Source organism: Argopecten irradians, chromosome 3 (genome assembly GCF_041381155.1).
Source record: "Argopecten irradians isolate NY chromosome 3, Ai_NY, whole genome shotgun sequence".
Classification (NCBI taxonomy): Eukaryota; Metazoa; Mollusca; class Bivalvia; order Pectinida; family Pectinidae; genus Argopecten; species Argopecten irradians.
In genome coordinates, this window is record NC_091136.1 from 6,180,635 (window position 1) to 6,312,290 (window position 131,656).

A 131,656-nucleotide genomic window follows, 5' to 3' on the forward strand; every position below is an offset into this window, starting at 1 on the left:
AAGTGTTTCCCGATTCAAAATCCACAATTGCTTGAGGGATTTTGGTGAAGAAGTCTTCTTCTTCAGTTTAAGTCTAATATTGTCTTCGACAAAATTCAAACATATTTAACAACTTGGTAACCGGAAATATATAGACTATTCTAATAAATTTCCAGAATGGCCAATCTTCAAGTCTTTCAAATGTGCACAAAGTTATGTTAGGCATACAGTTGGGCATATCATATGTATTTATACATAATTTATATTCTGCAGCGTCACGTGTATTCAAATGTTGTGTTTTTTCTGACTGTTCAAAAATGTAAGTCAGATTAATTTTTGCATGCTTGAGCATGCAAGCATGCACGGGCGCTACGCCACTGATCGTTGGTGGAAAAAACATGATGAATGACCTGTACCAAGTATTTATTGCAAATCATACACTATCTAATATTTATAGCTTTAGATGTTTTAAAAAGAAATAAGGATGATGCAAATAGCTATAGAACGTGTTTTGACTGAAGACCTTTATTTCACACTGAAAACTTTCTTTCAAATCGAAGGCAAAGCACTGTCTTCCGCAAGGATCCATCTTTGGACCTTTTTATTTTAACATGGCATATTTTACTTCAGTATGATCTTATAATTACGCGGCCGCCAAATAAAACATGTTCGTACTCATGAAAAAATACTTTCCTATATTTTTCCTTCGTTGGTGGGTGAATCACAGGTACTTGGCTTGCTGACAAAAATACACTCATATATATAAGTAAAAAAGAACCGTGTCCATGTGATGGTTTCCATATATATATATATAAACATTTCCTGAAGAACAGCGGCAGCTGGGAAAACGATCGCAGATTTGTTTTAGTTTTGTTATATATATATATATATATATTATATATACATTTTTTTGTCAGCGAGTTAAAATACCTGTGGGTGAATCGGAGGTCTATGGCTATGGCTATAAATGGCTTTCTCATAGGATATTACCTACCAGCGATTGTTTCCTTGGGAGTCCCATTTTTTGTTGTGGTATATGTGACTAGTCGAAGATGTTCTGACGTGTGACCTTGAAATATGATAGGTGATGCTGAAGTCAGTGAGTGAGCTGGAGAGCATCCTCGATACTCCAGGGGTTCCGATCACCTACGATTTAGTGTAGAGATCGTAAGTGATCGGAACCCCTGCAGTATTGAGGATGACGAGAGGGTAGTAATGGTGTGGAATGAGCCAGAGATAGGGTGTCTGATGTATGATGTACATGTGTAAGGTATAGACTATTTTGAAAATATCATTGAAGTTGAATATACATCCTCGATACTCCAGTGGTTCCAGTCACTAACGATCTCTACAACCCTGGACTATCCCATAGTGAAATTGAAGGCAGCTCAGCGGAAAACATTTGACCAATCACAGGCCAGCAAAATTTCCTTTGAAGACTACAGATCTAGAGAGAGCGACGCCTAACATCAAAGCCACACAGTCAACCACAGTGTACCGTTATACGGCTCTTTTGATGTACATCAAATGACTAAATCACCTGCTCTATTCTGTTGCCTCCAGTTTTACTATGAGATAGTCCAAGGGTGTAGAGATCATAAGTGATCGGAACCCCTGGAGTATCAAGGATGTTGAACATCTATTTCTATACAAATGGCCATGCTAAGGCACGAATAAAATTATATTATAATTACACCTACAATATTTATTTGGATTTTATACTGCCGCATATATATCAAAAGTCGTGTCGTAGAAATTTCCTGGATTGTTTGAGCTGTTCCGGGACATTAGTTGCTTTGAGGGGATTCGGCAGGGAGTAGCATTGCATCCACATTGTTTCAACCCTGACTACTGGTATACATGTACTTGTAAATGTGTTTAGATTTGAGATTTCGTCTCCAGGAAAGACCAGACACCATAACATATATTTCACAAAAGGGTAATAAAGTGATACTTTTTTTTCCTGTTTAGCGCTCAGCATAAATTGAGTCATCCTCGATACTCCAGGGGTTACTATCACTGACGTTATATCCACTAATGGACTATCTCATAGTAAAACTGGAGGCAACAAAAGATAGTTTGATCTTCAAAAGAATTGAATAACGTACATTGTGGTTGACCGTGTGCTTTTGAAGTTGGGTTTCACTCTCTCTGTAATCTCCAAAGGAAATATAAATATTTCTGCAGGCCTGTGATTGGTCAGTTTATTTTTTCTCCTGAACTGAGTTTTATTATGTGAGATAGTCAACGGTGGATTATAATGTCAGTATCGAAGATGACAAGAGAGTGTTGTGTATACTGATTTTGCGTTCGGCGTGTCAGTATAATGTGGACCCGTGGTGTGAGGTGTTTTGTTCTGTATCTTTGATGGAATGCTTCAGTGAGATAGCACTTTAAACAATTGGCAGGAGTTCCACTGTTATAAAGAGATACAATAGAATGATACTGTAACAGAATGCATGTTTTGATATAAAACTAATCACTGCATCTGCCAGGGATCAAACTTGGGACCTCTGGATTACTAGTCTGACACTCAACCGAATGAGCTCAAGAGAAGTTCTCTCTAGCCGAGTGGTATATTGCGGTGAGTATTTACATTACCGCAGCCTTCCACATCATATAGACATTCACATCCCCAACAGTCATTGTACACAGGGATTCCGTCCTTAAATAACCTTAGCTGTATTGTTTGAGAGTAAATTATATAGGCACTTAACTGTAGAGTTATCAAATTACATGAGTTTGGTGAAATGTAGAATATATGGTTGATGACCACAATACTGAAGCTAGGAGTGTATATACATTTCTTTATCCACAGATAAATCAAACACATCAACTTCTCAATAGCTTTCTTTATTTACAAAAGTTGTGATTAAATTCGGATGGTATACAATGATTTGAAATTTACTGAATGAGATACTGTACATGCACAGTTTACAAATTTGATGATGTTCGTTTAATTACAATGACTAAATTAACGAGTTGCCAATGAAAAAACAATGATGAACTACAATGTATGACCTCCATCAGTTGGACAAAGTAATGACAAAGGGAAGTAACTCTGATAGGTCAGCATGACGGACGATATGAGATTATACAACATGCAGATGATTTATGCCAAACTAGATCATACATATTACAACACTATTGATACATTGATATTTAGACTAGTCACATTCCCATTAATTAAATCTACATTTTCCTGTCTTTGCCAATTACAGAGTTATCTCCCTTGCAGGAAGGCATTGACTGAGAAAATTTTGATATATAAAGTACCTGTACTATAAATCTCTGAATGTGATGGTATAACTGTATGAGCAAAACTCAAATCAGTTTCTCGGAAAAAATATGATTTTACACTCACAAACACAAGATTTTACACTCACAAACACAAGATATACGTCACAATCAATATAGCTACCTGCAAGGGCAGATAACTCTTCAATATTCAAAACAAAATATATATCTCTAGTACTTACTGTAAATATATTTAAAACATGTACACTTACAGTATATAAGCAATAGGCCAAAGTTTCACAATAAAATGGGTCCTTGGTAGGTGTAAACATACATATTTTAATAATTTAATAATGTTTTTGAGCTTTTCTGGCTAGAAACACTGTAATAAATTATGATTGTGCAAATGATATTTTCTGTTTATCATTAATTTTAAGCATGGTCATTATGGTGATTGTGCGTAACCTTGCACTTACTATCATGTTCGAGGTTGTGTTTGTTCTATAAATTGACAGCTCCAAAAAAAGAATGTGTACAGTACTCTATAGATGGTAGATCTTCCTTGTAACCATGGTTACACTGGAGAATTACGGACACCTGAGGGAAATGTCTTGACGACATACTTTAGACTTCAGTTACACATAAATTTAACATACAAGAATGAAATGTGTGCCCCAAAGCACAGTCTAGGGACTTCACAACTCATGATAAAATGCTAGGATATTTAATGGACATGTTTGTACATATATATATATATATATATGATGGAGTTAGAATTTGTGCCAAACCCCTGTGTACTATTCAATACAAATTTATGTACAATGCATTTAAGACTTGCTTAAATGTGTTTTTAAAACACACAAGTATAAAAATGTGGACATTATACATATATATCCAACGAAGTATAGAAATATGTCTATGTATAATAATAAAGTATGAAGAACTAGATGTTAAAATTGTGATCAATGGCTAAGATAGCATGATGATGTTATTAACAATGACATTATAAAACTAATCATTTATCTTCTAAGTATACACAATGTCGACAATGTGGAGTTAAAAGTCTACAAATTAAATACCCAGTTCAAGGATCATGGAAAATCGTCTTTAGTTTTGACTTAGCCAACCACAGACAAACTCAGAATATGGTACCCATTATGCCATTTACCATTAGCTTATAGTTTTGACTTAGCCAATCACAGACAAAGTTATGATTTACATTAATTTTGATTGGCCATTAGTTTTGAATTAGCCAATCATACACAAAGTTTGAATGAGTTACACCATTTTTGATTGGCTAATAGTTTCAACTTTAAACCCAATCAAAGTCAAAGTTACAATGACTTGTATAATTTTTGATTGGCTAAGTTAAAATTTCAGTCTAAGATATTTCCATAATTCTGGAGCCAGGAGTTATCAAAAATACAAATACATCAGTCAAAACTAAGTTTGATTGGTTAGTGAAACAGTGACACTTAATTGTTATATCACTGCTTATGATTTTTTTACCCAGAAAACTCAAGTACCAGTAGATTGCTCTCAATCCTTCAGTGTAATCTTTGCATCTTTTGACAGAAAATTGTATAACTGACACATACATCACAAGGATTCTATAAATATGATATTCTTTCTACATCTAATTAATGATACATCTACACTGTATAAAGATATTATTTCATTTCATATTTTGTTAATTCCATGAAAATAATGATTTTTTATTAACCTTATTCGAGTTGATGGAATGTGTAAAGAAATAATGTAGACCAAAATGAATAATTGACGGTTACAAAATATACAAGCTTAAATAAAACAAGAAAGTGGAGATTGTGATATATATCAAGGCTTCAATATGAAACAACCCTGATTGAATTGTAGATAAAAGCTAGACTAAGTATACATGATAATTAGTCATTTCAATGATCATAAGTCTTAAAACTTTTCGGAAAGCAATGCATGGAACTATTTTGAAGTAATTAGTATTAATATTTACAAAAGCAATGATAGAGATGTTTGTGTTAAATCATATTCTTTGAGTTTTTTCTTTTCGATATTACACTTCATGGATTGTCTGCTATGATCCGAATAAAACATGCCATCTGAAATGTCTCCCCTGATATACGAAGAATTTACCTTAAATGCATGATATTGTCAATACCTGCTATACAAAATATCCATGATAAAAGTAAATCTAGATGGTGTTATTTTGTTTTGCATATTTCTTCCTTGATTAAGCACTTAAATGTGTTTGAAATCTTCCAAGTTAACAAAATTCATTTGAATTGAATTATCTCCCCTGAATCACTTAAAATGATACAGAATGGCAAGTCAGTAAAACCTGTGTATAATGGCCACTTAAGGGAAATAGCTTAATGTCCTTTATAGACAGGTTTCCTTTATACAGAGGTGAATTATGTCAGTCAAACCTGTCTATAAAGGACACTAAAGCTATAGTAAACTGACCTTTATAGACAGGTATCTTTTATACACAGGTCTATTATTATTGTTATAGTAAATTGTACTAAATAGCGTTGATGATGTTTAGTCCTTATAGACAAGTGTCTGTTATGTAGAGGTGTCCTTTATATAGAGGTGTTCTTTATAGAAGGTTTCACTGTACATCTGAAACAGTAGCCAAGACTTCATGTGAAACAGAAAACCTGTGATGTGTGTTTCAGGGGGGGGGGGGATGATAAAAAATATGACATCTGATTGAGATCTTGCTGTGCATAATATACATACCAGTATATTAATATTTGTATGCAGAATGATAATGCATACATGTTAAGTATACTTATACAGTGTATGACTGTATGTATTGCAGTTTCAATATGAAAATCACATAAACATTGCATTCGTGCTCAAATCATGAGGAAAATATTTTACAATGTAATTCATCTTATTATAGTGTTCATATTATGAAACAATTGATTTCTTTTGTGAATCTCATTTAGCAAAATGCAGTCATGCTCAAATCCTGAGAAAAACGTTTTACAAAGTATGTCATCTCGTTGAGGTGTTCGTATCATGAAACAGTTTCACTTTGAACATTGCAGAATCATCATGATAATCCAAGCAACATAGAATTTCATAACAAATAAAAAAAATTCTTACATAAATAAGTTTTATACCAATTAACTAATTAATCAAGAGTCAAATAATCTTAACAAATTTTTTTTTTATCTCAATTAATATTAAAAATTGACTGAAAAAATAATTTTATCAAAATAAGAATAATATACATTGTCTCTGAAAATACACATTATTCTCTACCTGTAACTACACATAAAAGGAATAATGGTACGATCCCTTTTCAATAAGAAAGGGAAATTATCTCAACATATTGGATATTTAAGAAAAAAAAGTAACTTTAAAGCTTTTATCTTAATTAACAGTGATAGTTATATTTTTTATCACTCAAATTCTTTCTTTAAATATACATTGCATTGATAACTAAAGCAATACCTCAACTATCTATGGCACAAATGTACATATAAGTTTTCCAATATCAGAAGATGACGATTTTCATCATCTTTCTTTTCGCAAATAAATATTCAATAAGTAGATTGTTTTGTTTTGTTCAACAACTTGATACAATATTCTATTCATGCAGCATGCACAAAAACTAAGACAATACACTTTAGGTTAAAAATGACTTCCTTTGACAAAACTAAATTAACCTAAACAATAAACTAGAAATAAATCAGATTCAAATACGAATGTATTCGCAAATATTTGAAATTGTTTCAACTTTCAAGATGATCTGATAAGCACTCCAGATCTGCACTTAATGGGCTATTAGTAGATTTCTTCAATCTCATAAACATTAACCATAACGGGAAATAATTAACGACCTTCCTGCACGATAAACTTTAAATTTTAATGTGCTGCCACCTGAAATAAATATTAGAGATAATATTGGTCACTTACCTCCTTTAACAAAACTATAGTTAGTGATTTGGAAGCCATCTATATAATCAGGCTATCGTCAAATATAGGTGGATTGTGTCTAGAGGTATACATACTGTAGAAATGGAAGGAAACCATGAACAGGTATGAACAAAGTTATAAGCCCATGAACATCGAAATGGTCTATTGCAGAAAGTCAGGGTAATTATTCTGTATTTGCATATTGCAGAGTTATCTGCTCTTGCGGGTAGGTATTGATTATAACATCAAGTGTTTTGCGAATGTAACGTCATACTTTTCGGAGAAAACGATGTGAATTGTACTCACAAAATAATGAAGTAACAATCAATACCTAACCACAAGGGAGATAACTCTGTAATATGCAAAGACGGAATATATGATGGTGGAGAAGTCAAGCACTTAATTTACAGGTACAGGTATTTAACCCTAAAATTTGTTCATACTTCACTTGGGTTAACCTATGGTAGCTGTATCTTACACAGGCGACCGAGTGTAAGGGTCAGCTCATACATGTACTGGATATAACATCAATATATATATATATATGTGTGGCGCAAGTTTGAGTAAGGCTGCCTTAACCTTCACACTTATAACTTATTCTCTATACAGGGTAGGATACACTACAAAACTATACAAGGATGGACATTAAAGAATAGGAATCATACAACACTTTCATTGTTTTGACTGTCTGTGATTTCCTTCAACACTTCCCAGGAGGATTTTTTAGGTAGAAGGTTGGTTGTGTCTTTGTGTACCACAGGAAGTCCAGTATCACTGCCTGACTGGGAGAAAGATTGATCATGGGAATGCGGTCCGGACGATGGAGGACCAGACATCGAGTCCATGTTTATAGCATCCATGTACGACGGTGGCACACGCGGCATTGTATCAGCCTGTGGCACTGCTTGGTTAGGAAAGGCCACGTTTGAGTAGGCCTGGTTCACCAGCCCTGGGGGCTGTGGCTGGACTACAGGTATGCCAGGATGACCTACATTGTGAGGGGAAGATTGTATAGGTGACATAATGACAAATAGACAAGGTGTTCCCTGTTTTCTGTCATGGCAGCCTTTGTTTGTATTCTGCTGCGGATTGTCAGCATCCGGGGTCATTCTCCAGTTTAAAATTGTCCAAGTTTGATCCTGCGCAGGTTTTGCAACAGGAAAATGGAAGGAACTGGCGGACATTTCGGCCTTCTGGCTGTGGTGGGCCTGGCTTGTCTGAATGATGTTTTGTACTGGTGTTCCTGGTCTATTCTTATTCGGAACCACAATTTGTCCCTGAATACCCTCTCCTGATCCTGTGGCTTCAGGCTCGTGGTATTCTCCTGCGCCGTTGGTGAAAAGCTTGTCATTGTATGATTTGTGTCATGAGAGGATGTTGGCACCTAATTGTCACCCTGGCCCTCACGGTTTGTTGAATCCTGGTTTGGGTGCCACATTTGTCATGCCCTGTTTGTGGCTTGGCATCTCCTTGCTTGTTGATTGGATTTGTCCTGGTTTGGAGGTTGTACATTAATATAGCCAGTCTTGTGGCATTGACAACTGTATTGACCATACGAAGGACACACTGGGGTGTAACAAGCAAGTGGTTTTTGCCCATCTGCCACGGGAATAATCACCAATGAAATGCGTATCTCACAGGGGGCCTTCGGGGTTTGTTTACAAGGGGGGGGGTCAAACGACGGATTTTGAGCTATCTGCTACCATGTGGCATGTTATATTGGGAGGTTAGGGTTGCGCAAGAACCTGCTTGCTAGAAGCATGTTGCTCTTTGTGGATTGTGGAAGGTACGACCTTCAGCTTGGGACAATAATCCATCCCTTGTTTTTGCTCGCTTCTTCTTCTTTTTCTTCTTCTTACCTATCCTCTCTGACTTCCCTCTTTGGCACGACAGCCATACGGACCGCACTAAAATGAGTTTGTGGAAACTTACTGGGGTTTGGGCTTTGGTTTAGGTTTCGGATATTCTCCAGGTTGATATTCAGTATCTCCGTTCGTTTCGCATTTCTTCTGAACTTCTTCCTGAGCCTTTTATGGTCGCAGTGCCAACATCGCGATGACATTGATCTTGGATCTTTTCCATTTTTCTTTAACCACTTCTCGTTTAGGCTGCTTGCACGTCACGACTGTTCATGGGGCCGGTCTGTTTGTGGCAGAGTCTCTCGCAGTGTCTGCGTTGATCGTTCCTTCGTTTTTCTCGTCCAAGTTCACCCATAGACCGTAACAACACTCTTTCCTCTTTCATGGACGACTGATTGGGATTCTCTCATAAACCGCCATCAGTCTCATCATCATAATCTGAGAATATGATACGAGAGGAGTGTCGTCCAATTTCCATGTCGTCGCGGCACATTTGTTATTAATTTGTCGAGGCTATACAGATTCTGCGTAAGATCCTTTCCTGCCACCGCCTCCGGTAGGGTAGAGAGGAACGAACGGGATGCATAGAGAGACTGACGACGAGAGGCTGACCTCGCTCCGCGTGAGAGCTGCAGAAAACAAAATAAAGAAATTGACACATCAACAGCCAGAAGAGTACATGGGGACTTAATATCAGGTCTGTAGATGCAACGGTTATTATAACGAACCTCTGGGGGACCAATAGATATACGCATCTTAGGTTATTAAGCATGGCTCATTTTACATACTAAAGACTAGCTTACTGGAAATTTGATGTATGCATGTTTGCTATATATGTGTTTTTAACTGTATTAATTGACAATGAAATATTTACGGGCATGAATTCCAGGACAAATGTACGAGTGGCTCTGATTTCTCGAAACAAAAAGGTTTACGAACTTTAACCAAAACTTAAGTAGTTACTTTCTTATTTAAAGATTGTTTTCAACTTATGGGGTAACCCTTTTTTACAGTTATAATTTAGAAATCACCACGGTTAGGATCAATCTTGAAACTTGCCTTATGGCTGAATTGTCCACTTTTAGTAAGTTTTTTGGTCTTACAATATGGTATATACATACTCGATATTCTCTGTGTTTTGACATAATTACAGACTTATCTAATGCCCTTGTAGGTATAGATATTTTATTGAGTGTACGTCATATGTTTACAACGTGAACGTCCCAACCCGTCAGAGAAAACAACGTGAATTACGCTCATAAAAATAATAGACACTCACAATGGATACCTACCCGCAAGTGGATGGGCTAACTCTGTAATAGGGGCAAAAATGGAACTTATTACGAGGCAGTGACCTTCCAAAGTCACACATGGGTCGGTCGGTGTTCATCGGTCTCGAGTCCTCATATTCTCCGTCACTTCTACCTTCACCTTTTTCTCCTACGATGACATTAACCCATCGACTGCGGGGTACCAAGGCAGTGGCGATTTCTGGGCCCGTTTACTCGCCCATGTGCTGTGTGTTTTTCTGAAAGTTCCCAGATGTGGGTTTCATTGTGCACTCCCAGCTTCATGTCCTTTTTGTCTCCCCTTTTTCTTGTTTTTATCTGGTTTTAGGGAATTGTTTAGTTTTTAGCTTTAGTATCTGGCCCTACTGGCACGTCTGTCCTCTGTAGCAGGAGGGACCACTCTCCCTCTATCATCGCACTAGGCGTCTAGCCATCTGATTAAACTCCTCTTCTGAAGAGGAAGCTGTCCCGATACTGCCCTAAGTATACTGGCACTGATTTCGCCTCTTATTTGTGGGAGTTTTGTCTAACAGAACAATAGGAAGTGGCAGGGGCAGAGTTCACGAGAGTCCCCGGATGGAACTTGATCGGTATGATGTTGACGAAATCCTTTTTTCTCTTTCGTCGCGTCACTGTTGTTAGATGATTTTGATGCAATTTAAATTTCGGTATTAGTTTTTACATGCTTGATAAAAAATGGAGATTTTCAGGAGGGTCTTTTCAAATCTTCTGTTTTATCATAAGTGTTCATCTTCTATCTCTTGAAACTCGGTTTCTCGGAATTCCTTTCGTCCTCCGGCTTTGTACTGCGAGTGGAAGTTTTAGAGCTCTTAGCACTCGGGACTGCTCGAGCCAGTTGTTCTCAGATGTCCAGTAACTTTGTTTTTGCCCTCGGTGAAGGGAACTCATGTGTGTAGCATTTTGTTACGGCTTCATTTGTAAACAATACGGATGTTGAGGTCATCCCCTTGCTGATCCAATGGCCTTTTTTGTATCTGGTTATGCCATATACTGGATTTTAGCCTTATGGAGCACGTCTGGACAGCACACGGCACAAGATGGCACACCAAACAAGCAGCATGACGAAGAACCAGCACACATATCCCCCGATTAAGGCTCACCTCTGTTGGATTGGAGTTGTACCCAGCTTGTATTATCGGGTTCAAGGCGGAAAGTTATCAAAAGTTATAACGGTTCTGTTAAAATATGATCTGTTAAAGTGTCTGGTTCTGTTCTAATTGTCATGATTTTGTTAAAAATGTCAGGGTTTTCTTAAGTGCCATGGTGGTTCTGTAAAATATCAATTGTGCCGTTAACTCTGTTACCTGGAGGATTTAATATATCTGTATTTGCAATATTAAAGAGTTACCTCCATTGTTAGAAAAGTATGTTTAATCAGATCGTTTAAGCTTGCATAAAACTTGACACATCACCAATCTTAATGCATTCCTTGCGAAGGGCAGATATAAACTGCTGTTTTATTTATGCATAATAACCTGAACCTGGGATATTAATATCCCCACATCTGGTTAATGATCCTGATAGATCATTTCCAATGGCTTTCTCATTACATTACTTCTTATAGTAATATCAATGATACCGTTTGATTATAGAAAACATTAAATCGACAAAAATTTTTCATTAATTCTTATTTGGCTGTGTTTTCTGAACACTTTGGCACCATGCATACTCTACGTCCTATTGGGATCCATGGATTTAATATTTTTGTTACAATTCCTGTCCTTTCTGAGGAAAATGGCAGACAAACAAAACTTATTTTAATTATTATTAAAATCCAAAATGGCTTCTTATAATACGGTTAGTCACAATATTGGCTTGAATTGTTAGGCATAAAATACCACAGTGATTTAGTTCTGTGACTTTCTGAGAAACCTTTAAAAAATATTTGAAGCATAACAAAATTTTAATCTGTTAAAATCCAAGAGGGTCTTATTAGCGGTCATACATTTTGTTTCAAGGTTGGTCCAAAAAATGAATTAGGCACCTCTCAAACAGGTAAGCCGAAAGATGCACAAAAAGCTAAATTGGTACCTGTATGTATTAGTGCATAATAAAATTAAAATCTGTGGAGTTTCCTTACGTTTGGTAATGGTTGTGGCAGAAAACTGGAAATTGTTGGTAGGAGACAACCTGGGGGTCCTCGTTTTAAAAAACGTTATTCAGTATTCTGCCAGCATATTGGTTGATAGATTCTTTCATGGGTTTCTGGGTTGCTACATCAGAAAATGTCTCAATACTCAACTCATATGAGTGTCCACTTTAGTATCCCAAGGAAAACCAGATATAAAATAATTTTACCAAGGATCAAAATTGGATTTTAAGAAAACTATTTTTTTTTTAAATGGGAAAACGTTTTGAACGACTAATTTGGGGAATTGGCTACCTATTCTTATTTAGGGGGAAACAAATAACAAAACGGACAATGGGGAATATTCTAGCCAAAATCTTCCATTGGAGGATGGGGTTTTGGCTTTGAGTTTCTGACTTACTGAGAGACCCTAGATTTAGACTATGCTTAATATCAGGTGTGCGTTCGAGTTTATATTTTTTTTTTATTTTCGAGGATCACAAAACGAAGTTGGGTAAAAGCTTACTATTTTACAGTCGATTTAGTCAAATTCTAGCCGCGTGATTATGTCGTAGTCATTTTGATGTGATTTTTCGTGTCAGTCATAACCATAAGGATGGTGGGGCATTTAAACCGGATGATAATTAGTACTTAACACCACGTTCTTTTTAGGGAGTCACACGAAACCCATGTATTAAATCATGTCCACTAATTTGACATGTACTTTGTTATTCAGTGTTGTTTGTATAAGGATATTTTTATGTGTAAAAAATTGTGATCACTTATTCAAATCACAAATCGTCATTTTAAATCTTGTTTTAAATACTTCTTAGAATAACAGAGATTTAACTTAAAGACCAATGGTCAAGCATAAGTTTTCATATTCTAAGTTCTGCAGAGTTAGATAAAATTCAACAGTAATGGAACAGTCGAATGAGATTCTGGTATGGTCAATGTCGATGTGTGTGGTTGTGTTCGGGGTTGGTCGCCAACGGAAAACAATGCTGCTAACATGGGTTCGGTACCGCTGTGCTGGTAAAGAAACGCCTCCCTTTACACACCTACGGGGTCCTCTGGGCCAATCAAGGAAACCAGCATAATCTCACTTCTCCAAATCATCTACAATTAAAGATTGGAAATATGATTTACTCTTTCACACCTATGTAACTTTCGTAGACTCTCCACCGCATTGTATCTGGATGCTGGCCATTACAGTCTTACAGTAATAATGGTAAAAAGTTGTATTGAAATTCATGTATACCAATTATCCTCTTAATGGTGTGCCGGGTGAAGAGTATTTGTGTTGGTTGTGATTAAATTCAAAATTTTTCTTCGCCATTAATTTTGATAATCTAGTTTTTATATTACATTCATCGATCGAGAACAGTATTTATACTCATATTTGATAATGTTTGTACAATCCTATATATGGACAACCAGATGGTATTCAGCAAAACAAGACAATCATAAATATACTATTTTGGACAATTCTGATGTATACGTACGTCCCGTATAGCCTGGTGGACAAAACGTTTTGATTGGCTGTGAACTTACATATGACTTGTCCAATCCTGATCCAATCTCAAAACCTCTCTACAGGATGTTCTGTTCCCTTGCTGATCCCTCTCTATTCTGGCACAATTGTATGGCATTTTCCTTCTAAACATACTTAATTAAATACTGTTTAATTAAGAAACCTAGCTAAACCAAATATGCTTACATATCCGATTTGGACACTCAGTTACACTGTATTTGCCCAAGTGTACTTACATGTGGCAGCGTATGTGCCCTCCATTAGCAGGAGGGCACAAACACACACCAGGATTCTATCCCACCCCATCAGGTGATATCAGGTAGAGTCATTCTGCTTCTTACTCTATAACTGTAAATAGAAACAGAAATGCATGTATATTTTAAAATTACCTGTGTGAATTTAATATCCTAACTGATAACAATTCAAATGATTTCGTTACTAAATTTTGGGGTACCTAGCCTGTTTATACCTTTTAATTGATGGATAATCTATTGGAAAAAAAATATATTTTTTTCTATCTAAGAAATACACATGTGTACAATTACAATACTTGCCTTAGGACCATCTCTGTTATAAAGATATGCTTTAATAAGATAACTGCCTTACCACCGACCACTGCCCCACCCCTGTTTAATTAGACCAATGCCCCACCTGTTTAATAAGACCACTGCCCCACCTGTTTAAATAAGGACCTACTGTTCCCGTCTGTTTAATAAAGACTACTACCCGTTCCTGTTCTAACTAATAAGACCACTGCCCCACCTTGTTGTTATAAGACCAGATGCTCCAACTGTATTAATAAGACCACTTCCCACATCCTGTTTTAATTACAGAACCACTGCCCCAACAGTCCTAATAAGACCACTGCCCCGTCTGTTTTAATATGACACTACCCAACCGGTTTATGTAAGACTCCAGATTAAATACCTGTGTTATATAAGGACCTTCCGACAAAACCTGTTTAAAAAGCAACACTGCACCTAGTGGACCAGATAAGACCACTGCCACGTCTGTTTAATAAGACACCTACCCCACATGTTTAATAAGACCACCTGCCCCAACTGTTATAATAAGACCACACTGACCCCGACATAGTTAATAAGACCACTTGATGGAACTTTATACTAAGACCCTCTACCCCAACTGCTTTAATAAGACACTGCCCGTTTCTTTTTAATAAGAACTACTACCCCACCTGTTTAATAAGAAACACTGCCCCACATGTTTTAATAAGGACCACTACCCCACCATGTCTTAAATAAGAACAACTTACCCCAACCTGTTATAATTAGGATACCACTACCCCACCCTGTGTATTAAGACCACAATCCCAAATCTGATTAATAAGACCACCTGCCCCATTCTGATTTATAAGTCGCACTGCCCCAACTGATTTAATAAGACCGACTGCCCCGTCAGTTTAATAAGACCACTACCCCCATCTGTTTAATAAGACCCACTGTTACCCTAACCTGTTTAATAAGATCACTGCCCCAACCTGTTTAATAAGACCACAGCCACGTCTGTTTAATAAGACCACTGCCACACCTGTTTTAAAAGATCACCTACCTCTCAACTGTTTAATAAGGACACTTGCCCAAACTGTTTAATTAAGACAACTGCCCCAACTGTTTAATAAGACCACTCAGCCCCATCTGTTTAATACATGTCCAACTGCCCCACCTGTTTCATTAGACCAATACCCCGTCTGTTTTCTAAGGAACTCTACTGGCCCCACATGTTTTATTAAGACCACTCCCACAACTGTTTAATAAGACCACTAAACCAACCTGTTTAATAAGACCACTGCACGTCTGTTTATAAGACACTGCCAAGGCTCTGTTTAATACAGGAATCAATCGCCCCCCAGTCTGTTTTAATAAGACCCACTACCTACAACATAGTTGTCTTTATAAGTTGACCAACGAGCCCAAACCTGTTTAATAAGACCAAAGTCCTCCAATCGGTTATTAAATAAGGACCACTGCCCCACATTGTTTATTAAGACCACTTGCCACGGTCTGTTAAAATTCATACTCAAACTGCCCAACTACCCCATTAATAAGCCACAAAACCTACCTGTTTATAAGACACTACCACGCTTGTTTAAAACTCCCCTATGCCAATTCGTCTGTTTAATAAAGGGAACACTGCCCTACACCTTGTTTTATAAGACCACTTTGCCACCGTCTGTTAAATATGACCACTGCCCCCGTCTGTTTAATAAGGGACCACTGCCCATCGTCTGTTTAATAAGCGACCACTGCCCCGTCTGTTTTATTAAGACCTCTTCCCCAACTGATTATTAACGACCACTACCCGTCTGTTTAATAAGCACTGCCCTGTCTGTTTAATACAGACCACGGACCCACCCTGTTTAATTAAGACCACTACCCCCACCTGTTAATAAGAACCGACAACCCCCAAAACTGTTTAATACAGACCACTGCACACTCTGTTTAATAAGACCCATATACCCCAACTGTTTAATTAAGAACCACCCCACCCAACCATTTTAATAAGACCTACTGCCCCCGTCAGTTTAATAAGACCACTGCCCCAACTGTTTAATAAGGACACTGGCCTGTCTGGTTAATAAAGACCACTGCCCCGTTTCTGTTTAATATGTCCCACTGCACAAACTGTTTAATAAGACTCACCTGCCACGTCATGTGTTAATAAGACCCACTACCCCGTATGTTTAATAGAACCAACTACCCCACCTGTGTAATAAGTCCACTACACCACACTGTTAATAGAACACTACCCCACAATGTTAATAGAACTCTTACCACAGTCTGTTTAAAAAGCACCACACTGCCACACTGTGTAATAGAAACCACTCACCCTCCGTTTAATAAGACACACTTTCCCCGTATGTTTAATAAGTCCAACTTACCCCCTTCAGTGTACAAAGTCATCCACTTACCGCCATAACTGTTTAATAAGAAAACACTACCCCTCCTGTCTTAAGTAAGAACTCTTCCCGTCTGTTTAATATGGACCACTACCACCACCATTTTTAATTATAACACTACCCACCTGTTTATAAAGAACATTCCCCGTCTGGTTAATAAGAACACTACAACCAACTGTTTAATAAGAACTACTAACCCAATGTTTAATAGAACTCAATACCCCACTGTTTTTTAAGAACCACTACCCCGTACTGTGTAATTAGGTAACAACTGCCTCACCATGTTTAATGAAGACCACTACCCCTCCAACCTGTTTAATAAAGAACACAACCCCACCTGTATTTATAAGGGACAACTGCACCCCGTCACTTGTTTTAGATAAGAACACTACCCCCACCTGTTTAATAAGACCACTGCCCCGCTGTTTAAAAATACCAGCGTGAACCGTCTGTTAAATAAGAAACGCACAGCCCGCAACTGTATAAAAAAGACCAAATGCCCCAACCAGTTTAATAATACCACATACCCCCACTTGTTTTAATAAGATACTACTTGTGCCTTGCCACTGTTTAATAAGACCACAGATGGGAACCTTTTTAAAAAAGGGAACACTACTGCCCCGACCTGTAAAAAAATAACCACTACTGCCCCATCTGGTTTCATAAGACGAACATACTCCAATCTGTGTTTAATAATACCCACTGCACCACGTCTGTTTTAATAAGACCCACTTGCCCGTCCTCCTTTTAAATAATACCACTACCACCAAATGTTTAATAAGACCACTGCACCGCAACTGTTTAATAAGATCACTAAACCCCCGACCTGTTTATAAAGGACCACATCGCCCCAGTCTGTTTTCTAAGGACCCACTGCACCACCTTCTTTTAATAAGTCACTCTAACCCCAACTGTTTAATAGAGACCACAGCACATCCGGTTTAATAAGTCCATCTCTGCCCAAACTTTTTAAAAAGACCACTGCCCCAACTGTTTAATAAGACCCAGCATGCCCCACCTGTTTAATAAGACCACTACCCCAACTGGTTTAATAGAGACCACTGTCCCCAACCAAGTTTAATAGATAAGACACCACTACTCCCGTGCTGTTTAATAAGACCACTACCCCACCTGTTTTATTTAAGACCACTGCCCCAACTGTTTAATAAGACCACTGCCCCCACCTGTTTAATAAGACACTACCAATGCCCCGTTCTGTTATAATAAAGGTACACTGGCCCGTCTGTTTAATAAGACCACTGCCAAAACCTGTTTAAAAAGACACACTGCCCCCTACTGTTTATTAAGACCACTACCCCACTGATTAAAAATACCACTACCCGTCCTGTTTAATAAGACCCACTACCCCACCTGTTTATATATATCGACCATCTGCCCCACCTGTAAAAGATAACGACACTGCACCGATCAGTTTATTATGACCACTACCCCACGTCTGTTTAATAAGACCACTACCCCAACTGTTTAATAAGACCACTGGCCCCCCCTGTTTAATAAAACCACTAGCCCCACCGTTGTTTAATAAGATACACATGCCCCGTCTGTTTAATAGGACCACTTGAGCACCGTCTGTTTAATAAGACCACCTGCCCCACATTAATAATCCCTAACCCACCCTGTTTTAATAAGACCACTGCCCCGTCTGTTTAAATAAGTACCACTGCCCACGTCTGTTTAATAAGACCACTGCACAAGCACCTGTTTAAAATAATACCACAGCCCAACAGTGTTTAATAAGACCCACTGCCCCACCTGTTTTATAAGACCACTACTACCCCAAACCTGTTATTAAGACCCACGTGCCCCACCTTGTTTAATAAGACCAACTGCCCCACCTGTTTGATTAAGACACTTCCCCACCTTGTTTAAATAAGACCACTTGCCCAGCCGTCTGTTTAATAAGACCACTGCCCCCAACTGTTTACTAAGACCCACCTGCCCCAACTATGTTTACTAAGACCATCTGCCACACTCCCGTCTGATTTATATAGATCCACTACCCCACCTGCTTTAATACTGACCACTGCCCAACCTGTTTAATAAGACCCACTGCACCAACTGTCTGTTTAATAGGGACCAACTGCCCCACCTGTTTAATAAGACCACTTCCCCACCGTCTGTTTAATAAGACCATCTGCCCCCACCTGGTTTAATAAGACAACTGCCCCATACTGTTTAATAAGACCACTGCCCCATCTGCTTTAATATGACCACTGCCCCGACCTTGTGTAATAAGACCACTACCCCGGTCTGTTTATTCTATACGACAACTGCCGCCCACCTGTCTTAATAAGACCACTACCCCACCTGTTTAATAAGACCACTACCCCCACCTGTTTATATAAGAAACCTCTTACCCCAACTGTTTAATAAGACCTACTACCCGTTTCTGTTTAATAAGACCACTACCCCACCGCTGTGTTTAATAATAAGACTGCACCAAACTGTTTAATATGAACCCCGTTCTGTTTAATAAGAACCACTACCCCTACCTGGTAATAAGAAATGCAATGCACTACCTACTGACATTACCCCACCTGTTTAATAAGACCCACTGGCCCCAACTGTTTAATTAGACCACTGAACCCACACGCCTGCTTTAATAAGACCAAGCTGCCCCATACTGTTTAATAAGACCACTGCACCCACCTGTTTAATAAGACCACTGGCCCCACCAGTTTAATAAGTACTTTGTTTTTTTAAGACCACAGACCCAACCTGTTTAATTAGACAACTGCCCCACTGTTTAATAAGACATGCCCTACACTGTTTAATAAGTCCCCGTCTGTTTAATAAAGACCCACTTGCCCCGTCTGGTTTAATAAGACCACTACCCCACCCCACCTGTTTTAATAAGACACTACCCCACTAATAAGACCACGGCCCAACATGTTTTAGAAATAAGACACCAATGCCCTCATGCCCTACCATGTTTAATAAGACCACTACCCAGCTTGTTTAAATTAAGTACCCCGTCACCTGTTTAATAAGGACCACTACCTGTTTATTAAGAACACTACCCACACACTGTTTAATAAGACTGCCCACTGTTTACATAAGAACCACCCCTGTCTGTTTATTAAGACCATAACTGTTTAAATAAGACCACATGTTTTATATGACCACTACCCGTCCTGTTTAATTTAATAAGCTCCAATGCCCCGACTGTTTAATAAGACCACTGCACCAACTTGTCTTAATTAAAGACCACTACCCCAAACTGTTAAGACCACTAATAATAAGACCACTGTCCCCCGTCTGTTTAAAAGACACTTCACCACGCTTGTTTAATAAGACACTACCCCACCTGTTTAATAAGACCACTCACCCCACCCTGTTTAATTAAGACCACTGCCCCTACCCCTGTTTAATAAGGACCACTGCCCACATGTTTATTCATTAAGACCACTTCCCATCCCTTTTAATACAGAACACTACCCCACCTGTTTATATAAGACCCCTACACCACCTGTTCAATATGACAACTACCCCGCTGTTTTTTTAAGACCACTAATGTTTAATAAGTCCCCCACAACCTGTTTTAATTAAGACCTTCACCACTATTGACCCAACCCCACCACCTGTTTAATAAGACCACTGTTATTTAAGCACACTGCCCCACCTGTTTAATAAGACACCACATGTACCCGTCTGTTTAATAAGGAACCACTACCCCAACTGTTTAAATTAACACCAAAGCCCCCAAATGTTTAATAAGACCACTAACCACCGCTTGTTTAATAAGACCACTACCCCACCTGTTTAATAAGAACACTAACAGCCAACACCTGTTTTAATAAGACCACTCTACCCCACCTGTTTAATAAGACCACTGCCCACCAACTGTTTAATCAAGACCACTACCACACTGTTTAATAAGACCACTCTGCCCCACCTGTTTAAATAAGACACACTACACCCTCCTGTTTAATAAGACCACTGCACACGCCTGTTTAAAAAGACACTGCCCCTCTGTTTAATAAAGACCACTAACCCAGTTCTCCTGTTTAATAAGACACCATATGCTCCATATGTTTAATAAGTAAAACTGCCCGAATTTTAATAAGACCACTGCACCACCTGAGGAAAAATATGACCAATACCCCACCTGTTTAATATGACCAATTGCCCTACACGTTAATATGAACCTATATGACCACTTGTTATCATTAAGATCACTACCCCCACCTGTTTAATAAGACCACTGCCCACCTTGTTAATACGACCACTCACCCACACCTGTGTAATTAGGGACCACAACCCCTTAATTCTGTTAAATAAGACACTTTACTACACACCTGCTCGTTAATAAGACACCTATGCCCGTTCGTTTTATAAGACACACTGCACGTCTGTTTAATAAGACCACTGACCCCGCATGATTTAATAAAGACCACTGCCAGTTCTGTTTAATATGACACTTACCCGTCTGTTTTAATAAGACCACTACCCCAGTCGCTGTTTAATATGAACCTCTGCCCGATCTGTTTTTTTTTGACAACTGGCCACGTCTGTTTTATAAAGATCACAACTTCCCCACCTGTTTAATAAGCTATAACTGCCCCGTATGTTTAATAAGACCACTGCCCAGTTCTGTTTAATTAAGTCTAATACCACTACTGTTTAATTAAGATCTCTGCAACCACCTGTTTAATAATGAACACTGCCCACCTGTTTTAATAAGACCACTTTAACTTTGTCCTTTTAACTTGGTTTTTTTTAGAAAGGTTTGTCGGTACGATATATATTTATAGTCTTTTAGACTAACATCTTCTCTTGCATTTACATGATAATGAGAAAATACAGCAAACAATTTCTAGGGGAATAGAACCTTTAATTCTACCCTAAATTGTATGTTATATATCATAACATGCCATAAATGGACACCTTGGTCAGACCCTGACCCATAACTTTGTTTTACCCTTAGTAAAGAATAATTATCTTTTATACATACAATAAACTTAAGAATATTACAATGTTAAAATTGAACATAGGTACAGTCCCTGAATAATTTATCTGTGTAAGAATAATCACTCTGCAGATAAACTTCATACTAGCTGTACTACATTGAAGGCGGCTGGCATGAGTTCATTTAAACATCTAATGTGGTGTACACTGTAGATAATTAAATATATGGTTAATATTCCCCAACCCCCAAATCTTAATTTAATCACAGATTTCAATATTATGAGCCATTACTTGCATCATTGCATGAGCCACATAAATCATTGTTGGAAAGTATTTTATTGAATACTCCTATAGATTTTTAAACACACCATTTATATCATCAGCAGTGATTATTTTATGGCAACAGATTCTAGATATAGTCTATTCATATAGAAATTAATTTTCTTAGAAGTAGCTAGAACAGATTGGAAAGTAAGGTTATATTTAAACGACCCAGAAACCGAAATATAATCAATGGTTTTTAAAATCTCTTACACAAAAAACCCTCTTCATTCTTGTTCATGAACGCGAAGGGGATTCGACAGATTTGCATTTTAGTCAGTGAAGATCATTGTACGTACACCGAATAACAGGTTAGAATGTAGGACGGTGGGCCCTAGAATCTTAATCTCAATGGATTATGCTCACATCGTACATTTTGTGTTGTACTTTTATTTATATGATATACAGATTTATCTATCATTTTCATCTAAACATTTACGGATATAATTTGTATGCTACAAGAATATTCTTGACTAGGACTTACGGTTGTTTGAAAACATAAATCCATCAAAGGATTTATATTGGGAAATAAATCACTTTGTGTTAATACCAAGGTGGTTTTAATGCACACCAGGTATTTATATATCGGTAATTTAATTGTATAAATTAGACTTTCTTACTCTAATTCAGAAAGTATTATTGGTTCGGGAAAGATCTAATCAAAGATCTTCCAGTACCTGTTTATATTTTTGTTCTCGATCAACAGACGTCCATTGTCGGATTTCTCGCTATTGGTGTCATCATTACCTGAGGCCAGAAGGTATACTAGTCGTTAAGACAGGTGAGTTTGGGAAGTCATAAGGAAAGTGCTATTGTATACATAGTAGCAGTGTAATATGGTCTAGTGGAAAAGAAGTTAAAAAAAGTCTTATATACAATATTCAACATGATCGTCTTTTCGAATTATAATCTTTAATGAATATTGCTTTGTAATGTTTAACTTACTATATTTTTTCATATTGCGATTATCCGGGTTAGTCATGTCTTTCGGACGCTTTCTCTGTGGACCAGTCACACCTACGGCGTCCGTCATATGGGATGATTAAGGTAATATGGAAAACGATGCTTATTTAATGGCACAAATTATAAAAACGATCTAACAAACCCAATGTGTGTACGCAGTATTGTGAAGGGTCTACCTTTTTAAAAAAAATATCAATAAATTACAATCCTGAAGGTATGTGTTTCGTGTTTTTACATGCAAGAAATGGAGGTTTTAGTGGGCTCGAATTTTACATTTTTCTGTATGCTATAATCCAATGTACATTTGTTCTCCCTCTGCTTTCCTATTTTTTTTATTATTTAGAGTATCTTGTAATTGCTGTTGTAATTAGGATTTGATTCCAATGTTATAAAAGCCCCACCTCCCGCCGTGTTGTTATTAATTTACTAGGGTCTAATCATCGAGAAATTCGACTCAATGAATCCGATATGTTTGACTAGTTATTCAAGATAGTTTAGAATTTGATGCACTCTTTGTTTTTACTATATTTTGTTCACTTCGCAATGACCTACTACATTTTTTATTCTATTGTATAAAATAAAATCTTATGTCTGCTGATAATTCAAGGCCTTTCTGCCTTCACAGGTGTCTTCAGGCGAGTTTTTTTTCCTTTCTTTTCCTATATATTGTATGCACATACATAACATTGTAGAATTCTTAATAATATACATTTAGCGTATTTACATGTAAATAATGATATGTATATTCATATTATTAGTACCCTATTAGGTAAATGATGGGTGCTAGGTGACAGTTAGAATTACTGATAAAGCTTGCTGAACTCGAAGTGCTCCCTCCTGGTCAAATACAAATGAAGATAAATATAGAGATTGATGACATTTAGGTACACTCTAGATTTCTTGATCAGGGTTTGTACGTAAGTTGCTTAGATCTAAACGGTAGAATCTATACGGATTCTGTACCGTTGCTTGCAGTGATTAATGCCATTTAGGTTTATAAGGCGAGCAAGAGGTTGCTATAGTTGTGTTGATATTTGGAGTTATGTTGTTGAGATCGAAATGCTGCCATTTCCGGTACAATATAGTTATCAAGTACCATCATATAGATCTAAGCAACTCAACATTATGTCGACATCACATCGGAAGATGTCGACATAAACAGAAGAATATGTCGACTTACCACATGACATGCACACATAATGATTCCAATAAAAATATGTAGAAAGACGGTAACTCTGCGATTAATCGTGTTTATACGGAAACATATATGGACCTCTACTTGTACATGTGGTAAGTCGACATATTCTTCTGTTTATGTCGACATCTTCCTATATGATGTCGACCGAATGCCTTAATTATATAGACATTATGAAGTCGTAAGTCGGCAAATAGATGGCAAAAATATGCCACCATAGTTTTCAAATAAAATAAACTTAACTTTAGATTTACTTCCGAAATCTTTCACTAAATAAGTCCTACAACTTGGTTCCTAAATTTTTTTCCCCAATAGAGTCAAGAACCCTTTTAATCTCTCTGCTGTGTACACTTTTAATGAGGACTATTGTGATATCTGCCCTATATATGGCTTCTTTGGGAAAGCTGAAGAAATTTCATAGTTTACATGATTTATCAAATTTTCTGTAATGATGGCGCTCCGGTGAAAAATTTGCTTCAACATTGATCCTCTTTTACCTGACATCGATGTCAAACTTCTTGTGGTTTCTATTATTAAAAATATTTGTCTTTTGGAACTTTTCTTTTATCCAAAGATTGCTGGAATACAGACTCTGATCACAGGGATCTGGGAATAAGTTACAGTTTGTATAATTATGGACCCACCAGAGTGCCTTAATACCATTTTAAGACGTTTTAGAGGTCTAGATCAAAATTGGTAAAAATGATACTCTACATAGTACTGTACTTAAATAATATTATGTAGAGAATTGTTTGGGTTTCTAGACAATTCAGTCAATGAAACGGAGGAATCACCATTGGTTAAGGTTTTAGTTATGAATTCCTGTTATCCTAATTACCAGTACTAATTTTTACCTTTAATTATTATATAATAATTAACTGTTATAACGGTACTGGACAATCACTGGACACAACATCTGCCTCCATATAAAACAAGCTTTGCTATTCTCATCCAGCTAGCTCTTTTATGTAAAGGACCAACAAACATGTCTACTGTGGAGAAGTGGAAGGAATGAGGAGGGCACCAAAAAATAGGCGAAAATTATGACAATTAATTTGCATAATAATGATGTCCAATAAAAACTGAACATACATGTACCTAAACACATGACCACTGACCAATGGGCAAAACAAACTTGCTTCCGTATACCACTTCCAGACTAAACTGAACAATAACAAACATATATATACATAATTATACATTTTGAGCAGCCCAAAATACCACTATCATTTGGGCCATTTTTGGCCGCCAAATCGACCAATTTTTTAAACGAAGTATTAAGAAATAAAATTATTGTATTTGAAATATTTAGCAAATCCCTGATTTAATTATAATAAGTGTTTTCTAATTTACGCAGCTCTACGTTTCCATGATAACCATCCGAAATATGCATAAAAATTAAATGAATTTGAAAATTTTGTCATATTTGCCATTTTTTTTGTCCAAAAAACAATAGAGCAATCTTAAACACACTGAACATTTATTCCGAATATGAATGCGCTCTATGGTTTCTAGATGATAAACTTAGCAAAAAATGGCCAAAATTGACCTAATTTCCACATTGTCATAATTTTTGCATATTAAGGATGGTCACCATAGCAACTACGGCTGCAATGATATATAACAATCATAGCTTTTCTATTAAAGATGTATTCGACATTTGAAATTCAAAAATTTATTTACTAAGTAACAGGTTTGAAAATTTGATGGATTTGGGGCCAAAAACTGCCCAAACCATACATAGTCCTTTGTTTTTTATAAAACTTTTATTAGAATTTCAGGGTTGCAAGGTCAAGGTCACTGTTGCTATTAATAGAAATTCAGAATGCTTGTGGAATTTGCTGTTATGAAAGTATTCTTACCAAGTTAGGTGGACCATCCTCTCCCCATGGGTGATTCTAGTGGGTTTTGGTGCAAATCCATTCAATATTTGATGAAAATTAGTAATTTAACTGAAATATAGACGGTACAGCATGGGATGAGCTTATCGTATCAAATATTGCCAGGTGAGCTAAAAATAAGTTTTGATCTGAATCTCCAGAAAAATTATTTCGATACAATTTGTAGATCAAGCTGATTTAATTAAATGTGTAAATTAATGAAGAACCATCATAGTTATTGTAGAGAAAATAGCGACACAGTTTGGTTTTGAAGCAATTAGTTTTAATATTTAACAATACTGAAAAATTAATAGGATACAATTAGTTCTAATATAAAGATGAACAAACATGCGAATGAAAATATATAATCTGTGTACATATAAAGTTACATAACTATACAATTATTGTGACACAACAGAACATCATACAGCATTAACACAATCCACCGTAGCCCAAATCATTGATCATCAGGGCAACAGTAGTCCTGATCAAAGGTCGCCATGGCAACAATAGCCTGATTAATGCAGGTTGCCATGATCAAACAGTAGACCTGATCAAAGCAGGTCACCATGGCAACAATAGCCTTGATCATAGCAGATCACCATGGCAACAGTAGTCTGGATTATAGCAGGTCGCCATGGCAACCATAGTCCTGATCATAGCAGGTCACCATGGCAACAAAAACCTGATTAATGTAGGTTACCATGACAACATTAGCCCTGATTAATACAGGTTACCATAACAACAATAGCCTTGATCAAAGCAGGTTGCCATGACAACAAAAGCCTTGACCAAAGCAGGGTACCATGGCAACAGTAAACTAATTTTTTGTAAAGGGACACTAAGAGTAGTTACAAAACAGGTAGAGATGTACAGGTAGGTATGGCAAGTATTGTAATCAGGATTTAGTTTTACAGGTAAATGAGGATATCATGGCCGCGACTTCAGAAAAGAGGCAAAAGAGGCCTGTATCACTCCCTACATTAGGATCTCTGAAGATTCTGAAGCACACCTGAATCTTTTGAGGTAGAGACCAAATTAAACAGAATTGAAACAGAATATAAAGCTTGCTGCTAAAAATACAGGCAGAATTGGTTCAGGTCCCAGCATCATGAAACAGGCTAAGTAAAAGCAGTCTTATGTTCAAGCTTAGCCAATCACAGATGGAGTTACAAAAGTTATTTTTGATTGGATAAGCAAAAACTTGAGTCTAAGATTGATTCATGATTCTGAAGCCTGGTTATAATACCGGAGCATTAGAGCATTGAAGTTGAAAGGAATTATTGGATCTCTATGGACCTGAGTTTGAATTCATGAGTAAGAAATCAGGGACAAAAAAGGTTGAAAACTTGAAAACTATAGTCAGCAACAGCGTTGTTTATAAGGAGCATGTTCCTTATAACAAATAAAAAGTTTTATCTTTTAACAAATACATGTATTAAAATCTTTATTCACATAACTATGATCCATATTAAAATATAATTATACTAATATCAAGCACATAATTCAACATAATTATGAACAAAACAAGAAGGGCACATGATAATTTGTATAGCCCTGCAGTGTGTGTACTCTGGTGTTGATGATATTCTTCAATTATAGTCCAAAGTTCACAGCAAAAGAATACACGTTTCTCCAACTAAATCCTAAGGTTCAAAAGAATAATGTAATTTCACATGTTCCCTTAGTAGCATTTAGAAAAAAAAGTTTAATAGATATTTTTTTTTAAAGATGCTCCACCGCTTACAAATGGTATTTTTTCAATATCAAAAACAACAGCAGACGATTTAGTATTTTTCTTCGGTTACAAAAGTTACTAATTTACACCATTACCACCATTGAAAAGTTTGATCTTCTAATTTTACTTCAAGTTAAAAATATAAAAAAAAAATATTTAATTGCATCTCGAAAAAAATCCGTGGCACTATATATCCTATATGGAATAGAGTAATGATTGCGCATGCACCAAAGGCAAAATAAATTATCTTATATTATTTTTTGTGTTAATTAGACATATATAAACACAATTAAACACCAGTTATTGTTCAAATGATGCATATCATTTATACTCTGTCGGCGGAGGAGCATCTTTAAGTGTTTTAAAGCCAATGTAAAAAAAAGAGACCTTATTTTTTTTACTTTGATTCTTTGCTGCAATGCATGTCGATTTCTATTCACGTAATATTTTGAAGTGTTTTAAAGTCATATTTTTATAATTTTTTAATTTAGCTGGACCATGCTGATTTTAATGCCTAACGCACGCTCCTCCGGCACTTCTGGTTCTACATAGCTTCTGTAAACATGTAAGTTCTTTGTAATATGTCATCTAGAGTATTATTTTAAATTGTCTCGGTTGTAAAATACTGACATGTCTGACTGAATGCTGACTGTGCTGCTGCAGCGCCTTGTCACACCCCAAAGTTTTGTTTAAATGATACTGACGTTCAATGCAGGTCATACCGCAAAGGAATCGATGAAGAAACTGGAAAATAAAATGAAAAAAACTATTGGGTTAATAATATGATCATCCTCGATACTCTAGGGGTTACTATTATTGTCATTATAAAGTTAGAGGCAACAGAGCAGACAGGTAAGTTAGTCATTAGATGTACATAAAAAGAATCGTATAACGTGAAATTGTGGATGACTGTACATGTGTGGCTTTGAAGTTGGGCGATGTTCTCTCTGTGGTTTTCACATGAAGTCTTTGCAGGCCTGTGGACTTTTTGTATTGGACTGCCTTCGGTTTTACTATGGGATAGTACAACAGAAATAGTAACCCCTGAGTATCGAGGATGTGAAAAAAATTTCTTAAATTTTTCAATGGGAGTTATGTCCCTTTACCCATGATTCGTCCGGATACATCGCTGTATTCAATATTTAGGACGAATTTTAAAAGAGAGAGTAAAAAGAAACTAGATACGCATGTATAATTAACAGTAAGAAAGAAGGACAGAGAACACAACCCAGAAGAACGTATATAGAAAACCGCGGATCAAATTAGACTAACTTTTAGGAATCGTGAATCGAGCTACTACAATGACATTCATAACTGACTAGACCTATTACAATTTCAACGAATCAAAACTCTTTAAGGTGAAATAGGCCTAATTCAAATGTGTGTGAATTGTTATATCTGTGCTTCTCCAGACTAATGAAATAGAGGTAAAACCGTGCTTTTATAGCTAACCGGCCAGTTGACAGTATAATTTAGAAAGAACCAATAGAAACACAGGATAGAGATGAAAGTGAAAGTAGAATCTATATATAGATACGGTAACCACGTACACATGCACGACAATACATTATATAATAACTAACATTCTATAATATCACATTCTCATGTGCACTCACACTTCACCATGGCCATGGTCAACATACAAATATATCGAAACCTCCACACATGTAAATCAAATGTATTTCTATAGTTCGTGTATACTCCCCACCAAATTCTCGATCCCCTCACATCACATATGGATTATTGTCGTCAAATTATATATAATTAAGTGCTTAAAATATTTTTCACCACACGGGTACACCCTCGGGTACAGTTTTCGCGTATGTTTTATATACAGTAAACTATTAGATTTTACGTATAACACGCTACCTGTATATTTACTGTATCAAAGACAACCGACACACTCAGAGATCACCAACAGATACCGGTAGGCCCCTAATAGCCTTGACGTAGTGAGGATTTAAACTACGGAACCCGGACGATGCAAAAGACGGAATCGTACCTAAATTTAGTTCCACATGTATTATCTGTTAGCTATTCTGCCAACGACTTTAAGCAGACATACATGACAGTTATATCGAGTATGCTTACACATGAAAACCATTTACATATTTTCATAACATTACATGACACATTTAAAGCAATTGCCGACAGACGTTTCTTTTCAAGGGATACACTGTACGTACATTAAAGCTTTACATTACACCAATTACCCTGACCTCTGACCTGTCGACTCTTATCTTTACACGAAAACATTTGATATTTGATATCTTAATTACCCTTTGACGGAACTTCTTTATAATATTAACGATATTTCTTGATATATATATTGATACAGGTATATAAAAACTAGTACATGTATATACATTTGAAAGTTGTTGTAACCGAAGATTTAACATGTGATAAAATGTATTTTCAATAATTAGTAAATTACCTCACCTATTATATCACCTTTTTTATTTGTTGTTATTTAAAAAAAAAAAAAAAAAAAAAAAACAGAAAAAAGATGCAATTTGCAATAACTTCAATATACCCGGTATGGTAATTCCAATGAGTAAATCTCATGAAGTTTCAATTTTACTTATTACATTTTTGCTTTACATCAGTCGCTGTATACATTCTCACATCGTGCGTCCTGTAACAAGTTTGAATTATATATTTATGATGCGACAGTACTTATAATTAATCTCATTGTCCGTAGTGTTAATGTTATCACGAAAGATACATGTAGATAGAAAAAGATTTGATGGTACATTGTATGCTATACGATAGACACACAATTCGGTTACCGTTGGGTTATACGCACCTGAATTAATTTAAAATGGACTTCATCCTTAGTTTATACATTGTGTATTTGTTTCTACGAAGTTGTAAGTAATAATCTTATATAATATGCATTTTTTTAAACCTGCTAAAAGTTATACCTCCATCTGTTCACTTTTCGTCAGAGACATCAGGGTTACTTTCATTTAAATCGTAGCATCGTTCGGGGACATGGAAATAAAACAATACAACATCTTGGATAAATTTCCGAAGAAATATTTTCGAAAATTGCCCTAAAAATTTCTCCGAGATGTTGCGGTTTGGTTATAAACGTATGCAACTTGCTGATAAGGCACTAGAGTGACTCTTGATAAAGTGGAGAAAACGATCTCCTGTACTTTGGCTCTCTTAGATCAATCTGCCAATATGCCTCTCTTTAGACTGGCATTTTAGTATATATTTTCATCTTATGTTAAGTAACTGTATATCATGTGTAATATGTGTGAAGTAAATCAGTAAAATCCCTATTTACATTGTTAACATGTGTCCTGATGTATCCTCTGATGTGTCTGTCCCGATACACGGCGGCCGTATACGTGAGGCGAAACTCTTAATTGAATACCAATATTTACAAGTTTTCACCATTGAGCGTTAATGGCTCTTCACGGAAACTAATGGAAAACAAACACAATCTGAACATTTAATACAGTATAAGGCTGTCGATAAACAAAATAAACTTCTCTTTAATAATATCGGTATGGTTAGCTTAATCAAATAATACACATGCAGTCCAATTAATGGCAACGGTACAAAATGTATTCATAAATGTTTGACATTTGATGTGGACTGTGTTTGTCTATCTCTTCATAACACATTTGATTTACATATGCATTCATAGGCAATAAAGACGGAAGCTTATCCTCTCTCGTGTTAAAATTATGTTCGACCGTTCGACATTTATGTCAAATACCTATACAGTTCTGAGTTGTTTTTGCCTTATAATATCATCTAAAACCAACGATTCATGTTCAATTTTCAAAACGAAATGCTTTTCCAAAGCTCTCTCCTGAACTGGCTGTACATTAAGATTGTTATGATTTACGTCAAACAACCTGCCTGAAATCTGAGCCTATGTTAGGTTGTTTGTCTTTGTTTGGTAAACAAACACATTACATATATAAACATTTTCTGTATACATTCGATGTAGAATCATATTCCCATTAAAGGGGGTAGCCATATTTCCAAATACATTGTATGGTGAACCCTTTACGATGAATTTATGTTAAGTGTACGGAACTTACCTGACGTGGTTATCTCCCCTATATTTACTGTACGGAAGATGAAACTTACCTGACGTGATTACCTCCCCTATATATTTACTGTACGAATACAAATTCTTACTGACGTGGTTATCTCCCCTATGTTAACTGTACAGAATATAAACCTACATGACGTAGTTGTCTCCCCTATATGTATTGAACAGAATACAAAACCTACCTGACGTGGTTATCTCCCCTATGTTAACTGTACAGAATACCAAACCTACCTGACGTGGTTATCTCCCCTATGTTAACTGTACAGAATACCAAACATACCTGACGTGGTTATCTCCCCTATGTTAACTGTACAGAACACCAAACATACCTGACGTGATTACATCCCCTATATTTACTGTACGGAATACGAATCCTTACTGACGTGGTTATCTCCCCTATGTTAACTGTACAGAATACCAAACCTACATGACGTGGTTGTCTCCCCTATATGTACTGAACAGAATACAAAACCTATCTGACGTGGTTATCTCCCCTATGTTAACTGTACAGAATACCAAACATACCTGACGTGGTTATCTCCCCTATGTTAACTGTACAGAATACCAAACATACCTGACGTGGTTATCTCCCCTATGTTAACTGTACAGAACACCAAACATACCTGACGTGATTACCTCCCCTATATTCACTGTACGGAATACGAATCCTTACTGACGTGGTTATCTCCCCTATGTTAACTGTACAGAATACCAAACCTACATGACGTGGTTGTCTCCCATATATGTACTGAACAGAATACAAAACCTACCTGACGTGGTTATCTCCCCTATGTTAACTGTACAGAATACCAAACCTACCTGACGTGGTTATCTCCCCTATGTTAACTGTACAGAATACCAAACATACCTGACGTGGTTATCTCCCCTATGTTAACTGTACAGAATACCAAACATACCTGACGTGATTACCTCCCCTATATTTACTGTACGGAATACGAATCCTTACTGACGTGGTTATCTCCCCTATGTTAACTGTACAGAATACCAAACCTACATGACGTGGTTGTCTCCCCTATATGTACTGAACAGAATACAGAACCTATCTGACGTGGTTATCTCCCCTATGTTAACTGTACAGAATACCAAACATACCTGACGTGGTTATCTTCCTTATATGTACTGAACAGAATACCAAACATACCTGAAGTGGTTATCTCCCCTATGTTAACTGTTCAGAATACCAAACATACCTGACGTGGTTGTCTCCCCTATGTCAACTTTACAGAATACCAAACATACCTGACGTGGTTATCTCCCTTATGTTAACAGTACGGAATACCAAACATACCTGACGTGGTTGTCTCCCCTATGTTAACTGTACAGAATACCAAACATACCTGATATACCTGATGTGATTAACACCCCCCCCCTCTGTATTTACTCTACGGAATGCCAAACCTTATTAACGTGATCTTCTCCCCTGTATTTTCTGAACAGAATACCAAACCTACCTAATGTGTTTATCCCTTCTATATTCACCACACGGAATACCAAACCCCTAATCTCCGCCCCTATATTTACTGTTTGAAACATTTTTTCGGTAATATTAATGACAGATTCTTATTAGAAATAAGTTTCGTTAAACCGGAATTCAAATAAGCTGAATTTTACGGGCGAGTCCTTAATGTGGAAATCTTGTAAAGGCAGTGAGGCAGAAATATATCTTTTATCTGACATTCGAATAAACACTCCTCTTAATCTGTAATCGATAAAAAAAGTTCAGTTTTGCCAGCGGATTTATCATAACTTGTATAAAGAAGTCGACAGATTAAGTACAAATAATCTATAGTAGTCATATTTATAAATCAACATATATTGTTACTGTTTATTTCAACTGTAACATGCTACAAACAAGATACATCTCAATATATCTATTCAACAGTTCACTCGAAATCTAATCCAAGTACGAATTCGTGTGTACATACAAGTATATACGTGTAATGACTCCCTATTTCACTATAAACATTAAATGGATTTAATATAGCATTGACGATACACAGAAATGTATTTTAAACAGTATACACATCAATAGAATATCATTCCGCTTGGACTTTTGTACATGGACTGTTTATTGATAAATCAGTTATTTGTTGCTAACGTCAATATCAGGGGTGGCGGTCATTCTAAGTTCATAGTTTACGGGGAAAAGACGTCACTCTACATCGATATTTAATTATAAGTTTAGTTATGTTTGTTGTGTGTGTATCTTTTTTTACATGAAGTTGTCTACTTTGCACGCGTAAAACGTGTATACAATGTAACAAATGATACATTTAAAATGATAGCTTAATATCTATTTAATCTAACGTCTCATGAAGCGTTACATTTAGGTGAGATTTGTATCGATTTGTTGAAGACGTCATACTGCGATTTAACCTCATATATTGCAGATCTGGTATCGAACTTAATATAAAAACGCGACATCATATACAGCCTACATCAAACGCGGACTTGCATTGGCCATATTGTCGGTACGTCACTAACGACCATACAATTTTAGGTGGTGGGGAATAAAGTCAGAATATTCAGGGGAAAAATCATCGACCATTGCAATTCATGTTGTGAACTTCGACACAGAGATGGGTGGGGGACGGCATGAGGTGATGTTTGAAGGTATTCCCAACCCTGGTAACATATGTATCTTGTTTGACTTTTGTGTTTGTAAAAACTGTCAATAGGTACATTGCAAACATAGATTTTACAAGACGCTACACTCACACATCTTTCTTTCGAAATCACATGAATTTCTCAGTAACGCGATCAGAATGCGGTATTCAATTGCAATAGAACGCGTTTTTTTTTTAAATCATGCTATGCATACAGTACATCAAGAAACTAAAATGTATTGAAGACAATTGATATTTCTGACAATGGATTTATAAATGTAATATAATAATATTATAATTTCCAAGTTTTAAGCTAGCATATACGTTGATATAAGACAACGATAATGTTCATAATAATCTATATGGGATGCATTGTGTTGTACAATGTATACGTAATTTGTGTTTAGAAAATAATCACTTTATTTAGCCGCGTAAAGTTATTACAAGCGTGTTTAGTATTGTAATAGCTCCATGCCTAAAGAGCCCCAATATTCTATTTACATTTTTGAAGAATTATATATTCGACGCGATGTCATATCGTAATTAATTTGGAGGGAGGAAGTCATTACCGTAATTTCATATACATGAAGAACTCACAACATCCGTTATAAAGTTTGGCTCAAACTAATATTAAACTTACCTTCACAGTTCATCGAAGTCAGTGTCCTAAATCATAAAATCCCTTTTCTCCTATGGTTGTTGATGCTAGTAACAACTAAAAGAATTAGACAACACGGTGTCCATACGATAACAGATATATTAAGTTGTCTGAGAAATCTGAACTACTGCACTATTGTCAAGAAAATCCCAATTCCGTCCCGAGTCCTTTTAATTAAAGGTCTTTGTAATAATTGATAACATGTGTGTAGTTTATGTTCCACATGTGTTGGAAATATGTGAGACACGCCTCGTTGGAGCTCCACTACAGTTCTATAGCATAACATTGACACTTCATTAGATCTACTATCGACATTGAAGCGGGTAGATAAGTTACGAATCCGCGTACGCGCCATAGCATATATAAAGAGGATCTTACATAGTGGCTTTGTGATATAATTTTTTTCAAACGAGTTCAATGATTTTATATGCCACGGGCCTTTGGGCGAGTGGCATATCAAATTATTTAACAAGATAAATTTAATTCATTTAATTTAATTCATTTAATTTCATCTCTATATAAAACAGTAGAAATCCGGCTCGGATGTGATGTTTCTGTCTACTGAGACAATCTTTCGATGTCATATAGATTGTGATGTTGAAATTACATGTGACATCATAATAGTGCCTTACGATATTTATGACGTGGCCGTATGACATGGCTGGGCGGGTCAGATGTGATAAATACTGTACATATACAAATGTCTCATATACCATACCCTGTGCATAACACTGCATATATATACACATATAACTTTCTTTTTAGTACCTACGATCCGTTTTAAGATAAAAAAAAATAAATGAGGGTCTGTTGAGGATGCATGTAGTATGAATTTGAGCTAAAAACCTCTACTTCGAATTTGTTATTTTATTGCGGGGTCCTAATTTATAGAGTTTCATGTATGTATTTTCTTATATATTCGAATCGAATATCATACTTTCACCGGATTCACGTGAAACCCTTTATGATATCCCTATCCCTATTCCTTATGATCTATTGAGAATCAGCGGTGTAGGTCATTTGCGGATTTTCTCCCCTATGCATGTTTTTGTTCTGTAGAACACTACCGCGTGTAGTGTGTCTCTTTGCGCTCGCGGTATTCTTCGCCATAGTGCTATTATACTAAACTAAATCATACTATTGAGTATACATTAGTTGATACATGAAGACTCAATAGCCTATCATGATAACTCCTATTTTAGCTGCGATAACGTAGCTCTTCGGCGGACAGAAGATTTCTGTCAGATGGCTGTCCAGGAAATGACCTGAAGTCAAGGTTTAATTATTCAATTCTACGAAATCAAAGTTCGATCTTATAAGTTTGAACTATAATTTGTTAGTATTGTATGCAAAGATAACTTTTACTTACGGGTGGAAGAACAAAAGGGAGAAAATGCATGATAACGGAACACAAGGAGAGAAGGGGGTGGAGGCGCTGTGTACCGCCCTGAATATATGTTCTACGTTCTGGGACCCCCAGTATCAACCCCACCACCCCCAACAAAACCAACAACACACATATACATGTACTTCACACCTAGGCTTTGGTTTTTGTTGTCCTTCTAACACACGTGATTGGATTATCTTTTGCACTGTTGTGGGACTGCCAAGTAACACATAATACAATAACCTCAATATAGATAATTACTTATTAATCTTCTGACCTCTACTGCGTCTATTCTCACATATTGTCATTATTGTGTCAGCAATTTATACCGATATATATCTGTCAGACTTCAAAACCGATGCATTTGGGATACCTAACTTTCAGAGTATGTAGTCTATCAGCATTTGTCTTGTTGGTGGGGGTGGGGTGGGATGGGTGCTGTGATACAAACTATATTGTGGCTTGCGGCACAATCACTACCATGATAACCCCCCCCCCCCCCCCCCCCCCCCCAGGAATGTGACCAGGGCCCGGCACCATTAAACTATTCTCAGACAGATTTTTTACTCAAGTACATGATTTAACATAGACTTGAGTAAAAAATCTGTCTGCTCTTAGTTCCAGCTCTATCAGCGTATTATGTTTTTGTATATTCAACCGGCGTTCCCGGAATTAGGGCTGAAACGATTAGTAATTTTTGTATTCGATTATTCGGTCACATGTAATCGATTACTAATCGATTAATCGTTTGAATTGAAGGCAACTATATTGTTTCACTACTGACTACTGAAAACGTCCGCCATGTTTTGTTATCAACTAATAATAACACCTACCGTATAATATGACAGAGGACATGCCTTATATAATATAAGCCTACCAACAAATAAGAATAGATTTATTGACAAAACAAACGTATTTTATCCCAAATAAGCTCTGAATTCCGTTCCTGTATTGTCTTCCGTAACATCGTTTAAATCAAGTCTGCTAACCCGCTGTTTTGACATGACCTTCACACGTACGACTAATCAACCAAATCTGGTCGCTACGGAGCGACATGACCAAATTTTCGTCAATGAACTTTTTTATTTCCGTGATCAAAAAAATGAAATAAATCAACAACTCTTATATTCAATTAGAATATGAACAAAAACATTCTTTTTATATGATAAACACATGCAATAGTAAATTTTAAATGTTCAAGATTACTGCTCCTTCCGCTCCCGAGCGTCCCGGCGGTGATTAGGCCTCCGTGACGTAACAACATGGAGTCGATTGCTAGTGAAAATTGGCGAACAGCGTGTTGCAAGCTTTCTCATGACATCCACTTTTTCATTGATTAATGACTTTAACTTCCACAGAGACGTAATTTAACAAGTATTTCTCACATCATATATGCTTTGTTGAGTTCAAAACATGTACATAAAGAGATGAAACTCCAGTCGGAATGGCTTACAATGCACTGGCTATGCATGTTACGATTAACGATTAATAAAATCTTTAATCGATTATCAGCAATTAGCTTCATTAATCTAATCGCCTCCGATTATTCGACTAATCGTTTCAGCCCTACCCGGAATAAAGCAATAGTTCAATATTTGGCGAAAGAATTTTTAGATAAGATTATTTCTCATAAAGAGGTTAAAAGATAATCGCAAAATTGTCACAAGAACAAATGAATATATATCCGAAATTAGGTAAGCACTCTTAGTCTACCATTTAGCCAAAAAAATCAGTCAACTCCCACGCACAATTCTTAAGCTATATACAATAAAATATGTACATTTACATAAAATATGTATATAGTTCAATTGTATATCAAACAATTAAGCTATACTATATATATGCGACCAGCTCGGTCCGTATTTTTCTTTTGTGCCCCTACATATATACACACATGCGAATTAAGTTGTGATTTGAGAACACTGTGGTATTTAAATGTTGACCTGGAGAAAGACAATATTGACGTACTTCTTGTCTTTGTTCGGTGTAGCAAGTGTGTACAGAGTCGGCAATATTTACAATATCACATTTCAACGGTTGTTGTGATCCCTTTAAAAGTTACGGAGTAAGGTATATTGACAGGACTAATTATTATAAATTACGCCAGGCCTTACAGAACGAGCTCCAATTGAAATATACTGACATTTTAACACAAAGAGATCGGCCACTGTCGTCATATTAGGCGTTCGACAGTTCAGCCATAGCGGTTTGGACAGATATTTTATAATAGAATTTGTACGTATACAGTTTGTAGATATGCTTTATATTTTTTGTTGTAATACATAAACGTCTTGCTGTATATACATGGAGCATTAGCAAAATCTTACGATGTTATGTATAATGTTAATTTCTTTTTATTTTCATCTAAAAAAAAAAAAATAAAAATGATTGTAAAAAATGGTAAATTATAAGAAAAACTATCGATTTGAACATACGTATAACAATATCTTATTATACACATAATTTTATCCGTATTATTATCGTTTCGTACTAAGGTAGATTATATATTGATCTGGTTATTCTGGCTTTCCCACTGCACCAAACCTTCAGTGTTTTAAGAAGCATTATTAATTTGGACGAGGCGAAAGATATCTCTAATGCCAATGAAATAAATGTTACCTGGACAAAATCAATCTTCTAAAGTAAACAAACAAACGAGCGTCGATTTTTTTATCTGTCAAGAGGATACCGTGGCGCTATTTAGATAAACTTGTCGACAATATTACCTATATAAATATAAATAGATAGGGGTCAAAGAAGTAATATCAACAGGATTTTCCAGATGACACGGGATCCAATTAAACGTCTCTTGGATACGAATTACTTCAAATGATAAATTTGGGACAAGGAAGTAATTCCAACCGTGTGGTCAAAACGAAATTGTCAAATTTTCGAGGCGATCTGCCCCTTTATCAAGACATACAAAACTGTTCGTATCCTATTATGTAATCGTGTTCGTTTTGTATGTCTTGATAAAGGGGTAGATCGCCTCGAAAATTTGTCAATTTTGTTATGTCCAAACGGTTGGAATTACTTCGTTGTCCAATATAAATAGATCTATACTTCTCGTTTTGGATTGGGCCCAGTCTATATGGTCGACAAAATGAGTAAATTAGAATTTGATATTAAAAAGTTATCCTTGTGCTTTTACATTCTCGTCATTTGTACAATGGTATAATCATCGCTATTTTTCTGACATTTTTACGACTGTTAGAGAAATAAAATTACTCGAAAACTACACAAATCTTGCCGTCACTATTGACAGTTCCCTGGTTATGGAGGCTCGTGTATGAAGATCTGAGATATTTTGACTCAACTTCCGAACACTAGATACGTTGGCAATTTATAACGCCATAAATTCCTAAATGCAACCGGTCTTCGTGAAAAAAGGATTATTTATCATTTGAAATACCACCATGTTTGTTTGAAAAGTAAACAAACTGACATTTATTTTTTTCCATGAGGATTAACACTGACGCCAGTAACAGTGAATACGTGCCATCAGTACTTGAGTACACCAAGTGTCCTCCGACCCAAACACCAACTTTAGACATTCTGATGTATATATAGAATCTAATGTCTGACATACAGTATAAGTAACGTGTGGTTTGTTCGAATCAAAATATCATAGTCTGGTATTTGGTTCAGAGGAAATTCGGAGTATATCATAAGGTTTACTTTCAGAATTCTCTTTGTAAGAATGTCTTATTATGGTATCAGGGGGAGATGAATCTCAAACCAGTCTTCACCAGGCTTTTATTTGCAAGAATGTCTTCGCCTATTGTCAGGTAGCCCCACATAGTTTTACCGACGGTTATTCCACGAAGTACACATGGATTATCTCCCTTCGTATATGTTTTTACTATAACTACCTATATACAGATTAATTACCGTTTGTTTTTCTGGCATCTTTGAACTTGATAATTTATTTAATGTTTAGTTTGAGATTGATAGATTTTTGCCCTGTACAATTTCAATAAATTATGCTGTGTGGTGCTAAATTACGCATTACTTTTACACACTATCATTAGGTGCACAGAAAAAAGTTCAAGTTCACTTGTAAATAGATAATTTTATTCGTCCTGATCATAATGTATTGTCGTGAGGAGAAATACCAAGCAGTTTGGCATACTCCCGTTCTCGTATATGCTGAGCGTTAAGCAGGAGCAGAAACAAGCACGTTTATAGACTTAGGTGTGTCTCGACCAGGGGACAGAACCCAGAGCCTTATCTCACAGCGGCGAGCGCCCAACAGAAGGCCAGAAGGAAGTAGAAAGTTTGTTAAGAAAACGAGAAAAGATAAGATACTAAATTTAGTCGCCTTTTACTATTATGCAGTAAGGGTAACAGATACAATTCTAACGCCCTACCTACAGGACCAACGTCCTATTGACAGTCAAGGTCACGTAAGGACGGCTTACCACGTGTAGCGTGTTTGAAGTACGTGGTGCGTACTAGTACTGTGTCAGATCTGTACGTCTAGTTGGTATATAGTGGTCTAGATATTGGGAAAATATAGGTTCTAAGAAATGTGGTAATGAATTAGATAGAAGTTGGGTGTTAGATTGATAGTAATGTTGTACAAAAAGTTGTAACTTTCTGCAGCGACGATAAACAAGTGGTTTTTATCCGCTTTCAGAGTATTATAATGATAATCCACTAGCCAAATATGGTAAATCTGTACTACTTAGATAGCTTTTCTAAGTTATCTGCGTCACAGAGGGTACATCGATCCCAAACTTCACGATGGTATTCAGATAATGGCAGCATCTATTTTTTTTATTTAATTTTGTCTAAATATATTTCAGCTTGCGAAGTACACTTATTTTTCCTGACACATTTATATATGATTGTTCTATATACAGTTAGGATTAGGGTAAATCCTATATGCTTATGGCTATCAACAACTTAGACACTAACATCATTAAACTGTGATCCGCAAATAGTTGTGGAAGACTTTTAAGATTATCATATAGTAAAAGGCCTAAAAGCGGACCCCTGGAGAACGCCAGCATTTGTACTGTTAACGGAAGTGTACGGACATACTCTTTTCAATTAATTTTGGCAGCAACATGTTTATCATAATTTTCTATTTCAACATTCAATCCCTTGTGCCAAACACGATTGACCGCTTTTTTTGGACATAAATATGTACCATGTCTACTGCATTTTATTTTCTAGATCACCACATCATGACATCCATGTAGGTTACGATAAATCTACGGACCGTAGAATGACCATGTAAATTTGGTGTACACAAGATTTATATTGCAATTATTCCTTGTGTTTGTTATGCGTTATAGTTAGGAGAACCATGCATACATGTTCCTATTTTATATTTGTTGTAGAGAAAAAGCGTGCCAGTCCCCTGTGATAATATTTTATCTTTTAGTGATTTCTATGTGTTTTAGTTATGGAGAAAAAAAACTGTGCACAATTCATATGATATACAATAAAGGGAGATAAATTTCAAATTGTTTGTTCATTTTGAAGTATGCATCCTCTCACATTTATATGATTTTACACGAGTAGTTATGCAATGTGAAATTTATCAACCGAGTTCAATTAGTTTTACATGAATAGTATTTATGGAAATAAAGTTAAAACTTTTAATTTTTGTTGATATGTTAGAGTGGCGAACACAATCATGCAACGTCATATTTTGACATTATTATTACCTGTGACGTCATAATAGTGTTATTACACATGTGTCTTACGATATTTATGACACGGCTGAACGGGTCAGTTATGGGATCAAAATAGTTTTCAACTTAAAACCTTCAAGATATTTGGCCTTTAAATCAAAACGCAAAATCTAAAGCATATATTTGCAAGTGTACCTCTCCGTGCCGTGCGCGACCGGAATAACCCGTAAGCCGTCGATATTGAGGTCCAAAATTCTGACCGCCCGATTATGCATATTTTCTAGCTCTAAACCGTGTGACGTCATAATAGTCCGTGGCTTATAGCTGTACTATAACTGATGTGCTATTACTTACATCGACTGTCACAGAAACAGCCGATCAACGATATTTTATTATTACTTTTGAGTGAAGTTAATCGTACAGTAACTTTGGCTCGAATGTAAATAACTAAAAGAAAAAAAAAGAAATTCGATGTTTCAAATTCTCTAATTTATGCTTTAATAGCAGGTATCTTCGTGTAATTATTCAACACGGAAAGAAAAGTTTCGGATTTTTTGTCGAGGAGTTCAGCAACAAATAAGCTTTAATTAGATGATATTTTCCTGTAGTCTGTATCTTTGATACATGTGTGGATTACAAAGCTTGTGAATGTAAAATGAAATTTTACGTAACAATTTAAGAAATCCTTGATTAAAGTATTGACGTACGTACACACCGATGATTGATCATTACAAACATTGTGTTGTGTGTTGCTAACCGAATGAATTGTGATACATTTATTACAATATCGTAAAACGTTTCAACATGTGGAAGAAAGAATTTATTTTTGATATTATAAAAGATCAAAATATTGAGTTATTAAGCAAAACAAACTATTTTTTCAGACCGTGCGGTAGCTTTTAATTTTTAATCGATATACATATGTACGAGTAGATACTCCGATATAGATATATAATTAGCCATGCCTTTGGTTTGATGGTTATGTAATACCTGGAACAGGATGTTGTTTACCTGTACACAACGTCATTCATCGAACTCACCTGTAATTACCTGACCGTGGGCAATTTGCTATTCGGTGGACTATATCGGGTATTTGCTATATTGTCTTACTGTCAATCAGGTTAGGACATCCGTTAATTGGATTATTTAATTATGGAAATCCCGTACATCTATGCTCTAGGTTTTTTATTGTCACCTCCATTTTTAAATTGAAAATGTAAAAGCAAATGAAAATAAAATATCCCTGATCATACCTAGGAATATATATTACATACACATTATGTATATATATGTCGTACACAGGTAAAACAATAATGGAAGTTGACTTATTCAGAAACAAAAATGGTTCTAAAAACTATTTCAACTAAAGATTTAACCTTAAAAATTATTCCAGTCTAGAACTGTATACAATTACGGAATTGTTGCATTTAGAAATCTCCCGTAATTTCTAAGGTATTAGTAAAAATTCTAAGCATGTATTTTCACCGTTTCGAATCTACATGTTTAATCATACAAGAAGGGTTACAGTATTATCACACTAAATACACTTATCTAAATATCACTAAGTGTATTTTTGAAAAGGTACAAGATATTATATATATTTATAATGCCTGTATACAAGTAATTTCATTTTTCATTTGAACACTATATGTGGTTACTTTTTGGATTTTACGATAAATGTTCAAATATCATACTATTGAATCTCGGTATGATATACAAAAGGATCGACAATGAATATACTGTTTTAAGGATTTAATATAATTTTGAAATAATGAATTTAAATCTACACTTATATATATGTACTGTAATTTAGAAACATATATCATTGATGTATTTCTGCTTTTTAGTAAACGTTATGGATAAAGTTTCAAAGGCAATAATAGAGATATACATATTATTTTCGGTTTAATTTCGATACTGTTACTTCCAATATAACATAACTGAAAACCGTCCACATTTATTTTGATTATAATTGTGCCGTGTTTGCATCGTTATGGCAAAAGTTTGAAATAAAAACCCGCATTCTAGATATATTCATGCTTATTTTTGTGATTTTGCTCGTAAAAACATAGTGTTACATTATACTGATTTTATTACACAGAAATTTACATAATATGCTATCTAAATCTCAGTTCAGTTCCTAAAGCATATATTTGGTGGTTTGGCTATCCCATCATTTGAATTTTGACACATTAGATTAATTCTTGCTGTCTTTTAGATTGTAGGTGTTAAAAACTTTGTTACCCCTGTACTGGACATATTCCCAAGGCGACTGGGTAAGGGAAGGAAGAAGGATGACCTTTTGTAGAGTATTTTGTACTGCGGCCTTCTGATTAGGCTGTGGTTTCCTCACACAGATGGGCTTATGCTACACCACAAATGCTCCATAGATTTGCTGCATACCCCGCGGTTTCACCGACTGGGGAATAATTATATGATTGATCTACAAGTCACGATGTTTCTATATTTCCATCATACCATTACATCTACGATACTATCTATGTTTATTGTGTAAGTATTCTACAGCTTCAGAGCCTTAGTCATAAACTACATGACCCTTTCTTTAAATGTCATACCAGAAGATGTTGGGATTACCGTAGAAAAATAAAATTGGTACTTTTTAAACTACAATTTTAAGTTTCTGGGGAACTATATATTCGAAATTATAATCAAAACGAAAGTTATTAATATTTCAATCATATCATTCTTTGTTCACAAAGCAATTGTTCCGTAATTCTGGGACAAGGAATTATACCAAAACATTCAAATTCGGATACATTTAATCACAATGGGAAGCAAAGTAAAGCGCTCCAAACTATCTATAAAATTCTGGTGGTCTAGATTTCTCATTTTCGAGACCACATCATTCCTTTATTTTGAGATTATTCATAATTTTATTAGATCTTACAGGTAAACAAAAAACACCTAAAGTGTTTGTAAACATTTATTTTTGAAACATCAAGTAACAATAAAAAAAAAAAAACAATGTAAAGTTATATAACTTCAGGACAAGTAACAAATGAGATTTAAGATATCAATATAATTAGGTCTGATACCAAAGGACACGCATGTGATGAATAATAATTACGTATGTATTAATATTTACTAAAATAAATAATAATATTAACCGATTTTGTTTTGCGTTCATATGTCTGACAACTTTTAAAATATCACAATGTTCTTTTTTTCTCACCTTTTTCAACAAGGTAAAATTTCGTGAGATCAAATCGTTCGTAGTATTTCCCTTGCGAAGCTAAATAGGTTAGTAGCTATATTTACTTAACGAGATAATATGGTAAAAGACAATTAAACTGATGATTTTTTTTACTGTTCATATATACTGTGTTGACCTGTATCGATAAAAAAGTCATACATTGAGGCTTTGAAATTCACAGACAACAGTAACGTCAATAAATAATATACAACATCTACGCTAATATACTAACAACAGTTTGGCAACAAAAAGTGTTACTTCATACATATAAACACGCAAAAGATTTCGAATGGAACAACATAAATTACCAGCATTACAATGCTAAATCAATCTAAATAGGTAATAATTATACTTTACCATTCCAAACTTCCTCACAATGCCATACTATTGAATGCAATATCGCTCAAAATCCCTGCTCCAAATATTTTGCAAAATTAAAGGATACCTAAAATCCGACCAATCATAAAACTTTATATGCTACCACAGCAACTCGTGTCTCTGAACAAATGTTTTCAGCATGCCTCTCCTATTCATGTATATCAATTTTTACTGGAAAAAAAACAATTGACCAATCAGAAGCCATCTTGTTCACTGTTTCATAAAAAGATGCCCTTGCATATATATGTTCACTTAATAATCAGATAAAGTTTAATCAGAATTGCAAAAACACCTTTTTTTAATTTTGTGACCAAATTCACAGCCGTTACATGTCATACCAAACAACAGCGATAGGTTCTCCTAAAGATGATCCCGGATATGCTACTTAAAAGTTTAAAAACATAGGCCATGACGTATTTGAGAGTCTTATTCTAGTACTACATTCGAACATATTAGTACGTGTTAATTTACTGTATAACAAGCAGCATAGACACGAGAGCAAGCAGTGGGGATACTACAACAACGGGGAGGGACACAAGAGGAAGCGGTGAGGACACTAGAGCAAGCGATGAGGACACTAGAGAAAGTAGTAGGGACACATGTGCAAGGAGTACATAGAAGGGACACAAGAGCAAGTGTTAGGGACACTTGAGAAAAGAATAGGAACACTAGAACACGGAGTAGGGACTCAAGAGCAAGCGGTGAGGACACTAGAGCAAGTGTTAGGGACACTAGAGCAAGGAGTAGGGACACTAGAACACGGAGTAGGGACACTAGAGCAAGGGGTATGGACACATGAGCAAGTTGTAGGGACACTTGAGGGATAGGGACAAAGGAGCAAACGGAAGGGACACTAGAGAAAGAGGAAGTGACACTAGAGCTAGGGGTAGGGACACTAGAGTAAGGAGTAAGGACACTACAACAACGGGATGGGACTCAAGAGCAAGCGGTGAGGACACTAGAGCAAGTGTTAGGGACACTAGAGCTAGGGAGTAGGGACACTAGAACACGGAGTAGGGACACTAGAGCAAGGGGTATGGACACATGAGCAAGTTGTAGGGACACTTGAGGGATAGGGACAAGGAGCAAACGGAAGGGACACTAGAGAAAGAGGAAGTGACACTAGAGCTAGGGGTAGGGACACTAGAGCAAGGGGTAGGGACACTAGAACAAGGGGTAGGGACACTAGAGCAAGGGGTAGGGACACTAGAGCAAGGGTTAGGGACACTAGAGCTAGGGGTAGGGACACTAGAGCAAGGGGTAGGGACACTAGAGCAAGGGGTAGGGACACTAGAACAAGGGGTAGGGACACTAGAGCAAGGGGTAGGGACACTAGAGCAAGAGGTAGGGACACTAGAGCAAGGGGTAGGGACACTAGAGCAAGGGGTAGGGACACTAGAGAACAAGGGGTAGGGACACTAGAGCAAGGGGTAGGGACACTAGAGCAAGGGTAGGGACACTAGAGCAAGGAGTAGGGACACTAGAGCAAGGGGTAGGGACACTAGAGCAAGGGGTAGGGACACTAGAGCAAGGGGTAGGGACACTAGAGCAAGGGTTAGGGACACTAGAGCAAGGGGTAGGGGCACTAGAGCACGAGGAAGGGACACAAGAGCAAGGGATATGGACACTAGAGCAAAGGGAAGGGACACTAGAGAAAGGGGTATGGACACTAGAGCAAGAGGTAGGAACACTAGAGTTAGGGGTAGGGACACTAGAGCAAGGGGTAGGGACACTAGAGCAAGGGGAAGGGACACAAGAGCAAGGGGTAGGGGCACAAGAGCACGAGGTAGGGACACAAGAGCAAGGGGTAGGGACACTAGAGCAAGAAGTAGGGACACTAAAGCACGGAGTAGGGACACTAGAGCATGGGGTAGGGACACTAGAGCACGACGTAGGGACATTAGAGTAAGGGGTAGGGACACAAGAGCAAGGGGTAGGGACACTAGAGCACGGAGTAGGGACACTAGAGCATGGGGTAGGGACACTAGAGCACGAAGTAGGGACATTAGAGATAGGGGTAGGAACACTAGAGCAAGAAGTAGGGATACCAGAGCAAGGAGAAGGAACACTAAAGCAAGGGATAAGGACACTAGAGCAAGGGTTAGGGACACTAGAGCTAGGATAGGGACACTAGAGCAAGGGTAGGGACACTAGAAGACAAAGCTAGGAGTAGGGACACTAGAGCTAGGAGTAGGGACACTAGAGCTAGGATAGGGACACTAGCTAGGAAAGGGACACTGAGCTAGGAGTAGGGACACTAGAGCTAGGAATAGGGACACTAGAGCTAGGAGTAGGGACACTAGAGCTAGGGGTAGGGACACTAGAGCTAGGAGTAGGGACACTAGAGCTAGGAGTAGGGACACTAGAGCTAGGAGTAGGGACACTAGAGCTAGGAGTAGGGACACTAGAGCTAGGAATAGGGACACTGTAGCTAGGAATAGGGACACTGTAGCTAGGAGTAGGGAAACTAGAGCTAGGAATAGGGACACTAGAGCTAGGAGTAGGGACACTAGAGCAAAGAGTAGGGACACTAGAGCTAGGAGTAGGAAAACTAGAGACACTAGAGCTAGGAGTAGGGACACTGTAGCTAGGAGTAGGGAAACTAGATCTAGGGGTAGGGTCACTAGAGAAAGGAGTAGGGACACTAGAGCAAGGAGTAGGGGCACTAGAGCAAGGAGTAGGGACACTAGATCTAGGGGTAGGGTCACTAGATCTAGGGGTAGGGTCACTAGAGAAAGGAGTAGGGACACTAGAGCAAGGAGTAGGGGCACTAGAGCAAGGAGTAGGGACACAGGAGCAAACGCTAGGGACACTAGAGCAAGGAGTAGGGACACTAGAGCCAGGAGTAGGGACACTAGATCTTGGGGTAGGGACACTAGAGAAAGGAGTAGGGACACTAGAGCAAGGAGTAGGGACACTAGAGCAAGGAGTAGGGACACTAGAGCTAGGAGTAGGGACATTAGAGCAAGGAGTAGGGACTTTAGAGCAAGGAGTAGGGACACTCGAGCAAAAGTTAGAGACACTAGAGCAAGGAGTAGGGACACTAGAGCCAGGAGTAGAGACACTAGAGCCAGGAGTAGGGACACTAGAGCAAGGAGTAGGGACACAGGAGCAAACGCTAGGGACACTAGAACTAGCAGTATTGACACTCAATATGCTATCACACGCGTCTAATTTCGATCTTATAGTGCCAGGTTGACTTCCAGTCATGTTTTCTTGCCTGTAATTCTTTGCTGTCTTTCTAGATGCGACAGAATTGTGCGACTCCCTACAGCATAAAAGCTCCGAGAGTCCTCCTCGAAACTGCTGTGACGTTATAACATAGAGAACAAAGTTGATAGCGTAGTTGACCTGCTCCAGTATTTGTGTTACGTCCCTGAAAATGAGAAAGCCGTTTGGATTCTGTCCAAATGCGCGGACGCCAATTAAAAAGGAAAACAAATGCAAGAAGGTAACCGGAATGATCAGGATCACATACGCGGTGACGATACCCAACAACATGACAGTGACTTTTGCTTCGTCTTGTTTGTTCGTCTTCCTGGTAAGTGTCTTTCTTTTCCTCCTATGATCCAACAACTTCTTAATGATGAGGGGCGTCAGCACCAGCATTATAGCAGTGGGGATAAAAGAATACAAGTTACAACCACCAATGAGAAACCGCCCAAACATCGCCTTGTCCTCAGGATCGCTAGCGTTATAACCATCAGGATGGCATCTCCCATTCACGATAGATGACCATCGAGCCCATACGGAGTTGTAGGTACCTATAACAACATACACTAAACCGATTGACAGAAGAGTGTTCCTCTGGGTACAAATGATCTTGGCGCGAAATGGAAACCAGACAGCGATGAATCGCTCAACACACAGCAGAACTACAAACCAGGAGGATGTCATTTTACTCGATCTGAACAGAAAAAAGTATATCTTGCAACCTATATCAGAGAGCGCTCTTAGATCCAGCCCGGTCATCCAAATGAAGAAAATTTTATTAAACGGTTGGGTCAAAAGTAAAAGCATATCAGAGCAGGCGAGAGCAATGAGGAGTAAGCGTGAGGTGAGATGGGCATACCGCCTACTGGTCATAATGATGATCGTGAGTGTGTTTCCGAACAGACCAAACACCAGCATCGTCGGTAACAGGATATAGTTAGCATGCTGAAGGACCTCAAGGGTTTTCATCAGGATGTCATCTTCTATAGTATACGGCCCGATAGTTGACAAATTCTGCCTCGCACTGACTCCGTCACTGGCCTGGGTGGTACATGTATTAGTTGGCCGTCCACATTGATTCTCCGTTCCGTTGATATGCGTGAATATGGAACTGTCGCCAAAAGCTTCCATAACTCCTAAAATCACACAATAAAAGTATTCATAACCCGCAGTTCTGCTGGCACATTATTCAATAACATGAAGTTATGTAGTCTATACTGTTATTCTGGGTTGACTGTGTGATACTAGTATCTCTTTAAAGAGACAATTCAGTCTATGAGAACATAAAAAATTGCACATATATCGGAAACAAACTAGCTCTAATAGAAATTTGATTAGTTGGTTTTACTGTGGTATGGCAGAAAAACCCACTGTAGTGAAATGTATGTGAAATGGTCAAACTCGTTTTCTGTCCCTCATTACACATAGTAGTCGGATGTCTTGTATGCCGAACCCTGACACTTGCCTGTGTAGTAAAGAAATTTATGTTTAGAACTACTCAAATCGTTCTTACAGTAGTGTGTTTACCTTCTTAGATGCATGTTCTTGTCTAAATCTAAATTCAACAACTCCTCAGTGGTTATGTATTGCACTTGTTAAACGTGTGTGACTTTGGCTCGGCTATTGAACATGCTAAATGGTATTGATCAACGATTTGGAATTTCAACGGTATCAATCAAAATACTAAATAATGTCGTGAAATTTGTCAATATTTCTTATCATATTTTTCATATGGAATGTAGAACAATACATTTATTTCATATTTTGCTTCGTAGTTATGTAACATAATAAGCCTCACTGAATTGTCCCTTTAAAGAAAGCACTGAACTTGTCAATCATGAGAATATTTATACTATTTAGACAACAAGTAATGCTTTAGTTAGTTGTGTATATGGTAAAAACTCTGAAATTTCGATAGAATCACAATTTGCGTCAAATAGCTATCTTTGATTCACAAAAAAAAACAACAATGAAGCACCATATTATTATTTTTATTCCATATTTTAACTTCGGCATCAACTGGAGCCTCCCAAAATCTAGATAATTAACAATATCGGTCATAAGAAACAAGAATTCAGCAGAGAAGATCAGTCTTTCATCGAGAATTCCTATATATTTTAACTGATTTAATTAAGCATTAAACCGCCTTCTTGGGTGATATACACGTATGGTCTTATACTTCTCCCTGGATGAAGACCAATTGAACGGGCGTTATAGTAATCTGTCTGCTATGGAATATTTGGGATTTGTAATCAAGCTCAAAGGTGCATAAATGCAATTCCCCGATACATCAAAGCAAAGTATTTCTTGGCACTTGTGAATTCTTTGATTTAGATGATTGCGTTAACATTAAGGTAACCCTCATGTTCTGAAGTATTAAAATACTAATAATGCTATGATGTATATTTTCATATACATGTATATATGTTTGATTTGAACGAAATATTTAATTATCCTTCAATAAGGTTTACTTTATTATAACTTATATTATACCTACTAGTACCTGATGCGTTAAAGTGAATAGTCGAGCAAAGAAAACTAGTCTTAATGCCTTCATTGGCCTTCCAAAAGTCCTTACATATCAACACGAAGTTCTTATTACATTGTCAAGTTTTGATCTTTGAAATTAAGGGAAATCCCCATGTAAATTTAGCATAGTGCTAAAACTAGCTCTTTAAAAGCGAGGCTGCGTGGAACTGTCAACACAGACATTGCCAGCCCGGAGGATATTTTAGGATTCCTATAATATAACTTCTTCGCATGCAAAGCGATTTTGACAGGAAACATTATTTTTCTATTTCATAACAAATTATACTGAATATATTAATAATGAAAGGCATTCCTTTGCCCGAGTATTCACTTTAAGCAAAAGTAAATAAAACTTATTATTTTACAATGATTCCCTTTGTCAATTATGTGTCCTTTCATATTAAAGCTAGATCATTTTTCTTGCATAAAATGCCCTATGATAGATAAGCATTATAATTGTAATATACCAGAATATCTTAAAAGATGTAGCGCCATGCTTACAATTTAGAGAGAATATATATAATAGTAATATCTAATTCGGTACCATATGTTGCCAACATGTTAAGAATTGTATGTTGTAATTCATATGTTTTTACTTTACAACAAAGATTTATTTAAAACGAGATCGCAAAATGAGCATTTGCACTTTTGTCAAAAATCAAGATATGTACTACATTGTGCTGTAAAGAAAGAATATAACCAGGCAGTAGTTTACAATAGATCTTACAGCGTTCACTATGCACAAACTGGTGACCGTTATTAAAAATGGCTGCCAAAGATTATCGCTTCGCTTCGGCTTTGGCTGATTTTGCTATTTCATGATAAGTACGAAGGGGTTCCTTTGGTACCCAGAGAATCATCTGTACCTGCTGGATATCATTCGGATATTTGTGAAAGAAAGTAATTTTAAAAAACCTTTTCAAAGAAAAACATTTCAGCGAGTTATGGCACTAGGTATATTACAATATCTTCATAATATCGAACGTATTGATAACATGTTAATATTTAGCTTACTGTATATTTAAAACATCAAATAACTGTGTATTTTCATATTACATATTATATTTAGTAATGATGTAACAAAAAGTAATATCTTACCTGACATGGTGTTGAAAGAAGGTGAGCAGGATCATCTAAGATAGAATACAAACTACACTGCCTTTATATAGTACAATTATACTGAATGACAAGCCTTATTTTTTCTCTTCTTCAAGAAAATACTCCCTTGACGATAACGTCCGCACCTCTTAATTAAAGGGAACGTATGGCTATTGGATTATATCGTGGAATTAATGATACAAATAATTATCTTGTACAAAACATGGGCCACGTGTGTTTAGTTGTGACTGAAGCGGGAATATATTACTTCACGATAAAACACGACTCCATTCTATACATTGAAATCTTGGCACGAAATTCTGATCATCAATTATCGATTATTCATAGATACACAATGATGTGTTGTGAAAAGACGGATATGCCTTAGTAGTAAAAGTATTTTCAGCACGGTTATAACGCTAAAATTTCTATTTATTGTCATTTTTTAGAAGACTTTTTTTAACGATAAGTCATATTGAGAGTTTATGTAGTTTAATTTGTTTGTTTTGCTCTTTTTTTGTTTAATTTGTTCCCTATTTTCTGTATTTGTCTTTCCTTTTTGTGTGTCTTTTAATGGATGATTTAGTGAGGCTATTTTTTTGTTAAATAACTTCAAAGCAAGATATGACATAAATGTACTGTTCTACATTCCTTATCAAACATATAACAAAATTTATCCACAAAACCCATGTAATTTTAAATCACAATACGATTAAGCAAGTACAATGTGTATTTTGTGTCAATACCCGAGTGGATACCAAGTGCATTAAACAAATGCAATACATAACAACCGAAGAGTTGATGAAATTGGTTTTTAGACAGGAGCATGCGCCTAACAAGGAAAACAAACAACTGTAAAAGTGATTTGAGAAGTTCTTGACAAAAGTCAAGGGCAAGGGCCAAGGTTCGGGATGCAAGACGTCCCACCGCAATGTGTAATGGCGGACAACGAGCGACTTTGAACACTTCATACACATTTCACCACTGTGGGGTTTTCATAGCATATCATAATTAAACTTCCATTAGAACTGGTTTGTTTTCGATACATGTGCAAAATTTATTTAACTCTTAGACTGAAGTGTCCCTTTAATAATTTTTTGTTATATTCGATTCTTTTATATAATTTTTAAAATCGAAATGTAGTGTTTGAAATTATAATAGTTATTTTGAAATTCGTGCGCCTTTGGATTCCGCTTTTAAATAATTATCAATTTCCAATTTTATTATAATTACACATCATTCATAATACATTAATGTAAAAGTACAAAACGGTCTTAAAATATATTTGTGTCCGTTGCTATATATATTACATTATACGTAATATTTTACGGTATAGTATCACGTTTCGGGCACCGCTGACAATGATTTATCACTGATAATTTAAGTGTATAACGTAGACGAAATATTTCGCGTAGACGCAAACGTTTGAGCACTATAAAAAGGGCAAGAGTTCCACTATACAAGCAGGCACAACACGAAATGTACCGCAGTCTCCCAAAACACACACCACGCACTTCATACGCGCAACACACCACGTACATGGGTGGCCGTCCTTACATGATCCTGACTGTTATTATAGGACGTTAATTTAATTAATAAAAAAACTTTTAGGAAAATGCCCATTTTCAATTTTTAATTTGTATTAATTGCAAATAGATCAGTGGGAATTGCTAGTGCATTTGTATTGTGACATGCAAGAGTAGACAATGTTTACATATTTAAGGATAATGTTGTAAAAGAAAACTGTGATAATTAAAAAAAAACCACGTCTAAAGTGAAGAAGCCAAATTTAAAATTAATAATTTTCGGACTTGGTTGTTTCTTAAAAATTGGAAATTGAAAAGTAGATGACAATTGGCAAATTGAGATTGAAGTCAATTTTTTAAACTAATTTTAAAATGGGGCTATCAAAGAGGTATCCGGTTTTATTGTCACCATGCCCTCATCTGCGATTCAACGGGATTGGTACTTGAAATAAAAATTATCTATTGCCTTTAAACTCTGAAAGTAAAAAGCAAATTTGTAACACTGTTGACTGATATCTAACACAAATATTCTTGATTATAGAGAATAGAGAATGAATAATAATTTATCTGTGTCTAGAAATACATTGTATATGAACCATATTTCATACTGTATATATATTAAAGACACATTTAATCTTATAGACAATAGGTGGAAATATGGGAAGCAATTTATTTCGGATGTGGTGTAAAATAAAATATTTACAGTTTGCATTGACATGGACTCAATAACCATGCTTTCTAGTATTATCATTATCAGTGTATAATGACAGCACAACGCGCGCAGCGATTCTATTGTTACGTGAAAAGTCGAAGGCGTAGCAACATGGGGTCATGACTCCATTTTTGGTGGGAACATATAAATGACTCGATTCCAATCAGCTGTTCAATGGAATTCGTTGACGATGACGGTAGAGAATAAGATATGGGTATTTATATATATATATATAATATAATGTTAATGGAGCCCATGTAAATTCTATGTAACCCGGCTTCGCTTCGCCGGGGTTACATAATTTACACGTGCTCCATTATCATGATACCCTCATAACCTCAACAAAATAAACATCTATTCCTTAAATCAACATAAAGGTGTTTTTTAGTTTGTTATAAAGTTTCCATTGTCATTGTATTAATTTCTTTATACATATTTTCGCTTTACCATTGCCATCCGGACATATACGCGGGCATCACTTAACTTCTTTTAATTTCATATCACGAAGCATAAACGATCAAATGATGATGGTTCTAATTTTATATATTACATCGAACCTTCAAACGGTCGGTGCTTATGATGGATTACCTCAGTACGTTTAAGCTGGCAGAAAGGTAAGCAGTGGTTGGTTTTAGGCAAAGAGTTAAAATGTACATGTATTGACCGTGTTCTACGTCGAACTGTTTGGAAAAAGGCTTAATATAGCTTTTTAATTATATGCCCAATACCTATGATAAGATACAATAAGATATATTGAAATCAAATAAGAAATAAAGTCTTAGAAACAATGTGGAAGATTCGTTAGGTTTCCTAGATTTATATTACATTAACGCAGAAGGAAAACACTTTTTTATCAGAATGAACCGGATGAAAACCAAACCGGTAACTTCATTAAAACGTAAAGTTCTAGCATATAATTTAAATACTCTGAATGATCTTCAAAAGCTTTGTCATTTATATAATGAAATGTAATTAGAAGAACCTTGGTTTTCATTTTGTTTTTAAATTACGTATCACTAAAACATACATTCTTTTGGGACATCAGTCTCGTGGAGGTATGCAAGCTATCTTAGTTCAGAGTGTTGACATATTTAGCATATAAATAATACTACTCTACTGACTTTCTACTTTTTATTTTATATCAGAATTACAGATTAAGTCCTTTGTCATGTTCTATGTCAGCAGTAGATCTCCCTAGCGGAAACTACACAAAGCTGCCATGATAAATTTTGCCATAGCATCGCCGTCTACTTCTAGAAGGTAAGAACACATTTCTTTCCTTTGGTGCGTTTCAGCATAGGTTGTGGTTGTTATCTGATAGCGTTTCCATATCTATTCCGAGGCGCATTTAGTTTCGATATTAATTTCTTATGCGAGTTACATGTACTTTCGGTACTTCCTAAAAACGTTTTAAAATTCAGGTGACTTTTACGCAATATTCTTAAGTTCGTTTCCAAATCATTTTCTGGATACGATTTCATGTAAATTCCTGAAAGTGTGTCCTTGTCTCCCTTCCTCATATACTTTTAATGACAATTTATGTTAGAATAGTCTATTGTGCATTTATGAGGCTACATTTTTTGTAAAAGCACTGTGTTTGGTATCCCAATGTACCAAGTGTATCTAATTATTCGTCATCTAAATTAAGAACATCGATTCATCTGATAGAGCTTTCAACTAGACCCTTTATTATATACATTTACGAAGTAAATGATGACCCAACAAAGCGTTTCTAAGACTAGATCAGTACTTCATATTTTAATGTCACAATTTCTGACCTGCCTGTGGCAGCTGTCGCATAATTATGTATTCACAATGAGTTTGTTCGTCATCATGTTTGTTCTGCTTGTCTTGAACTTCCTTCAATATTAAAATAGTAGTTCAATGTATTTGTTATTTGTCAATACTGGTGTTTTGTTTCCATCATGTTGTAGTCGGGTGTTGAACCCGTTGAGTATGGAAAAGGTGGCATGGTGATAATGGCACATATACAATCCCCTACTAATTAGGCTGATAGTACCTTCCCAGATGTGTTATTTGTATAATGAAGACCCGGTAAAAATTTCTATTTGATTTGATTATTATAACAAGATTCCAGCACAATGCCTACATGCCATTGTGCACATGGACGCATGCAGCCTGGTGGAGTCGTATTGACGAAACTTCAGTAATGAACTAGTGGAAAACTCAAAATGGTTACAGATATCTTAATGAACATTAAGGATATATGACTGTCATGGAGGCCAACGAATTCAAAAGCGTACTTACGTACATTTGGTAATGGCTGTGGATACTGCCAAGCACTCTTATACTCCACGTGGAAGTGACATTCGTGTTGCGTCACAGTAAACCTCAGTTATGATATTTAAAATCATATAAAAAATGATTAACAGATATTCAAATTGGTGTGGATGTGCCTAATCTCTACGGTCACATTTCATTTATCTTTAGAGGTGTTTTTTAATAACTTACATATTTGGTATTTTTACAGAAAAAACTTGTTTTTGACATGATAAATTTCGATGTCCATGCACATATCGAATTAATAACAGGACATAAATCAGAGTTCTCAATTCTAACATGCGATTAATCCGACTTGGGAAAACAATCACGCCGCGAAGTTTGAAAGCGGAATAGGCGAATGTATGTATCCATATCAAATGATTAGAACAGACTAACATATATATCAATATTAAAAATGTACATCAAAATGATATTACGGTCTGTATATTTCATCTGGCCACTTTAAAGTTGTATGGTCTATCACTTTCGCTCTTTTTGTCATAGTAAAAACTGTTTATGTGTTATACATATTTTTCTCCGTTTTTCTGAGCTTTAAACTTTCTAATTTTACCACTTTTTATAAAGTTGCAGCACTGGAAGTATTTTTAATTATAATAGTGAAAAATCTTTTTAACGTGTACACGTGAAAAATAGGCTCGAAAGAGGCCGAATCATTCCGAACTCTTCCGAACATCGTCGCGACAATCTCGAAGTAACTCGAGAGTTGTGAAACCAAGAGAAATGTCAACTATTTTTCGTAAACAAAACATGTGGTCGATCTCAGCAGACTGGATCGACAAAAAAAAATAATGCGCGCACACTACAACATTTGATACACACAATATTATATTACGGCATTTGTGCATTAGATGTTTCAAATACTCGCTCTGTGGACATATACCAGCACGATCTGCTCATATTAGTCAGAAGGAAAACGTAAACAAACACATGTACATGTGCGCTTACGCTAGTTACCTTGATCACCACGTGCAAGACGTGTGGACGTCAGTCACGAGATACGATTCGGAATTCCGACAAAACCCGAAGGTAATGAACATGGCGGTGATTGAAGGCGTTTTTTTCACAACCAGGAATATATGATCCCTAGATTTCGCTCTCTTATAGGCAGACATATGGTTTTGGGGAGCTAAATCATCAATATACATGTCCATGTTCAAATATCAAATGTTAAAACGACATATCGTTTCAGTGAAAATTACAAGAAATACAACTTTAACAAACATGGTACAAACTCGTATAGGTGCATCCTCGATACTCCAGGGGTTCCGATCACTCATCGTAAGTGAACGGAACCCCTGGAATATCGAGGATAGTAGAGGTGTTGCAAATCAAATGCGTTTTTTGTATGGATGTCAGACTTACTGCTGATCAATTACTCTCATGACATCATTTGTATTATTAAGTCGGACTTTCCCTAATAATTTTATCAACCCTTATCATTGTCATCAGGTTCACTCTAACTATTCGAACCTTAACCAAAGCTACGACATATCCAGTTGTTGTCGAAACAGTGGTAACCAAGCCATTTCTGGATGTACCTTGTCGACCTCGAATCTCTCTCTCTCTCTCTCTCTCTCTCTCTCTCTCTCTCTCTCTCTCTCTCTGACGCTTTACTTTCGGATGTTTCATGAAGTTTTCTACATGCTGATGTCCATCACTCGGAGGTGTTGCAAAAGTCTGTTCGGTGACTGAGCTTGGAATCCTCTCCGGGCGACATCGATTGCGAAAAGCCACTCCTTCCAGAACCTCTCGTTTTGACATGAAGGCCAGCATACTCCACGGACATCTCGCCATGGTACCATGAACTCCGCCACAATCAATGAAACAATGACGACGAGAATCTTAGACTAAGTCACTTTCAGGACCATGTCTGAATGTAGAGTTGTCTAATGTCCAGGTTTAATTGTATCCCATGTTCCTCTTTCAAATGAGATGTGATGTCGTAGCTGGATTCTTCGTTGTACTGTTTCAACGTCTCTCACAAAAAATTTCATGACTATTTACTTGTGGTGTTTATCTTTCTTTCACTTTTAACCACTCAATTCATTATGACCTTGGAATGACACTAACTAAACAATCCCTTTGAAACCTGAACAAAATACGATATGCAGTCTCTTTATTTCAACATAGCTGGCAAATAGGCTCTTTGGTCAGCCTCTTTCGACAAAAAATTAGTGTTCACAAACAGCTCTTTCAACCGTCACAGTTTTCAGTTAGAGCTCCCGTAAGTCCTATTACATCTACAAGTTTTGTTGTGCAGCTTTATGATTCTTTTGCTTCTCGCCTCATTTCCTTCTGTACCATCACTCGTCTCTCTGATGCCTTCGTCCAGTATTAAAAACGATACATTAATAGCTCTTGCCTTCCACAACACATCATCCAGCCACATCCACCTAGTTGTGGAATGCCTTCAGTTTGAATGTATTTCTGGACTTCCCACCAGATTATAGTTGTGGGATGCTTTCAAATTGAAGACACTACGGACGAAATTGGTATTGCAGTTATCATTAATAAGTTGAGATACCTCTTCTATCTCTCCCAGCGTTCATTGCGGTCCCCAAATTCAAATTCATTGAAATGTGGAGGCCGCAATGCACCCTGGGAGATATTGATATCTGCTTAACAAAAGCAAACCCTTGTGGTATCACAGGCAATCACCTACAAACTGATTTTGCGCGACTTGAGAAGACGACCCTCGTCAATCAGCAGATGATGTCTGCTATATCGCTATATTTTTCCATGACTACCTTGTATAATACTGACTGTTTAGTTACAGATTAACTGATACTATTTATCCAGTCCACAAGGCGCCTGTAGTTCTGTCCTGCCATTTGTAGTTTCGAACCCACTCATACAGGGTGCTACTAAAATATTGGTGACCTTCATTCCTTAAAGATGTACGGAAGCGTATTAGGCTCACATAGGAAAATATTTTTCAGGATAACGAAAATGTTTTATTTTTAATGTTTGTATTTAATGTTCCCTCGCTGACGAATGGTTAATGTTTCCTCTATCAAAAAAACATGAGTAGACGAATTAGTATTTTTCTTCAGTTACAAAAGTTACTTACTTTACACCATTACCATCATTAAAAAGTTTGAGCTTAATATCTTACTTCAAGATAAGATTATTAGAAATAATTAACCGTGTCCCGAAAATTAAAATCCTTGGCACTATACGCATGTACCAAAAGCAAAATAATTTTTATATGTATTTTTGTGTTAATTAGATACATATATACACTATTAAGCATCAGTTATTGTTCAAACGATAGGTATTGTTTATGCTCTGTCGGTGGTGGAACATCTATAAGGTTGTGCTTATACATTTGAAAGAAGCCAAATTAATATCTGCTCTTAGAACCCTCGAAGGATCTATCCAATCACTTGCACAAACTTTAACCACTGTCAAGTAGATTTGCTGTCTATATACAATACACACGCAGTATCCCTCTTTAGAAAAGTTGTTTATCAAACGAATTACCAACTTGTCTGATATTGCTCATTTATACAGCAGACAAGTCATTTGTGCTAATTAGCAATCCACGCAAATTACTTCAGCAATAATTTGGAATGTTGGAATGTATCAATATATATATATATAGTCATATACAGTAGTTCAGGTAATATTGTCATTAAGTTAAAATTTTATATTAGCCACTTACATGGATTGTTAAATAACACAACTGACTTATTATTTTAATGCACCCCACATGTTCCATTTGATTTTTGTCAATATGTTAAACATGTTCGTTTCACAAACAGTTCAAGATAATTGTATTTTTATATGATTAATATGAAATTAATTTACTGCATCAAGAAAGGATACCTGTGTATATCGTAACAACTAAAGAAATATACTTGTTTTGTCCCTAAATTGTTCCTACCAATGATAATTGCAGCTCTCCATTAATATATAGTCAAATCAAGTCCACTTGGCTCTGCCTTCCCTGTAAGGTCCCATGGGGTCAGACCTGTTCTACAACAGAAACTATTTGTCTGTTGCTGACTTGTTGATAAACCTGTGAAGTTAGCTATCCGACCCCAAATTCATAGTATTGTTGCTTCATAACCCAATGCATATCTATTAGTGACCAGTGAATGCTAAGAATCAGCGCTTCACCAGTGCATAGGTACATGTAGTGCTGGTGAAAGCAAAGGGATCCAAAATTATTATGGTGTATTGTCTGTCCAGAAGGTAACTTGAGAAAGGACCAATATGTTTTGTTTAAACTTCATACAATATTAGATTATGAGGCAACAAAATAATCAAATGCTACAACAAAAAAGAAAACCAACAAAGGTATATCGTTGTTAACACCAGAATATCATGTAACATCAGCTACAATCATCCAGCATCTTTATGTACAAATCAAAATTGAAATAGGCTTACATTCACACAATTCTGTCTATCACATATTTTCACTTTTTATGCAGTAAGAAATAAATCTCTACAATTGCTGATAGTCCTTGAAGATGTCCTATTTTGATCCACATTTCACAAAAGTTCTGTAAGTATGTAGTGTTTCTCTATTCTGTTGTCACTTCTACTCCATCAGATGTGGTGGTCAAACCTAGATCAATGTTTTCTACAGCAATATCTGAAAAATAAAAAATAGAAAATGTAGGATTCTAAGAAAAGTCTAAAAAAAATAGCAACAACTCAAAGTAAATCTGAAGGACGCTCAGGGGAAACAATCTAAACCAATTAAAGGCCAGCAAAAATTTTCTTTGAAGACTACAGAGAGAGTGTCGCCCAATTTCAAAGCCACACAGTCACCCACACTGTACCATAATACAGCTCTTTTGATGTGCTTCAGATGACTAAACGAACTGTTCTGTTGCCTCTTGTTTTACAATGAGATAGTCAAGAGATGCAGAGATCGTAAGTGATACTGATAAGAACCCCTTGGGTATCAAGGATGAGAACCGAGAGAAAAAGAAGGTTCTCAAAAGCTTAAAATGTGACATCCCAGTATCAGGGATGATTCATGTTAAAAGTTTCCATTTTGATAAATTTTGAATCATAACCCTATATAAATATCAGTTTCACATTACAAATAATAAATAAATATCAATAAATTTGGACAGAATAATTTAGGTATCCAAAGTACTTACTTTGGAGTTATCTCCCTTTACATAGCTAGACAACTGAAGTTGCTTTATACTTTACCAAATGCAATATAATGGCATCTTTGATTAGAAAATTAGAAGGAAACAAAGAAGAATCAGATATGATTTGCTTCTCATAGAAATTCTAATGAGTAGAATCCACATTTGTAATCCATATATTAGTGGAAACTACTGTACAATTATCAATGAAATTGATATTAAGTTAAGCAAGCCAGTAATGAAATCCTTTTCTTGTTTCTGTACATCAATGGAATTGGTATTAAATAAAGCAAGCCACTAATGAATGTCTCAGCACTTTTTTACTTGCTGAGAAACAACCCTTACAATAAGTGTTAAGTTGAGTATCAAATCTCGGAAGTTTATCTGAAATGTATAATATATACTATGAAAGCCCCACTGTCTATCTGTGTAACCCAAGAGTCAATACTAGCTACAATATAATATACCTCTCAGCTACAGAGAACTTCTCTTTAGCTTGATCGTTTGAGTGTCATACCCAGAGGTCTCGAGTTCGACCCCTGGCAGACTGTGATTATGTTTACATCAAATCATGCACACTGTTACACTGGTGCCCATGTAGGGACCCAAGGACAGATACTCAACATTGGCCCATAAGTGTTGCTGTTAGGTCCTGGGAACTCCATAACGACTACAGGCAGTGATTATGTTTATATTAAATCATGCGCTCTGTTACGAGCTACAGTAACCTAGTCAGCTGAGTGAACTTACCTTGGTATGATGGAACTGTAAGTGTTGTCATATCTTCACCGGCCTTCACTTTATACATGCCCTTAAGTCTCTCCAGCTCATTCAACATATCTGGATCTGTAGCTGCCTCCTTTTGGATATCCCTATGGTAAAAAAAAATCATAGAAACAGGCTGTGAGCATGGATCAAACTTGTCCATGGACATCTTAATAAAAAGCCACAGTCATTTAAGGAGGTGCCAGGTTTGTTAGTGGAGGAAAGCCGGAGTACTCGAGAATAAAATCCAGCAGTCAGTACCTGACAACTGCTCCACATAGGATTTGAACTCGTGACCCAGAGGTGGAAGGCTTGAGGTAATGCATTGGGACATCTTAATCCCTCGGCTAACGTGGCCCCAATCAAGAGAACAAACAATACTGATATAAATACATTATTTATCACTAAAGCAATTAATGAATTCTGTATTCTCTAATTGAGATATATATATATGCAGGTAATTAGTTCATTGAATAAAAATGACAGTTTGTCTTTCAGTAACAAAGGCGAGTAATTATGGGAATCTGATAGAAATTGTAATTAATAACAATCTGACAGACTCAACCGATTGATTTACTTTTTTTCTTTGACAATGCTACATGTTAATTTTATAAGAACCTGCAGATAGTTTTGTTTTGTCAAAAATTTACTAAAGCATTACTCTCAATATCCTTTGTGTTTATGAAGTCAGACAAAAAATGGAAGGACATTCTTCGTAGACGCTGCTTCGCGTCTATGAAAAAGAATGTCTGTTCACGTTTTTTGTCTGTGACTTCATAAACACAAAATATATTGAAAATAATGCTTATGAATTAAATTAGATAACTCAATCAGGTACTAATTAGCCATCAATTTCCATGATGTTACATACTTTTAATCAAATTGAATTGTCGTGCATTGATATCTTATCCAATAATTCAGTTTGGTCAATGACTGTACCGCTTTTAAAATATCACACGAAAATGTTCTGTTTACATATATGATGTCATAATATTTGCGTAATTCCTTTGGTCTATGGAAAAATCACCTTAAAGATCTAACCAATGGATTAGAAATGAGTGTAACATATGAAATTAAATTATTTTAAAACTATATCTACCATTCCTTCTTAAAAGTTTTATAAACCTATGAAGGGACAAACCTTTTGGATTTAGACGGAATGTAATTTCTATTAATGCTTCCATTCTGAACAATTTATCGTAAAAGCATTTCTGACAGTAAACCTTGAATTTTTTTTTCCTTTTTTCAAAATTATTCACCACTAACTGACTAAATACATATTAAATCATAAGCATCCCTTCCATGATACTGTTTTATACATTATATACTTACTTCTGTCTGTATTCCTTGATTTTATCCAGAAACAACTGCTGTATGGGGTCAACCTTCTGCAGTACTACAGCAGAGGCACCAAAGTTTCTGCGGACCTGGAGCTGGACAGTTCGTCCCACCGCTGCTAATCTGGAGGCCAGCATGGTCACTGTCAAATTAATTAAGTTTTAATGAAGTTTTTTTTTACAGTATTAAAATTAAAATTTGCATGATTTAAATAAATTTATCATACAGAAAATGACAATTGAGGTGGCAAGGATGTTGTGATAGATTCATATTTTCACTCCATCATATTCCAAATTTGCTTATTACAGAGTTATCTGCACTTGCAGATTGGTATTGATTGTGATTGCGAGCGTAACGTCATACCTTTTGGAGAAAAAAACTTGAATTGCACTCACAAAATAATGACGTAACAATCAATACCTACCTGCAAGGGAGCTAACTCTGTAACATGCAAAGACGGAATAGAGGATATGACAACATCCCATTAGGATTAGGAATAAGAATCATGCTATGGAGAACTTTGAACAGAATTGGCCCCCCAACTAAATAACCCACACTGGTGGTGTTTGGAAGGGTCTTGTATGAAGTGCGAAGACTTTGAGAAAAGAGGGAGGAGTACTAGTTAAGAAGAAAAAAAATTGTAGACCATTATGATCATCCATGTCAATAGAGCACAACATAGCTATATGCATATGTGTGCTGTGACGAAATGATTTTTACAGCTGATGAATCAATAGGTCACCAGACCATGTCCCCTTATGGGATGTTGTCGGATCATCTGTGTTACTAATTACCACGCTACTTATGTTGTGGCAAGTTGTGCCGAAATGACTTAGCACTCTTTCCATCAGTTCGTGGGATATATATTTTAGAACACGACTCTGTGGCTTGAGCTTAAGTCTGATTTCAAAGTACTTCTGTAAAGTCAGAACGGTTCTAACTACATGATCCGCTAAACAGTGTGTCTTTCATAATGTAATAAGCTGACATTTATTGGCGGATCAGAACTAACATGCACACTCGACCATCCGGCCGGCACAACGCAATGACCGTTTCGTCCTTGTAGAAGTTAACAAGTGGTTTACATTATCTATTCTTGAAAAGTAAGCAGTAAAAAATTGCATATCAAAATGAAATAACACCAAATTCAATATAAATCAAACGCATATCATTCAGATATTGAAATATTATCGTAACGAGCCTGTTTTCCTACTGACCTCTGTGCAAATCCTACCGCAGAATAACGAAAACGACGAGATTTCACAATATTTTTACCCGAAGAGAAATATATTTTTCGAAGCATGTAAATATTATTTTAAGCCATCAAATGCTAATTTTAATAATTTTCAACAACTTTACGAAGTGATTATTACAGACAAGTCCTGTCAACTTGTATTTTGCTTTTTAAATATACCCGTAATTTTTAGTGCGTTTCGTTAAAAATTTTAGTTTGCAAAATCGATACATCCTGCATTAATTATCGAAATACAAGTCACGTGACCTAAAGGAAGATCCTGCTTTGTCTGGCATTTCCGTTTCAAAGAAATTTCCGGTCAAAAAATTATTAATTAACTAAGTTTTCAAAGAACTAAACACACGACGAGCCATTGTGACAGCCAGGACAGTTTATATTAGGTAAGAAATGTGTAGATTTAACACTTAAACGACATAAAACTTGACTTTTATTCTGGGCGCGCACTGGTCAACAACACTCAAACCAAACAGGATGTAGAACGTGGTTTTGAAAAGCCGGAAGTTTTGATATATGTTTGCGCTGTAGCAGACACTCATTTCCTCTCTGGTGACAACCTTTCTTCAAGCCCACAGAAACATTTTATTGGAACATACGACCATCTTTTGTCCATTTGGTATCGGTGGTTTCAAAAATTTCAAGATGTCGGCCATATTTAAACAAAACAGTGTGTTCAGTTGGGCGTGTCGAATGAGGTACGAAATGTTTAGGCGGCGAGAACTAGGCAAACTTTTCAAATAATTTTTGATGGGAATAATTTGAATATTATTTGTCAATTAATATAAACTAGGTTTTTGATAAATGATTATTTCCTTTTTTGTGTTTACACAGTAGTCATAACTATGGAAATGAATATCGTGACGATGCTTCTGGTTTTACATTGTCTCGTAAAGCATGGAATTAGTTTTCGTTCATTTTACCGTGTAACGAAGATCATGTTGCCATGTTCATCTATATATCTAGTACTCCTTCCTTATGTGAAATATCGAAAAAGTACTATCGCTGATTTGTTCATTGTTTATTATATCATGTTTACTTAGCTGCGATGACGTAGCTCTGAACGACGGACGAGATTTCTGACAGATGGTCGTCGTCAGAGCTACGATTCCGTCCATTGCCCGTGTGTTGCAAAACATCCAGCGGTTAAAATGTTGCATTTCATGTGTGTCATGTATTTTTTATTAAATCAACAATATCAAAGATTTTTAATAAAATGGTTATTTATTTACCACTCCATGTCTAAATTATGTTTTGAAGCACTTTGAATGGCTCACATCTCCGACACGCTCACTTGGCGCCATGATGCTTCTCGTTAGAAAGTCTCGCGCTCCAAATATGGCACCTAGTACCATATATGGAATGACCTACAAATTTTCACTACGAAAGAAATAAATGTTACAAAGTTTTTAACATGAACTTTAAAAATTCTTTTTTGCTTAATTCTTATTAATACTTACATTTGTTCAGTTTCACCATATTTATTCTTAGTTTGTTGGCTTTTTAATACTTTTAAACATATTTTACCTGTTGAGTGTTTCATTTCGTCACGGTTTCCGGTAAATCAAACATGGCGGCGTATTTGAACAGATTATACATGTGTTGTGTTTGCTTGGATTTTACCACTAATAGTTGATGAAAGATTATAATCGAAAGGTTGTGAATTGAATATTGATCATAGTTGTCAGAACAATACAGTTACATTAGGTGTATCAGTCTCAAACGATTGGACGGGGCTTGCAACACTTATTATTTGCCGGGAACCGGAGTGGAGGCAGGGATATTACGACAATGTTTCTTAGTGTATCCACTAGATGACGATAATTCTCCACTGTAAACACTAAGTAGGCCTACTAATAGTAATCAAATGATATTAGATGTACAATGTAGACAAGCTCCTAATGAATAGCTTGTTTGTTCTGTGTTTTAGTTTAGTTTTAATATAATATTTTAATCATATCTTTTAGCGTTATACATTGATTAGGCAACAAAAATTAACACAAAATCTTCACCCTCACGTACACTTCTACATGTTCAAACCTAAACATCTGATGAATTTGACTGGGCATGCATACATATAAAAATTGTTTTAATAATATGAACTTGGTATCAAAAAGTGTGCACATGTATTGTAGCTAAGAAACATTAGAAATGCATGCATTACCAGGAAATACAAACTGCCAATGTAATTTATGGAAGTTATAACAATGAAATCATATAGAAAACTTCCCTATCGACTTATGTACAATGTATATAGGAACTAAAAAAAATTTAACTTATGTATACATAATGATGCATTATTGAAAATGAATTAGGTAGATAATTGTAGTAAAACAAAACTGCATTGTCTTTATAATTACATATGTCCAGAACTGGGTTATAATTGTAGCGGGATTGGACTGGGTCGATCATCGGTGACCAGCTGGTAACTCAGTCGGTAGAGTGTTCAGAGGGTCCCGGTTCGAATCCCGGTCTGACCACTACATTTTCTCCTCTCCTGTTACAAAATTGACTCCCTATAACTTTAACTAAATAACCCACAGTGGTGGTGTTTGGAAGGGTCTCGTATGTCTTTGAGGGTGAAGACTTCGAGAAAGGAGGGAGGAGTGTAGCAGAATTGGACTGGATCGATCATCGGTGACCAGGTAGCTCAGTCAGTAGAGCACTCGGCTAGTGTTCAGAGGGTCACAGGTTCGAATCCCAGTCTGGCCGCTACATTTTCTCCTCTCCTGTTACATAATAGTCATAATGCAAGTTTAGGTTCAAAATTCTACTATTTATGTATGGTAGTTGATTTCAGACGAATGTAAGTTTTCCTACAATTTTGTGTATGTATGATGTATTTCGGCAAGCATTTCATTTTGATACTGATTTATACACAATTAAGGCTTCTGTAATGAAAAAAAAAAAAACATCTGTAGCTACAATATAGTATGTTTTAACTTTATATTATGAATTCTGGACTAATTTGAATTTCAAACTGACTCCACAAAATTTCATCAATGTTCCTTTACTTCAAGAAATGAAATCCTTGAACTTTATTCTGCATATATATTAAAGTGAACAGTCGGGCAAGGAAAGTTAAAGTTGGTAAAAATGGTGTGAATGTATCCAGTATACTTTCTTGTGGAATAGAAAAATAAAATCTCCAGGTCAAAACCTCTCTGCATTCGAAGAAATTAATTTATAGATTACCGGGGTAGGAATCCTAAAACGTCCTCCCGACTGACTAAGTCGGTGGACTGGTTACATTTCCATGCAGCCTCGCTTTCAAAGAGTTATTTCAATGGTCAGAACTTGGCAATGTAAGCAGAACTTGACTGTCGTTCTAATATGTGAGAACATTTGGAAGGACAATGAACGCATTTAGACTGGTTTTCTTTGCCCGACTATTCACTTTAAAATTAAAGCATGAAAAAAATTGAGGAAAAATATTAAGTTAAGGATATATTTCCATATGTTTGTAATGCTTTACTCTATCAAAGTTCTACGTTATAGGGAATTCCTTAGCTTCGAAGTTATAAGTAACATGATATATACCAATAATTCAGCCCTGCAGATTGAAGTCTGGTCCTAACTCTTGTTACATCACGTAATGACAGATCTAATTTGGGTGCTGTTTGCATTTATTGTGATAAGATCTAGATGACCTTTTGGATTAAGAATCTATATTCATTGATAATTTATTGCATAAAGCTATGGAGTTGATACCTTTAAGATCAGTCTAATTAAAAAATATAATCTATTTGGCGTAAGTCTGTTTAAATCACAAAGAAGGCAATTGCAACGCCAAGTCACCATGTGAATTAATAATAATCTAAATGTTGTGTCGACATTGCACGTCATCAAGTTCAATAAACACATATACTAGAGTATTTATAGTACATTTTGTATTTACCATCTAAAATTAATGTACAAAGAATGTTCGGCCATACAAAAAAATATTTGTGTTTTTGGTAACCCGACCGACCCTATAAAATCAGTGCCTACTCAAAAACTTTTTATCAGTTTTAATTAATTTGTCCTCAAGCAAACAAATAACAACCTAAATTTTGTTTGTTTTTTTAACAAATTCAGTCAATTTTGGTACCAATAGTCTCATGGAAATAAATCCATGGTTTATATATAAATGGTTGAATAAAGTCTACTTCAGTTTTTCACTGCAAGACTTTCCGAGTGGTTAACATGTCCCGACATATTAAATGTTGAATAAGCCTCCACTTCAGGATGTGGGTTGCAAGACTCCCATGTGGGGCAGTGCCAGGTACTGACCGCTGGTCGGTGGTTTTTCTCCGGGTACTCCGGCTTTCCTCCACCAACAAAACTGGCACGTCCTTACATGACCCTGGCTGTTAATAGGACGTAAAAATAAACAAACCAAAGCAAGACTGGGACGAAGAGAAAAAATATTTATAAACAAAATAATAATTCCAATCTACCAACCCTTCATTTTTAAAGGGTATTACCGGAAACAAGAAGATTTTTTAATTTGGCCTTACCAAATTGAATACAGTATATCTTTATGGGATGAAAAAATTATGAGATCGGTGAGTGAATGATGCCAGGAGGAGGAGTATGGTTCTTGAGACTTGCACTATCCTTGCTGAGACCTGCAAACTAGTGTAGTCATGCATATGAATTAAAATAAAATGTGTTAATTTTCACTTTTTGGTTTTTCAAGGTCGGCTATCCATAGTCTCTATGGAGGGGGACAACAATACAATCACTGTCACTATGACAGAAGATGGATACATCTCTATGTGTAAGTTTGAAGTCCATCATATACCGTATTCGACCCAATAAGTGCCCAGGGCGCTTAAAAAAATTGATAAAAATGAAAAGGTGCTAATAAGTCAAAATTATTGCAAATTTATACCTTATATGTAGTTTTGGTCCTTATTTATGCCTGGGCAATGGAAATTGAGGCCTCAAAAAGGGGGAGGGGCGCTTATAGGGACATGGGCGCTTATTGGGTTGAATACGGTATTAGATTATGATAGTGATTTACAATGTGCCAAAAGCGATGAAGAACATATAAGAGAGCTAATGGGTAATGCTGGCAATAGATTTCTTTTCCCAATAGATTTCTTTTCCCATATGATCTCTTAGCAATTTCCCTGTAAGCAAAGAGTTTAAAATAAATAAATGAATAAAAATCCTTGAAATTGTCCACTAGACAACAATCGAATCTAAAAAGTACATTTCAAACTGTTGACTTTTGCAGCCATGAAACATCCGGAGGAAGAGGTGGGAGAGGAAATCAGTGAAGTTGAAGAGCCACCCATTAAACGAGTCAAATTGGAACTTGAGGAGACTGAGGCCATTGAAGAGGGAGCTCCTCAGGAAGTTCAGATAGAGGAAGTACAGATCTCACAGGAAGTGGAACCTGACATCACGGAGGCACAGGAAGTCTCCCTGGCAGATGGGTAAGGACTCGCGAGTTGAATAAGTAAATTAGGGCTGTCATTGATGGAAAACTAATACCGGTTTGTTTATTGATATATTGACAATTGTGTTGATTTTTACTGAATTCAGTTGCTCAAATGAAATGCCATTCTTCTAAACACTTTCTTATGTTTATAACATGAATATATAACATTAAAATGATTTAAACATATTGTTTATTTCTGTGTGTTAAAAAGTGACAAATTATCATTTGTTGTGGTTGTTTGTTACATTTTTGGAAATATGTATACCCGGTATTAATAATTACTCTTGGTCTCTAATGCATATTAAAAACTATGAAAGACTGATCATAGGAGATACCATCTTGAGAATAAGAAGTCTTTGACTTATAATTTACTAGCTAGTTAAATGCTGTTTATGTTGTGTTAATGTAGTTACCACAAAGATCCTTGTTGACCCTGTGACCTTTCTATTTATATATAGGGTGGTATATGAAGAAGAGGTAGTCCAACAGACCAATCAGCAGCCAGCCCCACACTATCAGAACCTTATAATACAGCACATGGACATAGCAGAACCTTTATCTACACTCAAATCCTTACTGGAAATGAGGCTGCAGTGCTCTCTGGCTGAACACCAGTTCTTTTTACAGGACACTATACTGGTAGGTATTTACACCTGACTCACAGATTTACATGTAAATTCATGCTTTTTAGCAATTTTCTAATTCTGTTTAGTGTCAATGATATTTGTTGATGCTATTTTAGAAGTCAATTTGCTTTTCTGAAAAATTAAGTCATGTAACATATATAACATGTATCTCCATAGACATTTTAATCTCTTGATATTGACTCTGTGTAGTTCATTTTAGGGTGTCCAGAATTTTCCAAAAGAGTCTATTAGGTGTCATATTCTCAGAACTTAAAGATGCTCCACCGCCGACAGAGTATAAACGCTATTCAACAATTTTAACAATAATTGGTGAACAATCTTGTATATGTCTATATATATATATATATATATATATATATATATGTCTAATTAACACAAAAAAAATGATTATAAGATTATTTATTTTGCTTTTAGTGCATACGCAATTAATACTTCATTCCATATAGGACATAGTGCCACAGATTTTTTTCGGGATGCAAATAATTATTTTCAATATTTTTGTCTTGAAATAAAATAAGAAACTCAAACTTTTCAACGGTGGTAATGATGTAAAGTAAGTCACTTTTTTAACTGAAGAAAAATACTAAATCGTCTGCTCCTGTGTTTGACAGCGAAAAAATCCATTTGTCAGCGGTGGAGCATCTTTAAAGCTTAATGATGTTTAAAAACTTTTTTTTAAACATTGGCTTAGACTTTAAAATGTGTTATTAGACTTTAAAATGTGTTATGTATAACTTATGTTAATATGAACATGTGGTGATATTGATTTGTTTAGTTGGACACCTACAAGAGTTTGGTGGATCAGTGTGTACAGGGAGAAGGTATGGTGCAGATTAATCTGGAGGTGAAATCACAGCCAGGTAAGGATTAAACCTAGACCTGAAGTTATCAACAGGGCTAAAACGTAATCCTAGACTTGTCACATGTTCTTTAGCCTGTGAAAGCATACATGCAGTAGATTCTGCTAGGCCATATGATGGATATAATTCAGTCTGGTGTGATTTGTACAGTTCTTTGAGGAATCTGTAGATAAGTACTGCTGTGCTATTAACACTGGTCTTCATAGCTGTTGCAATATATTTTGTTGGTATAAATTAATGCACATATTTCATCTGGGTCAATACAATGATATATTATTGTTGGTATAAATTAATGCACATATTTCATCTGGGTCAATACAATGATATATTATAACCAAAATTAGAGTTTAGTGAACAGAGCTAAAGGACGTATGAAAAGCTACATAATAGTAACTATTTGTCTGTTTGTCAAGGCAATGTGTGTATCTAATTATGGATAATTAATTATCTAGCTATGCTATTGATAATCTTAATATGACAAAAGCATCTGTAAGCATATCTATGTTGTGCAATTAAATTTTAGTGCAAAATTGTATAGATTAGTAATGAGATGTACAGATATTAGTGCAGTCATAGCTTAATGCAAAATTTCTAGTGAAAAAAAAACCTGCAAGATATTATATATGATATCCTGGCCCGAAGGGCCAGTGAGCTTATGTCATGGCGCGGCGTCCGTCGTCCGTCGTCCGTCCGTCCGTCCGTCCGTCTGTCTGTCCGTCAACATTTCCTTTAAATCGCTACTAGTCATAGAGTTCTGCATGGATTGTGACCAAATTTGGCCACAAACATCCTTGGGGGAAGGGGAACAGAACTTGTATAAATTTTGGCTCTGACCCCCTGGGGGCAGGAGGGGCGGGGCCCAATAGGGGAAATAGAGGTAAATCCTATAAATCGCTACTAGTCATAGAGTTCTGCATGGATTGTAACCAAATTTGGCCACAAGCATCCTTGGGGGAAGGGGAACAGAACTTGTATAAATTTTGGCTCTGAGCCCCCGGGGGCAGGAGGGGCGGGGCCCAATAGGGGAAATAAAGGTAAATCCTATAAATCGCTACTTGTCCTAGAGTTCTGCATGGATTGTGACCAAATTTGGCCACAAACATCCTTAGGAGAAGGGGAACAGAACTTGTATAAATTTTGGCTCTGACCCCCTGGGGGCAGGAGGGGCGGGGCCCAATATAGGAAATAAAGGTAAATCCTATAAATCGCTACTAGTCATAGAGTTCTTCATGGATTGTAACCAAATTTGGCCACAAACATTCTTTGGGGAAGGGGAACAGAACTTGTATAAATTTTGGCTCTGACCCCCCGGGGGCAGGAGGGGCGGGGCCCAATAGGGGAAATAAAGGTAAATCCTATAAATCGCTACTAGTCATAGAGTTCTGCATGGATTGTAACCAAATTTGGCCACAAGCATCCTTGGGGAAGGGAAACAGAACTTGTATAAATTTTGGCTCTGAGCCCCCGGGGGCAGGAGGGGCGGGGCCCAATAGGGGAAATAAAGGTAAATCCTATAAATCACTACTAGTCATAGAGTTCTGCATGGATTGTAACCAAATTTGACCACAAACATTCTTTGGGGAAGGGGAACAGAACCTGTATAAATTTTGACTCTGACCCCCCGGGGGCAGGAGGGGCGGGGCCCAATATGGGAAATAAAGGTAAATCCTATAAATCGCTACTTGTCCTAGAGTTCTGCATGGATTGTAACCAAATTTGGCCACAAACATCCTTGGGGGAAGGGGAACAGAACTTGTATAAATTATGGCTCTGACCCCCCGGGGGCAGGAGGGGCGGGGCCCAATAGGGGAAATAAAGGTAAATCCTATAAATCGCTACTAGTCATAGAATTCTGCATGGATTGTAACCAAATTTAGCCACAATCATTCTTTGGGGAAGGGGAACAGAACTTGTATAAATTTTGGCTCTAACCCCCCAGGGGCAGGAGGGGCGGGGCCCAATAGGGGAAATAAAGGTAAATCCTATAAATCGCTACTTGTCCTAGAGTTCTGCATGGATTGTGACCAAATTTGGCCACAAACATCCTTGGGAGAAGGGGAACAGAACTTGTATAAATTTTGGCTCTGACCCCCTGGGGGCAGGAGGGGCGGGGCCCAATAGGGGAAATAAAGGTAAATCCTATAAATCGCTACTAGTCATAGAGTTCTGCATGGATTATAACCAAATTTGGCCACAAACATCCTTGGGGGAAGGGGAACAGAGCTTGTATAAATTTTGGCTCTGACCCCCAGGGGCAGGAATGGTGGGGCCCAATAGGGGAATTAGAGGTAAATATTCAAATTTCTTCAGAAAATAAACAATGAACCTGTATCCAGAATATTACTTGGCATTACAAAACCAGGTGAGCGATACAGGCCCTCTGCAAGATATTATATATGATATCAAGGTTCTGGATAACAGCCGGTTACTGGCAAAAACAACTGTCTATTTCCTTGTTTACAACTGGCTATTTTTGTCAGGAATAAATTTTGGCCACCATGTGGCCCCCAACCACCTATTAATAATTTTCAACCATCTATTAAAAAATTAGCGAGAACCCTGATTTATACCACTAAAATATGTACATGTACAGTATTCTAATCTGACAGTGTATACAAGAGTCTACACACCATAATGTATCCTAGAATCCTGTTTGTATGTTTGTTTTCCCTGTGTTAGCAGGTGTGAAACCCAAGATCAATATTGTTGATATACTCAAGCCTGCAGATGAAGTGGAACCACAGGTAGAGCAAGGTAAAATACTGGGTTGAAATATTTAATGAAATAGTTGATATGGCCCATGGATATTTACACAAATTCAATGTTACATGTATAAGATAAAGAACATTTTATTATTGATATTCTGCTATGAACTTTGTATGTATTTTGTTATCTCCTTGTAAATTGGTGTGTGAAGTTCAGAGTTCAACTCGTTTTGTACTCTTCTAAAGAAGAGAAATCTTCTCAGAAGATCTTTCACCTCTAGAAGCAGAAGAGCTACAAATCAAGTGTCTGGAAGTTACATTCTAGAAGTAGAAGAGGGCAAATCGAGTTAAGACTCAAAAGTGTATTTAGTAGCATGTATGAATCAAACATTCAATTGTGTTTGTCTGTCCCTCCAGTTCCCCCGACACCTCCAGCTGTCCAACAGAAAACAGTTTCTCCAGCTAAAGTTGTGATACCTCTACCAGAAGAATCAGAAAATGTCACACGTTGGATAGTTGACCAACATTTCCGAAGGGAACAAGAACGGCTGAAAATTCCATTTGGTAAGAACTTCCCTAACATTTTTCAATGCATAGACAACTAATATCATAAATGCAAATCAATTTGATTTTATCTTAAAATCAAGTTTTATTATATACAATTATACAGTAAAAATCTATTTTTATTTTATGATTGTTTTATGTGACCACAGATCATTTGGTTGTCATTGTTGCATGAGCCAATTTTTGAGTATTAAATAAGGCTTGTTTAACAAAGGATAACCTTTAAAGTGCTTTGAAGAAAATATGAACATGAACGATTTATTTACAAACCTATTAAACACATTCATGTATGGCATTTTCTGGATTAAAAAAAAACAACAACAAGGGATGTAACTCATCAGATTTATAAATGGTTTACTATATATTACGCATATTTCTAAATATTTTCTAAATAATGCACCTGTAAACAAAATGTCATAACATTTTTATTAAAAAATGTGATGAACTTTGTGATGGTTACAGATCCTGTCCAGTGGAGTGAAGTCCATGTGCGACATTGGATTGAGTGGGCCATGAAGGAATTCCAGTTAGACGGAGTCAATGCTGATATGTTTGGTATCAATGGGAAACAGCTGTGTGAACTATCACATCCAGAGTTCATTAAACTTATTCCTAATGACAAAGGCGATGTGTTCTGGACTCATCTCGAACTCCTCAGGAAGTGCAAGTTTGTTGGTGTGTAATATGTAACTTACAGTACCTCCCTTGTCCTGCTTGGGTAGAACAAGCATTATCTATGTGAGATCTGTGGAATTTTAACAGTGACTGTAATGTTATTTTCATGAATCTATTCTTCTTCTTTTCCATAGTTTTGTAGCTGAAAGTCTCATGTGACAATGGTTTATTACTAAAGGACAATATGAACTGATAAGACTAGGCCCTGAAACATCTATCTGACAAAGTCTTACATGTTTATTGCAATATGAAACATACTCTTATGGTAATGAAATAGGTGGGAGGATATAGAGCCAAAAAGAAAAATTCTTGTATTTTTAGCTCACCTGGCCCAAAGGGGCGGTGAGCTTATGTCATGGCGCAGTGTCCGTCGTCCGTCCGTCCGTCCGTCCGTCAACATTTCCTTTAAATCACTACTAGTCTTAGAGTTCTGCATTGATTGGTACCAAATTTGGCCACAATCATCCTTGGGGGAGGGCGAACAGAACTTGTATAAATTTTGGCTCTGACCCCCCTGGGGCAGGAGGGGCGGGGCCCAATAGGGGAAATAGAGGTAAATCCTATAAATCGCTACTTGTCCTAGAGTTCTGCATGGATTGTAACCAAATTTGGCCACAAACATCCTTGGGGGAGGGCAAACAGAACTTGTATAAATTTTGGCTCTGACCCCCCTGGGGCAGGAGGGGCGGGGCCCAATAGGGGAAATAGAGGTAAATCCTTTATATCGCTACTAGTCATAGAGTTCTACATGGATTGTAACCAAATTTGGCCACAAACATCCTTGGGGGAGGGGGAACAGAACTTGTATAAATTTTGGCTCTGACCCCCTGGGGGCAGGATGGGCGGGGCCCAATAGGGGAAATAGAGGTAAATCCTATAAATCACTACTTGTCCTAGAGTTTTGCTTGGATTGTGACCAAATTTGGTCACAAACATCCTTGGGGGAGGGCAAACAGAACTTGTATAAATTTTGGCTCTGACCCCCCTGGGGCAGGAGGGGCGGGGCCCAATAGGGGAAATAGAGGTAAATCCTATAAATCGCTACTTGTCCTAGAGTTCTGCATGGATTGTAACCAAATTTGGCCACAAACATCCTTGGGGGAAGGGGAACAGAACTTGTATAAATTTTGGCTCTGACCCCCTGGGGGCAGGATGGGTGGGGCCCAATAGGGGATTTAGAGGTTAATATTAAAATTCCTGCAATAAAAGAAACAATGAACCTGTATTCAGAACATTACTTGGCATTACAAACCAGGTGAGCGATACAGGCCCTCTGGGCCTCTTGTTTCTGAGTTCATGTAGACATTATATGAATGGAATATAGCTTTCTGTACTGTTAGTGTTTGAACTAACATGTGTTCCTGTTATTTTTTAGCCGTGATGCAGCAACCCACACCACATGCTATTACAACGATTACAGTGTCAACCTCAGGCGGACAAGATGGTGAGTTACCTCCCTTCCGTCACAACTATTAAAAAATATTTTGAACAAAATGTAGCACTATCTATAATGCTGATATAATTATAATGAAATTCATTTTTCCCATATTCGTGTTAGAAATACAATAATGTATTATGATCAATGATTTTGGTACCAGAATTTTATTGATATGGCAATATGCCCTTTATGCAGACTGCTTTATTTAATTTCTATGCCAATAAAACCACAGGCTTCTGTTATTTTTTTTTGATTTGCAGAATTATTTGAAAAGAAAAACAAAATACTTTAAAATACTGTCTCAGAGACATTGACTCAGAGGCATTCCATTTTTCAATTCCCAAAAGGGTATTCTTACATTTACTTCCCACAGTGGATATGGTTGAATTTTAATGTGTAAAGAGTTCAGCTATAGTGTGATAGAATGTGGAATTGTTCAGTAGGGTCAGACAGTAGTGTTGTTAACATTTCACTATTTATAGATATAAAATGCTAGCATCTCCAGTAGTTATAAAGATGAATAAATTTTACATTAACAGGTCGGGTACGGACAATAAAACACCATAGACCTCGATCTCCTCGCATCACAGGCGATGAAAGACTATCTTCACCAGGTAACAGAACAGGTGAGTAATTTTTTTCATGGATCATTTGCTATTTTCTAAGATTTACTATGGGTTACATCTTTACATGAGAATCAAGTGTTAATTGAAAATTTTGTGTTTCAATTGAAAAATTTGTATTTCAATTAAGTATTCATTAATTCATAGATTTACAACAAATTTATTGTGCGGGCAGAAGCCTCTATACAAAACCCCTTGTGAAACCTTAAAAATGCTTTCTTCACTAGGTAACAACGGACAGATACAGTTATGGCAGTTCTTACTCGAGCTTCTCACAGACAAAGACTGTCGAGAGGTGATCCAGTGGCTCGGAGATGATGGCGAGTTCAAACTTAACAATCCTGAGATGGTGGCCCAGATGTGGGGACAGCGTAAAAACAAGCCAACCATGAACTACGAAAAGCTCAGTCGGGCTCTGCGTTATTATTATGATGGTGATATGATTGCAAAGGTTGGTACTGCATCTTCAATATTATGATTCTTATGATTATTCATAAAATGACAATAAACAAATAAAATATTATTTAGATTTTCTACCAATTACACAAAAGAAATTGTTCAATTTCCTACTGTACTTTTGATCAAATTGCAGCTCTTTCATGTCGTGAATTATGTATTATATGAAATATGTATGATAATGAGTTGTTTTTTGTATCAATGAAATAGCATGCATCTCAAAATTGCTTTTGATAGAGATATTGTACCATTCTTTTATGGAAATGATAAAATATGCTATTTCCTTGCCTTCTTGGAACGTTACAAATCTTTCTTTTTTTCGTTTGTAGGTACATGGAAAAAGATTTGTGTACAAGTTTGTGTGCGATTTGAAGATGTTACTGGGATATTCAGCTGCTGATTTAAACAGACTTGTGACTGTGTGTGCAGAGAAAAAACTACAGCGAGTGCGTGAATCCCTTAGACCAGGCGTATCAGAACGTTTGGGTGCCACAAAACTGATCACAATGACACAATCGACTGTTCAAACAATGGAATAACACCCACTTTCATTTCATTTGTATTATAGACAATTTCCTACTGTTCATTGTTAATAGTCTTGTTTCATATTTCTGACCAGTGAATGCCTGTTATGTATGTGTCCATATTCCTTTTTGACCATATATGCCTGTTTTGGCCTGGTCCACATTTGACCAACAATGCCTAATTTTGGTCCATATAAATCATGTATGCCAGTTATGGTTTGTTTCATATGATAGTTCTCCAGTGTGTGTGCCATGTCTTCAGGTTTGTGTTGTAATCCAATCTGCAAATCTACTTAAAAAATGAAGAGAACAAAATATATGCCTTGAGATTTAATTCAAAATAGATCAATATTTGTCCATTATTCAACGTTTTAACTACATTTTAATACCTGATACTTTTTCATTTTTTTTTTGTTCAACAAATAAAATATATTTGTTTAGTGTTAGTATAGGTCTGCATTCATCTTTACAGCCAATATAGGTATATGATACACTGCTTTTGTCATTCAAGGGGTTTGTACAAATTTAGAAAATACAGCTATGTAAAGTTAGATATTAAACTTGATCCATTGTGGTAAGGTAAAACATTTGGAGACTATTTTATGATGGTATGACGTGTACGTATTGGAGTCTAGTCTGTTTTATGATTGTATGTACCCGATATTGTTGTGCGAGTTATGATTGTATGTAACGTTGTGTGAATGCAGTTATAGCCTTTTTCATGTTATGCCATGTTTGTTACCAAATCTGTTACTTTTTTATATGCATGGTAGTGTGTGAGTGCTTTTGAAGTTTGGAGAGACTGATATTTAAAGAAAACTTACAATGATATTTATAATGTGTCCTGCAACATTGACTTTGATGCATGACCAGTGATGCATGATCGCGTCCTATGTAATTAAGTCATGTGACGTACACTTAGCCTATTAAGGTCACATGACTGGATTATGTTTTGTTATCTGTTGTGGTATCCAGTTGTTTCACTCCTGATATTTGAGGTTACATGAAATATCATTATTAAACCTATTCGATGAAAACTTGAGACTTCATTCAAGTAACTTGTTTCATCAAACATCGAATCATGTAAAATAATGAAGCATTAGGATGATTATCAAAAGCTTATATAATTTTTCAAATGTCAGTTATTTAAAATCTCTTATTTTCAGAATGAATTACATTTGAACAAATCAGACTGTAGTATAGATTAAGTTCAATAGATGTGGTGTAGTTATAGTACACAGTTTACTGTTAAAGAACTAGTGATGTATAGTAACTGTTACAAAGCTTTAAATCAACAGTACTAGTCAGCCTTCAGAAATCAGCTTGCTCAATTCAATGGGAAAGGTGTACTCCATTTGGTTTGGATATAGATCTCAGTCTGACTAGTTCTGTTAATATGTATTCACCACTAGTTCTATCCTCACAATGAAGTGTTTTATTAAAATGTGGATTTAGAATTTTCTGTTTATGCAACTTCTCTAAATTCAAGCTCAAACTTTATATGTAGCTTCTAGAAAGTCAATGAAATCATCTTTTAAGTGTTATCATATGCATCAAAATGTACTTGGTAGTCACACATAAATGTTATTTTTATCAGATATTTTCAATATTTGACAGATTATATTTTAAGTCCTGGGTAAGGGTTACCGGTATGTTTGATATGGTTTCATTATCAAGTTTAAGCATTTCTCACCCCAGATCTCTAACTCGAAGTGTTTAAACATAGTAAATTGAATATTGATGTATAAATGTTTTTTCTGGGTGAAAATCTATACAAGATTGTAAAGTAGTGCTTGTGATATGAAATTAAAATATTATGTACTTTTAAGATTATAGTACCAAATACCTTTGATCAAACTTGAAAAATGTCACAACTCAGAAACTAAGAGTTGACCTACTTGTCATTTGTTCAATTTCGTTTGTATTTTTTTCTTGTAATTATGTTCATAGCATGCTGCAGAAAACACTAAAAGATGCGATATTTTCATTGGTATACACAATGTGATGGTGGAATGTTAGTAGGCCTAGGCTAGAACACTTTGTAAGCTGTTGGCACTTGGACGCTGTTTTAGGACGAGTGCTACTCTAGGAAAACATACAAAGTTAATCTAATAATTAGTATCCAGAGAAAAAGTCTATGCATAGCTGGTGCTTGAGACTACATAATGGGTAACTTGGGATTAGTTTTAATTATGTCACATCTGTGTGGAATCCATAAACCAGGAATCTTCTGGTTTTGTAAGAAGTACATTGTAAATTCCACAGTTACATATACATGTATATAAATCAAATGTGATTTGAAGAGAAACTACATCCGTCACACGTGTCTTAATTGTCTTGTGGCCTCATCACCTAACATTTGACCATTCAAGTAGAAAACCGAGAAACAATCTTAACTAGAGATTTATCGTTATTGACCATTTGTACAGTGGAACTTCTAATGCTATGGTGGTCACGTTCTTGGCCCCATAGCCAATTAGCTCTAATTTATCGAAATGGTTTCACATTTAAACTTTAACCCATTCCTTTTGTGTGGTACAATTTATGAATTAGGGTCATTTCTTTCCAAGAAGATCAAACGTTTGTGTTAATTTTCAATTAGGTACGTTGCACCTGATTTATGAACTGGTTCAAATTTTCTAATGAAGAGTATTTTGACAGGAGCTGCCAGTTTGATATGGAGGAGTAGATATATATACATGTACATGTATTGCTTATTGGTAAACATGTATATTTAATTGAGTACACAAATCCCAAATCAAATCTGACTTACTCATTTCTGAGGTAAAATAACATATTTCTGATTTGTGATAAATTCCTGTGTGGTAAACCTTAAACAGCTGGGAAGTTCCACTGTACAGAGGCTGGTTGTTATACAGATTGTGATGTAGCCATTGTAAGGAAGCTAGGAGGCAGTCACATTGTAAATAACAGAAACTTATTTAATTGATTTCCTCATACTGAGGAAATGTTTGTAAGTTTGTATGAAAAACAACTGATTTGTACTAAACTTGAACTTTCGGGTTCAAAATAAAATTATAAAACAACATATGTTTACCTGTGTGGTGGTTTTCTTTTAGTAATGTATATCTCTATCATGCTTATGTACCAATGGTTCCTTCACCTGTAATGGCAATATACTATTGATGGAATAAGAGCGGGATATTCATCCAGGAAATGTCATTACGTGGTCTGTATACGAGAAGTGTAAGTAATTTATGCACGTGTCGGGTATATAAGGCAAAAAAATATGTCCGTTTAGGGTTACACGACCGACCCTATTTTTTTCAACTTTTCTACGAAAAAAAGTCGTGATTTCTATCTTGGACTCCGGTTCCGGCCATTATTTTAGAGTGTAAGACACGCACACACAAAACGCCGACCGACCGACCCTATTTTTTTTGTCAATGTAACCCTAAACAGACAAAAAAAATGGACAAATGTATAGTCAACTACCAGGAACTTCAGCAATAATTTCCCGAGGATTTATAGCTAAATAAAGTATTACATGCCATATTTGGATATAAACAACCGACACAGCAACATGCATATTAACATTTTTTAATTTATTTATTCTATAAATGGGACATTTCATGATACATGTATATAAAAGTATAAAATTGTAAAAAAAAATGCATTTAGACAAAGTCTTCCTTCAACACGTTAGACGACAATATACAGTATGGTTATAAAAATGTAGTATTTATAAAAACTGCATTCCTAATATTTCTACCCTCTGCCATAGTCTTAGGGCCATTTCACATAAATCGTGACAGGATTTCCCGCCAGTCTAATTTGTCTATCACTTTCCTAGAACAGACCCGCCGCTGTCTTCAAATTGAATTGTTTCTAAATATCACCCGAGAGTTTCTCTCCAGTTGTTTACATGTCCACTGTCTCCTCTCACGTGGGCAGCCGTACAAATGATACGTCAAGCTCTTACGTGATGTTCTTTTTACTGGCTTGGCGACCGATTTGATGGGCCATGAGGACTGCAAACGTAAACGCTGCAATCTGTTCGAGAACAAAATTAAAAGCGTTATTGTACGCAATCAGTTATATTAGCCTCTGTTTCTACACTGATTGTTGGTTTCAAGATTCGCCCAACATAAAATAAACTTTTGTATTCAACAACAAAAATCATATAACCAAAACCAGCTTCTATTGGATTTAGAAAGCGTGATTTCTTGTTGAGCCATGGATTAATTACGCTTTAATTATTACGGTCAACACATTAGGAAAACTCGCAGTTATTTTGACTTTAGAAGCAGGAACCGTATATTTCATGGACCAATAAGAAGAAAGATAATATTTACACCTTACAACAACCAATAGAAAATGAGATAACATATTCAACCGATACAAACAGGATTTTCATATTTTCGAGAAGACTTACCTCAACCAATAGAAATAGGATACAACCAATTATCGCCTCTACGTTATATTTATTCAGTGTCTGGTACATGACATCGAAACATCCCTGTGAACAAAATATAGCTCATGAGATAAATACGACATAAAAGTACAAATGATCTTATCATTTTAAACTTAGAAAGTCGTAGAATGCCGTTCCTTGAATTTAAAGGTCCACTACTTCTCCGGAGCAAAATTTAAAAATTTCTTAAAAAACATTTATAACATAAGAAAATTTATACATATCGATGGCCTAAGAGGTGCATTGTAACAACACAAAATATATGCAGGATTCCCTGCGTAATATATGATAACTGGAGATTCAATTTGCTGCTTTGCCGTCTGACGCGGTGATAGTCAACTACCAGGCGGTATTAAGGAAACATAAGACGGTCGCGTTATGAAAATTAACATGTTCTTTATTTTAATTGAATTAGATGATGATGAGTGTAGAATTAACGAAAAGTTAATAAACTTTGTAAGTCTTCAAAATTATCGATCCCGTTTTACATAAAAGCCGTTTTAGAAAGGTAGTGGGCCTTTAAGATGTTAGATAACTCGCCGGACGGAGCTCTCACCCTCTACATATATACTTACTCTGTCTACAAAGGAGTTGAGAGAGGTTGGAGCGATAGTACAGGCTTGTCTGGTGTTAAACTGTGCGTTCTGAGGATTAGCATCCCTGCAACAGAACCCTGGAATCTGATCTGGACCCCGGTTGAAGTTTTGCCACCAGTAGGTGTAGATCATGTCGTTTGTTTGGATCAATGGGTTCACTCCACAACAGTCGAACTGGAAATTAGAAATAAGCACGTGATTAGTAATCTAGAATCTAATTATCTGTACAAAAAAACACCCACAAAATTAATTTGGTGGTTGTCACTTTAATCACTCCTAAAATGACTCCTGTTACTGCAGGGTTGCCTCAATAACAGGCATCTCATTACCGCTGCCAAGGACGAGAAGTCACAGTAAGGAAAGTCTTACTTAAGTTAGTCGAAATAAAGAAAAAAAAAACACACACACACACACACACACACACACACAAAATAACACCCAGAAGTACTTACTGTCATGAAGAGCCAGTTCCAGGCATTGGTGAGAGCACTGCCTTGGTTCCCCTCGTACGGTCGGAGGAGCTCCAACATCCTCCTCTTCACTGTGCTATTCAGCTGAAAGAGCAGGCATTTGAATTATTATTTGTCGTGTGATGGAAATAAAAATAGAATAATTTTGAAAATGATTTAGAAATAATCATCCTTATGGATAAATTTATATAAGAAAACATGTTAGTACCAAAATAATCTAAAAGGCAGGGCGATATCTAACGATTCCAAAAGAAGTCCATATGTTCATAGGTAGTTGTTCTGGTTTGGCCATAATGATTTTGTTTCAATGAACATCCGGACTGGGATCCTAATTCTGTTGTACAAAGTGTATTATATATGTATTGTAAGGGAAAGGTCTAAAAGGGTCATGAATGCAGATAATTTCAGAGCATCATTTGATTGCCAACACAATCTGTCTTCGATCGCAAGAACATTGAATCCCATTATACGTATATGTACATGGCATATCTGCCGTTCATGGACCAAATACAGGTTCATTTGATGGATTTAGGAGCCCATTGGTAAATCACTAGATAATTGACGCAGAATCCCATATAATTCCATATAAGGTATACTCACATCATTCTTCATCTGTGCCACACCACCAGTTATGACCAACTCCAGTATGATGATGATGATGACGACCACGGCATACTGAAACCAAAGCAACGATACACTTTTATATACAGTCAAACCTGTGTATAAAGACCAGTCAGGGGACGGCAGAGGAAATCATCAAATATTGTTATTCATATGTACTTTTCATTTTGGAGTGAAATAAAGATAATAATGCAGAGGTGGTCGCGGTTTTAATTACTGATATGTTATTTTTGTTTTTGACTGTTCTTCATAAAAAATATGAACAGCAGATGAATTATTACATAGAAAATTAGATTTATCATTATCAGTCATATTTAAAACAGTTTCTTTACACCTGACCGAAATCCGCGTCGTACAAAACATTTTTGTTTCATATATATATGCATGTATGATTTGAAGTTCTACTATTGGCTATTTGGTTCCCTATACGCATGTACATTGTGTTGGTATGGTGGGTCGAATATTCAAAATTAAAAAAAAAAAAAAAAAAAAAAAAAAAAATGTTAATGAACTACGTACAATAACTTGTTCATTTTTAACTCAATTTAAGTTATTCGATAGAGACGTATATGATAAAATACATATACTTGATTGTATAGTAAATGTACATGAAGTGAATGGACAACATAGTTTGCCCTGGGTTATTTTCCTGGTGATTTACCAGGTAAAAATTCGTTTAGTATGTCACATACTTTAACCTACCCACCCCTAAAGGCAAGTATAAAAATCATCGATATGTGTGTAAACATTGATTCGTCACCACTGGTGATTACGAATTATCAATTTGCCTTATAATGAACCCATCCATCAGCCGACGCCCAAACATTTCCCGGAAATTACGGAAAGTAACGGAAAATCCCGATTGAATTCTTTCCCAAACATCTCCATTAAAAACGTTCATCATAAAAAAAAAGAGTTTCCATGGACTATCCTTGAATGAAATAAATTACTGGACAGGAAAAAAAGTGTTTAAGTCTTATTTTTTTATCAACAGACCCTTTTCCGTACCACATCACAAAATTTCATATTTTTTAAATCTGTTTGAGAAAATTTTACACGATTCATATATAAATGTTTATCGGTAAACATGTATATTGAATGCTGGCAATACATATGTATTGATTCGTTTGTGAAATATAGTTTCAGTAATCTTCTAGACAGTGAGTATTGAATTATTTGTGAAGATTTGAGAATAGATGTTGGTTTCTCTATACTTACAGTAATGAGTAGCGCTCTCTGTTTTTTCGAGGCTCCGATGATTCCGATGATAGCGACAATGACGCTGACAACTCCGACGGTGATGAAGAGTCCGGCGATGAGTTTGACGAGGTTGGCCAATGTGAAGTTACCGATGGTGATCTGGTTCATCACCTCTGCGACATTGGGTCCTGTGGCGCCACTGTTATTGTAGAATACTATCCCACCAATAAAGGCAGCTACTCCTAGTATCTGGGGAGGAGAACGCAACAGACAAATAAGATGAAGAGGAGAGGTAGAACATAGGGGACGAGATCGCAACATATGACCCTTTAGGCGGAACGTTAAAGATGCTCCATCGCTGACAAATGGTATTTTTTCACTATCAAAAACAGGAGCAGACGATTAAGTATTTTTCTTAAGTTACAAAAGTTACTTACTTTACACCGTTACCACCACTGAAAAGTTTGAGCTTTTAATTTGACTTCAAGTTAAAATATGAAAAATAATTAATTGCATCCCAAAAAAATTCCATGGCACTATATCCTATATGGAATGAAGTACTGATTGCGCATGCACTAAAGGCGAAGTCAATCATTTTATATTATTTTTTGTGTTAATTAGACATATATATGCACAATTTAACACTAATTATTTTTCAAATGATGACAATCATTTATGCTCTGTCGGCGGTGGAGCATCTTTAAAAAAAAAGTGTCTGGTGGGTCATGGAAAGACCGAACACGATTGGAAGAGAAACTGAAATCAAAGGGTCGGACGTTCATTTAGAATACCAAAAGTGGGGAACAGTGATAAAGAGACATTAAAGTGAGTCAAAGGATCAACAGAAAAAAGGTCGGAGAGAGAAGTATGAAGGGGGGGGGGGGGGGGGGGAGAAACAAAATCGAAAGTTAAAAATTAAACTACATGCAATATGATATCCTAAACCAAAGAAAATGTTTTATATTCATTGCATTTGCTTCCCGAAACCTCACATACAGAGATAAATGAAGTTGCATGCATGAATTATAAGTTACATGTATTTGTATGTATGTGTAAAGAAACAGGTAATAATACATAGTAACTTGAAAATGTATATTATAAATATCAACTTTTTTTTATGTAAAAAAAAAAATAAAGAAAGAAAACAGAAAGAGAAGAATGTATATATCCGTTAATGAATTACAAATTACAAAAAAAAAAATGTATCTATATACTTACCAGGAATAAGGAATTCAAGACAATTAGGAAAACTCTTCCAATTTTGCCGATGATATTCATGATGGACTTTCCTCGTGCGTCCGAACTAACGAAAAAAAGAAAATGATGGTCCAGAATATTCGGGCAAGGGGTTTATCTAGGTCTCTGTATGACGCATGCGCACTAGCGCCGGTATGTGATGTTTTGACGTATCAATTACTTGAACATGTCAAACGTATGATTGGTCATCGATTACGCTGTGGTTTACATTCCGAATGACCTACTTCATCACATCGGTTGTAATGTATACATTATGTACTCTGATACACTATTATATAAGCAGGTCAAGAATGACGGTTAACTTTTCAAAAAATACATCCAATAAATTGTAATATATATTTTTCATATATTTTGTTTGCTTTTGCTGTTTTAACTATTTTTATATCCTTTGGTGGTTTAATCAATAATAGATAAATACATATAATATAAATCATATTTGAAGATTACAAAACAATTAAGCTAAAGTATATGGGTATATATATCGATTAACCTTTTGAGTAAAATACGTGCACAGATATATTCAAATTCTATAAATGAATTAGTTTTCCCAACTCATTTTCATAACTTCAATATCGCACAAACATATTTGCCTTATATACAGAACACTGTGCTAATGCAGTGGAGAATGGACAACTTCATGACGTTAGTAATTTTTTCAAAGTAATTGCAATTTGTACACCAATTCGCTTAAAAATCTAGTAAACTGTTTCACATTTGAAATCACTTAACGTTTAACTAGCCTAAATAAGGATGGTTTTATCCAACAATATTTATTTAATTTCCGATGTAATTATTCCATCACGACAATCATAGTTAAAGCGCAGTATTGACATACATATGTACATCTTGTCACTGGTCATGCCCGGGGATATCAGACGGGTGTCAAAACCCGGGGTGGATCATCTTATGTTTTACCATATGTGGTCATAGTTATATTGACTTTGTCTGGTCACATGACTAATTCATTTTATATCTCTGACCAATAAGTGACTAGGCTGCAAGCAATTCGGACCCGATCGAGTGGTCAAACGAACGTCTTAATCGATATGTATATACGTGTATAAGTGAAATGCGCGTGAGCAAAATGAGGAAAATTATGTTAGTGTGTTCTGTATATATCATAGTTATGGGTTGATATTAAGAACACCAAATCAACGTGTTAGAGAAAAAAAATGAAAGGTACATGTGCATGCGTATTTACGTTAGAATATTTACGTTAGAATAAGTGTACATGTATCTAAATCACTGTCCATATGTAATACATTGTAGATTATCGCTGAAGTGGAGCCGTGAAATACTGGTATCACACGATTTTTTAGGTAGAATATATTGGTCTAAAATTCCTGCGGTGGCCTGTTTAATAGCAAATAAATGGGATATCCCATTCAAATGCACTTAGCACTAGACTTTAATTGTATATACCTTAAAACATGAATATAGGTATGGCGGTCTGTAAACTAGTTTCGCAGAGTAAGATTTTTTTTGCCTCGTGTTTAATGGTTTTATCGTTTTTCACCATGGTCTCTTATGTAAATATATGGTGTCAAATGACTCTCCAACTTTAATTAAAAAAATATTCTGTAGGTATTTTGCGACTCCTTACGGTACGGTTTATTTGTACAAAATCAACTGACAAATTATCTACAGTATTCCTAAGTCACTTAGAAATGTTACAAATGTGCTTAACACATTAGGCCTAGGGGACCAAAATGTTAGTTGGGTCACAGGTATTCGTTTCTAATATAAGTATAAGTATAATACTTATACTTACATTAGAAACGAACACCTGTGGTTGGGTTCGAAAACAACAAACTAAAAAAAAGTTGGCCGTATTGTAACTCTTTCTGTTATCATGGCACATCAATATCTCGCTATAAACAATAATTATATGCATTATTACGTCGTTCATGTAATGTAAATGTTATAAACATCACACATCCGTTAAATCCATGTAATGAAGACATTAAAAATAATTAAATTCCAACTCCTTCTTCAGAAGAGTGGGGCAATAATTTCGCCGGATACGGTACATCAATTTGATTTGTTATGGTAATCTGTTTGAAAATCGGTTATCGTTTTAATCGAAATTTCTATTATAATCCAATATTGGATAACAAAATATTGATTTGATATATATCTAAAAAATAAAAAAATAATAAAAACGGGGGAACAAAAGGAAAAATTACGAGCTTGCCAGGATTCGAACCTGGAATCTTCTGATCCGTAGTCAGACGCGTTATCCATTGCGCCACAAGCCCACATATCGGTAAGTGTTTTATGTTTTGAATATATAGTGGGCGTCGCGCCTCGTATGAAAATTTTCGATATTTTCATTAATAAAGATTGACAAATATCAGAAAGAATAAAAAACAATATCGTTTATTGTTTTCAGGATAGGCAAAGATCCCGATGGTATTCTGTTCTCCGCCATATCAGTGTACATCGATTATACGCGCGGGAACTAGTGCGGAACTCTTTTGTGTTAGGAAATAACGAAAAGCCATCGATGGAATTTGTAAACAATGAAACGTGTTCGTCTGTTTGTCGATAATTTGTTTAACACAGAATGGCTGCTCGGTTAGTTAATACTCGAGATGATGCGAAAATACACTGGTCTGCTATTGGTTTGGAAAGCAGCGGAGATGGCCTTATTCGACTAAAACCAATCACTGGGCGAGCGTCAAGGAAACGACAACAGGACGACTTATTGAAAGATGTCAAAAGTTTCATTCCTGGTATGTTGTTAGTGAAACACTGGTATATGTTACACAAGATAAGTCCCCTGACCATGACAATGATATACGTGCATGTGCAAATCATTTAAATCCACTGTATGGAATATCCTTTTTATCATGCAGTTACTGGAAAAATAACCTTGATGATACTACTTTTATGTACCCATGCACATATCCACAGAAGAAACATGTTATCACAGGAGTTTGACGTTCACAAATCCATCGATGCCGATGATTATATTGTGCGGATTGGCAGAGGCGTGATTGTGGAAAAAAAAAGAGTGAAGTTATTTACAGTGATCGTGAAGGTGCATGTTATTTTTTTTTATTATTTTCTTTTAGTGACAGTTATAAGATAAAAATATGATAGAAATTTTAGGGAGTGGGGTTTAGGTCTTCAAGTTCTGTTTTTAGGATATGTGACTTGAAGACCTCTAGTGTAGTGCTTTGTACTGTAGCCACCGGTAGGATGTTCCATTGTTTAATTGTGTGTGGAAAAAAAGAGTGTTTGAATATGTCCTTGGTGGCAGCTACATTATATATGTCTATATGGGAATGGGTGTGATTGTCTCGTCCTGAAGTCTGTCAGATTGAGAATTTGACTATAGTTTATTGCCACATGATGGTGTATGATTTTATAAAATAAAATTAAACGTGTTCTTGTTCTGCGTGTTTGTAGTGAGGTCCAGTTGAGGTTTTCCATCATGTCTTGTACTGAACTTGTGTTGTGGTATCTGCTTGTTGTATAGCGTGCTGCTCTGCGTTCTGTTATCACAGGAGTTTGACGTTCTGTCAATGATATATAGTATACATATATATATATATATATATATATATTTTTATATATGTATACTATATATTATTGACAGAACGTCAAACTCCTGTGATATTATCTACATACATACAATGTAAGATCGATATAAGGTGTTGATTAAATTCTATATAAAAATGAAACAATTAAGTGTTCACACAATTCAAAATATTTATTGTATAAATCGTGAAAATAGATAGAATAGGCCTACCGGTAACAGAGGAACAGGCAGCCAGTGCACTGATATACATTTTAAAATATGATATCTTTATGTACTTTTAAACCATGGCTTATATTGATAAATTATATTTATTATCTTATACTTACAAAATATATCTGCACAACACAACAATACCTACAATGTATTTAGCACTAATTTGGAGTTTTGATAGGAAAATCGGTACACATCCGCAGTACATATATACATATGATATACACCTTTCATACATAATATGTATTATACTTCCAATTGTATGTTTACACAGTACACATTTCGATAAATAATTTTGTACAAAAAAATGGCAGTTTATCTTTGAAACTAATAATAAAAAACTTATCGAAATTCAATTCAATTTAATTCAAACCACAGCAGAGTATTCTTAACCAGTGATCACCAAAGTATTTTTTTTTATACATATATATTTTTGATTAAGTCGCTCAGTGGTGTTGATATCATTTTTATTTTTTTTAATTTGTAACTCATGATCATTCCCACCAAAATATTCATCGACCTGATACAGTGAACCATTGATAACAGTAGAAAGTCTAAGAGAATGATATTTTCAAGAATACATTATTTTTTGAAGGTAAACATATCACATGTACTTAAATATAGTGTGGATTTGGCACAAAACTCCAACCAAAATGATTACTTTGTTATTCTTTACATCTTTCCAATAAAATCCATTGACATTGGCGGCAACAAAGAACATGTTATATATTAGTTCTTGGCACAAATTGACTTTACATGAAGGGTTATGAAAACCATGAACATTATTCACTTATCTTGATTATCGTTAATGATAATAGAAAATGTGATTTTAAATCAAGTCAAACTTCATACTATTACATGATATTATCTTATCCCCTATAATATATGTAAAGGTTCAACTCACACAAACATCATGAAACATAGCACTTTGAATCATTAGTTCAGTTGTGCAGCAATTTGATCGAAATGCAGTCTATTTGTTTTCTAGATGATCTGACAACATCTAAATAGGGTCATATCCTGATGACCTTTTCATTTTCTGTATTTTCAGTTCAAACATATTCTCTCCAACTAGCTACGCCACTCGGTAACGACACTTCATCTCAGCATGTAGTATGGCCGAAATGATCTTATTCTGGCAGTTCTGCAAACCATTCTGTCCCCATCAAGAAATTAAGAAGTAGTGATATTATTGGCCAATTCAAAACGCCATCCGAGCGTGACCCCTTTTGGGATGTTGTCAGATCCTCTATCAAACAGAGTGAAAATAAGGATATTTATTTTAAGAACATTGTATGCACTGGGGGGGGGGGGGTAAATGATCTATTTATCAATCTCGTACAATCGACGGCCATTTGAAGACTTAAGAAAATACATCTCAATATCTAGGAAACCATCAATGATAAATTGCTTCAACCGTTCTGCTACAAATATATTTTACACAATTAATGTTTCACCATGCTTTTTATACAAAATTATCCAGATGCTGATTTCTTCACACCATTGAAGAAACCAAAGAAATCTGAATGGCTAGCTGAACACAAAACTGAAGGTCAACCATTTGAAAGATTTCTCCAAGGTTCCGCTAGGTACCCAACACATAGACAGAAAGTGATATATCTTCTGCCGCTAAAATTTGATGAGGCGACTGTTCCATCTAACATTTTAGACTCACTGAAGAAATTTGCTTCAATATTTTTTGGAATGAAACTTCAAGTAATGAAAGCAAAAAAGTTCAAAGGAAAAGTTCCGGATCGTTTGAATGAAAATTCGAATACTTATCAAGTCAATGCAAGTAAAGTTCTGGACCAAATGATAAATCTGGTTCCCGAAGACGCTTTTTGTGTCGCAGGGATAACCATGTGCGATCTGTATCCAAAGGACTCTTGGAATTTTGTTTTTGGTTTGGCCAACATGTCCACAGGGTGCGGAGTCTACTCCTTAGCTCGTTACTTGTCAAATTTTGGAGATCAACCTACATCTGTATATAAGCCTGAAAGGTAATTGTATTATTATAATGATCAACACCATCATCATCACCACCACTACTACCATCATCATCATCATCATCATCATCATCACCATCATCATCACCACCACCACCATCATCATCATCATCATCATCATCATCATCATCATCATCATCATCATCATCATCATCATCACCACCACTGCCATCATCATCACCATCATCATCATCATCATCATCATCACCACCACCACTACCATCATCACCATCATCATCATCATCATCATCATCACCACCACCACTACCATCACCACCATCATCATCATCATCACCACTCACCACCAACCACCACCATCATCATCATCATCATCATCATCATCATCATCATCATCATCATCATCATCATCATCATCACCACCACCACCACCATCACCATCATCATCATCATCACCATCATCATCATCATCATCACCACCACTGCCATCATACCATCATCACCACCATCATCATCATCATCACCATCATCATCACCACCACTACCACCACCATAATCATCATCATCATTATGACATCATCGTCGTCGTCGTCATCTTCCTCATCAACACCATCATCATTACATCATCGTCGTCGTTGTCGTCGTCATCATCATCGTCATCCTCCTCCTGATCATGATCATCATCACCATCATCATCAACAACAATTACAAAACAACAGCAAAGGATAAAGAGGATATTCCTTGTTTCTTGATGAATACTAGCTATATTTCATCGAGTGATGTAAAAACTTTGATATTTGCTTCGCTCTCGTGTAAAGAAGCACTTGTGTAAAATATCAAAGTTTCCATCTCACTCAATAAAATATTACTGGTATTCATCAAGAAACAAGGAATTTTCTATTTATCACATTTGATTTCTTACAGAAGACCATCACTACTAGTTCCTCCAAGGGTTATTCCGCCATTGTACTTTGTATTTTATAATTGTATTTGTGTTATTTGCCCTTGCGATTGTTGAAATTTTACGTTGAATTTTTGTAAGCATACATGTACGTCATATTTCTACACAAAATATGACGTCATTTTCGCGCACAAACTAATGCCGTAACAATCAAAATTATATTTACACTACCAATGCTGCATTCCGATTAGTCAAAAGCGAGTGAAAATATCAAAATACATATTTTCAATGGAGTGAAGTATATCGCTTTTATATTCACCGTAAAAGCTTAATTATATTTTACTGCAATAAATCACTACCTTTCCGAAACGGCTTTTAATTTTTAAAATGGGAATGTAAAACAAGATCGATATTTTGTAGAGTCTTAAAAATTATTAACTTACCGTTAATACTACACTTATCATCACCTTCTGAACGATTTGATTAAAATAAATAAAATGTTTATTTTCATAACGCGGGTCGTATTATGTTTCCCGCCGTCGTCCTAAATACCGCGCGGTAGTTGACTATCACTGCGCCAGACGGCAAAACAGCGAATTGACTCTCCACTGTTTTCATATATTACGCAGGAAATCTTGCATATGTTTGGTGTCGTAACCTTATTTTAGGTCATCGGTATGCATTTTCTGATGTTATTAATGTTTTTTAAGAAACCTTTTATATTCACCGTAAAAGCTTAATTATATTTTACTGCAATAAATCAACATCATCCTCTTATAAGTTCTCGTCATATCGTTAGCTTAATTACATCATATATATTTATATGTATATTAGCTTTATCTGTAATTATAAAAAAATGTTTTCGTTGTTTCTATTTTTACCATAGATGCCAGAGCTCAATAAGACATTTAAATATAAATTCTAAATATCTGATAAAGCCATTTTGTATGTGTTGTAGTGAAACAGGGAGCAACACTTTGATGAAGCGTGCCTGTAAGACAATGTGTCATGAGATCGGCCATATGTTTGGTCTCTCACACTGTATCTATTTCTCCTGTATCATGAACGGATCAAACCATTTAGAGGAATCGGACAAACGTTCCTTGTTTCTTTGTCCGGTCTGTCTCCGGAAACTACAGTTCGTCTGCCAGTTTGACATCGTGCATCGGTATCAGTTGATGGTCGAGTTTTGGTCTGAGTTTGGATATAATGAGGAAGCTGATTGGCTGAACAAGAGACTGGAATGTTTGTCATGACAACCGCTTCTGATACAGTACATACACCGTTTTAACACCATCCAAAACGCTTTTTACTATGTTGAAGTGGCTACCAATTGAAAATATTTTATATTTAGGAAACCTGTCTTGCTTACAAAATTTCCCATAGGGATTAACCCTCGTGTCTTTTCAGTAGTATGTTTACCTATATTAGGGATGTTAGTATGAGAAATACCAGATCTTCAATTTCAAATAAGTTTTATATTACTAATGCTAGAACAAGGTTTTTTAAGCGTTCATTTGTTTACACTTGTTCAAATTTACTAAACAGATTGAACGACGATATTAGAAATGCCTCTAGTGTTGCTGTGTTTTCGCAATTTTAGTTTTATACATTGTATACATTCTGTTATGTATTAGAAAGCAACCACACAATTTGCATTTTGATATAAATGTATATGCATTTTAATTAAGGCATTTTCTTTATTAACATTTTGTCTGTGATATTTTGATGCAGGGCCATATTGTAAATTAGACTTGCCTTAATATGTAACCCTGGTTAAATAAAAGATTTTATTATTTTTATTATTATTATCGTTCGTTATAGATTGCACGTATTTTGCTAATTAGTTAAAATAAAACATTTCACGGTGAAAACCAAGCTAGTACACATATAAGAAATGAGAATAACATAGAACGAATAATCATATCTGTATGCCTTTACACAATTAACCATTGCATAATATTCTATCTCTACGTTCCTTATCGGACGTCGGGCAAAAATGTTGGGAATCTGTCTGTACAATATGTTTCCGACAGACCATGTCAGAAATCTTCCGTTTGTCGTTCAGAACTACGTAATCGACTAATCGCAGCAAAGAATAACCATAATCGTCATCAAAATGAAGAAAATCCTACTTGCAATCTGCGTAAAGGCACAATATACGTAACTTTTCAGTTTGTTTTATTATCACACACATTAACAAGACAGTTACCACGTTCTCTCTGCATAAAATGTTGTCTAAAGCCAGGTAAGATGTTACTGAGACAAACTGTGAAGTTTTCGAAATTCGAAAAAAATGAGATGTTCGATCATTGTACATGTTTGTGATTACAAATAAAAAACATCTGAAAAGTTACGTTTATTGGTGTTTTAAAGGGACAATTCACTCAGGCTAATTCTTTTACATAACCAAGAAGCAAAATATGGCATAAACGTATTGTTCTACATTTCTTATGAAACATATCATATAAAATATTGACAAATTCCACGTCATTGTTTAATATTTTAATTAATATCGTTGAAATATCAAATCGTTGATCAATACGATGAAGCAGGTACAATATGGACGCTGTACCCATACCCGAGCCAAAGTCACGCACGTTAAACAAATAAACAACATAACCACTGAGAAGGTGATAAAATCATTTTTTAGGCAAGACAATTCACCTAATAAGGTAAACACACTACTGTCAGAGCGATTTGAGCAGTTCTAGACAAAAGTTGCATTACTCTACGAGCAAGGGACAGGGTTCGGCATACAAGAAGTTCGACCACAATGTGTAATGGCGGACAGCGAGCGAGTTTGAACATCTACACACATGTCACAACCATGGGCTTAAAACTAAAACCTGCTTCATCATATTGATCAACGATTTGATATTTCAACGATATTAATTAAAATACTAAATAATGACGTGGAATTTGTCAATATTTTATATGATATGTTTCATAAGAAATGTAGAACAATACGTTTATGCCATATTTTGCTTCTTGGTTATGTAAAAGAATTAGCCTGAGTGAATTGTCCCTTTAAACATTTAAACTAAATGTATCTAAGTTAAATAAATCAGCTGTGCTAAGTGCTGGAAAAAGGAAATGGCACAAGGATTAAGAAAAAGAAACAACTGGCGTTAATCTGTTGAGAAGACGAAATTGGTCGTAGTTTCATAAATCGGGTAACACTGGTATAATCTGAATATGAATTGTAAGATTGTTTGTCAATGCCTTTACAAAAAGGGTTGAACGACTAAAACATTTTTAAATATAGTACATTATAAATATCATAATCTCATCATGTTATATCATTAAACTGAGGGTAGGTTCATATAACATTGGATATTAGTATTGTTTGGTGGTAGACAATGAAGGAGAAACATTGCTACATGAACAGCATCCTCGAAACCCCAGGGGTTACTATTACTGTCGTTATCATGGACTATCTCATAGTAAAACAGGATACAACAGAATAGGTAATTTAGTTATTTGATGTACATTAAGAGAATCGTGTGGTTGACTGTATTTCTTTGAAGTTAAACGTCGCTCTCTCTGTAGTCTTTAAAGAAAGTCTTTGCAGGTGTGTGTTTGGTCAGATTTTTTCTCTTGAACTGCGTTTAGCATTACTATGAGATAGTACAGGAGTGGATATAACGTTAGCAATAGTAATCTCTAGAGTACGGAGGATGCATGAGCAGCAAGCGCTAACACTAAGATTTCGACAGTATTGTTCAAAGTTTAGCTATGCAGGGAGCTACGATGCATTTGAGATAGCTTTACAATGGAAATACATGTACATTGGATATAAAATTGTATTTAAATAAAATAGATTATCTGCTGATTTACGTCACGTGATACCAAGAGACATGATTACCGTAAGCTATACACGGACTTAAACGAATTAAATTGAGTTGAATACGGTGTAGTAAGATTTCAGTTAATAAGAGAGCGGAGGCGGAGTCTTGTGGTATGCCATGTCCATAAAACTTTGGCCTGCGACATTCACTTAGAGTTAATCATTACATAAGTATGTATCTGTACGTTCCTTATCAGACGTCGGACAATATGTTGGGAATCTGTCTGTACAATCGTGTTGTAATATCATGAAATCATAGATAATGGTTTGGAAAGCCTTGAACGACTTTACAGCCATTTGAGTAACTGACAAGACAACGGGTTAGAATAAGATTATTTCGCATATTTCTAAACATTTTGGTGTGGTTGGAAAGTGTGAATGGTTTGTGTAATGATACACATCTAGTGAAAGTTATATATGTGGTGTTTTGATGACCAGTACGATATGTATAATATCGCCTTAGAGAGTGCACATCGTACGGGTAATCGAAAGGTTACATTATGAATATGGAACAATATTATTACATAAATATTAAACCACGGTGTAATACACCATTGTAAACAGAAAGGTGTTTAATAGTTTAAACCTTAAATTAATAAAAAAAAAAATGAGTTTTTTTCCAAACCTTTGTACAAATGTCATCGAACAAGAAACGTGAAATGTGCAACCTTGCAGACGTACCTCTGTATGTTATGATTTTTATATGTCATATATTATAACTAATACTAGTATATACATTAGGATTAGGCCCAAATTTTCATGCAAGAAATATAGTTTTCTCCCAATACAATTTTACAGCATTCATAATGTATATAACACAGCATTGAAATGGTTTTAGACGAGAAGAAAAGACAAATTGAAGGATCGAAGATGATAATAGAGTGACATTATATATACAAAATGGAGTTAAAACCTGTTAGAAGGGAGAGGGTGTTATACATTAATCAAATATACGAAGTTATTAATCGTTTCATTATTTTCTTGAAAATTCTTTTATGTTTTCCGATCCAACAACACCACTAAACACATATATCCGAATTTCATCACTGCATACAATGAACAAAGAGCCAGCTAGGTTAAATAATGACTAAGATGATGTGGACATAACGACAGCGATACTAACCCCTGGAGAATGCAGGATTACAAAGTGGACACGTTAAAATTGGAGAAACAATAAATACATGTTGTTGATATAGATTTATGTAGTTGAGAATTCATTACAATCTACTTTATGCCTAGAAGTCAATAGGCATAAAAGTGGTCTTACAAATGTTTGCATTGCTGCGGAAAGTACACGAGATGTTACGCACTTTCGTTCTGTTAAGGGTTATAATGATATTGTGTTCTTATACTATTCTACCTTATAGAATTAATGTTGGAAATATGAAAATATATTAAGAGATATCTTGTTACAGAGATAGCCTAAACATAAAAAGCAGTCGGGATAAGCAATATTTAGGAATTTTGAAATGTTCTATCACAAATAAATTGTGAACCAGATGGGCATCCAAGCTACACGTAAGAGTTATAAGTTAATGTTCTTTCGGGGTTATTGCTTAAAAGGTGAAAGCTTAAAAAACACAGGTGGAGGGTTTGATTATATCACCACAAGCCCTCCATCTCTGGGTCGTGAGCTCGAATACCACGTGGGGCAGTTGCCAGGTACTGACCGCTGATCAGTGGTTTTTGCCAGGTACTCCGGCATTCCTCCACCAACTAACCTGGCACATCCTTACATGACCCTGGCTGTTCATAGGACGTTAAACTAATAAACCGCTTATCATGAATGGGTGACCTCCACACCACACAACAGCTTTTTCTTGGTTACACGAAGTTATATCAGCGAGGTTCAGATAAGGATTCACCTCACAAACGATTGTTTATAGACATAAGTAATTACATAGACTCTCATAACAGGAATAAACTTTTTACTTTCCTAAAAGTACATATGTACATGTACTCAGCAGCGTGATGATTTTACAACATATTTACTCTGATATGTCATTCCTGCAAAATATAAATCATGGTAATAAGATAAGTGTAGTAATAAATAAAGATCAAATAGGAAATTTAAATTAATATATATATTATATGATCAATAAAAGTATTTAGTACATCACATGATAATTACTAGGAATGCGATAGGATAACAGCCATGGTCTATTTTGCGAAAGTTCTCTGTCCTTCTTGACTACGAGAGACTATACCTGACTACGGCAACTATACTAAAGTATAGTCCTCCGGGAATGAGCACGCGACCAAATATATGACGTCATTATGAATGTCATGTGACGTACTAAATCTTTTATGGCCATTTCCCTCGGGAACAGTTCTCCTATAGTGTTGTCTGGCGAGTTATAGTCCCCTCGTCTTTGACTCGGGGACTATACCTCGCCAGACAACACTATATAGGAGACAGTTCCCTCTGGAAAGGGCCATAATAGAATACTAAATTATCTTTGAATTGTATCAGTTGATTTTTATATTCTGTTACACAGTATTTAATTATTACAGATTTACAAATGTAGCTCCCCTTGACGATAGGTATTGATTGTGACGTCACGTGTTTGCGGAGGTAGCGTCATATTTTCAGAGTAAAAGAAGCGATTTTCGCTCAAAATATAATGACGTCACAATAGATGCCCACCCAAAGGCGAGGAAACTCTGTAATTTGCCCAGACAAAATAATCATGACGTCTGTATTCAATTTGAATAAAAATATAAATTAATTAAATTATTAATCATACGAGAGCTTTAAGCAGTTGTCAATTCAACATAAAACCCATGTCATTTTTTTCTAACAGGTCTTATTTTCTTGCATTTTTCATGTAGATTTCAAATCTGTAAAGATAAATGGGTGTTCTCGAACTACTTTTTGAGATATTTGAGCTTGAAATATACCATCCATGCAAATTTGCTGACCGAAAATAGAAAAATTCATAAAATTATGTTTTCTGTAATATTAGGGTGAATGTATTCTCGATCCTGTTGATTTTTTGTCCTAATTTTCTAACGATAGAACAATATACAAAACTATTTTATTTTTACAAATGCTAACTAATTTTTGTTATTTCCCAGGACCGTTTCTATACGTAATTATCATGTTTTGCCATATTTTTGCCAGTAAAAAATCAATGAATAGGCCAAAAAGGAAATGAAAATCCATGTCAATTTCACAATATTTGTATATGATATGCCCAAGGTAATATGTTTTTTAAATATCATATAAAAACACGAGGTCCTCGATCAAAATTTCACAATTTTGTTAGCTTGAAGTTTGTAACTCGCAACCCTACCCCCATTTCATCCAGTGCTTAGATGGGTTATAATTGATTATTTTTTTGAAAATCATGCCGCCAAAAAACATTCCACATCAGTTCATACGTTTTTGTGATATTATATCTGGTTTATGTCTGTTTGTTTTTATGATTTTCTCCAAATTGTGTGTTTAAAGGAAATCCGTATGCGATGTTTTTAGAATTCCGGAATTTCGGTCGGGCCGGGTCCCCTCTTATGATTTATAGTGACGAACGGCACTTCCGGTGTTTAAAAATCCATTCCCATTTACGACAGGGACCGCAAAAACCTCAGAGATAGCATATAATTTTCACTTCACTGCTTTTATTTGATTTATTTAATGATTTTAAACATTCAATATTATATGTAGACAATTTTCACCTATTGAAAAAATATCCAAGTGTGATGTCGTGGCGTATCGGAAACCATTCTGGAATTCAAAACAACCTCCGCAACTTCCGGTATAGCGTCATATGAATTGGCGCGATTTTCAAAAGTATTAATCATACGAGAGCTCTAAGCAGTTGTCAATTCAACATAAAAAAGACTAACAATTAGGAAGTGTTGGATAACGTTTGTTAAGATTAAAATAGGAATTTAGTTTCAATAGCAGTTAAATGTACCTCGTCAACTGGAAATGCAGCTATATCGTTTTCTACAAGGTGGGAGCAGTCGTCAAGTGATTTTCTGCAGCGGCTAAAATAAGCTGTAGAATAATAAAAATGTAACACAAATATATCAATTTAAAAACCAAATAAAATTGAGAAATACTACTGGAAATGATATCAATGAACTCTTTTAGTCGCAAAAATGTAATTTTTTGACATTTGTCTTCATTACATAACCTTATGTATTCGGCGTGATCAATGGGCTAATTGAAAGGTATTTTTTTCTCTTTTAAAACAAACTATTAAACATCAGTTATTGTTCAAATGATGAGTATCGTTTATGGTCTGTCGGCGGTGGAGCATCTTTAGTAGAGAAATAAAAGTTGCCAGGCTTGCCTGATTTAACAACGCAATTGTTTGATATCTACATTGGTCTTTATACATATATCATTGCCTTACCTTAACGAAATAGGTGTCAAATTCAGCCCTGCTCACGATATTATCACCTACATTAATGAGACAATGTTGATTTACATGAATATACTCAGCAAGACCAAAATGTTTATAAGATAAATAGTATGACAATAATTACAATGTAGAATAGATATAAAAAATCAGTAATAATAATAATAACAAAAAATACGCAAAAACAAACCACTCGAAAGACCCCCCCCCCCCCCCCCCCAAAAAAAAAAAAAAAAAAAAAAAAAAAAAAAACCCAACACGCGCACACAAAATAAAAACAAAAGAAAAATCACACAAAAAGAAAAAAAAAAAAGAAAAGCTTTTGCGAAGCTTATTGAAAACTTATAATTGTAGAAAAGATAATAGTATTTTAATTCGCCATTTCTCACCACTTGTATCCATAATGGAAAATTGGCCGTAGGCGTCCCCCCTTTCAAGATAGCCCTTCTTATCGTAATCGAGTTGTTTAAATACGGCGGCTGAGAATTGATGATCTGGTGATCCAGCGGTATATTCGGACTCAGTGATCATATGGTCATCTAAAACAAAAGTACAATCTGACTTTTGACAAGTACAAGGTACTATAATGTTATCATAATTAATGTTATCATAAATATATTTTGGCTTCATCCATTACCATTTGTTAATACGTAGTGTTTTAAACGCCTGGTACCTTACTAATCTGATTGATAAGATCATCCGACAACATCCCATATGGGGTCTTGTTCTGGTGACATTTGGAAATGGCCAATCAAATTGGTGCTGCCAGAATCTTGACCGAAGAGAAAACTGTTTGAAAAAAGCTGGCAGAATTATTTTCGTGTCGGTAGTCATCCCCCGCAAATAGCAAGAGAGCTAAATGTATATGTATACTGAGACTAAATGTTGATTTTAACTGATGTAGCAATGTGTAGATTTGCATTTAATCTGAAATACAGGTGGCATAAATGTCATCCGAACATGACCCCTTATATGATGTTACCAGATTCTCTTATAAATCTGATTCGTTAGGTATCTCTATTGAACGCTGAGGGTAATATAAGGATCTGTATTTTAATCAGATTGGGTACCTAAACACTTGAGTATTTTTCGTACAGTACCTTACATTTAGAAAATTGAAATGAAACTTTTAATACTTTAATTGATCACTTTGACCATTGTCGGAAGTAAATGATAGAAATACGTACGGTTGGTGTCCAATCGGTAATAGCTTTCCTCGAATTCATTAAGTTCCATTATTCCATTGTGATTGTGATCCAAAGCTTCAAAGGAAGCGTCCACTGCGGATATAACAGCCACGTGTGTCTCGTCAACCTTAGTCGGGAAAGGGAATCATTTTGAACTCGCGTATATTTTGTTTTATTTCTGGTGAATATCTCGTTTTTTTCTGCAATCCATATTTTTTTAATCTCCTTAAGTTCCTCACCAAAATTTGTAGCAATGCATAAGTGGTTGAGATGACCACGTTCGATAATTGATGATTATGTTTCTGCTAAATTTAGATTCAGTGTTATTGCCATTAACAATTCAGATGGCGAATTATTATTATATAAGATTTTCATGATTTGATTATCTCCCCTTTGACCAATAACTAACGGCATGTTTTAATACTTCACAGTTTATATAAATGATGCAAAACTACTCTATTTAGCCATTCATATATAAACCTTGATTGAATAATTGGAATACAAATTGCAACAACGTTTGATTTCGTTCTTATCACTCCGTTTTTTTTTAAAACCAAACAGTGTCATAAATTGCAATTATGGATCCAATTTACACAAAAATGTAATAAAAAAGTCGTTGATAGCAATTTATTAGCCAAGTCGATTTGGACATTAGTAATTTCCGCTCACATACGCGCGAATATTCAATAAGATCAAATTGCGACGAGCAAAATATTATACTACAGATGTCCAACGCAACACGTAGTATACCGTCAACAATTTGAAATAGATTAGAACAAAAGAACCACACGATAAACTGTTAATGTTAATATCATATTATAACTTACTACTGCTGCACCGTATATCATGCCAATTCCGAGAAGGAAGACAATTCCGATACGAGCATCCATTTTCAACATCTATGTAAAAAATTGTATCAATTTAAATTCTAGTGACAGACAGGAGAAAACAATTAAACTACCAAAACTACTAAAACACGAATAAACTATTCATGTATTTCGAAATGCATTCCCTGATAGGACTGACCTATTTTACGACGACAACATATTTAGAGATTACGGCATGACAATTTTGATATAGCATCCATTATGTATGAGCCCTTGGATTCAATTTCAAATTATATTATTTACAGATGTTAAAGGCAAAGTGAATTGGGCAACATGCAGTATCGTCTCCCTATAATAATAACAGTACATAAACTCTTGTTTGTTTGATTTATTAAATATCTCGTATGTTTCTACAATGGGATATAATCAAAGCGTAAACCAGAAAATAGAAAACTAATATAAATGAAATATGAGCCATTCATTTAAGCAAGGCAAGCATATTGACAACGAAATAAACACCTACCGTTTGCGTGTTTGATCACACAAAGTCTCGGTCTAAACAGCCTTATCAGTCAGAACTTTTTCGCCAGCGATGGTATTTCCAAATACATTACACTAGTTCCTTCGCTATTTTTAACAAGCCTTAGTCAGAATCATGATTATCTAGACCGAACCGTCGGATCACCGTTGTTCCGTGGAGTAAGAGAGATATTTCTAAAACTGGTTTTGTTTGTTTGATTTAATCAACGTCCTTTTGACAGCCAGGATAATGTAAGGACGGCCTGCTATGTAAGCAGTGTGTAGCGTGTGTGAAGTGCGACTGTGTGTTTTGGGTGACTGCGGTATGTTGGTGTAGTGTCTTCTTGCATAGTGGATCTTTTGCCCTTTTTATAGCGTTATATCACTGAAACATGCTTCCGATGACACCAAACAACACACCCCACTACAATATACTGACAACGGGCGATTTGAAACTGGTTATAGAAAAACCACCCTACCCACCGTCCCCATCTGATATTGCATTGCATAGTGAAATCTTTTAGTATGAATTTATTTGCAAAAAAGGTGATTATTCTCAAGCAAATAAACCTTCACAAACCACCCAGTAATATGCAATAGATTGTTTATTATACGAAAATAATAGCAAATCATTAGATATGTATAGATCTCTGCTTTACAATTAGTGCAATGAGCAACAACACCGTAGCTTACTGTTGAATTACTCTGAATTTATAACTCGTTCGAGATATTTCCAGTGTTATATATAATTATTCTACACATAAACGTTTATTAATCTCGGTTTATATTAACTGAAGATATCGCGTTCACAAGGTCCAATATTAATTATTAGTGCAAAGGGCAATCACTCAGTAATTACCTATGAATCATGCTGATTTTTGTTCTCATTCGATATCTTTCCAATGTTCGTCCACATACAAAGTTTCATTAATCCCGGTTAAGATATACTAAAGTTATTACGTTCATAAAGTAAATAGTAAATATTAATGGAAAGGGCAATAACTCCGTAAATTACCGTTGAATAATGCTGATTTTTTAAATCCTACAAAAAGTTTATATTTACTTAAGTAATCGCGTTCACAAGGAAATGTTAACGGACGTCGTATGATGGACGATGCATGACGACGGACAAAAGACTATGGCAATAGGTAACCATGACCTATGGTCAGGTGACCTAAAACGTTGAATGCATATATGTAGAAGCAACGTATTACGGTTCGTGGCACACCGACCCAATAAACTCAATTAATTTTGTATCACACAACATTTGCACTTGTGTTATTTTCGATTTTAACAAAGTGGTGTTAAAACAACGTTAATGGGCAATCAGTATCATAGAATGATTCGTGTAATGTTAGTACTAGTACAGAGGTGATGGGATCGTGATTATTGGTCATGCCATTTTAGATAACCTCTTGGCATCTACAACCCACAGCTGTTTGGCATTGCATCGCTTATCAATTCCAAATAATATATTGTATAGTCTATATACTGTGTGGATTATGACGTTGACGTCCGTACCAAGGCCCTGTGATCAGTTATTTGCGAATCTCTTCAACATATTTATAAAGTTTCGCTGTCACCTGTCGCCAGTCTTTGTGTTGACAGTTAAGGATGTTGCTACAGGTGTTCGTGTTCGTTTTGAGTTTGAGTACATGTTTAGGACATAAGGCTTATGGCAAACAGTTGCCTAATGGAGAAGCCGTCCCAAATCCCTGTGTAGGTGGAATTTGGAGTGGAGTCGGACACATTACCTCCAGTGGAAGTGGAACGCCTCTTAATCTTTTTGGAGAAGTAAATATTTTCATTTTGTTTAAGACACTTCATACTTTATGTTTGGCAAAAAGTATTATGGAAAGGTCAGTCTGCCAGTCCGTCGTCAACTTTTGAATATACAATTTTTCCATTTGATAAAAAATATCATCTAAGTAGAAAGTTGTCAAGTTGGAAATAATTATGTTTTTTATCCAAATTGGTTTAAGGCAGCAATTTTTACAGTCAACGAACTTGTTAAAAACACTGATGATATGACATTTTATTCATTTGATGAATTTCTTCAAAATGTCAGGTTTAATACAAATTTCCTCCAGTATCACGGTGTAGTTACTGCAGTGAAACGCTTTCTTCAAAAGTGTAATTTTCAAATGAAAAACCTTTCTTGCCGCATCTATTAGAAATATTTTTATGAGAAAAAGGGGTCTAAAGATTTCTACAAATGCATGATTTCACCAACTCCTACCTCCTATATGATTTACGATATACGTGTGTATGTATAAATCAATGTAATATATGTATAAATGTATGTACAATAAAATGTATGTACTACATATGTTTGCAATTACTATACATGTATAATGTATATGGTATATCGGAGTGAATGTGTATGTGCCCTATTATGTTATGTATAAAATGTCTTGGAAAAAAAGTGAAAAAAAGAGAGTTGTCTTTTCCTAGGACCAGCATCGATAAATGATATGTGTTCACAAAATATCCTAAACATGTTGAAGCGTGCTTTCTAATCTATGTGTACGACCACTGCGTACTGTAGGCGGTTTCGTATGTACATATAATGATTGGTTGATTGATCAGGCGTAACGTCCTTTGTATGCTATTTGTTGAGTTTTTGAAAGGCTATATGTTATGTGTCGCTGCAGTATATTCGTTTTGTGTCTTTGTAAAAACGGAACGCCTTTGTCCTTTTTATAGTTTTATCTCACTGAATCCGCCAAAGACATCAATTGTTTAAGTGTTTGTTGATTAAATTGACGTCTTAAAGTAACCGTGAAATGACGGCAAAATGTTGGTCAACATTTCAAGATATAAACACCAAGAACGGATTTAGTATACTTAAATTAAAATATTAATGATTAAAATTAATGTTTCAGAAGCAATGTATGTTAATTAATGCAAAGAGGATAGGACTGATGCCATCATACAATATTACATAAACATTTAAATGTTGGCGTCAGGAGAAATGTCACGAGAGCCGTTAAATCGAATGGGATCTGACCTTTCACAATAACGTTTTTCAAAGGAGTATTGCTATCGTTAGATCGCGTTATCCTTTAGTTAACTGTGTGTCCAGATCATGTTCTTACACGTGCACATGTACATAACCAAGAATGAAATATGTGTAACATTGTGCATTTCGATATTCGTTATTTAATCCGCAAACTCCGGAGTAGATCTAAGTAATTAACGGAGTAGATAATGAACATCGAATCTTAATTATATTGGATGTAAGATTTACGTATATCGAACCAGTGATCATATGTTTAAGAATTTGCCTACACCTACACAGTATACTTTTGCTAAATAACCGGTAAAATCATCGATGCGCGATATTACATGTAGGTGAATAACATGAATGTATGCACTCTCACCAACATCTGACCACAGCAACCACTCGAAAAATTTGTACAAAATCAAGCTAACGCAATAATATTTAGTGTATTTGAAATTATTTTTTCTACAGCCGTCATGTTCCTGTCAAGGTCAAAAAGGACCCGATGTGTGTGCCTTGGTAAAGTCGAATTGGGTCAAACCAGCGCTTCTAGTACTATAAACACTAGTAAACATAAGTGCATGAGTATTTGATGAAAAAAATTATGTACAACAGTAATACCTAAGGTTAGGCCTGACGCATACACATTTGCATCAACTTTTACAAAATATCACTAGTTTAAAGAAGGACTAAAACATTGACGGGTTTGTGCAACAAACCCCCGTATAACATCATGTAAGAAGCAAAATATTTCTGAAAACATTTCTAAAAAAATGTGGGTTTTTTGTTTTTTGCAGGGGGGGGGGGGGCTAACCTCAGTTTTATTGTCTACGAGTTTATCAAAGTTGAAAAAAGACTTACGCTAAAGAGGGGGAGTGAAGGGAAACAATGCTATTGCAGATATATGTACGGTACACCATACCGCAAACCATGTCTTACCAAATGCGAGTCATGCACGATGCCTTTTTTGTTATGTAACATTCCCACACTATGCTATTTTTAAGGTTGAATTAAAGTTTGCTATTATTTGTAATTAATATGTTTATCGGAATTGTGCAGCGATAAAGTTTATTTAAAACATACATACTCATATCCCCTTGTATGATGCAGGAATTCAGAGCGAATGGACACACGTGGACATATGAACTTTGTCAGCATGATACCGACAATGATGGCATGTCAAATGGCGAAGAGCTGGGAGACCCGTTATGTGTTTGGACGGTAGGAAACACGCCTGCCGAGCCTGCTAAAGGTCACCCAGGTATCTACAACTTACATCATTTTACCTATAACGCTCTGTACACCAATCACACAGATGTGGTTTTTTAGCTCGTCTCTCGAAGAGAGGAGGGCTTATGGAATCACTCCAGCGTCAACGTTGAAAATCCTAGGTTAAGATTTGGTGTAACTGTCAAAAACCTGTTATCTGTAGCATCTGACACTGATTTCTTTAATAATTTAGGATTATATGTGTTGTGATGGTCATTTTAAGGAAAAATATGCTGGATCTTGGGAATTTCTAGAGGCCCAATGGGTCAAAATTACCAGGTTAAGGCTTTGGTGTAAGTGTTGTTACCCGTTACAACTGATATTCATTTCCACATTGTTATAGGTTTTCATGTCTTATTGCTCTTGGTAAGGATAAGTATTTTAAGATGAAAAATTAAGAGTAATGAGAATTTCTAGATTGCTAAGGTGTAAATTTGCATTTTACTTTTTACAATTCGCATTGGTTTCTGCCTTGGTTTACATAGGTTCTTTGGAATATATATGTTATTAGTAAAAGACATGATTTTTCGGAAATTCAAGAGGCCTAAGAGATAAACCTCTCCTTGCATAATAATCTCTTAGGTCTATAATGGCTGCCAGAGGCGAGCTTTGCTGTTTTCAAACAGTTCTTGTTTCAATTTGGTCTTTTGGTTGTTAAACCCAAATGTTAAACATCGGTTCGTTTGAGACGAGGACTAAAATATTAAAGCATGGTACTGTGATGTAAACAGTGGTATACGACCTTAGTAGAAGGTTTTAATTAGCCAGCACGAGGTTTGCAGAGTTGACCCTTTTTTACAAGGGTTTAGATATCATAGTTCACCTGACAAACGCATGTTTGATTATTGTTCTCCAGTACTGTAACGCAAATTGTTGGAATTTCGAATGTTTAGAAGCATTTTCAACGCGCTATCATCACCAGAACATCTAAATGCGCACGAATTATTACATCATCTATGGCGTCCCTGACAGTTATGGGAGAAAGAGCACCTCACGAAATAACCATAAGGCCTTAAACACTTCTTGTCTAAATTGTATTTCCTAAAGTGACGAAATTTAACTTCAATTTTGATATCATTTAAGTACTTCAATACCTCTGTTGATAAGATTTCGAGAAATATATGTGCATTTACATGGTGTATCAGTAATACCCAGTTTTTTCTGTGCTTCAGGGATTTGTGAGCCGACGACATTGCAGAGATGTATAGAATATAACTCTCATTATAATATAGATTGTCGACCAGTCAACGGATAAACGTATACCGACCTAAGGTACCATATCCATATACATACCGATAAACATTGAATTGTCAGTTGTCAGGGTTTTCAGATATTGGCCCAAGAATAAAGATTGCTTATTGAAAGTTAAATGGAATGAAAATATCGCCTAATAAAATTCTAAGGCTTTCTAGTAAATTTTGTACTTCACCAAAATCCAACAATACATGTGGAATAGTTTCATTCTCGGAATTGCACATAGTACATATAAAGGCGATGTAACTTAATGTGACTTGAAGAGAAAAGAGTTTACAGTTAGGCTATGATGATTAATTCTGTATTGACATTTTTTTTGTAAGAGCGAACACCGTATGGCAATGACCCCGGAACTAGGTACCCCCTGAAGCGAGAGTGAGAAAATCAGGATTTGAATAGAGCTAAGATCGTCGCTATTATCTGCATTTTGAGATGTTTTTGGATGCTGGCGTTTGGTACACGCGATTCCGAATTTATCAGCCACACCATGATATATAAATGGTTTTCAAGAAGCGTCGCAAAAAACTTGCCAGATGTAAACGTGCCACCATACCAAGGGAGGTAACGACGTAAATCGCCTGTGGTTAGAACAGATGCTTGAAAAGAACTTTCCATAGCCCATAAACACATATTTTAGTACTACATTACTCTATACTTCTTAGCCCCAGTTACAGTGTACTTATCTTATGGGAGCAATGTAAAATTACGGTGGTGTACGGCTCATAGCTGATATTTTATTTGACAGGTGTACGGCTCACAGTGACCTCAAAACCGTTAATTATCACAAAGATAATAAATGAGTGTAAATTGTATAGATAATGTTTGTCTGATGAATACACACATCTTTTTTCAGTCAGAAGATATGACAATACGTACATCTATATATACGCTGCTATCTGGATAGTAAAAGATAGGAATGTTGAGAAAGTTGAAAAGTTTTGGTTTAAAAATATTTTATTGTCAATTTGAAAGACAAAGTGATCAGGCAAACGTATTACAAATTTGAAAACCCTTCTTGTAACATACAATGACGAAACAGGAGACAATAGACATTGACAATATTGATAACATTGAATATAAAATTTACATTTTTATAACATCCTAATCTTTTGCTGGACTTTATAAATTGATGCATGTGTTCGAAAATACTTTGGTTTATATGATCAGCGTATAACAGCTTGCAAGTGAACTTTCAAATTAATATCAACATTCATGTTTCTTAAGTTATCTTATAAAATAATTCTGCCATTCATATATTTATTACATTGGAAGAAAAAAATTATAGGCACTCTCACACTTATGACCACATATACAATTTATGACCACATATACAATTTAGCACGAAACAAGTTTAACTGACTGCATCGATGTCTTAACTTTGCATGTACAACATTTGTATTCGTGACACCAAAAACTATAATAGGCTGAATCTTTTTCATCAGAATTACATACATCAGATATATTTTTTAAGTTGCTAATGAAGGTGATGATTTAATCGCTGCATCCAAGTGATTCCACATACATGCAGAGAAGAATGTATAAAAGAAAATTTAGACAAAGTCTGTGAAGAGGGATTCTATAACTGATATTAGTTCTTAAAGCATAGTTATGTGTATCAGTGGCTTTTGGAGGCAGAAGTGAAAGGAGATAGTTTGGTGCTAAATTATTCTCTATTTTTAAGACTAAACTGTAAGTTTTATCATTAGAACGTGTTCCAAGGCCCGAGATATTTCCACAAGACCTCCACCTCTGGAATGCGGGTTCGAATCCCATGTGGGGCAGTTGCAACTTACAAACCGCTGGTCGGTGTTTTTTCTCCGGGTACTCCAGCTATCCTTCAGCAACAAACCATGCAAGTCCTTTAATGACCCTGGCTGTTTATAGGACGTTAAACTAATAAAACCAAAGCCTAACTTTTCCGAATACAAAGCTTAAACATCTACATATGAAAGTAAACCAATAATAATTCTTGCGACTTTTATAATTTATTGTTATTTCTTTTTCATGTGTAATATACTGCACATAGCTAAATAATTTCATTCTTATTCACATTCAGTATCGCTATCACACTCATTCTCAAACATCTTACTCATATAATCCTCATAAATCGTCATTATCATCATCATTATCATCACAACCATCATCTATACCATTATTATCATTACATGATTTTCATCATCGTAATCATATTTATTTCTAAACTTGACAATGGATCAGTTACCAAAATATATGTATCATAATAAAACGCATTATAATCTCGACAATTTATAAATGATAACCAAATAAGTGAGTGGGAACGAAATAAGTGCGTTTTGTACGTGACTTTAGGTTGCACTTCACTGGTTACGAGAAACAAACAAACCCCAATTCTATTCATGATTGTAAACTGTTAGTAACACTTATAATGTAATAGTGATGCATATGAGGCATATTAAATCATAAATAGTTATCTTTTTTGTTTTCACCATCCAATAATTGAAAAGATATGTAATAGTAACTATAAGCCGTACAACTCCCTTCATATAAAGTGACTATGTACCGTATACCTCCCGAGATAAGCATTTGCTATGAGCCGTACACCTCCTTCGCTATGTGCCGTACACCATTGCGATTTGGGTGAGCCTTTTGACATAAATGAGACGGACTGAGAAGTATTTTTCTTTTGAATCTACCCTTATATATCATAATAGTGTAATGTAGTACTAAAAGTTCTTTTCCAGCATCCGTTCTAACGACAGGCGATTTACAACCGTACCTCCCTTTGTGTGGTGGCATGTTTACATTTGGCAAGAGTTTTTGCGACACTTCTCGAAAACCATTGATATATCAGTGTGTGGTTGATAAATTCGAAATTACGTGTACCAAACGTCAGTATCCAAAACATCTCAAAATGCAGATAAAAGCGACAATCTTTGCTCTGTTCAAATCTTGATTTTCTCACTCTCGCTTCAGGGGGTACCTAGTTCGGGGTTATTACTATACGGTGGTAAAGTAAGTAACTTTTGTAACCGAAGAAAAATATTAATTCGTCGTTTTTGTTTTTGATGAAGAAAAATACCATTCGTCGGTGGTGGAGTATTAGTCCGCTAAACCTGCCTATGTTATTAAGCTTTTTTAATTTTTTTTGCCTAATATATATTGGCGGACTAGTGGAGTATCTTTAAATGAACGTTAATTTCATACGATTATTAAACGAATCTAAGATGTTTTTTTTATTTTTGCAAGTCTTTCCTTAAAAATAATATGAACGCCTTGGCATACATGCTTACAATTCTGCATGCGCTATATTGATCTACATAAACTACATATATGTAAAAATAGCATGAAGGCTTGTGGCATTTCGAATCTGGAACTGGATAAATGAATTTCATATGACATGTATATAGCCGCTCATACATTATATTTTATTTAATATCATTCCATGTTTAAACAGTGCCAATAGAAATGTAAAATTAAATATTATATATACTGTTACACATGTTTGGTGATTCCTTACACAACATCCGACTAAAGTGGTATCTTTAAATTTAACTAGTATATACTTCATGGGATCATGCATGTTCGTTCTGCAGATTTAGATAACCTTTTGGCATCTACAACCCACAGCAGTTTGTCATTGCATCTCTTATCAAATAAAAAAAATAATACTAATAGTCTATATAGTGTGTGGTACATGTAAGACCTACGGATCCATGCCGAGGCCCTGTGATTTGTACTTTCAAGAACACGATCCATGAATCCTTCCTACATATTATAAAGTTTCGCTGACACCTGTCGTCACTCTTTTTGTTGGCTGTTAAGGATGTTGCTACAGGTGTTCGTGTCCGTTTTGAGTTTGAGTACCTGTTTAGGATTTAAAGTTTATGAGAAACAGATACCTAATGGAGATGCCGTCCCGCATCCCTGCGTAGATGGAACGTTGTGGAATGGCGTAGGACATATCACATCCTCAGGAGGTGGACAGCGTAATCTATTTGGAGATGTAACTATTTTTATTTCTTTTTAGATCACACAAACAAAACATATGTTGAAATGACATAGTCACCGCTGTCGTAAACGTTTGGTTTTCCTCGGACATATAACAGCAGTAACGTTTTTTTCCACTTTGGTAATATTCACCATATTGGTACAGAGGAGCTTTTCTGAAAATTTGAAATAAATCAATCAATTGTTTGTTTATTTGATTAATTATCATCCTATTAACAACCATGACCACGTAAGGAAGGCCACCCATGTATGCACGTGTAGCGTGCATGTAGTGCGAGCGCGTGTTTTGGAGACTGATGTATGTTCGTGTTGTATCTTCTCTAACAGCGATGTTGTCTGTTATTCAAATGAGATCTGTGTGCGATGCCTATTTATCACCTGACATTCCAACACTTTGTTATTGTATAATCCATGTTAAGGTTGAATTAAGGTTTGCTACATCGATACATTTTATCTAAATCATATTTCATACTTCTGTTTCCTTGTATGATGCAGGCATTCAGACAGAATGGACACATGTGGACATTAGAACTTTGCACAGATGATACTGATCTAGATGGCGTGCCGAATGGCGTCGAGCTCGGGGACCCGTCATGTGTGTGGACGGTAGGAGACACGCCCGCCGGGCCTGCTACGGGTCACCCAGGTGTCTATAATTGACTTCAATTTACCATTTTCGCCTTTGGTTGTTAAGCAGAAGTGTTAAACATAGGTTCACTTGTGATGTAGAATTACAAATTATAACATGGAACTGTGAACAGTGGTATGTTATTCTTAAAGGGGCTAATTCTGTTTTAAAACCACGAAGCTAAATATGACATAAATGTATTGTTCTACATTCCGTATGAAACATATTTCAAGAAATATTGACAAATTTTACGACATTGTTACTATTTTGATTGATACCATTGAAATTCCAAATCGTTGATCAATACGATTAAGCAGGTACAACACGTACGCTGTACCCATACACGAGCCAAAATCACGCACGTTAAACAAATGCAATACATAACCACTGAGGAGTTGATGAAATTATCTTTAGACAAAAACATGCATCTAATCAGGTAACCACACCACTGTAAGAGCGATTTGGTAGTTATAGACTTAAAATTCTTTACAACACTGCCAAGAGCCAGGGTTCGGCATACAAGACATCCGATCATTATGTGTAATGACGGACAGTTACCGAGTTTGAACATTTCACATACATTTCACTACAGTGGGCTTTTCTGGTATATCACAGTAATACTTTTTTTCTTTTAAATTTCTCTGTTGTTACGAATGTGTATGAAACATCATACATGTCTGTTTGTTCGAATAATTTCATTTAAACCTAAATTTCTCGAAGAAAAAAAAACCATGTTAAAATGTTCGCTCAGTTACTGCTTGTAACGTTAATCAGCATGAAGTTTGCTGAGTGTTGACAGCAAAATTTAGTAAACAAGGGGTATGGGAGCCCCGTCATATGACCATCGGGACTTTAGTACTTTTTATCTGAATGTTGAAGATATAGTGACGAAATTTAGCCCCAATTTAGAAATTATTTAAGTTCTTCAATACCGATAGCTTCTTGATAAGATTTCGAGAAATATATGTGCTTTATGTATCAGTAATGCCCAGTGTTTTCTGTGTTTCAGGGATTTGTGAGCCGACGACATTGCAGAAATGTATAGACTATAACTATCATTATCATATAGATTGTCGACCAGTCAACGGATAAACGTATACCGACCTGCTGTTATACCGAAGGCAGATATGAATGCATTTACTTAATGTCAATATTCAATAAACGAAATCAAAAGATTCGTGTGTGATTTTTTCCAATGACCTCAAAATATAATGCATACACGTTTATTAACTATCAATTAGTTACTGGAGGAAATTTGTATTAATCCTGAAATTTTGAAGAAATCTTCCGAATTCACAGATTTGATGGAAACAGATTAAAAGATCTTAAAGCCCTTTACAAAAATTGTGAAATCCATGGCCCTGGGGTCTCAGATTTTATATTGGAAAAACAAATTTATGAGCATTATTTGCTCAATTTCCATAGGAAATTTGTCAAACTGAGTTAGACTTCGTCAACGGGCAACAGTTTGTCTTGGGGTCCAAAAAATCATCGTTTGCCCTCATTTTAACGGAAATCAAAATGCCTGCATTGTGGGTTTGTTTGTTATCACAATACAGGGCAACTCCAACCAAAATCCTTAACAACCCTGCTTCTGTGTGTTCTATAAGTACAACTTTAATAATAAAATATTGTATTTACCATTAAGTTTATTTTTAGACACAGGCTTTTTTATTACTCATGAATGGAAACTTTCATAGTACGGAGCTACGTCACGAACTTGAAATGTCCTACAAGGGAAACCCCAATAACGGAGGCTGCTCTAAAATCCAGTATTCTATTTATAGTTACACGATACTGTATAAAAACTGAATTGATAGCGAATACATTACAACACAACCTAATAACAACCATGAATGCCATCGGCAGTCTAACAAGGCAAGTCACAAGACCTGTGGCCAAATACACACAAGGAACGTTGACAAGAGGTCTACAGTCTATGTAAGTAGATTAAGTAATATTTTATTGATGATTTAAGTACATTTTGATATTTTCGATGATCACCGCAGATTTTTAAATGTATTTATGCATTTTTAAATATGCATCAATCGCTTAATTTGCTGTATTTCTTGGATTAATTAATTTTAAGACGATGATTCAACTTTAAACGAGAGTTGTGGAAATGAATGGCGTTTTTTATTTATTCCCACAATGTGGATATTCTCTTACATGTAAATTTATTCTATAAGCCATATATGAAACTCCGAAATATCTTTGTATATACACGCATAGAGCTTTATCTTCAATGTTTCATTGCTGTAGAATAATTATCTTAGGTATTTCATGTTTGTTTTTTCTTTTTTATTTGTTGCTATCTATTGTTAACCACTGTGATATTAAACTACAATTTTACACTGTAGGACCCACCACAACATCCCGCCTCCCCAGGGTGGTATGAGGAAGGCTTGGCAGACACTACAGGAGGAAAGCTGGGTAACGACTCAAGGCTTCCTCAAACCCACACCCCATGAAACATTCCACACAACACTAACGGAGACTAGGAGTATTCTAGGTAAGCTAGCTTTATTTGTAACTAACAAAACCGCTTTTCAATCATTCCATTATTAATCTGAGATTTATTCCGCTTGATCAGTTATCTGTTGTCACGGAATTTCTCCTCTAATAGCTTATGCTATTTTACCGATCATCTTATTTAACGCATTTATCATTTTACTAGTTTTTTTCGTCATGTTTTTCTTTTCTTATCGTATTTAATTTGTTATTCTATCATCTTCGTTTTACACCAAAATATCATCTTGAGGCTGTGAAATTACTAATCAATGATTTTTAATGACAGATTTCATTAAGTGGCTAAATTATTTCAATGTTTGAAAGCACTTTTTGAGAAACTACCTAAACAATATATTTGAACAATGTTAATGCATTTACAAATCTTAAATGTTTTGAGGTTTTGTGGTGATTTTAATCAGTTATAGTCACAAGCTTTGCTTTAAAATATGTTTCCGTTAAAGTTAATGTGTGTTTGTATAATTATTATTGCAGGATCAAGAAATTTAGGTCTTTTTGAAGAACAAGCGAGGTCAGATGATATTCAAACAAGTATTGGGGCACTGTTGAAAGGATTCAAAAATTGACTAGTTGAGCTTGGGTTATGTTATCTTGATGTCTTCGTCGTGACCAGGTGATCAGTGATCATATGGTTCGCATTTAACTCTTTTGAGTACCGCTTCACATATTGAGCATTGCGCAAACTGAGCCGGAGAAAGGTACATAGAGAAAGGGAACTATCCATATCCTCTGAGGGGTCCGATTGATGTCGTACCTTTGTTAACAAAAAGTGGAATTAATTCTCATTTAATATACCTCCGGATACCTATGTGTATATGCTGGTTCCTGATTTCTGAAGACTTATAACTGCTTGTAAAAACCCGATAGAATGATCTGGACAGTTACACAGTGTACTTAGTAAATAAAAAATCCGACTTGATCTCGTAAAGATACTTTGGGTACATCATTATAGACTCACTAGCTGCTATATTAGAGTAATTTAAAATGTCTAACATTTCGTTTCTTTTGAATTTTACCATCATATGCGTTGGTTTTGCATAATAGAGACGTCTTTCTATCATCTTATGATATCGACGAAAGGTTAATTATCCAGGAAGTGTCAATCAATAGTTGAATACTTGAGGATAAATATTGTGAGAAAGGTGATACATGCTTTATTGAGTGTAAATAATTGTCATAAATGTATAGGACAACTAGTGTAAATTTATTTATAGATGTATGCAATCACATTGAGTTGATATTTATTCAATTTCTTTGTTGTGTGAATGTAAAGTATTTATAATTATTGATCAATTATGAATTAAACGTTATTTTTCCTTAATGTATGAATCAATTAATTTAGTAATTTAGTAAAGTGTGAGTAGGTTTTGATGTGAGGATATCAATTTGGTGACCATATGTTATATTGTATTGTTATGGTTGTGATTATGAAATAAAATAACAAAATTAAATATAAACTTTTTGGAGTGTTTTGTTTACAGAATTTTGCACAATGTTCTGACATATGAGAGTTTTCAAGTGATGAATAGTGTCACCGTCTAATCGGAAACGGAAACTTCCGTAGTGTGGAAAAAGCGGACGTTTATTTCTGTGTTAAATTTATATGGTTATACTGGGTGAACAGATTGACATGTTATTCGTTCTAAGTAATCTATTGAAAATCATAAGCTTTGATAAATTTAGGTGAGAAATTTAAATGAAAAGACTAACATGTGTGATGTCGTATAGATGTTATAATTTATGTACATTAAATTCTTGGGTTTTTTATGCCTGATGTATGTTTACACTGTAAATGGAAACATAGCTGCAGAAATCACTTTACAATTACTACTAACTCTGAAAAAATGTGAAATGAAATTGCATTCAACAGCGTTGCTTCATGGCCTGACCTTATAAACTTTCTATACTTCACTGTAGACGTAAATAGTTTTGGCTGTTTCTTATAAAACGCTAATTTGTACTTATACAATTAAAACTTATGTATTGTAAGTACATCATGTACTGCAATACTTAAAATGTTGATACTTGTGTTGATGAATAACATATTAAAATCTCTTCTTGGTTCGTCCGTATGAAAATTACTGCACACATAACTTTTAAAATGCCACGCTTTTTAACACAGCTTTTAAGATACAGTGTCATCTGAGCTGAAGGGTCATTCATAGCAATTCGTCGTGTGCCGTCGCTGTACACTACTAGAATGTCAACCTTCTTTTCATGTAACCGATTTGATACCGATATGGTTATATTTAGGTGTTGGTGGTCGTACCAAAATAAAAGATGGCAGTATCCACCACAGTCTTCTGCAAGAACTGATTTCAAACTTCTCCAATTACACTGATTCGATACATGAATAATCATGGTAGATAGGAAAATAATGCCCAATTAATGATGTGTTGTTATGTTTGGCCTCTAAAGCGTGATCCTGACAGTGGGGATCTGGAAACGGGACTGTGCGATAACAGTTTATCTAATCAGACAAATTTAAGGCTCTTTCCATTCCATTAGTATGATTGAGCTAAAATTTGCCTTAAATGATACAGATAATGCCCTGACCAGATATTGTTAAGAGTGGGTCCAAAAACGAAGTTGACCACGAGGTCCACCATTTTAATTATACGCATTTTGAATGTCTTATCCAGTTTCGGCATCTCAATTCATGTTTGCTTGAAATGGATCTATAAATGTTTTGAATTATTCCCGAAATAGTTTTCAATGAAATTCAAATAATTTATAATACATTGTACTAGAAAACATGAATCACTAAGGGTTTTATAATCGTCAGACGGACCACTTGTTGATGGTGAGCTGACTGACAACTCGAACAAAAACCGGATATATCGACTTCCTTTCAAATGGGAAACATTAAGAGTATAAACAGTCATGACTATGTATACTTTATACATTACTGTGACCCAATAAAAACAATGGTTTTGTCATATTTTTTGACTTATAAACAATTCTTTTCAAAAATGATATTTGATAAAATGATAAATTTGATGGTGATACACATTTCATTGCAATCTTTTACGCTCTGTCGAATTTGAAATAAAATGAGTTTCAAAATATTTCATTTTAATTTGCTGTATAAGCTTTATTCATTGAGGAATATATATAATATACATTTTATTTATTTATATCGATTACGAAACAAGTTATACAACTTATGCAAATCACTCTCGATGGCTCGGATGTAAGAGCGCGAGGGATCTTAGTGTGGGAGGTAACCGGAGTGCCCGCAGAAAACCAACGTGATCGGGCAGGTGACCCTTGACCTTTTCACTTCCGATATGATATTGTTAAATACATATATAGTAATAGCAGTTTGGAAGTTTTTAGCTGTATATAAATTTCAGTGAAACTATACTTTCTAACATTTTTATAGAAGCGCTGATCATTAGTCTAGTGATCCGTCCCTTCCTACATTAACCGTTATCAGACATGTATTGGCATTGTTTTGAATCACATTACACAGACCGCTACTGACCTTACATTACTAAACATAAAGAAGAGGAATTCCTTACAAAAAACCTATATCTTCCATTTTCGTGGCATATTCTTAGCAATCAAATCGTTGTTATGATGTGGTTGATGTTGTGATAGGAGACAGGATTGGACGCTTTTTTTTTAATTTTTTCAAAAAAATTTTTTTTTTAAATTTCTACAACATTTGGGAATCCTCTCTGTTTCCGGCATTTGAATTGCCCAATATGTCTTGTTAAAAAGAAATTTATAGGTTTTGAGGATTAGATTTAGACAAGGCTGCAATTTTACTCGAACTTTGTTGTCTTTGTAAACTTGGTGTATAGCATCTATGATAAATAATTCAGAAAATAGCATTGATGCCTACAGTAATGTCTTCTATTCAACGGAAACAAATACTTCCTTTCTTGAAACAGGGAGAGAGAATATTATTTTTAAACTTTACATATATGACATCAGTACGAGTATATCATCGAATGCATCAGGACTTCCTAAACAAATGGCGTAAGTAGGAGGATGCACAAGTAGATTTCTGACACCATATTGGAGAATTACATTTTCCGTTATGAAAGCGTGGGCCAAATGTGTGCATTTTCACAAACATCTTCGGTGACGTAAAGGTCAACTGCCCAACCACGAAGTCTATTAGCGGATATCTACAGGAAGGTTTCCTTCCGGTAGAGATGAGATATGTTGTTGGTTTAAGAGAAATTCTATTTTTAGGGTTCATTGTTTTTTCAATTTTCCTGTGACGTCTAACTTTTAACATAATGACATTTTGAAGTGCCTTTTAATGTCATTCATTACTTCAACGGAAACACTTATGGACAACTTTGGATATATATTTTGTTAGTTATGTTACTCAATAGTTAGTCGTTCGATGTTAATTGTTAAAATTTATAAGTGAAGATCCGCATCTTCTGAAAAGTGGCAAGTGGGCATCAAATTATTGGACGTCAAGACCAAATATCTGACCACACGGTGATTCAGCTAATGCCTGTAGAGATCTTGTTTTCTCCCATATTTCATAGGGAATTTCCCTGGTTGCTAAGGAAAAGACAACTCATATCTTACACAGGGGGTGTAAGACAGCTCACACGCGCTAGACAATAACGTGACGTCATTAATACATGCGGCGTGCATTGTCGATAACGTCATCAATTTTACGCATAACGACGTTCCTGTGATCGTGACGCAGTGATTTTTTCTCAACCCTCGTGAAAGATTTTGGCCGTCAACCCTCGGCAAGTCTCACTTTCATTCCGGTTGGGATATCCCTGTCCACTTGACAAACCCATTTAAGATTCTATTAATCACCTGTTCCGATTTACAAGTGTGATTGATATTGTTATAATTTTAACCATATCCTTTTAAGGCTTCCTCGTACATTTCTATTCTACATGCAGTCATTCCACATTGTATAATAAGAACAGGCAAAGGGAAGTTGTTGACGTAAACGTGAAATTTACTGGATAAAATCACACAACAGCCTGCCGTTATACTAATCTCACCAATTCATGAATAATTGTAAGGTTATAATGTTTCAAATTACTGTATTTTTTCAGTCTGACTTTGTTGACCATTTCTTTTAGTCCGTCAAATATTTGACGCCATCTAATATTACAAAAATACAGATATCCGATAATGAGTTAAAAAACAGAAAAAACATAATAATCCTGTCAGATTTCTACAGTCATATATTAAGTATGTTGTAACATATACGTTACTGTTTAAAGCAGGATTTTAATATCCTATACAGTAATTTGGGATTTATACAAATACAAAATTACTGACATGTACTGATGCAGATAAAGGTACAGTTTGATAATAAGGAAAAATATAGAAACAAAATACTTTGGTACTATTTTTATATGAAACTATTCGACCACACTTATGAACTTTTCATAACTGCAATTGATAAAGACAAGTTGCTTTCGAGACGGACAAATGGCTTTGAATGGAAAGAAAAGTCTAAAACCAAAGCAAAAATTCAGTTAAAGTGTATATTTTGTGGCATTTCTAATGACAAACCTCAATTTAGTTCATTTTAACAAAGTCACGTATCTGTTCTTTACCAAAATATGATGGCTGACTGTAACAATTATAACTTTTCTTAGAGAAAAGATAGGAGCCAGTCCTTTTGGATTTAAAAAAGTAGAGATATTTGCCAAACAAATGACAATACATAAGAATTTTGTTTTCAATTTTCATATTTTATGTTTTCATTTCTGAAAACATGCAAATTAGTGGAGAATGAACGTACAAATAAAGATAAATAAAATGATTTAAACAGATGTAATCATATGGACGTAAAATTTCGTCAATGGTAATGGTAATGCAATGCATTATGTAGAGATTGAGGAAAATAACTCCAATATCTTACATGAATCCTGATGCATACAGCAGCAAATATATTCAGGCTTTACACGGCCGCATTTTAACATGCATATCAAAATGGTGTGCATGATCACATGTATAGTTTTACTAAGGATTCCTTCAGCATCGTTTTCAATGGTTCCTTTGATTAACTTAATGTCCTGTGAATAGCCAGGGTTATGTAAGGACGGCCTCCTATGTATGAGGTGTGTAGTGTGTATGAAGTGCGGGTATGTGGTTTGGGAGACTGCGGTATATCCTTGTTGTGTCTTCTTGTATAACAATGCGGAACTTTTGCCTTTTTATAGTGCTATGTCACTTAAAGTTATATATGCCGTAACTGGGCGAAAATTTTGGCATGTTGATTTTTCTTCGTTAATCTATTGAAAAACATAAGGTTTGATTAATTAAGCCGTGAAAACCATTCAAATGGCTTCAAATGCCTTATAAACGTTAGTTACAACACAGAAATTATGTACTGGAAAATTGTTGTTTTTTATGCCTTATGTATATTTAGATGGAAACTTTCCTGCAGAAATCACTTTATAATTACTAATAACATTGTAAAAATGTGAAATGAAATTGTAGACCACAATTTGGCTTCATGGTCTGACCGTAGGTACTCATTTCGCTTTACTATAGATGTACATATAATGATTTTTGGCAGTACTGCTAAAAATCATTTTCTGCTCTTATTCATAGTTCTGAAATTAAAACCAATGCATTGAAAGTACAGTAATTTTCAAAATGTAAATATCTTTTGGTGATAAATGACATATTTAAAGCTTATCTTAATTCGTGAGTATGAAAAATACGGCACATATAACTTTAAGCATGCCGACGAGGACAGGGGTAGAAACTACCACTTTTAAAGATGATGGTGTGTCTCGGCCAGGGGACAAAACCTAGAGCTTACCTTACATGGGTGAGCGCTTAACCAAAGACAAAAAGTGAAGTGGTGTCAAGGGAGACGTTAGGACGAAGAAAATAAGGTAGGAAAAAAGGAAGGATTTCTCACGCCTTACCTGCACGGCTGAGTCGCTTCTGTTCGGATTGGCTGAAATAATTTCGTAATGATTTCATAGAAAAAAGGTGTTCCAAAATGAATTTTGAATTTTGAAGAGATTATCTTTAATGAAATGATTTGTGTTGTGGAAATATAACACACAAATCTGAGGGTACTCTCTTCATAAACTACTTCATGTACAATCAGATGTCAATGGAATATGCTGTTCAGTAGAAGTATCGCTAGTTATACTACAATTGTGTTCAACAAATTGTCGTTGAAAACATGACTTCCTATTGTAAATTGATCTAAGAAGTAATAAATGTGCATTATTTCCTGATCTCATGTTAGTGTTCGTATCATGACCTGAATGGTAATCCAGCCCGGCACTGCCGATGGAATATACCCTAGGTCATATTACGCTGATAGTAAACAATAACGATACTTGGACGAAATAACTGGATAACAGGATGGTTATACTATAAATATGTTTTTGGCAGTCTTTCCTTTCGTTGTATTCCTTCTCCGTCAGTAGTTATGACGCTATTTAAGTAGAAATATCTTTAATTCTGACAAATTTTACAGTGTACGATTTATGTTTCCTCAATAGGTTTTCACTTACTATCGTCTCATCATTTTTACTTCCGTTTAAAGAGATAAGTGTTGACCTTCCAAATATTAACATCTGGATCCTGTTTTAAAGCACAATGAGAATCACAACGAGATTAGTACTGCTAATATGAATAATATAGATATGAATCAGACACATATGTTTACTGGGAATTTACTTTTCATGCATATTTTTCTTAATGAATATTCATTTTCATACATTTCACCTTGAAAGGGCTATACTATCTATGGGATTTCCCATGCTAAAACACTTTTTTTGGCTCTGAATCAAACACGTATTGACAATACCACGTACAGCATTACACCATTGCTTTATTGAAACGTTCTTGCACTTCATTTAGTATCGGAATTCCTTTTCAGAAATGTACTCCCTGCTTTCCCTAAGAAGGATCACGCAGCTTTAAAATTGTTTTATTTGTATATGTTATGACAACTAAACAAATTGTAATTTATTCTTTATCATATTTTATTTTGTTCATACCAGCAAATAATTACTTTCTCTTGCACATTTATATACATGTATATGTTTTTTGTATAGGCTTTCCGACATTAATATTGTAAATGCTGTCCCAATATTGTAATTTGGTAAAAGGCGAGTAAATTTGGAATAATATTTTTTTTTCTTCCCAATCTTCTGATCTTACTTTCTTCCGCTAATTCTCTTTCCTCACGTCTCCTTTGCCCCACTTATATTGAGGTTGTGTTGCGGCTTTATTTGCTCCTCTGCAGAAGTTTCTGGGTTATGTCCCTTGTTCGAGAAGTCACATGGACGACAAAAATGACATTTATGTTTCTGATTAGTGTTTAGCAGAAATGAGTATGGACGACTGATTTGTCAGTAATGAAGTATAAGGGTACAGAGACTATCATCGATACCAACTCTGTTACCGCGGACGTTAAGTCACATGAAATATGATATTAACGCACAATGAATTTTTCTATTTCATATATTTCACATAATTTATTGTTCCCAAATCAGTATAGAAGTATATATATAGAATTAATTCTTGGTGCCCTCTGACGTCATACTCGATGACACTTTTTATCTACTTTTGTGTCCCAATTGCTGTTTAGGGGTTAGAGTATTTGAATACACAACACAACGCATTACTATTTACAGTTTGCACTGACATGGACTCAATAACCATGCTTTCTAGTTTTATCATTATGAGTGTATAAAGATAGCACAACACGTGCGGCGATTCTATTGATACGGGAATAGTCGATGGCGTAGCAACGTTGGGTCATGACCCCACTTTTGGTGGGAACATATGAATGACTCGATTTCAATCAGCTGTTCAATCGAATTCGTTGATGATGACGGGAGGGAAGAAAATAGGGGTATTTTAATAGAAAACTATGCAACTGCCGCGAGAATAAATAATATTCAGTTACGTGAAAAACTTTAAATATAAGGAATATATTTTCATTTTGTTGAGGTTATGAGGGTATAATGATAATGGAATTATTATTTAATTAAATCACAGCTGATATATCCAACCGAGGATATTTACATTCTTTTATTATATTGGTTACTTCATAAAATCATTTTTATTTCAAAACATACGATCAGGTGTTTACCATAAGTATGACTCATATTTTAATTTATAAATATCAACGGTATTACATATATGGTTATGACAGAAAGTTGCATTCAATCAAATTAATTCATACTCAATATGATCATAAGAACTAGAAGCTTTTGCTATTTTCCGGTATGAAAATTATATCCTTGGTACTAATTAATGTATTAGTTTGGAAGATGTTAAATTATTCAAAAGAAATCTAATTAAGTAGTTGTTTTTCTTTTAAAATTCATACAAGTTCTTCCTCAATCCACAAAGTCGGACTCATTTCATTTATATATCTATATCAACGTTTATTTGCATGTATCATATACATGTATATGGAAGGATAGAAAATGATTACTCATTAAGCTTATGGTTTAATGATGCATTAACAGTAATACTGGCTCTTTGGCAGAACTCCAATTTTGTTATCTAATTTACTTTTAATAAAACCGGCATAACATTATCAAGGTTAACGTAGTGATTTAAAAAGAGCTAGAAGTTATATTTTGTATTATATATAAGTGTTGCCCATGATGTGATATACGTATATCTATTCGTTGCAACAGAACTAACTGTTGCTTCAATCCTATTTTAGAATAGGAAATTCCCTTACAAAAATAAGGTGATGCCCGGCGTTTAACTCTATCGCTGGCAAGAGATCAACATTCTTTCATCTATTTTTAGATCGGGAACCCCCATCATTATATATATGTTTATGCCCACTTTCTTTACTAAAGCCGACTGTTTTAAGTATTTAGATGTATAACATAGCATTGCAATAAATGATAGTAGTGCATAATTCGAAATATTACATATTGAACAGATTTTGGTGATTTAAAAGTGAATATGAATGGGAACATCCAAACTATGAACTCGTGATTCACTCATCTGGAAACTTCAGATTCTATTTTTATTACTCTGGTGAAACCCAGCCTGTGTAGAATGTATATAAATGTAGGTCGCCCTGTAGCAGTAGACTAATAAATACACATACAGTTGCCATCCTACCTCCTATCGTAACCATGAATACACTTAAGACTGCTCGACTGGCGGTTAAAATGGGAAGACCCGCACAACAACACACCATCAGACGTTTACATAGCATGTAAGTCTCAAATATTTATTTTTACTATAATTCATGCGTTGTGGTATTCATGTGCAAGGTGTTTTTTTCCATACAAATATTCAATGCTGCATTAATGTTGTATCGAACACCATATTGATCACACTACTCTTTAGTTTTCTCTGTACATGTTATTCTGGGATGTATTGTCATAAACATGTTTTATTTCGTCCACTTGTGGTATTGCATTGACATATTTCATCAGCTGTCATTCGTAAAAACGAAATATTGTTAATTGGTATAAGCATGCTGACGCTATATGTATAGTAAATGGTCATAAGGTAACACGCTTTGTCCTAATGCTTTCTCTGTTGACGTATTGCTATGTTAAATAGAACATAATTATTTTATGCTTTATACTACTTTTAGTTTTTAACTTGATAAGATATCTCGTGAAATACAAATTTCTATATCTAACTTAAGATATATATTTATCGGCATGAGAGTCATTTCACAATAATGAGTATAAATGAAGTTATAATATGTAACATTGCTTTAACAGTGGCGAAAAAAATGTAGATTTGGAGAGTGAAATTTACATTGTCCTATTATAATGATTTTACAATATGCCAGTAAATTGTATGTGTGACAAACGGCAAAATTACAATGAAAATATTCGAAGAAAACTAGCTTTCTTTCATAAAACGTATTTTATATTTACAGGTCATCTGTACACCGAGACGTGGAGACCGAACCCACTTTACTGACCACGTGGCAGACAATACGAACAAACAACTGGTACTCCACCCAAGGTCACCTACCACCTCAAACACTTGAAACATTCAGCTCAGTCGGCAGGTGTGTACTAGGTAAGCAGAAATTAATTTTAATTAACTCATTCACATCTGAAGGCATATTAAGATTTAAATCTAAGACTAGGCCAGTCCATCATGAAATTCCATGCGTAAATGAGTTAATACTCTTACTGCAACAACTTTTAGAATGTGTCAGTGGCGAATGTGAAATAAAAATAAATCGAACAATTTATGGAATATTACAGGAATTAATTATCATAATAGAGATTAAATAGAAATCACGGTAGTTCTAACCTACTGAAATTTATCTAATATTTTGTTTACAGGATCAAGATACCTAGGGCTGACAGAAGATGGACAGTTTTCTGAGGACGACTAAGTTGTGGAGATCTGATTTCGGAATGGTTGTGATATATAAATTTCTAGTCCTCAATGACTGCAACACAAAATATACCAATAGTGTTCAAACTTTCGAAATTCCTTTGCGCATGCCTTCCGGCACGTTCCAGCACCTTCCGGCACCTTCCGCCACTTTCCGCCTCCTTCAGTCGAAGATGCTCTTCACACATAGGATGATTTCGTGGATATATCGAAAAAAATGACTTTGTAATTCGAACGACAAAGAATGACAAACAAAACTATTGAAGTATGAAGGTCGATGAACAGTAACCGTGTGTTCCATTTGCGGGTCCGAACAAGTGTACCAGTTGTACTGGTACGAATCTAATGTATCTCTAATGGAACGCCCTGTACCAGTCGAACAGAACCGGTACGAGTAATTCGTTTCTCGAAGCGTACCACTTGGATCCAAGATGGTGGACCTGATGCAATTCATTTATCATTGAAATTCTCAAACGCGTACCATTAGGCGGTACCGTATCAATTCAATACGACTACTACAAATTTGCAAAAGGAATGGACGGTTAGTTTCATTAAACAAAATCATTATCTATTCAAGTCATTTAGTCCTAGGTTAGTGGAGTTATTCTTATTATTGTTTAAAGCATTGCAAACTTATATTTTGATAATGTTGCAGTGACTTTCGGTTATTGTATTCATTAACATGGCATTTATGATAACTTTTGTTTACTTTCGTGATGAGAAGTTTGTGAATGTATGCATTGTTGTATTGTATTGTTAATATATACATTTTTGAAAATTAGAAATAAAATGTAAAAAGTTACATAAAAAAATCTTTTGCTTTTATTTTCATGCATTTGTCCCCACTTCATTCGATATGCAGTAGAGTTTTAACACGTGCTTTATGACTTTTATGATAGCCATATCTTTGAACATTAATGCGGCATCAAATATGTCGTGTAGCGCCTAGAAATGTTGCGACTGGTGTGCGATTTTTCAGCTGACAATATGTTTTCAGCTGACAATATGTTAACGGTCTTGGTTAAAGATTATTTGTGTCTACCCCATTGGACAGAGATATCTGCACTTTCGGTAAGGGTAAGATTTTTCTGTCTTACCAAGTTCAAGACAGCCTGCACGCGAAGAGCATATTCGCGTGATAACCGGAAGTTGTAAAACTTCATATGCAAATAACAATTAATGTGTCCAGTCCAATTGTACAGTCCCTATCACTTTCGAACTCGAGCCCGTGCTTCACGCGCGTGCTGAACTTTAACCTTATGATCATCGCAATATTGGAATTCCACCTACCTTCACATATTTTGTTGATGTTTACCCGGTAAAAAGACTGATTTTAACTGGTTTTAATACAGTATTAGTTACATATGAAGTATTTCTATGACTGAATATTTTAAAACGATTTAGGTCGTGATTGTCACAGTTTTTCAACATTTTTAACAAGGTTTTTTACAAAGTAAAATAAAATCTTCAAGCAGATTCATTTATCATTTTTAATCGCGCATTTGTAGGTTTTTGTTTTTGTTTTTTTTTTTGTCAATCACAAGGGCAGAAAAAGGATCATTCCCTACCTAAAGAGGACAGGGAAATCTGTACCCTCGTACAAGATTCACGACAGTCTCACACTCGGCAAGCCTTAGGTTAGACAGTCGTGAATCTCCTCCTCGGGTAGAGATTTCTCCTGCCTTCAAGAACCTATTAGTCTTTGTAACATTATTTAATCTTAAAAGTAGACCACAATTTGCCTAATGGAAGGTTGTAACGTGACGCAGATATTGACCGAGAAAAATAAAAATGATAATCAGGTTTGCACTGATGAAGAATCCTCCCCTCTGATATCGTGGAATCCATGCTTTTCAAAGTGCCACACACTTAATATTGGCAAACCATATTATGATTTACGTTTGACATCAGGTATGTTTCAAATACACCTATCAGATATTAAGGGGCGACAGCAATACAAACAATCATCATGAAAATGCTAACTGTTGATATCAAAACAACTGAAAACTGAAAATCTAATCTTAACATGTTATCGGCTTAGATTCGTCGTAAGAAAATAATGAGTATATAATGAGTTCCACGTGAAAAGCCTAT

General features: G+C 35.5%; 10 protein-coding genes and 1 non-coding gene across 13 annotated transcripts; 6 read left to right on the forward strand and 5 right to left on the reverse strand.

The window, feature by feature from the left end:
* Positions 1-48,067: 48,067 nt before the first annotated feature.
* Positions 48,068-50,225, reverse strand: LOC138317176 (uncharacterized). Its single transcript, XM_069258731.1, has one exon. The coding sequence runs from the start codon at positions 50,186-50,188 to the stop codon at positions 48,068-48,070; it is 2,121 nt and encodes a 706-aa protein (XP_069114832.1). The 5' UTR covers positions 50,189-50,225.
* An 11,310-nt stretch (positions 50,226-61,535) lies between these two features.
* Positions 61,536-65,803, reverse strand: LOC138317412 (ATP synthase-coupling factor 6, mitochondrial-like). Its single transcript, XM_069259053.1, has 4 exons — positions 65,658-65,803; positions 64,435-64,582; positions 63,088-63,209; positions 61,536-61,826 (listed from the first exon to the last, which is right to left on the reverse strand). The coding sequence occupies exons 2-4, from the start codon at positions 64,575-64,577 to the stop codon at positions 61,756-61,758; spliced, it is 336 nt and encodes a 111-aa protein (XP_069115154.1). The 5' UTR covers positions 64,578-64,582; positions 65,658-65,803; the 3' UTR covers positions 61,536-61,755.
* Positions 65,804-65,929: 126 nt separating this feature from the next.
* On the forward strand, positions 65,930-82,663 carry LOC138317411 (GA-binding protein alpha chain-like). Of its 3 annotated transcripts, none has more exons than XM_069259052.1 (12): positions 65,930-66,075; positions 70,371-70,451; positions 70,914-71,115; positions 71,579-71,759; positions 72,543-72,627; positions 75,310-75,381; positions 75,750-75,896; positions 76,359-76,571; positions 77,947-78,015; positions 78,549-78,635; positions 78,860-79,083; positions 79,418-82,663. In XM_069259052.1, the coding sequence occupies exons 2-12, from the start codon at positions 70,391-70,393 to the stop codon at positions 79,625-79,627; spliced, it is 1,551 nt and encodes a 516-aa protein (XP_069115153.1). In that variant the 5' UTR covers positions 65,930-66,075; positions 70,371-70,390; the 3' UTR covers positions 79,628-82,663. The 3 variants fall into 3 exon arrangements, with proteins under 3 accessions (XP_069115153.1, XP_069115151.1, XP_069115152.1); XM_069259050.1 differs by having other exon boundaries at positions 65,931-66,075; positions 75,307-75,381; XM_069259051.1 differs by lacking the exon at positions 65,930-66,075 and adding an exon at positions 66,177-66,387 and having other exon boundaries at positions 75,307-75,381.
* Positions 82,664-83,418: 755 nt separating this feature from the next.
* On the reverse strand, positions 83,419-88,284 carry LOC138319885 (tetraspanin-9-like). Its single transcript, XM_069263007.1, has 7 exons — positions 88,153-88,284; positions 86,953-87,183; positions 85,714-85,788; positions 85,096-85,197; positions 84,623-84,817; positions 84,009-84,092; positions 83,419-83,626 (listed from the first exon to the last, which is right to left on the reverse strand). The coding sequence occupies exons 1-7, from the start codon at positions 88,210-88,212 to the stop codon at positions 83,552-83,554; spliced, it is 822 nt and encodes a 273-aa protein (XP_069119108.1). The 5' UTR covers positions 88,213-88,284; the 3' UTR covers positions 83,419-83,551.
* Positions 88,285-90,376: 2,092 nt separating this feature from the next.
* On the reverse strand, positions 90,377-90,449 carry Trnar-acg (transfer RNA arginine (anticodon ACG)). Its single transcript has one exon. It is a non-coding gene; the product is annotated as a tRNA-Arg (tRNA).
* Positions 90,450-90,662: 213 nt separating this feature from the next.
* Positions 90,663-96,615, forward strand: LOC138317413 (archaemetzincin-2-like). Its single transcript, XM_069259054.1, has 3 exons — positions 90,663-90,926; positions 93,432-93,948; positions 95,772-96,615. The coding sequence occupies exons 1-3, from the start codon at positions 90,758-90,760 to the stop codon at positions 96,067-96,069; spliced, it is 984 nt and encodes a 327-aa protein (XP_069115155.1). The 5' UTR covers positions 90,663-90,757; the 3' UTR covers positions 96,070-96,615.
* A 3,963-nt stretch (positions 96,616-100,578) lies between these two features.
* On the reverse strand, positions 100,579-105,610 carry LOC138317421 (uncharacterized). The gene is made up of 7 exons (XM_069259075.1): positions 105,571-105,610; positions 105,048-105,119; positions 104,221-104,347; positions 103,423-103,572; positions 103,028-103,074; positions 102,584-102,666; positions 100,579-100,670 (listed from the first exon to the last, which is right to left on the reverse strand). Exons 2-6 carry the CDS (start codon positions 105,117-105,119, stop codon positions 102,616-102,618), a joined length of 447 nt encoding a protein of 148 aa, XP_069115176.1. The 5' UTR covers positions 105,571-105,610; the 3' UTR covers positions 100,579-100,670; positions 102,584-102,615.
* A 1,532-nt stretch (positions 105,611-107,142) lies between these two features.
* Positions 107,143-111,108, forward strand: LOC138319886 (temptin-like). The gene is made up of 3 exons (XM_069263008.1): positions 107,143-107,360; positions 109,681-109,831; positions 111,012-111,108. The coding sequence occupies exons 1-3, from the start codon at positions 107,181-107,183 to the stop codon at positions 111,092-111,094; spliced, it is 414 nt and encodes a 137-aa protein (XP_069119109.1). The 5' UTR covers positions 107,143-107,180; the 3' UTR covers positions 111,095-111,108.
* Positions 111,109-114,751: 3,643 nt separating this feature from the next.
* Positions 114,752-116,883, forward strand: LOC138317415 (temptin-like). Its single transcript, XM_069259056.1, has 3 exons — positions 114,752-115,075; positions 115,576-115,726; positions 116,718-116,883. The coding sequence occupies exons 1-3, from the start codon at positions 114,896-114,898 to the stop codon at positions 116,798-116,800; spliced, it is 414 nt and encodes a 137-aa protein (XP_069115157.1). The 5' UTR covers positions 114,752-114,895; the 3' UTR covers positions 116,801-116,883.
* Positions 116,884-117,492: 609 nt separating this feature from the next.
* Positions 117,493-119,694, forward strand: LOC138317414 (uncharacterized). The gene is made up of 3 exons (XM_069259055.1): positions 117,493-117,649; positions 118,069-118,220; positions 118,712-119,694. Exons 1-3 carry the CDS (start codon positions 117,561-117,563, stop codon positions 118,801-118,803), a joined length of 333 nt encoding a protein of 110 aa, XP_069115156.1. The 5' UTR covers positions 117,493-117,560; the 3' UTR covers positions 118,804-119,694.
* Positions 119,695-128,258: 8,564 nt separating this feature from the next.
* On the forward strand, positions 128,259-130,374 carry LOC138317417 (uncharacterized). The gene is made up of 3 exons (XM_069259057.1): positions 128,259-128,408; positions 129,090-129,235; positions 129,508-130,374. The coding sequence occupies exons 1-3, from the start codon at positions 128,326-128,328 to the stop codon at positions 129,558-129,560; spliced, it is 282 nt and encodes a 93-aa protein (XP_069115158.1). The 5' UTR covers positions 128,259-128,325; the 3' UTR covers positions 129,561-130,374.
* The last annotated feature ends 1,282 nt before the right edge of the window (positions 130,375-131,656 follow it).

Bases quoted from the DNA above. Each gene is read 5' to 3' on its own strand.
- LOC138317176 (XM_069258731.1), bottom strand. From the start codon at position 50,188: ATGGAAGCTTTTGGCGACAGTTCCATATTCACGCATATCAACGGAACG.
- LOC138317412 (XM_069259053.1), bottom strand. From the start codon at position 64,577: ATGCTGGCCTCCAGATTAGCAGCGGTGGGACGAACTGTCCAGCTCCAG. The intron at 63,210-64,434 runs GTAAGTATATAA...TTTTTACCATAG, and splicing joins ATCAAGGAATACAGACAGAA to GGATATCCAAAAGGAGGCAG. The intron at 61,827-63,087 runs GTAAGTTCACTC...TTTATTTTTCAG, and splicing joins TACAGTTCCATCATACCAAG to ATATTGCTGTAGAAAACATT.
- LOC138317411 (XM_069259050.1), top strand. From the start codon at position 70,391: ATGGAGGGGGACAACAATACAATCACTGTCACTATGACAGAAGATGGA. The intron at 71,760-72,542 runs GTAGGTATTTAC...TGATTTGTTTAG, and splicing joins TTTTACAGGACACTATACTG to TTGGACACCTACAAGAGTTT. The intron at 78,636-78,859 runs GTGAGTAATTTT...TTTCTTCACTAG, and splicing joins TTCACCAGGTAACAGAACAG to GTAACAACGGACAGATACAG.
- LOC138319885 (XM_069263007.1), bottom strand. From the start codon at position 88,212: ATGAATATCATCGGCAAAATTGGAAGAGTTTTCCTAATTGTCTTGAAT. The intron at 84,818-85,095 runs GTAAGTACTTCT...TCTAATTTCCAG, and splicing joins GGAACTGGCTCTTCATGACA to TTCGACTGTTGTGGAGTGAA. The intron at 84,093-84,622 runs GTAAGTATATAT...TTTTGTTCACAG, and splicing joins TCAACTCCTTTGTAGACAGA to GGATGTTTCGATGTCATGTA.
- LOC138317413 (XM_069259054.1), top strand. From the start codon at position 90,758: ATGGCTGCTCGGTTAGTTAATACTCGAGATGATGCGAAAATACACTGG. The intron at 90,927-93,431 runs GTATGTTGTTAG...AAAATTATCCAG, and splicing joins TGTCAAAAGTTTCATTCCTG to ATGCTGATTTCTTCACACCA. The intron at 93,949-95,771 runs GTAATTGTATTA...TATGTGTTGTAG, and splicing joins TCTGTATATAAGCCTGAAAG to TGAAACAGGGAGCAACACTT.
- LOC138317421 (XM_069259075.1), bottom strand. From the start codon at position 105,119: ATGTTGAAAATGGATGCTCGTATCGGAATTGTCTTCCTTCTCGGAATT. The intron at 103,075-103,422 runs GTGAGAAATGGC...TCATTAATGTAG, and splicing joins TTCCATTATGGATACAAGTG to GTGATAATATCGTGAGCAGG. The intron at 102,667-103,027 runs GTAAGGCAATGA...ATTATTCTACAG, and splicing joins TTGACACCTATTTCGTTAAG to CTTATTTTAGCCGCTGCAGA.
- LOC138319886 (XM_069263008.1), top strand. From the start codon at position 107,181: ATGTTGCTACAGGTGTTCGTGTTCGTTTTGAGTTTGAGTACATGTTTA. The intron at 107,361-109,680 runs GTAAATATTTTC...TGTATGATGCAG, and splicing joins CTCTTAATCTTTTTGGAGAA to GAATTCAGAGCGAATGGACA. The intron at 109,832-111,011 runs GTATCTACAACT...TCTGTGCTTCAG, and splicing joins GCCTGCTAAAGGTCACCCAG to GGATTTGTGAGCCGACGACA.
- LOC138317415 (XM_069259056.1), top strand. From the start codon at position 114,896: ATGTTGCTACAGGTGTTCGTGTCCGTTTTGAGTTTGAGTACCTGTTTA. The intron at 115,076-115,575 runs GTAACTATTTTT...TGTATGATGCAG, and splicing joins AGCGTAATCTATTTGGAGAT to GCATTCAGACAGAATGGACA. The intron at 115,727-116,717 runs GTGTCTATAATT...TCTGTGTTTCAG, and splicing joins GCCTGCTACGGGTCACCCAG to GGATTTGTGAGCCGACGACA.
- LOC138317414 (XM_069259055.1), top strand. From the start codon at position 117,561: ATGAATGCCATCGGCAGTCTAACAAGGCAAGTCACAAGACCTGTGGCC. The intron at 117,650-118,068 runs GTAAGTAGATTA...TTTACACTGTAG, and splicing joins ACAAGAGGTCTACAGTCTAT to GACCCACCACAACATCCCGC. The intron at 118,221-118,711 runs GTAAGCTAGCTT...TTATTATTGCAG, and splicing joins GGAGACTAGGAGTATTCTAG to GATCAAGAAATTTAGGTCTT.
- LOC138317417 (XM_069259057.1), top strand. From the start codon at position 128,326: ATGAATACACTTAAGACTGCTCGACTGGCGGTTAAAATGGGAAGACCC. The intron at 128,409-129,089 runs GTAAGTCTCAAA...TTATATTTACAG, and splicing joins ATCAGACGTTTACATAGCAT to GTCATCTGTACACCGAGACG. The intron at 129,236-129,507 runs GTAAGCAGAAAT...TTTTGTTTACAG, and splicing joins AGTCGGCAGGTGTGTACTAG to GATCAAGATACCTAGGGCTG.